This window comes from Sminthopsis crassicaudata, chromosome 1 (genome assembly GCF_048593235.1).
Source record: "Sminthopsis crassicaudata isolate SCR6 chromosome 1, ASM4859323v1, whole genome shotgun sequence".
NCBI lineage: Eukaryota > Metazoa > Chordata > Mammalia > Dasyuromorphia > Dasyuridae > Sminthopsis > Sminthopsis crassicaudata.
Window position 1 is genome coordinate 756151361 of NC_133617.1, and position 141002 is coordinate 756292362.

General features: G+C 47.2%; 5 protein-coding genes and 1 long non-coding RNA gene across 9 annotated transcripts; 5 read left to right on the forward strand and 1 right to left on the reverse strand.

Moving 5' to 3' along the window:
* The first annotated feature begins 19131 nt into the window (after positions 1-19131).
* On the forward strand, positions 19132-21660 carry GNGT1 (G protein subunit gamma transducin 1). Its single transcript, XM_074284608.1, has 2 exons — positions 19132-19496; positions 21318-21660. Exons 1-2 carry the CDS (start codon positions 19401-19403, stop codon positions 21444-21446), a joined length of 225 nt encoding a protein of 74 aa, XP_074140709.1. The 5' UTR covers positions 19132-19400; the 3' UTR covers positions 21447-21660.
* A 2174-nt stretch (positions 21661-23834) lies between these two features.
* LOC141552144 (guanine nucleotide-binding protein G(I)/G(S)/G(O) subunit gamma-11-like) lies at positions 23835-30084 on the forward strand. Of its 4 annotated transcripts, none has more exons than XM_074284614.1 (4): positions 23835-24009; positions 25467-25621; positions 26296-26397; positions 29825-30084. In XM_074284614.1, the coding sequence occupies exons 3-4, from the start codon at positions 26302-26304 to the stop codon at positions 29948-29950; spliced, it is 222 nt and encodes a 73-aa protein (XP_074140715.1). In that variant the 5' UTR covers positions 23835-24009; positions 25467-25621; positions 26296-26301; the 3' UTR covers positions 29951-30084. The 4 variants fall into 4 exon arrangements, with proteins under 4 accessions (XP_074140715.1, XP_074140716.1, XP_074140714.1 ...); XM_074284613.1 differs by having other exon boundaries at positions 23836-24009; positions 25467-25615; positions 26287-26397; XM_074284615.1 differs by lacking the exon at positions 25467-25621.
* A 43-nt stretch (positions 30085-30127) lies between these two features.
* LOC141552142 (putative acyl-CoA dehydrogenase 6) lies at positions 30128-64249 on the forward strand. Its single transcript, XM_074284610.1, has 9 exons — positions 30128-30431; positions 39649-39769; positions 44424-44553; positions 45452-45558; positions 51632-51799; positions 53282-53455; positions 54308-54469; positions 54659-54809; positions 64013-64249. Exons 1-9 carry the CDS (start codon positions 30228-30230, stop codon positions 64113-64115), a joined length of 1320 nt encoding a protein of 439 aa, XP_074140711.1. The 5' UTR covers positions 30128-30227; the 3' UTR covers positions 64116-64249.
* A 903-nt stretch (positions 64250-65152) lies between these two features.
* On the reverse strand, positions 65153-67535 carry BET1 (Bet1 golgi vesicular membrane trafficking protein). Its single transcript, XM_074284611.1, has 4 exons — positions 67392-67535; positions 66206-66324; positions 65802-65858; positions 65153-65590 (listed from the first exon to the last, which is right to left on the reverse strand). The coding sequence occupies exons 1-4, from the start codon at positions 67408-67410 to the stop codon at positions 65435-65437; spliced, it is 351 nt and encodes a 116-aa protein (XP_074140712.1). The 5' UTR covers positions 67411-67535; the 3' UTR covers positions 65153-65434.
* A 3918-nt stretch (positions 67536-71453) lies between these two features.
* LOC141552141 (uncharacterized) lies at positions 71454-74804 on the forward strand. The gene is made up of 3 exons (XR_012485076.1): positions 71454-71698; positions 73171-73323; positions 74382-74804. It is a non-coding gene; the product is annotated as an uncharacterized LOC141552141 (long non-coding RNA).
* A 50253-nt stretch (positions 74805-125057) lies between these two features.
* On the forward strand, positions 125058-131740 carry CHP2 (calcineurin like EF-hand protein 2). The gene is made up of 7 exons (XM_074284616.1): positions 125058-125581; positions 125959-126031; positions 126240-126320; positions 126538-126668; positions 130586-130647; positions 130897-131019; positions 131176-131740. The coding sequence occupies exons 1-7, from the start codon at positions 125515-125517 to the stop codon at positions 131227-131229; spliced, it is 591 nt and encodes a 196-aa protein (XP_074140717.1). The 5' UTR covers positions 125058-125514; the 3' UTR covers positions 131230-131740.
* Positions 131741-141002: the final 9262 nt, after the last annotated feature.

Here is a 141002-nt window from a genome sequence, read left to right on the forward strand (position 1 = left end):
TTTGCTACAGTTGTGGATTATTTCTAATAGCTTTTTAGTAGAATCTCTGGGATTCTCTAAGTATAACATCATATCATCTGCAAAGGGTGATAATTTGGTTTCTTCATTGCCTACTCTAATTCCTTTCATCTCTTTTTCATGTCTTATTGTCAAAGCTAGCGTTTCTAATAAAATATTGAATAGTAATGATGTTAGTGGGCAACCTTGTTTCAGTCCTGATTTTATTGGAAATGGTTCCAGTTTGTCACCATTACATTTGATGCTTACTGATGGTTTTAAATAGATGCTACTGACTATTTTAAGAATAAATGGACTTTATTCTTAAATGGACTTATTCCTGTACTCTCTAGTGTTTTTAATAGGAATGAATGTTGGATTTTATCAAATGCTTTTTCTGCATCTATTGAGATGATAACATCGTTTTTGTTAATTTTGTTATTGATATAGTCAATTATGTAAATAGTTTTCTTAATATTGAACCAGCCCTGCGTGCTTGGTATAAATTCTACTTGATCATGGTGTATTATTCTGGAGATGATTTTCTGTAATGTTTTTGCTAATATTTATTTAAGATTTTTGCATTGATGTTCATTAGGGAGCTTGTTCTATAATTTTCTTTCTCTGTTATCATCCTACCTGGTTTAGGTATCAGTACCATGTCCGTGTCATAAAAGGAATTTGGTAGGCCTCCTTCATTCCTTATTTTTTCAAAAAGTTTATATAGCATTGGAATTAATTGTTTTTTAAATGTTTGGTAGAATTCACATGTAAATCCATCTGGCCCTAGCGATTTTTTTCTTAGGGAGTTGATTAATAACTTGTTCTATTTCTTTTTCCAAAATGGGACTATTTAACCAATTTACTTCTTCCTCTGTTAATCTGTGCAACCTGTGTTTTTGAAGGTATTCATAATTTAAATTATCAAATTTATTGGCCTAAAGTTTGGCAAAGTAACTCCTAATTATTGCTCTCATTTCCTCTTCATTAGTGGCAAGTTCTCCCTTTTCATTTTTAAGACTATAATTTGATTTTCCTCTTTCCTTTTTCTAATCAAATTTACCAAGGGTTTATCTATTTTCTTGGTTTTTTCATAAAACCAAAGTTTTATTTATTTATTCAATAGTTTTTTTTTACTTTCAATTTTATTAATCTCTCCTTTTGTTTTTAGAATTTCAAGTGTAGTGTTTGGGAGTTTTAAATTAGCTCTTTTTCTAGATTTATTAGTTGCAAGCTTAATTCATTGACTTTCTCTTTCTCTTTTTTATGCAAGTAAGCCTCTAGAGATAAAATTTCCTCCTATTACCACTTTGGCTACATCCCACATATTTTGGTCTGTTGTCTCATTGTTGGCATTCTCTTGGGTGAAATTATTGTTTCTCTGATTTGCTGTTTCACCCAATCATTCTTTAGGATGAGATTATTTAGTTTCCAATTATTTTTTGGTCTATTTTCCCTTGGCTTTTTATTGAATGTAATTTTCATTGTGTCATGATCTGAAAAGGACACATTTACTATTTCTGCCTTTCTGCATTTGAATTTGAGGTCTTTATGTCCTAATATATGGTCAATTTTTGTATAGGTTCCATCAACTGCTGAGAAGAAAGTATACTCCTTTCTGTCTCCTTCAGTTTTCTCCAAAGATCTATCATACCCAACCCTTCTGGTGTTCTATTTACTTCTTTAACTTCTTTCTTATTTATTTTGTGATTTGATTTATCTAGTTCAGAGAGAGCAAGGGTGAGATCTTCCACTATTATAGTTTTGCTGTATATTTCTTCTTGCATCTCTCAACTTCTCCTTTAGGAAGTTAGATGCTATATCACTTGATGCATCAATTAGTATTGATATTGCTTCATTGTCTATGCTACCCTTTAGCAAGAAATGATGGCCTTCCTTATCTCTTTTAATCAGATCAATTTTTGCTTTTGCTTGATCAGGATGGCTACCCCTGCTTTTTTTACTTCACCTGAAGCATAGTAGATTGTGCTCCAACCTTTTACCTTTAGTTTGTATGTATCTCCCTGCTTCAAGTGTGTTTTCTGTAAACAATATATTATAGGATTCTGGCTTTTAATCCAGTCTGCTATCAGCCTCTGCTTTATGGGAGAGTTGATCCCATTCACCTTTATGGTTAAGATGACTAATTCTGTATTTCCTGCCATCTTGTTAACTCCAGATTGTGCTTTTCACTTTCCTTTCTCCCTTAACCCCCTCCCCAGTATTAAACTTATGAGCACCACTTGGCTCATGTAACCCTCCTTCTTTAGGATCCCTCCCCACCTTAGAGTCTCCCTTTTTCTTAAATCTTTTCCTTACAATTTCTGTATTCCCTTCTATTTAGCTTACTTCTTCCCTTTTCACTTTTCCCTTTTCACTTTCCAATGAGGTGAGAGAAGTTTTTCTGTAAACCAAATAAGTCTAATATTTTCTCTTTGAGCCAATTGTGATGAGAGTAAGATTTGCACTATGATTATCCACTCCCTTTTTCCCCTCAGATATAATAGGTTTCCTTTGCCTCTTTGTGAGATGTAGTTTCCCTCTTTTTACCTCCATTTTTCCCTTTTTCTGGTATAATTTTCTTTCCATCTCTAGATCCTTTTTTATATTATAACAGTAAACCAAATTACCATGTACTCTTTATGTATAGTCATAACAGAAATAAAATTCTCAAGAGTTCTTTTTATCTTTTTAATGCTTCTCTTGAATCCTATATTTGGAGTTCAAACTTTGTTGCTCTGGTTTTTTCATCAGAAATGTATGGAATTCACCTATTTCATTGAATGTCTATTTTCTTCCCTAGAAGAAAATGCTCAGTTTAGCAGGGTACTTTATTCTTGGCTGCATACCAAGTTCCTTTGCCTTATGAGATATCAGATTCCAGACCCTTTGATCCTTTCATGTGAAAGCTGCTAGAGCCTGAGTGATCCTTATTGTGGCTCCTCAATATTTGAATTGTTTTTCTGTGGCTGCTCATAGTATTTTTCCCTTGGTCTGATAGTTCTGGAATTTAGCTACAATATTACTTGTAGTTTTGATTTTGGGATCTCTTTCAGTAAGTGATTAATGAATTCTTTCAATGTCTTTCACTTTTATGTTCTGTTTCTATAACATCTGGGCAGTTCTCTTTTTGATAATATCTAGGTTCTTTTTTTATCATGATTTTCAGGGAGTTCAATAGTCCTCAGATTATTTCTCAAGTAGGTATTTAACATTTTTGTCATTTTTTCTTCATTTTTTTTTGTTTTGCTTGACTGATTCTTGGTGTCTCCCCAAGTCATTCATTTCTATTTGTTCCAGTTTGATTTTTAATGAATTATTTTCTTCATTTACTTTTTAAAAATTTCTTTTTGTATTTGTCCAATTGAGTTTTTAATTGGGTTGTTTTGTTCTATGGAATTTTTTTCCATTTTGCCAATTTTTTTAAAGAATTATTTTCTTTTTTCCAGTTCACAAATTCTGTTTTACTGGGAGTTGTTTTTCTTTTCCCATTCACAAATTCTGTTTTTCAGGGAGTTGTTTTCTTTTCCATTCTGTCTTTTAATGAGTTATATGCCTTATCCTGACCTCTTGCAAAACTTTCCTGTCCTTTCCCCATTTTTCTTCTAGCTCTCTTTTAAGAGCCTTTTAAATTTCTTCTATGAGAGCTTTTTGTGGTGGGGACCAGATCATATTCACTTTTAGATCTAGAGACAAACTATTTTAGGCTCTTCAGGGTTTGAAGTCTACTCTCCTTCCAAATATAAGATATCTATAGTTAGAGCCTGCTTTTCCTTTTTGCTCATTTTTTTGGGAAAAAAAAAAAGTATAGTCTGCTTATGAGGGGCAGTAGAGTATTTCTAAGCTGCTTCTACAGACAACAGGAAGGGGCAGTAGAACAGCACTCACTGATTGCACTGGGACCTGAAATTAGGTACTGAAACCAGTGCAGCAGAAAGGTAGCTACTAGGGCTACACTGGGACCAATACTTTGGCTGTGCCTGGATCACACTGAGTCACTCTGGGTGTTGGCTGGGTGTGGCCACATCCTGAGAGAATCTAGTGCTTTCGGGTTATAGTCTTTGCCCCCTGTGTTTATAGCTTCTCTGCTGGTCTGCTGAATTGCTGCCAAGGCAGAGTAACTAAAACTGTGGTAGAGTTCTCCCACTAGATTTTCTGCCAGCAGAGACCACACCTCTCCCCCCCCTCCAGTCTGTTTAGCATGAGCCATTTCCTGTGCTCTCACTGCCTGCCTGACTCTACACCTGCCCTACCCCATTCCATCCCCACGTGGGAACAAAACACACCTTTTCTGGTGAATTTTGATATTATCTTTGTTTGGTAATGTTTTGTACTCCCAATATTCATGGGTTCTGACAGTCAAGCAGATTCTGACAGTCAAGCACTAATTCTAAGGCTGAATTTCGTTAAAATAGCTTGAGGGTAAAGGAGAGTTTAGGAAGACTGGTGTGTCCTCTCTGCCATCTTGGCTCCAGCCTGTATGTTTGGTTTTTTTAAAGGAGAAAAGAGTGCCTTACTTTGTGATTTTGGATGTTTTGGTTTTTAATATGATTAATTAGATTGGTTGCTTTTCTGACATCAAACTCTTCTTGCATCACTGATATAAATTCCACTTTATCATAATTAATTATTTCTTAAATAAATTCATCTAGTCTGTTGTGGTTTTGCTAAAATTGTGAGTCAATATTTACTAATGATATTGGCTTACTATTTTCCTCCTTTGGTTTTTCATTCCTTGCGTTAGGTAGTAGAACTATATGTGTCTCAAAAAAGAAATTTTGGTGAGGTTCTTTTGCAGTTTTTGAGAATTTGTGAAACATTATACTTTTAAAGATTGATAGATTTCTCCTGGTTCATCAGTTTTCTTTACACCTAGATTTATGTCTGTTTCTGAGATTAGATTATCTGAAATCCGTATCTAGTATTCTTATGTTTTGGATATTTGGATATTGTTCTAGGTTTTCCTCTCTTTCTTTTATGTTCTCAACTTTGTAAACTTGTAACTGTGCACAATATGTTTTTATCATTGTTTTCATTTCTTTTAATTTTGTTGTGATTTCATTTTGTTTATTTGCTATCTTATTGATTGGATTTTTCATCTCTTTTAAGTATATTAGCTAAAGGAGATTTATTTTATTAATATTTTCCAAGAACTAGTCTTTAGTTTTATTTATCATTTCTATGATTTTCTAATTTATCTATTTATCTTCTAATTATTAATGTTTCCTCTTTTGTGCTTATTTTAGGTTTGTTTATTTCTTTGCATTCTAATGCAGATTTAGTTCATTAAGCCTCTTTAATTTTTTTTTTTTTGTTATTGTATCTTTGTAGAGTTATGATTTTACTCCTTAGAATAGCTTTAACTGCATGCCAGAAACTTTGGTATGTTATTTCATCATTGTCATTTTATTTCACATAATTATTAATTATTTTATGATTTGTTCTTTGATCACATAATTATTTAAGAATTTATTTCTAGGTCTCAATTTTGGTCTCTTTTTCTTAAGGTCCCTTAGCCAATGATCCCCCCTTTTTAAAATTATTTTTTGTCTGCAAAGGATGTATTAACTATTTCTGCATTTTTTCCCATTTATTTGCAAAATTTCTGTGCCATAGTACCAAGTCAATTTTTGTAGACTATGTAGATTCTTTTACTATCATGTTTAGAAAACTTTATGCATCTTTAAACTCTACTTTCTCCAGCAATTTGTTCAATTGTGTTCACTTTTGCTTGTCTCTCTGTTATACTTAGTTTCTCTCTATCTTCTGTATTCTTCATCCAACTGAAACTTTCCAGGTATCCATTCTAGGTCTGTAAGTGGTTTCTGATGTTGCCTTACAAAGTTTTCTCTTCAAATTGTCCTTTTCCACTGTACCAATTATTGCAGGTATTAAAGAAACACTGACTTGTAGTGGATCTCCACCCCATCTCCATATGTCTGATCATGCAGTCCAATACTGATTTATACCCTTCCCCTGGTTACCTTCTTTCCCCCATTTGCCTCAAAATCTCATCTCTTGATCCATACCCCTCCCTTATTCCCCCCTCACTGGTTACCTCCAGGAGTTCCAACTCCCCTTCCCTCTCAAGGTTGGATGAGCTATCTTTTTAAGCAACAAATTCCCTAGTCCCAGCACAAGGTTCCCCCCCCCCTCTCTCTGTGTATGTGTGTGTGTGTGTGTGTCTCTGTCTCTGTCTCTCTGTCTCTGTCTCTCTGTCTCTGTCTCTCTGTCTCTGTCTCTCTGTCTCTGTCTCTCTGTGTCTCTCTCTCTGTGTCTCTCTCTCTGTCTCTCTCTCTCTCTGTGTCTCTCTGTCTCTCTGTGTCTCTCTGTCTCTCTGTGTGTCTCTGTCTCTCTGTGTGTCTCTGTCTCTCTGTGTGTGTCTCTCTCTGTGTGTGTCTCTCTCTGTCTCTCTGTGTCTCTCTCTCTCTCTGTCTCTGTGTCTCTCTCTCTCTCTGTCTCTGTGTCTCTCTCTCTCTGTGTCTCTCTCTCTCTGTGTCTCTCTGTGTCTCTCTCTCTGTCTCTGTGTCTCTCTCTGTCTCTGTGTGTGTCTCTCTCTATATCTCTCTGTCTGTCTCTCTCCTGAACTATCTAGCCACCACTTCATTTTTAACATAATTCCCTGAAAAACAAAAATCCACCCCTCAACATATTCATTCACCTATAGGCAGGCTGTTGCCAGGGTTCTGCCCAGAATCCTTCAGGGCCTGCTTCTAGATTATTACTTCCTGACTTCCCCTAGTCTCTTTGTTTACTTTTAGAGAGAAATCTCATTTATGGTGGCTTTTTTATTGATGAAAATGTTTAGAGATATAAAATCTCCTCTAAGTATTGCTTTAGATGCACTCCAAAAATGGTGGTATATTGTCTCATTTCTGTGATTTATTTTTAATGAAAAAATTGATTGTTTCTAAGATTTATTCTTTGAAATGCCTATTCTTTTGGATTAAATTATTAATTTACAATTATTTTTTTTAATCTTTGCTTCAAAGACCCTTTATTGAATGTAATTCCACTGTATTATGGGTAGCAAAATATCCATTTCATTTTTCTGCATTTATTTGTGGAGTTTTCTGCTCTAATATATGATCATTTTGTGTATGTGAAAGTGCCATGCACAGCTGAAAAATAGGCATACCATACTACTACTGGGCTTATACCCCAAGGAACTACTAAAGAAGGGAAAGGGACCTGTATGTGCCAAAATGTTTGTGGCAGCCCTTTTCATAGTGGCTAGAAGCTGGAAGATGAATGGATGTCCATCAATTGGAGAATGGTTGGGTAAACTATGGTATATGAATGTTATGGAATATTATTGCTCTGTAAGAAATGACCAACAGGAGGAATACAGAGAGGCTTGGAGAGACTTACATCAACTGATGCTGAGTGAAACAAGCAGAACCAGAAGATCATTATACACTTCAACAATGATACTGTACGAGGATGTATGCTGATGGAAGTGGATTTCTTCAACATAGAGAAGAGCTAATCCAATTCCAATTGATTAATGATGGACAGAACCAGCTACATCCAGAAAAGGAACACTGGGAAATGAATGTAAACTGTTATTTTTACCTTCTGAATCCAATTCTTCCTGTGCAACAAAAAATTCGGTTCTACACACATATATTGTATCTAGAATATACTGTAATATATTTAACATATATAAGACTGCCTGCCATCTGGGGGAGGGGGTTGGGGGAGGAAGGGAAAAAATCTGAATAGAAGTAAGTGCAAGGGATAATGTTGTAAAAAATTACCCATGCATATGTACTGTCAAAAAAATGTTATAATTTTAAAATAAAATAAAAATTAAATAAATAAATAAATAAAATAGGCATACTATTTTATATTTTCATCAAGTACTGTCTAGAGGTCTATCATATTTAATTTTCTTAAAATTTTACTCAAGTCCTTACTTTTTTTTTTTGTTTGGTGGAGGAAGATGTTTAGATTTATTTAGCTTTCAGAAGGGATAAATTTAGGGTATCCTCTATTATAGTTTTATTATTTCTCCCTATAATTCATTTAAAATTTAAGAATTTAGATGCTATGCCTTTTGGTGGCTATATATTCTGTATTCCTCTTTCTCACCCCATCCCCTTCAATTCTTCTTTTATCATTATCAAAACATAAGTGAATCATTCCCTGCTGTCTGGCTAATTAGTCTTCTTTTGGGATTCCTGATGATGGTAGAGTTTTGAAGGGTTCCATGTAGCATTTACTTATATAAGAAAGTAAACAGTTTAACCTTGTTTAATCCCCTATGTTTGCTTGCTCATGTTACCTTTTCCTGTATCTCTTAACTTCTGTATTTGGATGGGTAGATTTTCTACTCAGATCTAGTCTTTTCATCAGGGACTATTTGGCAGTCTTAGAAGGAAGGAATTAGTTTAATTCTGGGCTCCCCAAACCCCCAATCATATTATACTGAGTCTTGATGAGTAAAGACTTTTGTGATTGTAAGCTTAGATCTTTTGCCTTCTAAAATATCATATTCCAAGCCCAGTCTGGCAGACCCTGCCTGTGGCTGCGTAGTATTTAATTCTTTCTTTCTGATTGCTTGTAGTATTTTTCCCCTTGTCCTGAGAGCATTGCCTTTTGGCTAAAGTGATCCTGGGAATTTTCATTTTAATCAATTATGTTTAGGGTGTTGCTTCTTTGGACAACTTATCTGATGGTGGGACATTCTGTTTAGAGTCTGGTGCAAGGGAACGAGGCTGTGCTTTGTCTTGTTACTGTCCCAAGAGACTCTGCCCCTTTTGCTCATACCCCCGTTCCTCCATCACCCCTTCTCAGGTCCTTCAGGCCCTCACATACACTGACCTCACCCTGATCCTTTTCCCCGAATTCCTGGCTGTCTCATCCCTGGATGATGTCTCTGGGTCTCTCCCCCACATTTTGACAGCCTTGCCAACTGGACTTCCTACAAATGTACATTATGGAGCCTCATTCCTGCACAAAAACCCTCCAGTTCTCTCCTACTGAGGGCCTATCCCACTCCCACAGCCACTAGCTATGTCACCCTAGGTAAGTGTGTCAGCTGTCTGCCTCAGTTTCCACATCTATAAGATGGCGGTGATAATAGTGCCTACTTCTCAGGGTTGTTGTGAATATCCAAGAAAGACATGTTTGTGAAGTGCTTTGCAAAGCTTAAAAACTATATCTAAAAACTATCTATTATTTTGAATTATTATTTGTGAAGACCAAATTAGCCCCTGGATACCTTAGAATCAGCTGGAGTCAGAATTAGTAAGAGTCCTTGGTTTTTATTTTTGGTTTTTAGGGGTAGAAGTGAAGGGAGTGGGAACAGGATCTCTGCAACCTCACCTCTTCCTCATCTATCACCAAAGTGAGTCTGGCTAGTCTTATTCCACCCCCTAATCATTCCCACAATTCTCTATATACACCAAAAGACCTAACCAGCACAGAATAGTGGGAAGGGCCACTTTGCAAGTATATGCTAATAGAGTATTGTCCAATTGGTAATTAGCCTTAATTTGTCCAACCTCAGTGCATCATCTCAGAGATTCAGCCCTTTACATCTCCCATTTTCTTTTGTTTTAGAACACAGGTAGTCACATCCTTCCTGACTTCTCAGGAAGGGAGATGAAAAGCACCAAAAGAAAGTGGGAATTGCTAGCGGGTTTCTGGGCTGAAGGGTCTTATAAGAAACAGGTATGCACAAACCCATCAGCATGGGAGGTATTACACAAGCACATAGCAATAATACAGAGGCTATTAGTGATGGCTCTCCCCAGTCAGTGCAGGCTCGATGAGGTGTAACAAACATGAATTGTACATGCAAGCAGTGATATAACAAATAATATAAATCAACATGGTCTTGTAAAAGATTTCCAGAAGTCCTAGAATAAGGGTATGTAAACAACAGGCACACATACCCCTTCTTCAGCAGCCAAAAGATAGTCTAAAACCAATCTATTGTCCATTGCTTCACGTGTCAGGGAATTCAATGATCCCCACAAGTTTAGTCCTGCAAATAGTCTTTTTATATGTTAGGGAATCCAATGATTCCTGCAAATTTTGAATTCCTGCAACAGTTTTATCATTTCTTAAAAAATCCAATGATTCCTGAGGGTTTTCAAGTCCTACAACAGTCTTATCATGTCTCTGAGAATCCAATGCTGCCTGAGGGTTTTCAAGTCCAACAATTTTTGATGTCCATGAGTCAAATGCCATAACTGCCAGGCTCTTTCAGTGGCGGGCACAGTCAGCAATGGAACCGCTCGATGTTTCTTGGGTCTTCTTCGTTTCAAAGGTCTGCTCTATCTCTGTCCCATGGACAAGGCAAATACAGCTCGTTGGCACCCATCTGCTTCCTTCTCCATCTGTAGAGATACAAGCAAACCTTCTTCCCCAAGCAGTTAACCTATCTGGTCCCTTCCATTTACCACTTTCTGGGTCTCTCCACATTACCTGGTGATTATCTAAGTACAGTGGAGCTGCTCGCACTGGACACTTGCCCTTCTGGTGGGTTATAAAACCTGTCTGACAGAGCCAGTGCATCTTTGTCAAAAATCAAGAAGTTAATAGTATAAAGAGATAGATTTAGAAGTTCTCTAGAGTTACCTGTGACTCCCCCTTTCTTTTGTTATCGCAGGAGCATCTTAATGTCTATGTTTCTTCTCTCTACTATTGCCTGTCCTTGAGGATTAAAGGGTATGCCAGTAAAATGTTATACTGTGCACAAAAGTGCAAAATGTTTAGAAGTATATTCAGGTCTATTGTTTGTTGAGCAAGTCACTTAACCCCAATTGCCTCAGGAGAAAAAAAAGAAAGAAAGAAACCTCACTTGAGCTTGCCAGCCACCCAACACATCCCCAGTCTTCCCTTCGCCAGCCCAATCCTAGGGGGAAAGGCTATCTATCCTTTGTCTCTGCCTTTGCAATATAGCTTCAGACTCAACTACTGGCTGAAATGGCTCTTTCTAAGATGACCTATGGCCTCCTTTTTAAGACTCATTTTATTCATTTGTTTATTGAGTGAAATAAAACTGTGTTGATATTATTGTTTTACATCACCAAAAAATTCTCAGTATGCCTTCCCGTTCCCCTCTCAAGTCATCCTATATAACAAATAATACTTTAAAAAAAAAAAAAAAAAGGAAGAAACGCCCAAAAATCAGCAAACCCAATCACTACACAGAAAACATGCCAGGGATGTCGTGTGTCATTTGTTCTCCAACAGTGAATTGGGTGGAGATTTGCCAGGGGCTCACTCTCACTCTCTCCTCCAGAGGGAGCCGAGTCCAGAGGCAAAGCAAAAGTCAGGATGACCAGTGATGGCCCAGGATGCAGTGGGTGTTTCTAAATTAGATCCATGCCTCAGTTTGGCTGAGGCAACGCCCATTCAGTGACTAAGGGCTAATGAGAATTGAGAGAAGAGATAGCCAAATTTGTCATGAAATATCATTCTAGGAGGGGGAGACTCTCCAAGTTTCTGAGCAGAACAGACACCATTGCTATTTATACCCATCGAAAGCCATCAAGACGATGCGCAAGAGCCTTGCCATTCAATGAAAGCCAGCGTGGTTTGGCCTTAAAGGGTGGTATATGCAAGGACTTGCCAGGCTGCCCAGGATGGGGATGAATCTCTCAAACCAGACTTTTTCTTTGTCATTCTGCAAATTATGGATGTTTTTCCCACTTATCCTGTTATAGTAGGTGTTCTCTTGCCTCTGCTCCCTTCCCTCTGCATCAGTTCACACAGGTTTTTACAATCTTCTCTGTATTCATTTTACATGTCATCTCTTATAGCATAGCCGTATTCTCTATCACTCATGCACCATGAGTCATTCTCCAATCATTAGGCATCTGTTTGTTTGCTATCACACACACACACACACACACACACACACACACACACACACACACACAAAAGCTCTGCTATAAAAATATTTGATTGATATAGCACTAAATATTTTAGTTTAGGTAGTATTGTCATCTTTATTATATTCACTTGAGCTATCCAGGAGCACTTAATATTTTTCCAGTTGTTTAGATCTGACTTCATTTGTGTGGAAAGTGTTTTGTAATTTTTATTCCTGTACTCTCTAGTTTTTAATAGGAATGGATTTGGATTTTATCAAATGCTTTTTCTGCATCTATTGAGATGATCATATTTTTTTTGTTAATTTGGTTATTGATATAGTCAATTATGTTAATAGCTTTCTTAATATTGAACCAACCCTGCATTCTTAGTATAAATCCTACTTGGTCATGATGTATTATCCTGGAGATGATTTTCTGTAATCTCTTTGCTAATATTTTATTTAAGATTTTTGCATCGATGTTCATTAGGGATATTGTTCTATAATTTTCTTTCTCTGTTTTCATCCTATCTGGTTTAGGTATCAGTACCATATCTGTGTCATAAAAGGAATTTGATAGAATTCCTTCATTCCCTATTTTTTCAAATAGTTTATATAGCATTGGAGTTAATTGTTCTTTAAATGTTTGGTAGAATTCCCATGTAAATCCACCTGGTCCTGGGGATTTTTTCTTAGGGAGTTGATTAACTTGTTTTATTTCTTTTTCTAAAATGGGACTATTTAAACAATTTACTTCTTCCTCTGTTAATGTGGGCAACCTATATTTTTGAAGTTATTCATCCACTTCATATCAAATTTATTGGCATAAAGTTTGGCAAAGTAACTCCTAATTATTGCTCTTATTTCCTCTTCATTAGTGGCAAGTTCTCCCTTTTCATTTTTAAGACTAACAATTTGATTTTCTTTCTTTTTTCTAATCAAATTTACCAAAGGTTTATCTATTTGTTAGTTTTTTCATAGTTTTACTTATTAATAAAATTTCTTTTACTTTCAATTTTATTAATCTCTCATTTTATTTTTAGAATTTTAAGTTTAGTTTTTCATTGGGGTTTTTTAATTTGCTCTTTTTCTAGCTTTTTTAGTTGCGACCCTAATTCATTAATTTTCTTTTTCTCTATTTTATGCAAGTAGGACTCTAGAGAGATAAAATTTCTCTTATCACTTTGGTTGCATCCCACTAATTTTGGTATATAGTCTCATTATTGTCTTTCTCTTGGGTGAAATTGTTGAGTCTGATTTGCTGTTTCACCCCTTCATTCTTTAGGATGAGATTATTTAGTTTCCAATTACTTTTTCATCTATTTTCCCCTGGCTTTTTATTGAATATAATTTTCATTGAGTCATGATCTGAAAAGGATGCATTTTCTATATCTGCCTTTCTGCATTTGAATTTGAGGTCTTTATGCCCTAATATATGGTCAATTTTTGTGTGGGTTCCATCAGTTGCCAAGAAGAAAGTGTACTTCTTTCTGTCTCCATTCAGTTTTCTTCAAAGATCTATCATACCTAACTTTTCTAGTGTTCTATTTACCTCTTTAACTTGTTTCTTATTTTTTGATTTATCTAGTTCTGAGAGAGCAATGTTGAGATCTTCCACTATTATAGTTTTGCTGTCTATTTCTTCTTGCATCTCTCTTAACTTCTCCTTTAGGAAGTTAGATGCTATACTACTTGGTGCATATATGTTTAGTATTGATATTACTTCATTATCTATGCTGCCCTTTAGCAAGATATAGTGCCCTTCCTTATCTCTTTTAATCAGATCAATTTTTGCTTTTGCTTGATCTGAGATCAGGATGGCTAACCCTCCTTTTTGACTTTACTGAAGCATAGTAGCACAAAGGATTGTTGTTACACCAAGCTCAGGGCACCACGTGCTTGTTGGGCCTTAGTTCTGGACAAGTGTCTACTAATGTCTTGCCACTTGTTTTTCTACATGAGTGAGCTAACTTGTTTCATACATAATATAGCAACTGCTTGGAAAGCATTGTGGTAGAAATAAAACTTAGATTAATGCCTTGTATTCTATTCCACAATCCATTCTAAGTGGATATGTGACCTTAATATTAATGACCAGATTATAAAGAGAAAAGAAGCAGGGAATGTTTTTTCTCCTTTGTATTCCCAGCATTTAGGGGAAAGAGAAAGGAATAAGCATTTATTAAGTGCCCATTCTATGCTAATTATCTTACAAATATTGTCATAATTAATCCTTGCACCAACCCTAGGAAGCTGTTATTATTCCCGTTTTACAGTTGAGGAAGCAGATAGAAATGAAATGGCTTCCTCAGCTAAGGAAGCGAGGCTGGATTTGAATTCAGTGTTTTTGCTTGTCACCCAAAGAGCAATGAATGCTTGTTAACTTGACTTTACCCTCCTCTTGCCATCTTTAGCCACTTGAATCCATTCTTCTCCCACATCATAAATGAGCAAGACTTTAATAAATATCCACCGCATCCTAGGAACACTGCTTGGTACTGGATCTATGAAGAAAAAATAGGTCCTGTCCTGCACCTGTGCAGTCTAAAGGGAGAGACGACAGATTCTTTAGAGTGGCAGAACATGTTACACACAAAATCCATTCAAGCCGGTTCGACATTAGCAGCTAAAGGTGTCCTGAGGGCTGTGTGTGTGCTTGCACCATCAGCTTGGAACCAGGGGGAACTTTGAGTGGGGAACACGCACTGGTTGAAGGAGATGCTTAGGGTGCCCGACTTGCATTTCTAGTGAGGACCCTCTTAGGCCCTTTGCTTTGCTGGATTTTTCCCCTGAGAGTTTGTAAGCAGCTGGGTGGGGAGGGCTGAGACTTTGTGGGGGTTGTCCCAGGGAATATTGCATCCTGGGGTCTGCAGGACTTGTGAAGGGGAAACAAAGCCTGAGGGAGGCTGTTATGGGCCAGAACTTGAAACAAGGTGCTAATGCTTATGTACTTAGTTCACATCTTTAAAGGAGTTCACATAGTAGTTTACACATTCACACCTTTAGATAGCATATATAAGGAGGAGTTCACAAGCTCATTAAAGCACAAGCCCATTCTTGGACTTTGAGCAGATTCACAAGTCAGAAGCCCACAATCCCACTCTTGGAGGCAGAGAACATTCATTCCAGATTCCACCTTTGTTCTGGCTAGAGATTTGAAGAGAGCTCTTGGAAATTAGGAGAAAGATGGGCTTCTACTAAAGCTAATTGGGCCCCAGGAAAAGATTCAAGACTTTGAAGGACACAATAAAGGATCTGGACTTTAACTCCTGGCTGTATTTGAGACTATTGAACTGACCTGAAATGAAGGCTGCCTCCAGAAGCCCCCCAAGAAACCTGCTCCCAGAGAACGATTATATTTTAGAGAAGAGAACATTATATTTTGGCACCTGAATGTGGGACCAAGAACCTTTATCTGTGACTCAGAAATTAGGGTGAGTACAACAAGGAAACTTTGTTAAAGATCTAAAGTAGAATCTCAGCTGAAATGGGACAGATGTTTAGAAAACAACCTACTTTTCCTCTTCAAGGAAAATATTAGAGACCATTGCCAGACTGAAAAAAAATCAAGGCTTAATTGCAACCTGGGAGATGACTGAACTTTTAGAAACTGTGCAGTATACATCTCCTTGGTTCTCTAAGGAAAACTAATTGGATCCAAATGAGTGGAATTTAGTAGGAGAGCAACTAGGTGAATACTACAATTCCAATCCAAACTCAATTTCCAAAAATACACTTCATACGTACAATTTGATACAAGTGGCTTTAAGAAATTATATGTGTTAAACTAAGAAAAAAGAAGAGCAAAAGGGTGAGATCCAACTAAATTAGGTGAAAAGCATGAAGAATCAGATAAGAATTCACAGCAGGAGAAATTAGATCATTTCTAATCCCCTGCTCTACCTCCCTCAATTAATCCTTCATGGGTGGAGGGAGAAGGAGGGGGAGAAGCAGTAAGGCAATTAGAAGCACCTATTAAGCAGCCTATGACAAGATTACAAAAGGCATTGGTTAAGGCAAAAAATGAAGGACAGGATGTATCTGATTTTATAGATGCATACCCTGTGATTGAAGAGCTTGGCTCTTTAGGTCAAAAAAAGAGAAGACACACTCCTTTTGATCTGGGAAAAATTAAGGATTTGAAAAAGGGTTGCACTCTTTATGGGGCTACATCATCTTATGTTAAGATGTTACTAGATAATCAGCCAAAAAGCAATCACATGGCAGAAAGGGATTATACTTGGGGGGAATACAGCCTTTTAATCCAACAGGGCAGTGTCCAGTGCAAACAGCTCCAATGTAATTGACAGATGAGAAGAGATTTAGAAAGTGGTAAATAGAAAGGAATTAGGATAGTTTAACTGCCTGAGAGAGAGGGTTTGCTTGTATTCCTACAGATGGAGAAGGAAACAGATGGAGAAGAAAACAGATGGGTGGCAATGAGCACCTGGAGAAAGACAGAAAAAGAAAAAAATCTGGAAACAAAGGAGAAGATCTAAGAACAAAATCTGCAGGTGTCATTGGAGTCCTTAACACAAGATAAGACTGTTGCAGGACTTGAAAACCAGCAGGAATCATTGTATTTCCTAATATAAGATAAGACTATTGCAGGACTTGAAAACCAGCAGGAATCATTGGATTGCCTAACACAAGATGAGACTAATACAAGACTTCAAAACTTGCAGGAATTATTGGATTCTTGGCACATGAACTAATGGACAATAGATTCTTTCTGGACTATTTCTAGGACTTATGGACATGTATAAATCCTCATGTCGATTCATGTTATTTGTTACATCATTTCTAGCCTATGTTATATTTCTATATGCTTATGTAATTTATATAATTATGTATAATACCTCCCATATTGATGGATTTATGTATATCTGTTTTAAGAGTGAGCCCCTTCAGTAATCCACTAATCTGATTTGATTTCTCATTTCCTTTGGTATTTTCATCTCCCTTCCTGAGAAGTCTTTTTATGGTTTCATTCCTTTTTTGAGCAGTCAGGGAAGGTGTGATTACCTTCTTTTGGGGGGCTCTCACCTCCTTGAGAAGTCAGGGAGGTCATGACCACCTTATTTACTGAATCAAAAGAAAGTGGGAGCTGTTATGGGCCAGAACTTGAAAGAATGTGCTAATGCTTATGTACTTAGTTCACACGTTTAAAGGAGCTCACACCTTTAGGGAGCATATATAAGGAGGAGCCCCCTAAAGGACAAGTCCACTCTTGGACTTTGGGGAGATTCACAAGTCAGAAGCCCACAAGCCCACTCTTGGAGGCAAAGTCACATTCATTCCAGATTCCACCTTTGAGCTGGCTGGAGATTCAGAGGGAGCTCTTAGAAACAAGGAGAAAGGCCTCTACTAAAGCTAACCAGGCCCAGGAAAAGAGAAAAGACTTTGAAGGAGAAAATAAAGGATTTTGACTTTAACTCCTGGCTGCATTTGAGATTATTGAACTGAACTGAAATGAAGACTGCCTCCAGAAGCTCCCCAAGAATCCTGCTCCCAGAGAACGATTACAATTTAGAGAAGAGAACATTACAGGAGGCAACGTTTACATCCTACAGCTGAGCACCAGCAAGGAGGCCCCAGGATAGAAAGTCTAGGAGACAGTGAGACCTTGGTTCATTTGTGCCTAATTCTTTGTGACTTCATTGGGGCTTTCTTGGTGTGGAAAACATTCTGGAGTTTTGTTTCCTTCTCAAGCTCATTTTACAAATGAAGAAATTGAGGTTCTGCAGCCAGGAAGGATCTGGATTTGAACTCTGCTCTTCTAGATTTGTGGCCTGGTGCTCTATCTACTGCGTCACCTGGCGGTCTGGATCCGAGCGCCTTCCTTAAATAGGGATCATGGGGTTTAAAGGAAGCCAGGGAAGATCTGTGTGTGGGGAACAGCCCCTGGAAATGTCGTCAGGAGATGGAGGATCTTATGGGAGGAAGAGCAGAGAGGACACGTCACCTGGGGTGGGGGCCAGGTGTGCTGTAAAATGAGACTGGGATGGGAGAGGGGGAGAGTTACGAAGGCCTCTGAATGTCAGACCGAGAATTTTATATTTTATTTTGGAGATGACAGGGAACGCCTGGAGATTATAGAGATTTACATGGTTGCACCTGGGCTCCAGGAAAGTCACTTTGGTGACTTCATCGAGAATGGGGAGAGACTGGGGGCAGCGAGACCCACTAGCGGCTATAGCAATAGTCCAGGGAGGAGGAGATGAGGGCCTAGATCAGAGTGGGGGCAGGGTCAGAGGAGCGAAGGCAATATATGGGAGAGAAGCTGCAGGGGTGGGGGGCCCAGTGGGTTAGGGGCCGGCGGGGTGGGGAGGGGGGAAGTAGAGGGGAAGGGGCCCGGCAGGGGTTAGAATCATTCAGTTTTGGATATATTGAGTTTGAGATGTCTACAGGACATCGAATTCAAGCTGTCTGAAAGGCGGTTAGAGCTTTGCGGCTGGTGCTCGGCTGGACACTAGGACTGGACAGAGCGATCTAAGCACAGGGATGAGAATTGTGTTGGGCTGCTGGGTCAAGGTGAGGATTGAGGAAAGGCCATGCAGAAAGATGCAGTGGGGGAGGGGCATCCCTCAGTTTTTTATTCCTGGTTAAAATCTTAGGGATGAAAGGAATATCTGGGGGGGAGACCTTTGGTTTTCTCTTGGTTCGCCCTCCCCAACTGCCCCCACCCCCAAAGAAGCTAAAATAAGCCAAAGAGCTGGACGACTGCCAGGGAAACTCAGGAGGGCCTTCCTCACCCCGGCGAGCGGAGCTGGGTGGAAGGAGGGCCTTCCTCAGGTCCCTCTGGGTCAGCAATCCAGGCTGCCCCTTTCTCAGCTGATGATCCAGAGGGCCCTTTGCCCTTCCTCCTCCCCCTTCAGTGACCTCCTCCGTCTTCCCTGGTCCAAGGTCAGGGCTAGTAAAACCATGTAAAAGCCACTCCCCACCCCAAGGTCTCCCTCTATGGTGGGAGCCCCTTGTTGGGAGAGACCCCAGGGACAGGCCAAATAAATAAGCGCGGTGGGCTGTGCTTCCCCCTGGACTTCCTGATGTGTCCTTGGGGGCTCCGAGCACTTTCCTGGAATTACTTCCCCCCAGGATGTGGCTTGGTCCCTGGCAGCACTGGGTGCCCTCCCGGGCTGCGTCTCCGGGCCTGGCTGGGATCCAGACCTCCTCCTGGGCCCCCTAATGCCAGCTTAATCCCATCAGCATTTTAGTGGCTTAGTGCTCGGCTTCCCCAGTGACCCAGAAAGGAGGGAAAGCGTGAATCACCCCGTGACTACTCTGGGAAGAATGCACTTTCCCTGAGCAGGAAAGCCCAGTGGCTTGCCAGGCCCCTTTATCTTCAGTCCGGTGGACTCGGTGACCCGGCCTTGGGCCCAGGTTAGCCCTTGGCTTAATCACATTAGCAGAGCTTACATCAGGTGCTTTAAAACCCCGGGATTTGGGCGGTGGCGCAGGAGAGGGCTGGGAGCCAGGTCTGACTCGGTCAGGGAAGGGCAGACCGGGAGCAGAGCAAGCCCTTGGCAGCAGGGAGCGAGGCAGACTCCGGGGGGAAGGCCGGGCCTGGGCCAGCATGCCGGTGATCAATATTGAAGACCTGACGGAGAAGGACAAGCTGAAGATGGAGGTGGATCAGCTGAAGAAAGAGCTGACCCTCGAGAGGGCCGTGGTAAGTGGCCCTCTGGGGAGGCCGGGGAGCCCCTGGGGAGCTGGGGCCTGCTGTGACATGGGGGAGCTCAGGGGGTGCCCCTGCTGCCCTCCCCTAACTGGGCGCCAACTCTTGAGCAGGCCCAGGCGCGGCAGGCTGAGAAGCTGCCCTCCAAACCTAGTCCGGAGGAGAGCCCTGGGGTCCCTGAAGGGAAGGCGGGGCGGAGGCCCCATCGTTACGTCCTGCACGAGGGGCATGTCCCTGCGTTCTTTATCAGGCCGCGGGGTCCCACTACCCCTGCAAAAGGGCAGAGGAAACACTCCGACAAGGCTCTCGGGGGCTACTGCCCCTCTGCCCCCTCCCTACACCAGGTTGTGGCTCTAATCTGCAAAATGGGCCCGGCCCAAGGGAGGGAAGGGGAGAGAGGATCCTGTCCCATCCTGTTTGTGGGGTTCCTCTTGTTGCTTTTTGAGCTAGGGATGGACAAAGTGTCCTGCCCTGGGAGGGACCGACCCCTCAGAGATGTATCCAGAGGAAGGGGCTGACCCTCCTTGGGAGGGGGGGGCTCCCTGAAGAGGGGAGAGAGATTGCAGGTGTGGGGAAGTAGCCAGAGCTTCAGCCGGACATCGGTGCAGGGAGGGCCGGACTCCAGCATAAGGCCGGGAAGGGCTCAATAGCCCAGCAGAGGAGGCTGCCTTCTCCTGGGGTAGTAGGGAGCTACAGAAGGTCATGGGGAAGTGGGGCCAGATTGTGGGACTGTGCGGGAGGACAGGGAGGCACCGAGTCGCCCATCCTCAGCCTGGGAGCCCAGAGCAGGCATTTGTCCCCCTCTGCTTGGCGGGATCCTTCTTCCCGTCTACCGCCCTTAAGGTCTGTGGGCTCGCTGGCCAACGATCCCACAAACTGACATGTTTAGAAGGATCCAAGCACCCTCCCTGGCTCAAGAGCTTGCCAAGAGCCGGGGCCTGAAGTCGGGGGCTCAGGCTTTACCCTGGCCGTGGGCGGGGGCCGGCCTCCATCTCCGGGGAGGCACCTGGGCCCCTCCTCGGGCATCTAAGTGGGGGCCTGCGATCAAGGCGGCCCTTGGAGCAAGCTGGCCACAGAACCCGCGTCTGGGCTGGGCTGCTGGGAGAGCCTGGCCAAGAAGGCCGGGGGGCAAGAGGAGTCCAAGGAGGGGCTCATGGGGTCCTTGGGGTTGGATTTCTGAGCGCCTCCAAACCACACAGTCCTCCCCCGTCACACACAATCACATGTCACACATACAACACACACACAGTATAACATGCACCCACGCATACACAACAGGCTCACGCTCACTCCCACCGGGCCCGCAATGAGGCCCCCGACCAGGGGTGAGGAGAGCGCTGCTCTTCCCCTTATGTTCCGGGGATCGTCCCAGGCCCGAAGCCACCACAGTCTGGGTCCTCGGGGCAGCCCAGAACTCGGGGGCACTGGGGCTGAGGGGTCCCGGCACTCTCTTCATCCCCAGGGCTCCCAAAGGCCCCGGTGCAGGAGAGGGAGAAACCACAGGGTCTTCTGTGCCCGGGGAGGCCCACGGCCCAGCCCTTTCCCCGGGCACTGCCCCTGCCCACAGTCACCGAGGCTTTCCAGGCCCCCGATGCCCATGGCTCAAGATGCAGGCTCTTCACGGGCCGTCACCCCTCCAGGGGCAAGGTTCCTTCCTTTCTGTTGGTACTTCAGTACCTGGTGCCCACAGCTGTGGGTGTTCCCTGTGCCGGGGGCCTCTCTCTGTCCCCCCACCTCCCTTCCAGAAGCGCCTCTGCCCGGGTCCGGCCCATCCACCCGCGGGCAGCACTCCTCCCGCCTTTTCTCTTTCCAAAGGTCTCGAAATGCTGTGAAGAAGTGAGGGACTACATCGAGGAGAGGTCCGGGGAGGACCCGCTTGTGAAGGGAATCCCGGAGGACAAGAACCCCTTCAAGGAGATCAAGGGGGGCTGCGTCATCTCCTGAAAGCCCAGAGCCGCGACCAAGAACCTGTCGAATGAGTTTAGAATCCTTTGCTGCGCCAGCCCAGCGTCCGTGGGAATTGGGGCAGCCCCCCCCAACCCGCTCTGGACGAGAGGAAGACCTCTGGGCGCCGCAGGCTGCTGCTTTCTCCTCCCCCGCAGCCCCTCACCCTCCCAGGGTTCACCTTTAATAAAGATTGGAAAAGCGCTTCACAGAAGTGTCTCTCGGGCTTCTTGGGCTCACACATCTGGGTTGGGCGGTGATGGTCACTCTCTCATTAGGACTCTCCTTACTGGCTCAGAGGAGTCCCTCCCCACAGAGGGCCCCCGCTCTTCCCAATCTGGTCTTCTGGCACATGGGCGGGATTCTCCCCAGGGAGTTGGCCGAGCCAGGGCTGGCTGAAGGCCGGGGCAGGCCGGGGGGTCTGGGGCTGGCCAGGGCCTGGGACAGGCCGGAGGCCGGGGCTGGAGCTGGCTGAAGGCCGGGGCAGGCTGGAGGGCCTGGGACTGGCCGGAAGCCGGGGCAGGCCGGGGGGTGTAGGGCTGGCCGGGGGCTGGAGCTGACTGGGCTGGGACAGACTGGAGGCTGGGGCAGGCCGGGGGGCCTGGGACTGACCAGGGCCTGGGACTGGCCAGGGCCTGGGGTTGGCCAGGGGGTCTGGGGCTGGCCGGGCCTGGGCTGGCTAGGTCTGGGGCTGGCCAGGGCCTGGGACAGGCCGGAGGCCGGGGCTGGAGCTGACTGGGCTGGGACAGACTGGAGGCCGGGGCAGGCCGGGGGGCCTGGGACTGGCCAGGGCCTGGGGTTGGCCGGGGGTCTGGGGCTGGCTGGGCCTGGGATGGCTAGGTCTGGGGCTGGCCAGGGCCTGGGACAGGCCGGAGGCCGGGGCTGGAGCTGGCTGAAGGCCGGGGCAGGCTGGAGGGCCTGGGACTGGCCGGAAGCCGGGGCAGGCCGGGGGGTGTAGGGCTGGCCAGGGGCTGGAGCTGACTGGGCTGGGACAGACTGGAGGCTGGGGCAGGCTGGGGGGCCTGGGACTGGCCAGGGCCTGGGACTGGCCAGGGGGTCTGGGGCTGGCTGGGACTGGGCTGGCTAGGTCTGGGGCTGGCCGGGCCTGGGCTGGCTAGGTCTGGGGCTGGCCAGGGCCTGGGACAGGCCGGAGGCCGGGGCTGGAGCTGGCTGAAGGCCGGGGCAGGCTGGAGGGCCTGGGACTGGCCGGAAGCCGGGGCAGGCCGGGGGGTGTAGGGCTGGCCAGGGGCTGGAGCTGACTGGGCTGGGACAGACTGGAGGCTGGGGCAGGCCGGGGGGCCTGGGACTGGCCAGGGCCTGGGGTTGGCCAGGGGGTCTGGGGCTGGCTGGGCCTGGTCTGGCTAGGTCTGGGGCTGGCCAGGGCCTGGGACAGGCCGGAGGCCGGGGCTGGAGCTGGCTGAAGGCCGGGGCAGGCTGGAGGGTCTGGGACTGGCCAGGGCCTGGGGTTGGCTAGGGGGTCTGGGGCTGGCTGGGCCGGGGCTGGCTTCCAGTTTGTGACCAGGTTTAGTTTGCTCACTTCTTATTTTGCTTTCAGACAATTGGGCCTGGAAAAGCACTCACTGGGCCATCATGAGCCTCTCCGTTAGCCTCGGCTCCTCCAGACTGGGCTCCCCAGCCCCGTGGGCCAGGCTATGCCCCAAAGAGGCTCCCAGGCTCAAGCTGAGTTGGCCACAGGCTCCCCTTTGCCCCTGGAAGATGGGCACAGTTGGGGATCCTGTCCCATCCCCCCTGCGAGCCCCCAGAATCCTGCCTCCATTTCCATCCAGGAGCAGGCTGAGGTCCCTGGCTGGGTCTCGCCACCACCTCTGGGTGCCGAGAACTGAGCAGGGGAAAATGCTGCTGAAAACGCCAATTCTGGCAGAGAGGGAGGCACTCCCACTGCCCCAGCTAACAGCCGAGGAAACCAGAGGTGCAGGGACCCCCGAAGACCCCTCAGCCCAGGCTCCCCCCCTCCCAGGCTGGGTCCTCTGTTCTTCCTCCCTTCAGAGTCTCCAGGGCCAGGGAGCCCAGAAAAATGGGCCGCCCGATTCGTGTCTCCTAATGTGGCCTTCAAGGCAAGAAGGGAGCAGCCACGGCCAAGGGCCAAGATGGCAGCTGCGAGAGCAGTTTGCGGCGAGCGGGCTGCAGTCCCTTTTCTAACCGAATTCCGAGGCTGGCGGCGAGGGGGGTCGTAGACGGAGCGCCACTTTGCCCCGACCCCTTGCGAGGATGCCAGCGGACGTGGCCACAGCCAGAGAGGGAGGGCGGAGAGGCCCTCTCTGCAGTGAGGCTACCTTAGAGTGGGAGGAGTGTTTCACCCGGAGGGGGCCGTTCCCAGGCCACGGGTTTGGACAGAAGGGGCTGGAAGCCCTGGAAAGGCCAGACCGCCCCACGGCTGGGCGGAATCCAGGACCAGGGCGCTTTCCAGTAGAGACTCGGACAGGATAGAGGCCAGAGGGAGGAGGCCTGGGAAAGGAAAGGAAGTCCCTGCCATTGTCCCGGCCCAGCGCCTGCTGACCACTCCTTCCTGTTGTCCTCCGAGCTCATTCCTTCGGAAACGCAGGTAATCGGGGGAAAGGTGATGGAGGAAGAAGGGGAAGCCAGGGAGGGCAGGAGGCCTGAATGGGCGTCCTCCGTGGCTGTGGCTGTGACTGTGTCTGTATTCATGTATGACTGTGTCTGTGTCCGTGTCTGTGACCGCGTCTGTGACTGCGTCTGTGACTGTGTCCGTGACTGTGTCCGTGACTGTGTCCGTGTCCGTGTCTGTGTCCGTGTCCGTGTCCGTGTCCGTGACCTGGTCCGTGTCCAGCTCTCTGTAGCTGTCTATAAATTCAGTCTTTCACATGCCGTGGGCAAGGAGCGCTGCCAGGCTGGGGCAGGAGGGAGGGGCTCTGCCATTGGGGGGGGGGGCTGGACGGGAGGAAAATGCAGACCTGCGGAAACGAGGAGGGCCGGCCCAGGGGCCTGGAAGAGCAGCTCGGTCGGGGAGCCCAGCTGAAGACTGGGGGAGGAGGGCACGGGAGCAAGGGAAGGGGGGAGCGTCTGAGTGACAGGGAGGAAAGAGGCTGTCCCGCCTAGCCGGGCTTTCCAGCCTAGCCGGGCTTTCCAGCTGGAGGGGCCCGGGAGGCTTGTAGGCCCTGGGGAAGGGGCCTTGAACAACAGAGCGATTGGGGCGGTGGCATCTCCCCTGGAGGGTACCTGGTGCTTTGGGCGGGCAAGGGGCTGAGCGTGAGGCGCAGCTCCTGACAGGCCCCGGCTGGGGGGGTGGGGCGGGGGTTCGGACCCGGAGGAAGCCAGGGCCAGCTCCGTCCCCAGGGCTTTTTCTCCTCATCTCCCAAAAGGATCAGGGAGTTCGCTGGGGGAAAGCTTTTAAAAAGCCGAGAAGGAGGCCGGCGGGAAGGGGGCGGACGCAGCTTTCAGAGCTGGGCCCCCTCAAACTCCGCACTCTGCCCCCCAAATGTCCGAGTCATTAAAGCCAAGAGCTTAAAGTTCAGAATGAAAAAGTTCTGGGCTGAGGGCAGAGCCTTCCACAGAGTGGCATCCTCTGGGGGGGGGGCACGTGTACAGTGCAGGGGGGGACGTGCTAAAGAGGGGGCCCGTGGGAGTGGGGAGGGGGCGGGCTAAAGAGGGGGGCCTGTCTGAGGGGGAGGGGGGCGGGATAAAGAGGGGGCCGTCGGAGGGGGGAGGGCTGCTAAAGAGGGGGCCCGTCGGAGGGGGGAGGGGGCGTGCTAAAGAGAGGGGGCCCGTCGGAGGGGGGAGGGGGGCGGGATAAAGAGGGGGCCGTCGGAGGGGGGAGGGCTGCTAAAGAGGGGGCCGTCAGAGGGAGCGGAGGGGTACAGGAAAGGGGGAGAGTCGGTCCAAGGCGGTATGGGACGCTGGAGGGGCGGGGGAGGGGCGGGCGCTCCCCAGGCAGCGTGGTGGCAGGAGGGGGGGGCAGAGTGGAGGCCGGGGCGGGAGGGAACCCGCGAGGGGAGCAGGGTTCCCAAAGGACGCATCCTCTTCCTTGTTTCACACACAAAGCCCGGATGTGACTCTAAAGAACCAGAAGCCCGGCCCCTGCCCGTGGCCAGCTTCCCGGCCGCGCCTGCTCTGGGCCGGTGTCCGAGGGCTGAGGCTGAGGCGGGCGCCCCGCGTTCGAATTGTGACAGCGCCGCTTGTTAGCGGAGAGGCTTCAGGCAAGTCCCTCCCCCCAGGGCAGCCTCGGGAGGCCTGGGCTGGGAGCGGAGGCTCTGGAAGAGGGGAGAACACGGGGGTTCCTCGGGGGATCGGGGTGGCCTGGGGCCCTGGGCTGGTCTGGGACTCTGGCTCCGGCCCGGGTTTAGGTCCGGGGCCCTGGGCTGGTCTGGGACTCTGGGCTCCGGCCCGGGTTTAGGTCTGGGGCCCTGGGCTGGTCTGGGACTCTGGGCTCCGGCCCGGGTTTAGGTCTGGGGCCCTGGGCTGGTCTGGGACTCTGGGCTCCGGCGGGTCCCCGGACTCCCCTGGCCATCCTGACCGGCCCGCAGCGGCCCCTTGGCTCCTCGGTTTCCTGTTCCCCCCTCACCTCCCCCCGCCCGGCCTCGGGCCTGGAAGGGACCTGGCGCCTCCTGAGACAGACTCGGTCCCCCAGAGACCCTGGGGACGCCGGGAGGGCGGGGAGGCCGCGGCTCTGAGGAGCTGAGAAGTCGGGGAGCTGCCCCCTGGGATTAGACGCGATGCGGGAGGGCGCGGGGCGGGTGGGTGTGGCGGACGGCGTGCCCGGAGCGCCCCAGTGGGAGTGGGTGGGGAGGTAGACGAGGTTCTGGGGGGGGTCTGTGCAGGGAGCTGAGACGCATGGGCCGGAGCTCAGGGGACCCCGTTTCACCTTCAGCAGGAGAAGATGCCCGCCGTTCACGTGGAAGACCTGTCGGAGAAGGACAAGCTGAAGATGGAGGTGGCCCAGCTCCGGAAGGAGGCAAAGCTGCAGAGGCAGCAGGTGGGCCCTCCCCAGCCCACCAACCCAGGCGGCCTTCCCGCCCGGGGAGCCTCTCTGGGCCTGCTCTAGGCTGCCGTGGGAAGGAGGAGCCCGCCGGGCAGCGGCCCAGCTGAGGGCAAATGGAGAGCCGGGGGTGCCCCGCCCAAGGTCCCGAAGCTGTCTCTTCCTGGGGGAGAATGCTGAGGAAATTGAGGTCACCCCCTCGATAGGATGTGTGGGGTTGGTTCTTGCAGCCCTGCCCCAGGGGAGGATGCAGGCTCCTGACCTCCAGAACCACTGAGGCAGCCTCAAGTTTGGGTCCCAAAGGCTCCCCCATCTGAGGCAGCCCCGGAATCCTCGGCTCCACGCCCGCCTCTGCCAGGTCCCCCTTTCTCCCACAATGCCGGGGAGGGGAGAGGTTCCAGGCCCAGCTTGAGGGAGCGGCCCCGGCTAGATCTCTCCCAACGACCTTTCAGGGAAACTTGAGAGAACCCTTCTTCCGTCCGCTCTCAATGACAAGCGTTTCTTTGCACAAAATCAGTGCCCCAATTGGAGCGGATTGGCACCCGGGGAGGGAGCGGGCAGGGGGCACTCGAGGGGACTGGGCCGGCTCCAATGTCTGTGCCCCCAGAGGTCTGGGGCCGGCCTGGGAAGGTGAGCAACTCCCGGGTGTGCCGTTTCTCCTCCTGTGCCGAATGTGCCATCTGCCCTCCCTTCTCCCCGCTTGGACAGGTTTCTGGAAGGCAGATTCTTGTCATTTTGTCTCTGGTGGCCCAGAGCCCGGCCTAATGCTGGCACAAGCTCTGTCCGCCCTTGCTGCGCTAAATGACATACGGTGTGATGAGCAAGAGCAAGGACTTGGTCTCCTTTGGGCCAGATCCAGCTTTGGGCTGTGTCTAGAGACCAGTCCTGTTTATAAAGGGTTAAAGGACCAAACTACCTTTGGGACAGTCACACACTGAGCTGAGCCAGCTTTCAGCGTCCGGGAACACCCGAAAAGTCAATAATGCTTTTGGTAATGTGCTTATTTTGATTTTTCTCTCCATGGGATTGAGGGAGATGTTAAGCAACTATCAGGCATCTCTCCCTCCCTCCTACCCTCCTCTCTCTCTCTGTCTCTCTCTGTTTTTTTGTCTCTGTCTGTCTCTGTCTTTGTTTCTGGGTCTCTCTGTCTCTATCTGTGTGTCTGTGTGTCGTGTGTCTCTGTCTCTATTTGTCTTTCTCTCTTTGTCTCTGTGTGTGTGTGTGTGTGTCTCTCTCTGTGTCTCTGTTTGTCTATCTCTCCCTGTCTCTGTCTCTCTCTCTTCCTCCCTATTTCTCTCCGCCTCCCCGCCCCTCTCTGCCTTAGTGTGTTCAGGCACAGGTAGGGCAGCTTGCTCCCACTCCCTCGTGAAGGCGCAGTGCCGGTGTCGCCTCTTGGTGAGACTTTGCCAGCTACTTGCGGCTTGGCGTGATCCCTTCCTCCTGGAACCGGGCAGTTTGCCTCGTTGCTCACCCTCCCCGACCTCGCCGTTTTGCGGGGCTCGTTTTTGCGGGGCTCGTTCTTCCTGTTAGACTGCAAGTTTCGGAGGGCACGGACAGTTTGGTCTCGGGGCCCACAGGTATTTAGCAGCAAATGTGTGTTGAGAGGAGTATTTGTTGGTGGCTGCTGGGATAGGGATGTCAAGGTCAGAGATGGAAAGGGGAGACTTGGCTTTCAAACGCAAAACCTATAGGATGGCCCTGACCAGGGCAGGATCCTAAACAAATCCCTGGTCTGGTCCGGGGGGCCACGTTGGAGATGGGCCATGACTAATCCTGGGGCCGGGATCTCCATGAAAGGGTCGCCACTCCCCCATCCCCTTTTCCTCCCGGATGACTAATGGACTTGGAAATCTGAGGGTTAACGTGGCTCAGGGAGGGCCAGGAAGTGGTTCGGGGAGGGGACCCAGGCAAGATAAGGCAAAGCTCAGCAGTGGAGCCTACATTGCAGCGAGAGGAGGATGGAGAGGAGGGGCCGTGACAGTGGCTTTGAGGTGACTGGAGGGAATAGGTGACAAAGTGAGCGCAGTGTAGGGAGAGCATCCAGAGGTGGAAGGAGACCTATTTACCCTGCCCTGGACAGACTCCCTTGGCCACATTGTGCCCAGTTGGAAGTGGTGAGAGCCTGCCTCCAAGCCAGGAAGGAAAGAAAGAAGCATTTATTGGCGCCAAATAAGAGCTTCCCACATTTTATCTCCCTGGGAGTCGAGTCTCACCCCGGACTATCTGAATGGATGATCCCGGGCACACGGCCGTTCCCGGCAGTTACCTCAGACAGGACGGGCAAGGGTCGCGGCTCTGGGCACGGGCAGAGATGCTCCGCACCGGTGGAATCCCACTCCGGGCTACAGTTTAGGAAGAACATTAAGAAGCCGGCGAGCGTCCAGGAGGGGCGACCAGTAGAGAGCTTCAAGTTTGTGCCCGGGGAAGGCGGGTTGAAGCAATCGGGGTTATTTAGGCTGGCAAATGGAGGCTTAAGGGGTGGAGGCCCGTCCAAGCCTCTGAGGGGCTGGGATACGAAGGGCTTCCCCTGGCCTCAGGACAGGGACTGGAGCAGTGGGGAGGAAGCTAGATCCGCTGTGAAGGAGCACTGAAAGCTGGCAAGGTGGGGGTGGAGTGAGAGATAGGCAATAGAGCCGGCTGCCCCCCCACCCCACGAGGTGGACCAGCAGAGGCAGGGGGTGGGTGGGCTCAGGCGGCTTCCTTTCCGAAGGCAGCGGGGTCCAGAGGCCCCGAGTTAATGTTCCACCTCAGGTTTCCCTCTTGGCTGGACTTTGCACACAGTACAGCGGAGCATTTACAAATTAGGGTCAGACCTTATTTTGCTGGGCTCCGTGACCCCTAACGAATGGTCCGGGGCAGCCAGGCGGGTACCTGACGGACAGTCCCAATATGGCCTCAGACACTTAACAGCCGTGTGATAGGGGGGAAGAGAGAGAGACAGAGACACAGAGAGACAGAGAGAGACGCACACAGAGCCAGCGAGCAAGTCCCTTCATCCCGTTTGTCTCGGTTTCCTCGCCTGTCGAATAAACACTCCAGTGTCTTCACTGAGGAAATCTCAGAGGGGGAGCTGGACCGAGCCCCGGAACAAGCCCCTCCCCAAGAGCGGGGCTTGGAGCGGGGCTTGGGGACCAGGGAATTCAGGAGGGAAATAAGGGGCCTGGCTCTAAGGCCAGTGCTGGGAACAGGCCTCTCGCGGGAGCTGGACGTTTGGAGCAGCTTCCTCAGGACAAAGTTCTGGGGTCCCTTGGGGTCCCCGGAGCCTGGCATCCACGTAAGACCCGGCCAAGCCCCGAAGCATTTAGTAGACACCTGCTGTGTGCGGGGCGCTGAGGCTGAGAGAAAGGCCAGGGCTCTGCCGGGCCGCAGTGGCAGGCAGCTGGCCGGGAGCTGTCCCCCCTGACGTGCTGCTCTCTGCTTGCAGGTTTCCAAGTGTTCTGAGGAAATCAAAAAGTACATCGAGGCGCGCTGCGGCGAGGACCCCCTGGTGAAGGGCATCCCCGAGGACAAGAACCCCTACAAGGAGAAGGCGGGCTGCACCATCTCTTGAGCGGCGCCCGGGACGCCCGCCAAGCGTCCGGCCCCCGGATCCCGGGGCTCCCCCGGGGGCTGCGGAGAGAGCTGGGCCGCCCCGCCCGCGCCTTCCCCACGCTTTTCCCTCAATAAAGCTGGCTCCCTCCCCTCTTCACTCCTCCCTCTCTGGGCCTGGGCGGGCGCGGGCTGGGCCGGGGGAGGAGCGCCTGGAGAGGAGCCGGGCAGAGCCGTAGTGGGAGCCGAGCTCCGTCCCTGCCTGCCGCGCCAGCCCCCGGCTCGCTCGCTCGCTCAGGATGGCCGGCCGCTGGCTGAGAAGCCCCGACGTGGGCCGGGCGCTGTGGCTGAGGAGCCCCGACGTGGCCCGGGCGTTATGGCCGCGGCTCCCCGGGGGCGCCCGCCGCTGCTCCTCGGCAGAGACCGCCCTGGACGGCCCCGGCAGCGCCGACCCCCTGAGCTACACGGAGGAGCACCGGGCCCTGCGGGAGACCCTGCGCAAGGTAGAGGCAGCCCGCCCAGCGAGGAGGGTCTCCGCCCCCCCCCCCCTCCTCCTCCTTCCCTCTTCTTCCTTCCCTCTTAGCGGAGCCCCTCTGGGACCCCGACCAGGTCTCTCCCCTCGGCTGTGAAGGCCCGCCCCCGGAAATCGCCCCCAGGAGTGAAGGACCCCAACGGCGCCCGCCCTCTCTCCCTGGGCAGGAGGAGGTCGGAGCCTCCCGTTCCCACGCTGGCTTTCTGCTGGTCGTCCCGTCGGGGAACGTCGGATGGGCGGACGGCGGGAACCTCGGAGAGCGGCTGTCTCCCTGAGCGTTCCCGGTGCGGCCTGGGGGGGGGGCGTCATCTCCCCCCGCCGCCTAGCCTAGTGGGGACTGCGGGGGACCTAGCGCGCCCCCCCCCCCTCGTCTAAAGCGTCCTTCGCTCCGTCTCTCCTTCCCTCTCTTTGCCTCTTTCCTTCTGTTTCTCCGCCTCTCCGTGTCCTTAGTCTCTTGCCGATCTTTCCCCTTCTTCCTCTGTTGTCTCTTTCTTCCCGGTCAGTCTCGCTTGTCTCTGTAGCTCCGAGTCTCTGTCCACTATCTTCCCCCCCCCCCCAGGCTGTCTGTACCGTGAGAATAACAGGATGGGGCCTCCCGCCTCAAAGGTTGTGGGGGAGCACTGGGAAGATGCCCCACCCGCACCGTTTGGAACCTTTAGTTCTCAAGCCTTGAAGAAAGAGCAAAAACAAGGGTTCTGTGTGTCAGGGCCTGCTAAGGGCTGAGAGACCAAATCAAAGAGGAGTAGGTACCAATGGGGGGGGGGGTTCCAGCAGCTGGGGGCAGGCCCAGGAGCCGAGCTGGCCTGGACACCTTCCCCAGAGGAGGACCCTAAGCCAAACCCTGGACGGGCTGCCTGGGACAATCCCATCAGCTCCATCTATTCCATCCATTTTGAGGCTCCAATAGTTCTTGCCCAAGAGCAACGTTTGTGTTGCAATAAGGAGACAAAATTATCAACAAGTCGCTGCCAAATGTTCTGCCCTTTCTCCTGAGTTGGCTAATAGTCTTGAAATTTCTTGTTTGTTGAGTTACAGACAGAAATGCCCCCTAACAAGGGGGCAGAGAGTGAAAGGGAAGTGGAGGGAAGTTTTCTCCAATTCTTGGTAGAACATCTGGCTGTTTCAGCTCCCTCTGGGTGGGCTTCTTCCCTCCCTTGGAAGAGGTGGAAGTCCCCCAACTTCATGTGCTTCAGCTCAGAGCCAAGAAGCTCTTCTGGAGGGGGAAAGAGGGGCTCCCTTCCCAAGGGAAAGGCCCACGAAGGGCCTTGGGATGAGTTAGCAGTCATTGACCTGGAAGGAGAGGTTCCCGGGTACTAGGGTTGATGAGATACTGTGTAGAACATGGAGGACGTAGGTCCACTCTAGGCCCTCTGTGCCGCTGGCACATGGGACAATTCTACACATGGACTACCTTGGGGAGTCGTTGCTGAGTGCACACCCTGAAGCCTGCTAGTGTGGGGGCTTATTTTTAAAATTGAATTAACCTCTCTCTTCACCAACTTTAGAACCTCTGAGAATGAGTCTATATGTATATTCATAAAATTTAAAAAGTTAGTGTTGACAATGGACATTTTTTATGCAGCACCCCAAAGTTCAGAGTTTGCTTCATATTCCTCAAGACAACTCTGTGGAATAAGCACCTGAGCCACTATCCTAAACAGATCGAGAAACTAAGTCTTGGAAATTGAGTCACAGCGACTAGTAGGCACCTGAGGGGGGTTTTACATGTAGCTTTTGGGGATCCAAGCCCAGCGATCTCTCCTTTTGGCCACTTCACCACTGGACACATCTGTATTATATTAGACATCTCAAACACACCCTGGACAAAACAGACCACCCCTTATTTGTCAATACAACAAATAATTTTCCAGGCAGTTGTGGCAAGTTATGAATGAGACAAAGGTACAGTGCCTGCCTCAGGCAGGGGGTTTGCAGTCTCATGGGCAGAAGAGTGGTGGAGAGGGGACAGAAGGTACTCGGTACAGAGGGCAGAATGTTCCATGCTTACATCACATTACCTTGAAGGCTGTGAGCCTTCTAACAAGGAAGGTTTTGCTTCATCTTCCAACCCTCCAGGAAGAGGGGATAAGTCAAGGATAAGTGTAAAGGGCTAGAACTGAGCAATGCACTTGGATAATGAAGCACGTGAGACTAATTGCCAATTGGACGGTTCCCTATTAACTTGTTTGAAGGTTGACCCTCCCCAGCTGTTCTGTGCTGACTTGATTGGTGGGACAAAGAGGGAAGTGACTTGTGTGGGAGGAGTAAGAAAAACTTGGGTGGTGGAACTCACACTCACTCACACTCGTGACCTGGCATTAGAGGGGACGTTAAAAATCAAGAATAAAGATGTTTAGTGATCCTGACTCCGGCTGATTTCTGGGAAGACAGAGTTCCAGCAGATAAGAGTTGAGAAGGTGTGAGAGGGTCCAAGCTTGGGTAATCTTTGCAGGGAGGGCATCTCGGGCATCCTCACCCTCCAGGCACTCAGGGTAGCCACCTTGGAATCACTGGGGTTCTTCCCTCATCCACTTAGTTGCCAGTCATCAATTCTACCAACTGCCCTCCCAGCTTGTATTGACCAGTTCTTCCAGCCCAGTTTCCCTTAACCTTCTTTGGAGACTAGAAAAGGAGGGATTGCTCACCTTTATCACTCCAGGTCTGGAGGCCAGAGAGCATCATAAAATCTTGGCTTCCAAAGCAGCTGGGTTTTTGTCCTGCATGCCAGGTGCTGAGGAGCCCAACCTCAGCTTCATTGGCTGCTTGCCTCAGGGAACAAGGCTTATGATGGGGGAAGGTGGGAGGGAAGGAGGATGGATTTCTATGAACAGTCCCCAACTGCATCCTACATCAGCAGTGAGAGGTCAGGGGAGCAGAGGACTTGTCTTTTGCTCTTTCCCAGTGACATAATTGTAGCAATGGCTTTCTTTTCTTTTTTAAATCACAGAGACTTTTAAATTCCACACCCAGTGCCAAATTCTTTCCATCCCTCTCTCTCTCCCCTACCCCAAAAGAGGGCAAGAAAAACAAAGCACTTTACAAATATATGTAGTGAAGTAAAACTAAATTTTCTTAACTTTCAATTTTATTAGTCTCTCCATTGTTTTTCAGAATTTCCAATTTAATGTTTAATTGGAGACTTTTAATTTGTTCTTTTTCCAGCTTTTTTAGTTTCATGCCCAGTTTGTTGACCTATCATTTCTCTATTTTATTGACATAAGCATTTAGAGATATAACATTTCCCCTAAGTATTGCTTTAGCTGTATCCCATACATTTTGGTACGTTTCATTATTGTCATTCCCTTAGATGAAATTACAGATTGTTTCTATGAGTTGTTCTTTGACCCACTCATTCTTTAGGATACTATCATTTTGTTTCCAAATAATTTTAAGTATATTTTTCATGCCCCTTTATAAAATTAAATATTTATTGCATCATGACCTGAAAATGATTCATTTACTGTTTATGCCTTTCTGCATTTGGTGGTTAGGTTTTATGTCCTAAACATGGTCAATTTTTGTGTAGGTGCCATATATCACTGAGAAAAAAGAGTATTCTATTCTATCTCCATTCAATTTTCTCCAAAGATCTATCATATCTAATTTAAAAAAAAATATATTCATCTCCTTAACTTCTTGTTTTGTTTGTTGATTAGATTTATCCAGTTCTGAGAGGGGAAATTAAGATCCCCCACAAGGATAGTTTTACTGTCTATTTTTTTCCTTTAACTCACTTAACTTCTTTAGAAATCTGGATGCTATGTTGTTTTGGTGCATTTATGTTTAACATTGGTATGACTTCATTGTCTTTGCTCCTTTTAGCAAGATATAGTTGCCTTCCTTATCTCCTTTAATTAGATTTTTTTTTTTTGCTTTGTCTAAGATCATGAATGCTATCTCTGCCTTCTTCTTCTTCTTCTTTTTTTTTTTTTCCCTTAGGTGAATCATAATAGCCTTTTGCTTTTACTCTGTGTGTGTCTCTTCAAGTCTGTTTCCTGTAAACAACATATTGTAGGATTCTGCTTTTTAATCCACTCCATTATCCATTTCTGTTTTGTGGGAGAGTTTGTCACATTCACAAGTCACATTGATAATGAGATTGACACGTGCATTGCCAGAGCTAGCTTGGCATTTGGGAGGCTCCCAAGGAAAGTGTGGGAGAGGAGAGGTATAGGACGGACTGCCAAACTGAAAGTCTACGGAGCCATTGCGCCAACCCCAAAGCCATATGTCTGTGAAACCGGGACAGTCTGCCAGCTCCGCAGAAGGAAGCTGGGTTGTTTCCATTTGTCTTGGGAAGATTGTGAAGCTCACCTGGCAGGGTAAGATATCAGACAGTGAGGTCCTTTTCTAGAACTAAAATGCCAAGCACTTCAACTCTGCTGCAGAGGGCATGACTGTCAGCTGGCCATATTGTTTGAATGTGAAATGTATGCTTGCCAAAAAAATTTATTTTATGGAAAACTCACACAGAGAAAGTGCTCACAAGGTCATCAGAAAAAGCGATACAAAGACACTCCCGAGATCTCATGAGAACTTTAGAGCTGATTGTATGACGTGGGAAACACCGGTACAGGACCGCTCAGCATGGCATGCCGCTCCCTGAGTGAAGCAGAATTGTTTCAGCCCAGAGGCAATACACAAAATCAGAGAGGCTATCTCAGATGTTCAAGGGCAATGCTTGTGTCCCACGATTTGCGTGGGAAGAGCTTTCTGAGCTCATGTTGATCTGATCAGCCACAGCTGCATACACTGTAACTCAATTCTAACTTAGTGATGTTGTTTTGGTCCTCTTTGAAAATGGACTACAATAGCAACAATTTATACTTCCTTCTGTCGGACATTCTCTCCCCTTTCAGCCCCTCCTCACCAGTGTTTTGCTGCTGACCACCACCTCCTTCCCAGTCCCCCACTTTTTTGTTCCCCTTCCCCTCTTATTTCCCTAGAGGGTAAGATACATACATATCTTCATACATCTCTGCTCTTGGGGTACAAGGAGCACTGTTCCAAGTTTCTTGTATTGAAGCCAGAGGCCTGATCCCCAGCCTTCTGCCCCGGGACATCCACATCCCGGCGTTCACTTGTTGTTTCAAGGGAAATTGAGAAGACTTCAGGCAACTTTCTGCCTTTTCTCCACCATCTTGGTTCTGCCTCCTATTTTTATTAAATAATATTTTATGTTTTCCTATTTACACATAAAGACAATTTTAACTTATATTTTAGGATTAGGTTATTTGATTTCCAATGAAATTTCAGTCAAAAGTCCTTTATTTAAAATAATTTTATTGTATGATGGCCTAATAATAATTTGTCTGAGATGTTTTTATGGCCAATTTTTGCAAAAATGCTATACATAGCTAAGAAATAGGTGTGCTCTTCTATTTTTATTCATTCTTCTTCAAATTGCTTTTTGCTGTTGTTCAATCATTCAGTCCTGACTATTCTTTTTGACCCTGTGAAACATAGCAGGCCAATGGTGTCCATGGAGTTTTTTTGCTCCTGGCTACTGGAGTAGTTTGCCATTTTCTTCTCCAATTAGAAATTAATTGGTATAATTGTATTTTGAAGTGCTTACTTGAATAATAATTTATCATGGTTATTTTAACATTGAAACTCATATTTGAAAATGTACTAATTTTTTAAAAATTCAATATATGCTGATTTGTTTCTGAAGTGACTATACTTACAACAAAAATATTTTCAGAGTGCTGAAGTTATATTTGGTTAATCAGTTACAAAAAATTATAAAATGAAATAATCTTCTACAATTTATTTTCTAGAAGTCTAATATTTATATATTTTCCCCTAAAATTCTACTTATCTCCTTGGTTTCTCCTTAATTTCTTTTTTTATTTTATGTTTAGGTTTATTGAGATCTGAGAAGTATCAATTGATGTCCCCTACTAGTATAGTTTATTGCCTATTTCACCAGTAACTCATCTAGCTATTTCTTTAATGGATGCTGTGTTATTTAGTGTATATATGTTTAGTATTGATATTCATTTATTGTCTGTGGTGCCTTTTAGCAAAGTAAGTTTTGTCTGAAGTCGTGATTGCCACTTCTATCTTTTTTTTTTAAACTTTGTTAAAACACAATAGATTTTGCTCAAACCTCTTATTTTAACTCTATATGAATCTTTTTGTTCCAAACGTGTTTCTTATAAACATTAAACTGCTGGATTCTTGTTTCTATTCCATTCTGCTATCTCCTGTATTATGTGTGAATTCATTCAATTGCAACTTAGAGTTGTGATCAATAACTTCATGTTTCCCTCCTTCTTATTTTCCTATATTTATCCTTTCTTTGTTTTCACCATTTCCTTCTCAAGAGTTTGTTTTGCTTCTGACTAATTCTTTAGCTGGTCTTCCATCTTATCCCACCCTTCACCTTTTCTCTCCTACTTCCCTCCTAAGTGAGGTGAATTTCTGCACCCAATTGTGCGTTTTTTTTTTTTCCTTTCCCTGATCCAGTTCAGAGGAAAGTAAAGTCAAAGTGTTGCCTGCTTCCCACTTCTGCCCTCTCCATTGTACACACTTTCTTGCTCACACCATTTCCTGTCATTCATCCTTCCCTCTTTCTCACCCATTCTTTTCCACTTTTCCATTCTCTTGAGATCATTCCAAAACAATGGGATCACCCTTAGACCCTCTATCTAATTAGGCTGCTTTTAGTAGCCCTTGTGATAATGACATTTTGAGGAGTGTGGCTGCTGAAAGATAAAATGACTGAAGAACAAGGTTCCAGCTTCTGAGGGTATTACTGTGTTAAGCAATTCATGGCAACTGCATAACAAACCAGAGCCAGGACTTCTCGGGTTGGCACTGAACCGCACATACAGGCAACCTGGGAGGGGGAGAGTGAACAGGTCCAGAACATTCAGGTGTCCCACTCTCCATCTCCCAAGTGTCTGTATTCAGTCAAAGGAACATGGAAACAGTAACTGTTGTTCCGACAGGGCTAGTTTTTCAGATAAGACATAAGGGTTGCTGGAGATGTGTAATTGTGAGAAAGCTCATTGCGTCAGTCTTAGGATGTGACCAAGTTTCTGGTCAGCATACTCTACATCCCTAGTTAAGGGTCTCTAAGCAACAGGTAGCAATGGTCTAGCTTCCCAGCCATTCGGGACTAGGTGCAAACAATGTAAAAAAGCTTTCTCACAATTCCCTTAATTGAGTAGTTTTCTCACAAAACAGACATCGGACCCATGATTGAATAGAAAGGGACTCCACTAAATCCAGAATTGAGTCACAAGATAGTCAGTGTGGTTCACTTAATTCCCCCATTTCCTGAGGGCAGGGACTGGGAGGGAGGTGTGTTCTTGAAGCATTATAAAAACTTGTTGAATGAATTCAAACTTCTTAGTTGGCTTGTAGGCATGATAGGGCTCTCCGAGTCCTTGTTTGTTTAAAGGGACTTGGGTCATGTTTAAGGAGAGAAAATAAAACATGGCGGACTCAGTGAGAGCTGAATCAGGGCATCAGAGAGCATAGGAATCACATGCCCACTCTGCTGTCCAAAACTGCTGTGCAGAATGACCAGAGCCCAGCATGCTGGAGGCTGTTGGTTAGCCATGTTCATGAGGGGACAGAGTTAGCATTAGCTTTCCTCAGCAGGGCAGGGAAAGACATTTTGCAGGATTATAATAAGTGGTATTTAGTCATCTCTCCATACGATACCCTCTCCCCCCCCCCCCAAACACATACAGACAGAGAGACAGACACATACACACAGAAAGATAGAGAGAGAGACAGAGACAGAGAGAGACGGACAGAGAGGGACAGAGAGGGACAGACAGAGAGGGACAGACAGGGAGACAGAGAGGGAAGGAGGGAGAAAAGAGACAGGGAAGAAGGGAAGAAGGGAGAGAAAGACATTCACCCACCAAAAGTGCAAAGGGACAGGAGACAGGGCAACTGAATGATTTTATGCAAACATATTGAGACATTGGGTGTTTAATCCAATATATGTGTAAATAAACATGCACACGTGTCCACAGTTTGTCCATGGATAATTGTCATGGGGAGAAGGGAGCTCTTAGTAAGCTCCTTCTACCAGTTCCGGTTTCAGAGAGTGGTCCGAGGCACAGAGAGTTAAATTGATGAGCTTTGTATCCCCTAGATTCCCCTGGAGGCAATAAAAAATCCCCTTTCAGTCAGCCGCAGGCTTAAAGTGAAAAAATTCCCAAATTATTAATTGCAAAAATGAAAGTTTATTGTTGGATAGAAATTAGTTTGCTAGAAGATTGACTTCGACAGTGGCAAAGTCCTAACAGGGAAATGGAGTCTGGCACGGAGAAGAGCATGCCTCCTCCGTGGCAGAGGGTCCTAGCAGCTGAGAATGCTACTTTAGGCCTTCGGCAAGGACTGAGTCCCGAAACTGCCCTGGAAAAGGAGTCCCCAGGTTTAGATGCTTATCAGTATCCAGCCCGGATCTCCTATTGGAATCAGCAACACTTCAAAGGGGGGTTTTTTGACCAGGATTTCTAATTGAATCCAAGGCTCTGCATCCCGGAAAGAAAACTTATCTGGGGCCTTCCCCAGGAGGGGCTGAGACTTCAAAGGGATCACAGATCAGTGAGATTTTTTTTTGCTGAGGCAGGTGGTGACTTGAGGTGACTTGCCCAGGGTCACACAGCCAGGAAGTCTTAAGCGTCTGTGGTCAGATTTGAACCCAGGTCCTCCTGACTTCAAGGCTGGTCCTCTGTCCGCTGTGCCCCCTAGCCGCCCCTGGGATCACAGATCAAAAGGGAGCACAGTTTCAGAGTGATAGTCTTAAAGGGAACGCAGCTTCTAAAGGGAACAGTTTCCCTCCCACTTCAGAAGAATCGCGGGGGTCCCGCAGCCAAGGCGCTTACTGTGCAGGCAGGCAGGGTTTGAGCCCAGGTCTCCCTCACTCCTGGTCTGGCCACGTCCTTTACGTGATCCAAGGACGGTTAGCGCATTCCCAATAAAGGCATTGGGTGAAAGGGCAGTTTGCTATTGATTCAGCCTCAAACTTTGGAGAAAAGTGGAGGATTTCTTTCTGAAACGGGGAAGACTCATTCCAGCTGGACACGGGTCAGGAAACACCCGGCACTTGAAAAACAGAAGGCAGAGCTGAGGATCAGTTGGGATTTTAGAATGGACCCGGGGCTCCTGCGGGAAAAGTTTCCCTGACGGGATGGCTTTTGTGTTTCTTTTCATTGTAGATTATCGATAAGGAGATTAACCCATTTGTGGACAAATGGGAAGAAGAAAGATGCTTCCCAGCCCACCATGTGTTCAAGATTCTAGGGCAAGCTGGCTTCCTGGGGGTGAACAAGGCCACAAGTAAGAGGGGACATGGGAGGATTCCAGTGGTTCCATTAAACACTGGGGGTGGAGCTGCTCTTTGCGGGGTATTTTTGAAAGCTGGTGTGCTCCCTAGTGTGCTTGGAGGGGATGATTGCTGTAGATTCACTGAGAACTCTGCTCAGTCTGAGACCAATCAAGAGGGGGCCACTCATTTGGAGGCAGAAAGGTTCCCCCTCTTTCTGGCGGGTTTGGGAAGGAGGGATTTCCTCCGAGGGATCAGGGAGCTGCCTCCCCACGGCCCCGGAAATGCTGATTCATCCGAATGCGGAGGACTGCAGGAAAGGACAAGGAGAATTAGTGTCTATGGAGGGGCCGGCCCTTCAAGCTGATCTCGGGACTGACGCTAAGGATGCGACAGCTGGGTTTAGGCTGAGGGATTTGGAGAGTATTTTAAGACCAGGTCGGCCACCTCTCAGTGTTGTGTCCGTTGTAGTCTCACTCGGGAAGTTCCCTGTCCCCCAAGGGCTCCAAGGTACCCCCTGAAGAATTGAGGGATTCTTGTGGGTTCTGCCCCCCCAGGGATTATCAGGCTGCCCTTGGGAGACGGGGATGTCTGGCGGGCTCCTCCCTCAGGGGCTTTAAGAGCACCCTTGAGCTTTTGAGGATGGCTGAACCCCGGCTCAGCCTCTAATGACTGAGGTCCCCGGCTCTATTTCGCTTCTCTTTTTACAAAGAATTTTGCAAAGATTCAACAGAACCTTCACCCCCCCCCCCCCTACACCTGAGAGAGGGAGCTCAGGCTAAGGCATCAAGTTCACCACACACGGTCTTCTCGGGGATCTCATGTCCATCCCAGTGGCCGGTCCGGAGGCTGAGGTCACTCCTGGCTCCTCGGGGCCTCAAGGCCGCATATGAACTCAACTCTGGCCTTTTGGAAGCCTCAGGCAACGGCCTCCGAGTCCTTCCCTTAAAGGAAAAAAGAACAATTCAACCTGCGACACGGAGGCAGGGAACAGAAGTCCCTGTTCGTGGGCCACTATAGTGACGCTCACAGGTGGGGGAGCTCAGCCCCCCCACAACCCCAGGGGTACTCCCAGGAGGGAGAAGTTGTCCCAGAGAAGGCTCCGGCCTCGCAGCCGGTGTCGCGGGGTGCAGTTCAGGGGTCCCCCGAAGCCCAGGCTGGGGAGGGGGAGGTTCTGGGAAGTCTCTGCCCTCCCTGCAGCCTGTCTTGCTCCAGGAGAACATGACAATTTTTTTCCTTTGGCGGGTGGGGGGAGGGGGTGTTGAGGGGTGCGTGATGGTGGTTGCCTTAGGCAGCCGGAAAAGCGAAGCAGTTTCCTGCTATTTATCAGCACGGGGCCACGCTTCCTTTCCAAGCTTCCTGCGCTGTTGGCCCAGTCCCCCGGGGATGGACGGGCGGAAAGCTGAGGAGGAGGGGACGGGAGGGGAGAGGGAGGGGAGAGGGAGGGGCCGTCCCCCCCCCCCCCGGGCTCCTCTGGCCGCTCTTCCAGGCCCTCGCCAGCCTAACACACACAGCCCTGGATGGCCAGCCACCCCCGGGTGCTGTCCACTCCTGCCTCCTTTCAGGAGAGAGAATGAAAGAGAGCCTCAGGCGATTGTCAAACTCTCCCTTTGCTCCCTGAGGCCCGTCGGCCTTGGGAGATGGCTGAGGAGGAGGCGGGGTCCCTCGGCCAACACTCGGACTCCGGGGTGGGGAGCTCGGGGTGGGGAGCTCCCGGGTGGAGGCTCTGGAGATGCTGGGAGGCCATTGCGGGGCTCCCGAGGAGGTGAGGAAGATCCCACTGGGGACCCTATCAGCAAGTAGGTCGGGAGGCCGACGCCAGTCCCGCATCCTGTCACCTCGCCGGCTGCCCGGCTTTCCTTCGTGTGCCTTTTGGTCTTCACCAGGCGGACATTCCCCCCTCCAGAACTGCCCCCCACACTCCCCTCCCCGACTCCTGTCTCAGCATGAGACCAGCGCTGGCTGCTGTGGGCGCCAGTTTCCCGGGAGGCGGAGAGGGCATTCTCCGAGCCCCCCGTTCCAGGCTCCTCTAGAAGTCTGCCCCCCCACTGCTCCCCGGCCCCCCGGCCCCGTCTCAGTCTGGCTCCTTCCTGGCTGCTCCCAGGCAGGCCCTGATCTCTCTGAACCCTAAAATGTCCAACCGCCACAAAGCCCTCCATGGGTCAGTCCCTCGTGGCCTGCGGCAGGTCTGCTCTCTGGGGTTCAGCTTCTTCATCGAAGGTCCAATGACCTTGTGATCATCCTCAGGGAAGCTCCCCACCTCACCCCCCACTCTTCCCTCCTTTGGGGAGTCTCCCCCCCACCCTCCCGCCAAGCTACTTCTGATCCTTCCGTTGACGCCATTCCCAGGTTCTGGCCGCCTTAGATGCCGCTGATGACCCTCCTTCTCCTCCCACCTTTCAGACGCCATCGGGGGTGAGGTGTCCCCCTCCCCAGTTGCCCTAAAGGGCCCTATCTCTTTTCTTCAGCCTTTCTTGGGGATCAGCTCCCTTGATGATCATTTCTTCTTCTTATTTAGTATTTTATTTCCCCTCCCCCAGTTTGTGCTTTTAAAACTTTGAATTCCAGATTTCTTTTCCCCCCTTTAAGAAGACATGTGAAGTTAGGCAAAACATTTCCATAAAAGTCATGTTGTGAAAGAAAACAGATATCACCCCCCAAAAAACCCTTTCAGGAAAACTAAAGTTACACAAAGAGGAAGCTTCACTCTGTCTTCGGATACACGCGGTTTCCTCCGGGTTTGGATAACACTATTCACCTTAAGTCCTCCAGAGGAGTCCTGGATCCTCGTATTGCCAGGATGAGCAAAGGCACTCCCAGCTGATGGTCCCGCAACATTGCTAATACTTCGCTCCGGCACGTTTCGCTTGCCTGAGCTCCTGGAGGACTTTCCAGGATTTCTGAGGGTTTCCTGCTCAAGCACAATCGTATTCCATCGTAACCGCGCGCCATAATTTATCCAGCCATTTCCCAATCGATGGGCATCCCCTCCGCTTCCAATTCTTTGCTCTGAGAAAAGAGCTGCTATAAATAGTCCTGTCCACATAAGTCCTTTTCCTCCTTCCTTTTAAAGTCTCATTCGGGTACGGCCTCGTGGTGGTGGTGTTGAGACAGAGAGTATATGGGACTTTATAGACCTTTGGGCACGGTTCCAAATTGCTCCACAGAACAAATGAATTAGTTCACAATTCTACCAACAGTGCATTGATGTTTCATTTTTCCCACAATCCCCAAGTCTTTACGGGCAACTCCCAAGTCTTCCTTTTGCCTTCAGCGTCTCCTGAAGGGGGGCTATCAAAGAGGGCACTGGCCACGAGTGCGGCCGCCTGGCTCCAGGGCGGGGCCTGTGGTTCTGCGTTGCCGAGAGGAATGGGTGTCCGGCCATCCTTCCGGGCTCGGCGTTCCAGGCGGCTTCCGCATTTGTCCTCAGTCACAATTGCAGCTCTTCTGCTGGCAGATTTTGGTCATCTCCCCCAGTGTGAGTGATTACTGGACCCAGGGCCACAGGTTTTGGTCTAGTCCGATGCCTTCATTTTGTAGTGACTTGCTCAAAGCCAAAGCAGTCCTAAATGGCAGAAGCAAGCTTTGAAGGCAGACCCCCGACTCCAAATCCCGTGCCATCGACAGCACCACGAGGCCTTCCCCGGTGTCGCCGTGTATCTTTGAAACTCTTCCCGATGTAAAGCTTCAGGGTCTTTCTTCCTATAGATTAAGAGCTATCTTCTAGCCCACATTGTAACTATGTCTTCTGCATCTGTCTGGTCTGTGACAGCACAACTGTGACTTGGTGGGGGGGGTCTCCCAACGGGCCAGCTATGGGGCAGGCCCACGATGTGCTAGGAGACCCTAACCTAACTGGGCACTTTACCAGTACTACCTCCTTTGATTCTCCCGGCAACCCTATGAGGCAGGTGTTCTAATTATCTCCATCTTACAGTTGAAAAAACTGAGGCAGGTGGAGGCTGAGTGGCTTGCCCAGGATCATACAGCTGGTTCAGTTCTCTGCATGTTAACTAGATCATCAGCCCCTTTCAGAGAGAAATGGCCACTCTGCTCCTGGCAGTGCAGGGATCAGCCCCAGGTCCATCCGGAGTGACCTTCACTCTCTCAGCAAGATTGCAAAATCACCTGGACAATCAGAGCCGAAGCAGCAGTTCTTGGTGCCCTCCATTGCTTGATTTCCAGGCCAGAATGCAGTAGTGTGCAGTTCAGTGACAAGTGCCAGCTCCTTCCTCCGGGTTCCGAGGATCGGCTGCACAAAGACAGGATGGAGCAGGACAGCCCAAGGGTGCCCCCGGCAGGGATCTCTGGGGAGGGCATTGCTGTCCAGGACCACGCCCAGTCTTGGCTCCGTTGAGTGACAATGCGTCAGGACAGGCAGGGAATGGATTCTCCCCCCCTTGAGGGTGTCTACGAGGCAGGTTCTGTTGAATTCTGGGTGCCAGCCTTCAGGAAACATACTGAGGAGATCCTGAAATGGCTTCCAGCTAACAAACACTCGCTCAGCTTCTGTTGGGTATCCTAGCACATGCACCCCTCTGCCCCCATGGTACAAAACAGGACCAGGGCGGTGGGACCCATATCACTGCCAGGGGTGCCAGGGTCCCCAGGGGGAGGGGTGCCGTGCCCGACTCTCATCCCTGACCTTGATTCTCTCCTCCCTGGCAGAGTACGGAGGCCAGGGCTTGGATTTGTCTCATCAAATTGCAGTGGCGGAAGAACTGGGGAACATCACCGGGCTGGGCATCTCCATGGCCGTCCTGCTGCAGACGGACATGGCCACTCCTGCTCTCGAAAGGTATCATCGGGGTCGGACCCCCCCGGGCTGTGGCCCAGCTTCCTCACATGAGCAGACTTCCAGTTCGGGCAGTGATGCTCTAGGGAGTGCCCATCGATCCAGGCCTTTTCACGCTTACTTGGAATGGCTTTGATCTGAAAAGTGTCCACCTGATCCTGGAACCAGAGCATGGCCTTTTCATCACTTAATTTAGTTTTTTTTTCTAGTAGATTTATTTATTTTTAATACCTATTCCTTTATGAATCACATCAGAGCAGATTTTGGGAAAGATCAAAAACCAACAGAAAAAAAGAAGTGCATTGCACATGTTGGTTTACATTGAGTTTCCTTCTTTTTGAGATGCAGATGGCACTTTCTATCCAAAATCTATTGAGATGGCTTGGGACAATTAACACAGTGGAGAGATTTCTTTGCCCCCCTCAAACCTGTTAGCCCTGACAGCTGACTTCAAAAGTCCTGGATTATGTGTATATACTGCTCACTATACAACGTATTCGTGAAATATCCACCTCCTAGCTGTTTGTCCTTTGAACAATCCCTCAGTCCTTTCCCAGTAAGCCTGACTACCCAGGGAAGGCCACTGAGAGAAGTCTGGGAAATACTGGGTTGTCAGAGTCGCCTTCCCCGAGAGCGAAGCAGCAAAGCACTAACCTTCCGTTACTGTCCCCTTGTCTCCTGGCTCTTCAGTTATGTGAGCCCACTGTGGACCAAACAGCTGGAGAGGGGCATGTGGGAAAGCTGCCTGGGCCATTGCCTTTGGTCTCGTGTTTTAAAAGTGAAGAGGAAGCACTTGCACACACGGCCATGGCTAGAACTGGTGGGGGGGAGGGGGTCCTGGTATCCGGAAAACACTTTCCAGTTTTCGTTTGAATCCTGTGTTCTTCTCTCCCATTTTCAGATTTGGCTCTGAAGAGCTGAAGCAGCAGTTCTTGGTACCCTCCATTGCTGGAGACTATGTGGCCTGCCTCGGAGTCAGTGAACCTGGAGCAGGGTCTGATGTGGCAAGTGAGTGGAGGAGAGCAGCCCAAAGAGCCCGACAGACCCCCAACACCTCTCAAATTAGACTAATGGGCCTGCTCCCCCATGATGGAGGTGGCTGTGAGTGGCTATCCTGGCTGTGTCCCTTTGGGTGCTAAATGGAAGCCATCACTGGGAGTTCACAGTAGCTCCTAGAGTTCCTCTTAGAAAAGGTCAAATCTCCAGATACTCATGAAAAGGGAGGGATTCAGAAAAGAGAACAGAAGTGAATCATTCTGTGTGCCAAGAACTAGACACACAAATTCAAAGGCAAGATTTGGGCAGTTGGGTGAAAAAGAGGACATGAGAATGATTATCTGGAATCTTAGACCATTCTCTTTAAAAATGTGTGAGTAACAGGTCAGGGATGGAGAGCACCTAACAGATGAGGGCTCCTTAAGGATACGTTTGCCTTGTGTTTTACAAACTGAATCAAAATGATTTGAAAATAAGATGCAAAGGAGGAGGGATGAACTTCCCATGTCTATCCAGTGAAGGGCTATTGTAGCGAGCAGCTGCATTGCAGAAAGAATAATGGCAGCTGAGACACACAGAACTTCAAAAAAGTATTAAAGTCCAAGAAAAAAGCTAGTAATAAAACTCATCTTTCTCCATGTCTATCCACACATCTACAAAAGATGGGTTTAAAAAGGGGGCTTCAGATTTTAATGTAAGGAGGCAAAGGGGACCATTATAATCATTCACCACAGCTTGTTTAGCCATTCATCTATTGATGGGCATCCCTTCAATTTCCAGTTTTTAGGCACCACAAAAAATAACTGTATACCTTTTTGTGTACAAATAAATCCCTTCCCCCCTTTTTTGGAATGTCTTTGGGAGATAGACCTAGCAGTAGTATTGCTGTATTAAAGGATGTACACAGCTTTATAGCCCTTTGGAATAGTTCCAAATGGCTCTCAGATGCTTGAATCAGTTCACAATTCCATCAACAATGCATTCGTTTTCCCACCCCTCCAACAATCAACATTTTCCTTTTTTGTCATATTAATCAATCTGATAGGTGTGAGGTGGTACCTCAGGGTCGTTTTCATTTTCATTTTTTTTCTGGCCCAGAGTGAGAGCGATTTTTTTCATATCACTATAGATAGCTTTGAATTCTTCTTCTGAAAACTGCTTATTTATATTCTTGACCATCTATTAATTGTGGAAGAAATCTTTTTTTTATAAATTTGGCTCAGTTTTATATATATTTAAGAAAGTAGGTCTTGCAACTCCCCTCTTCCTCAGTTTTCTGCTTTCTTTCTAATTTTGGCCACAATGATTTTGCTTGTGCAAAAACTCTTAAATTTAAATAATCAAAATTATCTATTTTATACTTTGCAATGCTCTCTATATTGTGCTTTGTCCTAAATTCTTTCCTTATCCATAAATCTGAAACATAAACTATTTCGTGTTCTCTTGATTTGCTTATGGTATCGCCCTTTGTGTGTCAATCATGGACTCATTTTAACCTTATCTTGATATCCAATGTGATATGTTGATCTATACTTAGTTTCTGCCATACTATTTTTCATTTTTCCCATAGCTTTTGTCAAATGATGAATTTTTGTTCCAAAAAACTTGGATCTTTGGGTTTATCATATTCTAGGTTACTATGATCATTTACTATAATGTAACTTGTACTTAATCTATTTCACTGAATTGCCATTCTTATTTCTTAGCCATTACCAGATTCTTTGATAATTACTATTTCATAATATAGTTTGAGATATGGTATGAAGACTTCTTTTCATTTTTTCATTGATTCCCTTGACATTCTTGAGCTTGTGTTTTTTCCAGATGAATTCTCTCTCTCTCTCTTTATATATATATATATATGTATATATGTATATATATATATATATATATATATATATTATGCTTTTATTAGTGTAGTTCCAGATATCTCAGAATACCAAGTCATTAAGTCAATACCCACTAACAAACTTTGTAATATATTTTTTTGAAAATTTGATTGGTATATTACTGAAAAGATTAATTTAAGTAGAATTATCATTTTTATTATGCTGGTTTGGCCTACCCATTAGCAATAGATATTTTCCCCAGTTATTTAGAGCTGACTTGATTTGTGCAAAAGCATTTTACAGCTGTATTCCTGCAGTTTCTGGGTTTGTCTTGGCAGGTAGACTCCCAAGTATTTAATATTGTTTACAGCTATTTTGAATGGAATTTCTCTATCTTTTTTGCTGCTGGGCTTTGTTAGTAGTATATAGAAATGCTAATGATTTATGTGAGTTTGTTTTGTAACCTTCAACTTTGCTAAAATTTTAAATAATTTCAAATATATTTTTAGTTTAAGTATAGCATCATATCATCTACAAAGAGTAATAGTTTTGTTTCCTCATTGCCTATTTTAATTCCTTCATCTTTCTTCTCTGCTAGCGCTAACATTTCTAGTACAATATTGAATAGCAGTGGTGATAATGGGCCCTCTTGTTTCACCCTTGATTTGATTAGGAATGCTTTTAGCTTCTTTCCATTGCATAGAATGACTGCTGATGGCTTTAGATAGATGCTACTTTATATTTTAAGGAAATCTCCATTTATTCCTATTCTCTCTAATGTTTTTAATAGGAATGGGTGCTGTATTTTGTCAAAGGCTTTTCCTGCATATTGAGATAATCATATGATTCCTATTGGTTTTGTTATTGTTGTGGTCAAATATGATAATAGTTTTCCTAATATTGAACCAGTCCTACATTCCTGGCATAAATTCCACCTGAGCAAAGTATTTGATCCTCGAGGTATCTTGCTGTAATCGCCTCACTCATTAAAAAAATACTTTCTTTGCAGCATTATAGTTTGGGGAGTAATTCTCCTGTAAAAATTGGTATAATTTGCTTGTGAATCCATTTAATCCTGGGGATTTTTTTTTTCTAGGTAGTCACTGATAACTTGCTCAATTTCTTTTTTCTAAGACTGGGTAATTTATTTCTTCTTCTGTTAATCTGCGTTATTTATATTTTGTAGATATTCATCCATTTCATTTAGATTGCTGAATTTGTTGGCATATAACTGGATGAAATAGCTCCTAACAATTGTCTTAATTTCTTTTTCATTGATGGTGAGTTATCACTTTCATTTTTGATAACTGGTTTCCTTCTTTCCTTTTTTAAAATCAAAAAGGTTTGTCTATTTAATTGAGTTTTCCCCCATAAAACCAGCTTCTGGTTTTATTTGTTAGTTCAATGATTTTTCTTAATTTCAATTTTATTACTCTCTCCTTTGATTTTTCAGGATTTCTAATTTGGTGTTTAATTGGGAGTTTTGAATTTGTTCTTTTTCTATTTTTTGTATTTGCATAATCAATTCATTGATCTGCATTTTTTCTGTTTTATTGATGTAAATAATTAGAGATATAAAATCTCCCCTGAGAATTGCTTTGGCTGCATCTAAGGGCATAACTTTTAGAAAGGAGTAAGGAAAAAGCTTATCTGGTGAAGCTGGGAGGTGGGAGCAGAATATCACAGTTTACGAACAAACTATTCTCACTACAAAGTGAGACTGAAAACTGGGTTGAGGGCAAAGATCGATGGGAGAAGCAGCAGAAATGATACTGTGATCACAGAAAACTAGAGACGACTGGAATCCCATTCTTTCTAGAGCTTTGAAGCAATATTCCTTAGTAAAGTTTGATTGATGTTAGTTGGTTAAATTAAAGTTGGGTGCAGCTAATAATAAATAATAAAGTTGGGTGTAGGTGGTGGAAACACCTTGATGGCAATACCGATATATCTCAGTTCCTCGGGGTATCTTAGAGTCCTGGAGAGAAGATGTGGACAGCCAGGAGTGAGCTAAAAAGCATTGAAAAGACAAATAAGCACAATGCAATGGACGTAAAGATTTTTGCAAGAGGAGCTCCAAGAATGGAAGCGATCTACTAGTCACCCTGGATAGAGAGGATTTTTTCAAGGAGCTTGACCTTCAGCTGGGGGCAGTGTGTGTGTTAGCTCTGGACATGAGTGGTCAGTCACCGTTGATTAAGCACCTGCTATGTGCCAGGCACTGAGATAATTGCTAGGGATACCTAAAAAGGCCAATATTAATCACTACCCTGCAGGACAGAGCAGACCGTTCACTAGGGGACAAGAGGGAGTGTCTGTCAGAGGTGGAATTTGAACTCGGTGCTTTCTCTCCCCTCTTGTATGCTGCCCCTGGGGGGAGGCCCTCCTGAGCGGAGTTTCATGGAGGAGACGCATGGCACTCAGCCTTAGCATTGGAGGAAATTCAGGATTCCGAGTGGCAAAAATGAGAAAGCTGTAAATCCCAAGCCTGGGAAACCGTCAGGGCAAGAACGCTGAGCCAGGGAGGGGGTGCAGGAAAGAAGGAGCTGGGAGAAGGTTCATGTGAAAGTGAATAATGTAGACTGAGGCTGCCAACTCAGGTTGGGACCAGGCTTTAAATGCTGGGGTTTGGATCTGAAGCCCGACTGGGAGAATATTGAGGTCAGCAAGGCTAGTCCGGGGCAGGGCACTGGTCTGGGTTGGGGTACGGGAGGCCTAGATGCCTTCAATGGGGATGAACACAGTATTAAAGTCAGCTACCACCCTGATGGTCAATTATCTAACTTGAAAAGACCACGCACCAAGACCAAAGAAGAGGGAGAGTTGCTACGTGACTTCAGAATTGTGTTCGTGGCAGGTAGACCCCACCAATGTTTTATTTTGTCTAAGGTTATTTTAAATGGAATTTCTCCATCTCTTGCTGCTGGGCTATAGAAATGCGGATGATTTGTGTGGGTTTGTTTTATGTCCTGCAACTTTGCTAAAGCTGTCAATTGTTTCCAGTAAGTTTTTGGATGATTCTCTAAGTACGACATCATATTATCTTCAAAGAGGGAAGGGTAGTTTTATATTTCCTTTCCTTTTCTCATTGCTAAAGCCAACGTTTCTAGTGCAATGCTGCGTAATGGTGGTGATAACGTGACTTTTGATGATGGTGCCCTCGGTGCAGCCTCTAAGGCTGAGATGCAAGACCATGGATGATTCTCTGGCTCTTGTGCTAACTTGGGTCTAACAAATTAGAAAGAACAGTTCTGCACCAAGCAGCGCTGCCCCGTCCATACATCGACCCAATCCAGCCAGTGGAGAAGTACTGATGCTGAGCAGTTTGCTTACTTTCCCGGGACGTTCACATAGAACATACCTAGCTCAGCGGTTGGGAAGCTCTCAGCTGTGGGAGGGAAGTATTAGACTGCCTCCCCAACTGACAGACGGAGCCACTGGGCTGACCTTGTGTGCCGGTAAAGCCTGGACGGCTTCCGGCTCCATGCCAGGAAACGGGATCATTTCCGCGTGAATTCTCTTAGGAAGACTCTGAAGATCAGCTGGCAGGACAAGGGCTCGGACCCTGAGGTCTTTTGTGAGACGAGCTGACAAAGCCCAGGCCCGAGGAATTGGCCACACTTTTCTTAGACACATGTGCACTTGCCTAGTGGACTCTTTTGGGAGAACTCTCAGGGCAGGGTCCAAGGACTCTCGGGTCTCTCGGTGGTGAGACCGCCCAGCCCGGCGCGCCCCGTCGGGGAAGGCGCTGTTCCCCATGTGTGGAGGGCATGAACGCAAAAAGAAATGTGAGATGCATAAACGTTCACGGGGACCATTTGTGCCCAATCTGTGGGAGAACCTTCTGAGCTGGTATCCTGATCAGCCACAGCGGGACCTACTGGACCTGGACCCCCACAAAGGATGACTACAAAGAGGGGGGGAGGTTGGGGTGAGGGGGCAGGCAGGGATGGGGCGCAGTCCCTCCCACTTGTGTCTCCGGCCAGTCGTGGGATCTCGGCGCCCCTGCCCTTCTCGGTAGCTCAAGTTTCCCGTCCGAGAGAGCGCGGGTCTAGATGTAATGAAGTCTGTGAGAGTGTAAGCGCTTTCCATTGTCTTTGTCCCCCCCAGAACCTAGCAAGACAAAGGCTGGGGCATTGCTGTAACTGTGCGCCGATACTACAGTTCCCGGGTGCCTCCTGGACCACAACCTCACCCCAACCTTCCCGGAGTAACTGTTCAAAGCCATCAGCTTCCTCCTTCCTCTTTTGCCACAGATATCAAGACAAGGGCTGTGCTCCAAGGGGGTGATTACATCATCAACGGCAGCAAGATGTGGACCACCAACGGGAGCCAGGCTGACTGGATGTGTCTGCTGGCCAACACCAGCGCAGGGCCCGCCCACCTCAACAAGTCTCTCCTTTGTTTGCCCATGAACCTGGCGGGTAAGATGGGGCACTTCGGCCTGCTGGAGGGGACCAGGAAGGCCTGGGCTGTGGATGGGCCTGCGGGTCAGGACTCCGGCCTTGTGAGGGGACCGCGGCCCAGGAGAGGCGCCCGTGGCCGGCTGTGACTGGCCCCTCTCGGCCTCGGTGCTCAGAGTTCAGCTAAGCAGCTTGTGCGGAGTGGGGGATGGTTGGGGGGGAGAATGGAGCACAATTGTGTGAGTCCAGCCGTGGCTGAGTCGGCCAACGAGCACTTAATAAGCAGCTCCAAGGGGCCAGAATGGGCAGCTACGTGAATCCTGGAGTTAGGAGTTCTTGCCTTCCAAATCAGCCAAGTGAGCCTGGGCAAGTCACTTCATCCTGCTTGCCTCAGTTTCCTCATCTGTAAAACGAGCAGGAGGAGGATCTCTGCCAAGAAAATCCCAAATAGGGTCAGGAAGGGTCCTCGTGACAGGACTAAAGAACAAATGTGCTAAGTGCTGAGGATACAGAGAGAGGCAAAACCCAGCCCCTGCCCTGGAGGAGCTCTGACGGGCAGAGCCCACTGGGTCCCAGCTCACCAGCGCAGGCAGGAAGGCGTGGGGAGGGGCTGCCTGCAGAAGGGCGGGGTTTCACTAGGGAGCCAGGGGGCAGAGAGGAGGAGGGGGAGACTTCCAAACATGGCCAAGGAGAGTGTCTGGGGCTGGGAGACTTGTGTTCCAGGAACAGCAGAGGCCGGTGTTGGCTCGAGGGCCGGAAGGGGCCGGCTCACAGAGTCCTTGGGAGGGCTGCTTGGGCTCAGGGAAGGAGAGATCGGAGACCGGGGGCAGGCTCGTCCAGGCCGAGAAGACCCCCGGCAGGTGCAGAGGAAATCAAGCAGACAGCATGGTCAATGAACAGTGCAAGAGCAGCCGTCCACCCTGTTCCAGAGATGGATGGGCAGAGGGGAACCCTGTAGAATGGGGCAAGGTCTGTGGGGCAGGGCTCCGTCCCAAGGAGCGGAAGTTACATCCACGCTGGCAGACCCCCCGCAGGGTTGGCTGCCTTGGGAGTCTGAAGTGGGCTGCTCTGGAGGTAGCTGCTGCCCTCGGAGGCAGGCTTTGGACTCCCCCCAGGCCTGGGAGTGGGCTTCTCAGCCTGGAAGAGGCTCCAAGGGAGCCGTGTCTCCACCTATATCCCACCCACCCCCATCACTGACCAGCCCCCGCCTCTGAAAGGTCCTCTGTGCTGCCCCCAAACATTGGCTCCTGTGTGCCAGCTAACTCTCTCCCTCCGGCCCCATTGCCAGTGAGTCAGGGGGCAGAGTCTCCAGAACCGACTTCAGAGGGGCTCGAGCCTGCCAGGCTGTCCAGGTGCCAAGAAGAAGGGTCCAGGATGGTGAAAGAACCCAGGTCCCTGTGCTGGAGCCCTGCTTTTAGTGCCAAGGACAGAAGAGCAGTTGGCCAGGCCCCTGGGCCGGGCCTGGGGCTCGTGCCCGGCTCACAGGGTCTCTGCCCTTCGCAGGCATTCGTGTTTCCAAGAAGATCGAGAAGCTGGGCATGTGGGCCTCCGACACCGTGCAGGTCTTCTTCGAAGACGTCCGAGTGCCCAAGAAGTTCCTCATTGGTGAGGAAGGCCAGGGCTTCCGCTACCAGATGCTGCAGTTCCAGGAGGAGCGGCTGTCTGCCTCAGCCCTGGGTAAGTGCCCCCCGGCAGGGAGGGGCCTCCTGCCCCCTGGGACTCACCCACGCTGGCCACTGCCACAGCACGAGCCTCAGGGCGCCGGCCGTTGGGGCAGGAGCAAGCCGGATGCACGTGCATCCCTTCAGGATAGAGCGCCCGTGTCCCTGCGGGATGGACACCTACGTCCCTGCGGGATGGAGCGCCCGCGTCCCTGCGGGATGGAGCGCCCGCGTCCCTGCGGGATGGAGCGCCCGCGTCCCTGCGGGATGGAGCGCCCGCGTCCCTGCGGGATGGAGCGCCCGTGTCCCTGTGGGATGGACACCTGTGTCCACAGAGATTTTTATCTCAAAGTCCCCGTGTGTTCCACAGCATGTAACCAGCATGGCCTCTGGATCAGCACTCTGGGGTAGGGGGCTGCCCAGACTGGAGCACACAGAAGAGAAGGGGGGGGGGGAGACCTCCCTCCCCACTGTGCGCTAAATGCTTTTCCCCTGAGGATCTCGTTTGATCAGGGAAGGAAGGCAGGAGAGTTTGAGGCTGTCCGAGCAGTCGCACTTTTGCCGGTGGAGGGGAGACCCGGGCTTGCTCGGCTTGAGCCGTGCCTCGGCTGGACGCCTGCCTTTCTCAGGGCGTCTACAGGGCCCTTCCACCCGCGTATTTCTGCCCACGACGTTCACGCTGAGGCAGCTTGATTTAATGGCCTGGTCTTCTGGTTCTGGGCCCATCTTTCCACAGCGGGGCAGGGACTCGGCTGAGACTCCCGTGGTTCTCGGCAGGCTGTGGGGACTCCCGGGCCGGGTCCAGGACTCGGGTCTGTTAGGGCTCTGTCACGCCCGGAAGCCCCACACCGCTCTCTCTGCCCCTCAGTGCTGAGCCCGCTGGCCAACATCATCCAGCAGACCATCGAGTACGCCCGGGACCGCGTGCTCTTCAACAAGCGCCTCCTGGACAGCCAGGTCGTGCACTTCCGCCTGGCCGAGCTGGCCACCGAGCTGGAGCTGCTGCGCTCGCTGCTCTACCGGACCGTGGGTGAGTGGCCTGGGCCGGGAGGAGGGGAGGGCTCGGGGCCCACGGCAGCTCACCAGGGGCAGCTCACCCGGGGCAGCTCTCTCTGAGGGGCCCTCTCTCCTTGGGCGGCTCTCTCCCTGGGCAGCTCTCTCCCAGGGCGGCTCTCCCAGGGTGTCTCCCCCACGCTCACCCCTGGCTCTCCATCTCCAGCCCAGCACATGCAGGGCCACGACGTCACCAAGCTCGTGTCCATGGCTAAGCTGAAGGCCGGGCGCCTTTCGCGGGAGGTGACGGACAGCTGTCTCCAGTACTGGGGGGGCATGGGATACACGCACCAAGCCTTGGTCAGCAAACTCTTCAGGTGAGCCTGGGTCCGACAGACGGTAACTTCCCTCCCTTTTGTCCTGCCGTCCCGGCCTGCCCCAGTTCAGCGTTGGGGAGAGAGACGGGCCCTCCTGGAGCTCTCCATGTCCTCGCAAGGCCAAAAGCGAGGGTTCCCGCACGGTAAGGCAGAAAGGCACTTAGCGGGAGAAAGTGGCAGCCGAGGTTAGAACACAGCCTAGGGCTGGAGAAAACCGCTGCTGTCCTTGCAAACGTATTTTCCGAGTCCCTCCGTTCACAAGAGAAACGGAGAGGAGACACAACCGAGCCCAGAGCTTACCAAGGGAAGGCATTCGAGGGACTTCCAAAAGATCGGGAAAGAAGTGAAAAGGGGCAGGGAGAGCAAGCTCCTTCATTCATTCATTTAAGGGATTGGAATAGAGTTGAAATTCCTCTGGTCTAGAAAATTCTCAATGCAAGTTAGGACCCACACCATCTTATCTTCTTAGAGTATTGCTCGGGGCATTCAAGGGCAAAATGACATGGCCAGGGTCACACAGTCAGCATGTTAGGGGCAAGAGCTGAAATGAGGTGTTGCTGGCTGCCTCATTTTTCCAAGACCATAAAACTCAATGGCTAATTAGCTAAATTCGTCAAAATGAAGAGAGAAAAACCAAACTGCACAAAAATGGTAATGATATGGAAGAATTCACTATGAATCATTTTATTATTATATTATTATTATTTATTATACATTATTTTAAAAAAATTTTTGAATATTTTATTTTTTCATTACCATTCCAGGTAAAAACAATTTTTAATATTCGTTTTAAAAAAATGTGGATTTCCTAATTTCCTCTCTCTCCCTACTCCCACCTCCCTGAGACAGTGTGCAATCATGTACAGACATGCAAAACACATAGTCACGTTATAAAAGAAAACACAGATCTAAAGAAGAAAAAACAAAGGTGAAAAAGAGTCTGTTTCAATCTGCATTCAGACTCATTTAGTTTTCTTTGGAGGCAGATAACATTTTTCATCATGAATCCTTTGGGATTGTCTTGGATCACTGGATTGCTGAGGATAGACAAGTCATTCTTCCCTGCACAGTATTGCTGGTGTTGTGTACAATGTTCTTCTGGTTCTGCTCTCTCAGTGAAGAAATTGTTAAGGAATATTACATGCCACCAAAAGTCAAAAACAAATCTTATTTTATAAAGGATGCACATATATAAAAATAAATCGACAAAAACAAAAATATCACTCAAAATAACATTGAAAAAACCTGAACAGCTCATTTTTGAATTGCCACATTAAACAAAAATAAAAACAAAATCATAAGATCTAGAGAGATGTTCAAGTGAATTCTATCAGACATCCAAAGGTTCAATGATCCCAGCATTGTATAAGCTAGTTTTGTAATTACATAATGCGATAGTATTTACATCATTAGTGCAGCAAAGTCCTGCTAAAGTAAAATTTCCATTCATATTAAAATCAACCAACACACCTGAAAAGTACAGAATTAGATGGCCCCCTGTGCTCCCCATGGCCTTAACGAAACCTGAGCACTAGCACTCCATCTAATGGGGAAAACCAGCTCTTTTCTATTCAGAATCAAGCTCCCAAAAAGACTTGTCACTTGGACCATTCAGTGAAGACAGGAAAATGAGAAACTCAGAAATACAGAACTGCTGAGAGACCTCGGTGGCAAAATGGCTCAACCCATTTGTGAAATGTTTGTTGTCCCCAACAACTGACCCTAAAGCCTTGCTTTAAACCCTGTGATAGAGCAAACTGTCCTACCTCGGGGCAGTTCTTGGCAGAGAATTCTGCCAGTCAGGCTCCATCTTCATGCCTCTCCCCTTCCCTGCTCCCCACTGCTCCTGGTTCTGGGCCCATGTCCTCGAGTCTTCCCTTTTCTAGGCCAAAGTGGTTGGCTGTAAAGGGTAAAGAACTTGGAAGCCTTCCCTATCTTGGCTCCCCAGGGCAATGTGAACACCTACCAAAAAATCACAATATGCCAGTTTGGACCCAGGAGACACTGGATGGCCTCCAAGACGTTGGTGTCCTTCCGCAATGTGACTCACAGAGCAAAGAGCAAAGTCTACATGTTCTACCTGGGGCTGAAGAGCCTTAGCTGTCAACTGCTTGTCCTAAGACAAGCCTCCCCGAGGGCGTCCCTCTAGGACGCTGTGTTACTCAACTGATTTAGAACTTAGATCTCTATCAGAAGAAAGCCTCTCAAAAATTACCATCACCCACCTGCCATCTTGTGAAACCTGTGGCCCTGCTTCAGTTCACCTTACTCAATCTGGTCCAAAGTTCAAGTCTTCCAGCTCTTTCTTAGACACTGACTTTGCCACACAGAATATTAGCTATTCTGTAGTTCTGTTCAACTGAAAACTTGACCTGCCTCCCGGCAGTACCTTTGTCCAAGTCACCATAAACAATTTCAATAACCGGCCCAACGAGGCATCCTGGGGGCGCTCCATGAGAGACCTCCCAAGCCTTTAATGATTACTCTTTGTAGCCACGATCTCAAATCCATCCACGAATGCATCTATAACATCCTGAATCTAACTGCAGTTGCCAGGGGAGATCCCAATAATCTCGGAAATGTGGGCAATACCACTCTGATGTCAGAACAGCTGGCTTGAAGCTTAACTCCCCAAAACAAAGATCTTGGCAACTGGTCCCCTTGCTTCCTACCACAGAAAGGGGAAAGAAATGGAAGCAGACTTTGTATTCTTAGGCTCAAAGATCATTGCGGCCAGTGACTGTGGCCATTGCCCTTTGCAAGGAAACTATGGCAAATCTGGACGGCAGGCTAAAAAAAGCAGTCACCTTGCCCACCAAGGTCCGTATAATCAAATTGGGCTTTTTCAGTAGCAGTGCACGGCTGGGAGAGTTGGTCTATAAGGAAAGCTGAGGCGCAGAAGGGACCCTCACAAACTGTGGAGCTAGAGAAGATTTCTGAGAGTCCCCCTGGGCAGCAGGAAGATTGAGTCAGTTAATCCGTGCAGAAATTAAACCAGGCTGCTCACTGGAAGGCTAGACACTGAGGTGACACTGAAATGCTCTGGCCACATAATGGGAAGGCAGGACTCTGATGCTAGGAGAGACTGAAGGCAAAAGGAGAAGGGGGACGGCAGAGGAGGAGACGGGCGGAGAGAGTCACGGACGCAATGGGCAGGAGCTCAGATTGTAGAGGGCAGAAGGGCCTGGCCTGCTGTGGGCCAGAAGGTCACGAATGGTCAGACAGGAACAAACAGCCAAACAACAAAAAGTGACCCTGCAGTAAAGAAGGGGGCGTTACAGGAGCCCCTGAGGGGAGGCGGTGGCTGTTCAGTGATTTCAGTTGTAACCCACTCTTTTTTCCAGCCCAGGTCGAGTTGGTGGGCTGTTGGGTTGTCTGTCTCACTTGGGTAAAAGGGGAGTCCAGGGCGGGTAGTGTCCAGGCAAGTCAGCAGCATGTCCTGCATCAGCAAGTTGGCAGGAGGCCCCGAACTTCAGCTCAGGTGAGTGACCAAGGCCCCAGGTGGGCTGCTCCCTCTTCTCACTGACCCTGGTCTAGCACCAGTCCTCTCCCCAATGCCTGCACATCTCCAGGCCTCCTGAAAACCTTTCCTATAGCACTAGTGCCATAGTAGGTCAGCTGACAGGCCCCCTTTCCATAGCACCAGATGAGGTGGTGGTACTTGTACAACTCCAGACAAACAGCTGGGAACAGCAGTCCAAGGTCCAAGAAGCTTAGGGCAGCTCCTCTTCCACATGGGAGCAGAGATGAACAACAGAGGCTGGAAAAGATGAGGGGGGAAAAAGAACCTGACCATAGAAGGATATTATGGTGACAGGGAAGATCAAGTACAAACTCAGAAGAGGATGATATCAAAATACTTCATTCAAAACCTCACAGAAAAATGTGAATTGACTTCAGGTCCAAAAAGAACTTCTCAAAGAAGGCAAAAATGATTTAAAAAATCAAGTAAGAGGAGCAAAAGAAAAATCGGCAAAAGAAATGAAACTGATATAAAAGAATTATGAAAACCTTGATAAAAGAATTACAAGGGATAGGAAAAAATGCACAGAAATTTATTAAAAAAACAAACAAACAAACAAACAAAAAAGCCCAACTCCTTAAAAAGTAGAATTGGCCAAATGGGAAAAGTTAAACAAACAAACAAAAAAAACTAAATGAAAAAATATTTTTTTTAAATTAGAACTGGACAAGTGGAAGCTAATGACTATGATATCAAAAATCAACCGAAGCAAAAGGAATGGAGAAAAATAGAAGAACATGTGAAATATCTCACAGGAAAAAATAACTGACCTGGAAAACAGGTCCAGGAGAGCTCATTTAGGAGGTATTGTACTATCTGAAAGCCATGACTAAAAAAAAGAAAGAACCTAGACATCATCCTTTAAGAATTATCAAAGAAGACTGCCTTGATATCCTAGAAGAAGGTAAAGTAGAAATTAAAATAATCTACCAGTTATCTTCTTCTGAACGTGATTCCAAAATGAAAATTCTCAAGAACATTATAGCTAAATTCAGAACTCCCAGGTGAAAGAGAAAATTTTGTGGTCAGTCAGAAAGAAACAATTCAAATATAAGGGAGCTACAGTCAGGATTACCTAGGACTTAGCAGATTCTATATTAAGGAATTGGAGGGTTTAGAATATGATGTTCTAGAAGGCAAAAGAGCTAGAATTACAACCAAGAACCACTTATCTGGCAAAACTCAGTATAATCTTTCAGAGGAAAAACTAGTTATTCAATGAAGTAAAGTACTTTCAAGCTTTTCTGATGAAAAGATCAGAGTTAAACCAAAAAAAAAAAAAAATTCAAATACATGATTCAAAAGAAACATTAAAAAGGTAAAGAGGAAAGAGAAAGCACTGGGATTCAATGGGCTACTCTGTTTGTACACCACATGGGAAGATAACTTGTAATTCCTAAGAACTGCATCACTGTTTAGTGCAGTTACAAGAAATGGACATAGATAGAGGTTGTGGGCACGAGATGACTGATATACAAAAATATATGCAAAATATACAAAAATAAAAGCTAAGGGATGAGAAAGATTATACTGGGAACAAAGGGAAAAGGAGAAGTGAAATGGGGTTATGACCTCACACGACAAAGTGCAAAAGACCCATGACAGGAGAGGGAAGATAGCAGTGGGTGCACTGAGCTTTGCTTGAACCTCACTCCTTAAAATTGGCTCAAAGAAAGAATAACATGTAATCAGTTGGGTATAGAAATTGATCTTACTGTAAGGAAGTAGGTGGGGTAAGGAAATGAAAAAGGGAACAGGACTTTCAAAGGGGAGGGCAGATTTGTGGAGGTTGTGATCAAAAACAAAACAGAACAAGGTGAAAGAGACAGAGAGAAAAGTTTTCCTTAAACAAAAGGAAAAATATCATGAAGGGAAATACACAGTAATCACAACTATGAATGTGAATGGGTGGAACTCGTCCATAAAATAGAGTGGATTAAAAACAATATGTTGTTTACAAGAAACACATCTAAAGCAGAGATACAAAGTAATAGTAAAAGACTGGAAAAAAAAAAAGCAAAAGTAGCAATGATGATCTCAGACAAAGCAAAAATAAATCTAATTAAGAGTTAAGGAAACTACATCTTACTAAAAGGAACTATAGACAATGAATTAATATCAATACTAAACATATATGTGTTTAATATTGATATGTTTAGGTGGTAAAGCATCCAAATTCTTAAAGGAAAAATTAAGTAAGTTACAGGAGGAAATAGACAATGCTCATGGGGGAGCTCAACTTTCCCTCTAAGAACTAGACAAAGATGACCACAAAAATAAGCAAGACAGAAGTAAAGAAGGTGAACAGAATTTTAGAAAAGTTTTATATGATGGACCCCTGGAGAAGAAATGACTGGGAATGAAAAAGAATACCCTCTTGTCTCAGTGGCACATGGCACTTACCCCCAAATTGACCAAATATTAGGATTTCACAATCAAATGTACAAAGGCAGAAGTGTTAAACGCTTCCTTTTTAGGTCATATTGCGAAAAGAAAAATCAATTAATTTGAAAAAAGGGTAGTGGAAACAAAAATGAAAATTTAATTGAAAACAAAATAATCTACTCCTAAAAAATGAGAGTAAAAGAACAGATCATACATCATAATTTCATCAAAGAGAATGACAATAGGACAACACACCAAAATTTATGGGATGCAGCCAAAGCAGTACTTAGGGGAAAACCCTCACATCAATAAAATAGAGTAAATCAATAAATAGGGCATTCAACAACAACAACAAAACCTAGAAAAAATAAAAACTCCCAATTAAGCACCAAATTGGAAATCCTGAAAATTAAAGGTGAGAATAAAACTGAAAATATGAAAATTACTGAGCTAACAAAACTAGTAGCTAGTTTTATGAAGAAAACTCCCCAGTAAGATAGAAAATATTCCCATATTTTTAAAAAGCTTTTTGTTTTCAAAACATATGCATGGATAATTTTTCAACATTAACCCTTGGACATTTCCATAGTAATAGTTTTGTACAAGAAGACTTGAACAAAAGAAAAAAATGAAAGAGTAAAAGAAATAGATAGCATGCTTCAATCTTCAAATAATATCAGTTCTTTCTCTGGAGGTGGATAATATGCTTCTTCAGTCACTACATACACAATTCTCCTGGTTCTGTTTACTTCACTCTGCATCAGCTTGTGTATATCTTTGCAGGTTTTTCTGAAATTATTCAGCTTATTTCCTTTCGTGCAATACTCCATTGCAATCATGTGCCACAGCTTATTCAGCCTCTCCCCAGTTAAGGGGCATCCCTCTGATTTACGATTCTTAGCTACCACAAAAACAGCTACTATAAATTTCTTGTACAAACAGGTCCTTTTCCTCTGGATCAGAATTGTTTTGAACAGGCAGTTTTCAAAGGAAGAAATCAATGTTATCTATAGTCATACCAAAAAAAAAAAAAAAAAAATCTAACTAATGCATATGAAAACAACTCTGAGGCACCATCTCACCCCTATCAGATTGATTAATATGACAGAAAAGGACAATGATGAATGCTGGAGAAGATGCGGAAAATCGGGACACTACCAGTGGTGGAGCTGGGAACTGACCCAACCATTCCGAAGAGCAATTTGGAACTCTGCCCAAAGGGTCATCAAATTATATATATCCTTCGATCCAGCAAGACCATGGCTAGATCTATATCCCAAAGGGATTTTTAAAAGGGAGGAAATGACTTATTTGTAAGAATAAATAGATACTTCTATGTTTATTTACAACAGTTTTCTGTAGTGGCAAAAAATTGGAAATTGACGGGATTCCCATCAAATGGGGAACAGCGCCAGGAGAACATCGTACAAAGTCATGGCAACAGCAGGGAACGACTTCGCTCTTCTCAGCCACACGGTGACTTAGAACAATTCTGAAGAACTCGAGATGGAAAATGGCGTTCACTTCAGAGAAAGAACCGCTGGGGTCTGAAGGCAGACCCCACGATTTCCACTTTCTTCTCTGTGATTTAGTCTTTATCCTTTTGTAACACGACTAATGGAAACGTTTCACATGACTGCACACGTACAACATACATCAAATTGCTTATCGTCTTAGGGAGGAAGAAAGGGAGATGAAGGGAAAAAAATGGGAACTCACAAATTTCTTTTAAATGAATGTTGGGGCAGCTAGATAGTGCAGTGGATAGAGCACCAGCTCTGAAGTCAGGAGGACCTCAGTTCAAATGTGGCCTCAGACCCTTAACACTTCCTGGCTGTGTGACCCTGGGCAAGTCACTTAACCTGAATTGCCTCAGGGAAAAAAATTTTCTAAGACCACTGACTTTGCACATAATTGAAAAGAAAAACTATTTTTAAAAAAAAATCAAGAATACCCTGCCTTTAGAGGGCACCTTGTGCTCACAGGGTACTTTCTCACACAGTGCTAATAAGGCCTCCCCCATTCTACAAATGGGGAAACTGAGGCTTGTTTAGCATTGTCCTATAGCAAGAATCCTGACTCCAAACCCGTCACACTCGGCCCATCCCCCATTGCGGGGGGGTCCAAATCACCCTCAGAGAAGATGGGAAACCAGCGTTTCAGGGGATTATTTCACCCCGGATTCTATTCTGCTCAAGCCCCAAGGGGTGTCTATGATAGCATCTCATAGCTGAGTGGCCTGGCCAGCTTCCCCCCCAGCTCCGCTTGGATCCTCCCAAAATATGCATGTTTCTAAGTATATATGTATGTCTCCTACCCCCTGCATCCTCCCCCACCCAGAATCTCACAGTAATAACGGCCAGAATTTACGGAGCACGTTAAGGTTTACAATAACTGTACAGTTACTACCTCATGTGATCCTCATGACAGCCCTGGCGGGTAGGGATTAATATTCCCATTTTACAGACGAGGAAACTGAGGTAGGCAATGTCAGTGAAGTGACCGTTGTCTCCGTGCCTTCCCAAGGCCCCACCGACTACCAGACATAGCAGGGACAGCCCCTTCCCTCCTCTGGGCCAGGTGAATTCAGGTCCCCTCAGGCTGGACAGTGGAGTGACCACACATGCTCCCAGGCAGGAGCTTCATTCACGGCTGGAGACGGCTCCCCAACACCAAACACAGCTTTTGGGGGAGACTCTGCGCCCTCCCCCAGGGGAGCCCTAGGCCCAAAGCCCTTCGGGCCCTCCCTATTCCCATCAACTCCAGCTGAGGCAGCTAACACCTGGGAGCTGGCCACGTGACACCTGCCCCGACCGCAGAAACCTCCTCCTGAAGCCGGGTCTGACGGAACCGTGGCTCCGTTCAGGGCTGGAGCAGCGGAGGGTGCATCAGTGGGGCCCAAAAGGAGATTAAAGAGGCCCTGGGATACTGCGGTGGGGGAGGGTCAGGTCAGAGGCTCTGGGAGCCTGGTGGAAGTCAGGGTCTCCCTGTGAGGGGCGCTTTGGGCCTGGCTCCTCAGAGCCGCAGAGATCCAGAGTTCAGAAGGACCACGATGCAAAGCACATGGTGGGGGGTGGACCAGGTGCAGGGCGCTTGTGGGTGGAATGGATGGCGTGGGGCGCTCTGTGCGGCTTCACGTGTGGGCAAGGAAGGGGCCGGAGAGAACTGGGAACTCCAACTTAAAAAGCCCGTTAAAAGTAATTTCTTTTTAAAAATGGCCAGACTGGATTGGCACAGTCCTGGCTGGCCCGGGACAAGCCCCTCCTGACCCGACGCCTCTGTCCCCTCCTTTCAGAGACCTGAGAGTCATCTCCATCGGAGGGGGCACCGACGAAGTCATGCTCTCCATCATATGCAAGCACATGGACACTCTTCCAAGGACCAAATCGGCGAAATGACGCCTTCCCGGGAGCTGCTCCGGCCGCCCTGGGCCCGCCCGGCCCCTCGGAGGAGACAGGCGCCGGGCCAAGGGTCCCCCCCCCCCAATGCCGGTCTCTGAACGCTGAAGAAATAAAAGACCCCTTGAAGCTCCCCACTGTGGAGTATTTATTGGAACTCTCCCACACTTCATCTTGGGGAGACTCTGCGGGGAAACGCGTCCTTGAGGAGGCCCGGGGCAGCGCGGGCTCGGGCCTCCCCTCTCTCTCGGGGGTCTTGCTGGGGAAGGCCCTCGGGGGGCAAGGTGCCGTCCCTCCTTAGAGGCTCTGGGTGAGATGGCACTTGGGGGCAGTCCGGTCTGGGGTCGCCTCTCAGGAAGGACACTGGCGAGGTGGGCAGCCTCCCACGGAGGCCAACCGGGGTAGGAGGACAAACTGAAGCACACTGAAGGCACCAAACGCCTGGCACTGGTGAGGGAGGGAGGGGCAGGGGCTGGTGGTGGCCGTGGAGCCTGCAGGGACACCGGAAGGCTGCGGGGCTGGGAGGCTGGCCGGTCAGCGCGGCCCGTCTGCGAGGGGCTCCGAGACCCTGGGAAGTCACTCGCGACCCCTCCCCCCCAACAAGAAAATTTGGCCCAGTCCCGCTGCCTGCTGTCCACGGGCCACATCTGCCCCACCCATTCAGGCCTCACCCCGAGGGCAAAGGTAAGGGGCCCTGGCGGTCAGAAGGGGGGCAGGGCCGCAAAGAACACCTAAGGGGGTGATTTCCCGATGCCTGGGAAGGGCCAGGGGCCGGGAACGGCCCCTTATTAAGCGCCCACAGGTGCCTGGTCCACGACGCCCATTGTACAGAGAGGAAGCTGGAGTCGGCAGAGGCGCCGACGGGCAGCGGGAGGATGCTCGTGGGGGGGGCGGGGCATCCCCCCTCCCCCGCAGAAGGAGCGAGCTGTGACTCAGTGGGTGCCGCACGTTCTGACCACAGCGGGGGCGGACAGACCCGACCGCTCCGATTGCAGGGTTTTCACCCTAAAACAACCTGACAAGCGTCTGGCCGCCAGCCGGCGCTGCTTTTGAAGCACATTTATTTGTAGACGCCCTCTGAGGAAGTGGGGCCGCCCACATCCGGGCTCTGCGCCCCCTCCTCTCCACAAGGAAACGGCCGGGCCGATCCCCGAATCCTCCCGCCCCACGACCGGCCGAGGCGGAGGGAGCCCGGCCTCCCTCCCGCCCGTCTCTGCCCACCGTGCCCCCGGAGGTATCTTCTGGAAGGAAGGAAGGAATGTGGGACAGAAGGGGGCGGGCGGCAAACGTCCCAGCGAAGGCCCCGCCCGAGCGCGGCGTCACCTCAGGCGGAGGATCCAGTACACCACAAAGAAGACGAAGAGGGAGAAGAGCAGCATGTAGGCCAGGAGCCTGGCCTGGCTGCCCCGGGACAGCACCTTCAGCCTCCCCATGGTCTGGCTCAGAAAGCCCGAGGTCGAGTCGAACTCGGAGTCCTGCGAGAGGGCGCGGGCGGCTCAGAGGCTGCGGGCCCACGGAGGACCCCGCCCCCCCCCCCAGGACCGCCCAGGGGCAAGGCCCGAGGGCCAGACACTGGGGGGTCTGCATCAGGGACCCCCCAGGGTCTCCCATCCCCCCGCTCCGGGAGCCCCCCACCCGGCCTGCGCGGTGGCCCCGCCCCCACGGGGAGCCCTGCCCAGGACTCACCATTTCGGCCAACATCTTGTTCTGGTGCTTCACTTCGTGCCCTATCTCGATGGAGAGCTTGGAGGGGAGACAGACCGGCCGTCAGGGGGCGCCCGAGGGCCGGGCCCTTCCCGTCCGGATGGTGGCAGCCGGTGCCCTCCTCTTACCGCGCCTGCTCTGGCACTTGGAGTCAGAGGTCAGGGCAAAAAAGCGGAAACCGGGGCCGGCGGACAAGGGGAGAGCGCCCCCTGTGGCGGAGAGAGAAGGCGGAGGAGGGGAGGGCGCCCCCTGAGGGGAGGCGAGGAGAGGAGGTGGACAAGGGGAGAGCGCCCCCTGTGGCGGAGAGAGAAGGCGGAGGGGGGAGGGCGCCCCCTGAGGGGAGGCGAGGAGAGGAGGCGGACAAGGGGGGGCGGGGCCGCACTTACCGACTTAATGGCCGTCACCTTGGTGCGCAGGCTCTCCGTCAGCCGGTCATTCTCCTCCTCGAAGGAGCTGTAGCCGCTGTTGGTGTAGCCGTAGTGCCCAGGGGGCGGCGCGCCTTCACCTGACCGGCAGGGGGCAGTGTTAGCCCCCAGGGTGAGGACCCCTCAGTCTTCCCTCAGACCCCCTGAGAGCCTGCCCCGCTGCCAGTCTCCTCACCCCCACCTTCCGGAGGGCGCCCTGCCCAGCACGCAGCAGGGTGCCATGCATGCAGTAGGCGCTTAATTAGTGCCCGGCAGGACGGGGTCATCCCAGGCCTCGGGCATCTGAGAAATGGGCACATCTGCCGCCTCCTGCCGGACTAGGGAACCAGAATGTGAGATCACCCCCCCCCCCAGGGGAGGAGGCTCAGAGCCTGTGAGCACACAGTAGGTGCCTTTGCATCCCTTGATTCCGTGCGAGGGCAGAAGGGTCTCAGTTTTACTGAATGCTTGGGGAGCTCTTCCTTTGTCTGTGCTGAGGTCACAGTGGTGACAGGGGGGGTGAGCGAGGGGACCCCCCCCCCCGGGGCTCGTCAGTCCATCCACCGGCACCTATTGAGCACCCACTGTGTGCTGGGCACAAAGAGGAGGGCCGGCTGTCCCCGACCCTCCCTGCCCCCTCCTGGGGGGAGGGGGAGAAAGAGAGGGAGGGGAGGTACTTCCCATATGAGAGAAGCTCTAGACAACAGTCCCCCCCCCAGGCCCCCAATTCACAATCTAAGGGGAGGAGCTGTCCCCCTGCCGCCCGCCACTGACCACTTCAGGCCGGACACGGGGTGGGAGGGAGCGGACGGAGGGAGGATGACCCGCCAGTTTGTGGGACCCCCATTTTACAGCTGGGGAAGCTGAAGCAGCGAGGGGGCGGGGCCCACCCCAGGGGGCGGGGCCCACCCCAGTCTAGGGTCCCCCCTTTCCCCCGCTCTCTGGAGCCTCGCCAGGCCCGGCCTTATGACCCCTCAGGGTCACAGTAGCCCCGCCCCGTTGTGCCGCCCCCAAACCCAGCATTCCCTGCCTCCTCCCGCCCACCTCCACCTGCCTCGGTTTCCCTTCCGGTCACAAAGCCCCGCCCCCCGGGCTTCCCCCTTAATCGCAGGAGCCCCTCGTCCTTCGCCCACCCTGGCTTCAATTTCCCAACCCCGACCCCACTCACCGAGGCCCGCGCGCCGCATCGTAACCCCCAAACCGAGTAGCCCCAAGCTTGTTCTTCGCTCCCGCCACGTCAGCGCCCGAGTCTGCGCGGGATGATGACGCCAGGGTGCGCGCGGCGGAGAAACCAGCTCGAAAAGCGAGCCGCGGAGGGGCGGGGCTCCCAGGGCTTCTGGGAAATGTAGTCCGACAACGGAGCCGCTAGGCTTCTGGGAAACGTAGTCCAGGAAAAGCTGGGGCAACCTTGGTTACTCCTGAGAATTTGGAAGGTGGGCGGCCGGAGGATCTCCCACCGGGGCCGGAGCGCGCGTGAGGAGATCTCCCGCGGAATCTCCCAGGCCAGCCCCGGGCCACTCCCGCCCCACACGTGGCTTCGCGGTTGACTTGACCCAAATTGAGACACCTGATCCCCACCCTGCTCCCCTGGGAGAGCTGAAGGAGAGGCGCTCGCTTACCCCCCACCCCCGTGCCCTCGGGCGTGTGTCTCTGGGCGCTGGCCCCCCCCTTGTCCCCGTGCCCTTCCTGGTCCCTCCTCCCACACCCAGTGCTCCTGCCCCCCCCACGGTCCCATCCCCAAAGGACCTTCTGCCCCCCCTGCCCACGACCCCATCCCCCCAGGTGCCCACGACCCCATCCCCCCAGGTGCCCACGACCCCCTCCCCCCAGGTGCCCACGACCCCATCCCCCCAGGTGCCCACGACCCCCTCCCCCCTGCCCACGACCCCATCCCTCCAGGTGCCCACGACCCCATCCCTCCAGATGCTCCTGCCCCTCCATCGCTGGGGGGGGCGCACTTTCCCTTTGTGTGACTGGGGTAAATGCGGCTGACTGAGGCCCGGAATGCGAGGAGGGGTCCGGAGGAGGGGAGTGGCCCGGAGGCTGGGCCGGCGGCGCCCGGTGGGCGGGGCCTGCGGGGCCCAGGTGAGGAGTGAGTTGGTGCGAGGCGTGCTTGGGGCCCAGGGAGCCCGTCTTGTTGCTGTTCTGTTTGTCGGGCCGCTCCCGGAGACCCCCTCTGGGGTCTTCTTCGCAGAGACGTCAGAGAAGTTTTCCAGCTCCTCCTCCAGCTCGTTTTACAGACAGGGAGACTGAGGCCCACAGGCCCACGCGGCTTGCCCGGGGCATCGGGTTCCCCTCAGAAAGGGGAGCCTCGCGGCCTCCGGGATGGGCCGCTCTTCGGCCGGCTGCCCCCAGGAGGATGAATCGAGGAAGGGCCCGAACCAGGACAAGCCGTCGGAGCGGCCCAGGAGAAAAGCCCGGCGAGGTGCAGGGGCGGCCTCAGACCCCGTGCCTTACATCTGGGGGGGAGGGGGCGCCCTCCTCCACGTGGGGGGCTTGGAAGAGAGTGCTTTGTGGGTGGGGTCGGAGGGGCCTCTGGGCGGCCGGTCTGAGGGGTCTGCGGAGGGGGGCTGGGGCCCAGAACACACAGAGCCGTGGGCGCCCGAGGGGGCCAACCCCCGCCCTGGGAGCCGGATGAGTCAGCGGGACGGCCAGGCGGGCCCAGGGCCGGGCCCCCAGCCTCTCGCCTCTTCTCCTCATCCGAAATCTCCTTGTATTCCACAGACTTAAAAGACAACTACAGAGAGGGAGCGGGGTCACGTGCACGGGCCCGGCCCCGCCCCCATCGCCCCCATCGCTCCCAGTCCGGAAGGGCGCCCTGGGGACGCTGACTCTTTGGGGCAGCCTTATCCAGCAGGGGGGGGAGGAGGGGGGGAAGAAGGGGGGGGAGGACAAAGGTTTTCTGGGGCCGCCCCTTTCTGGCTACTTTACATTCACAGTGGGAAATGCCTCGGGCGGTGACACCACGTGCCCGGCCCCGCCCCCAGCCAGCCCGTGCCAAGGACTGACCCGTGCGTGTGCCCCGCGTGGGGCCGCTCCCCAGCCCGGACTCGGCGCCTTGTCTGTAGAGTAGCCTGAGAAGGAAGGGGCAAGCCCTCCGGTGCCTTGGCCAAGGAAGCCCCGTGGGGCCGAGAAGAGTCCCAGGGGACTCGGGCTGCCGAACCCCCCCCAATCGGCCCAGCTCCATTCTGGGCACTGCGGGGGGCCGAGAAGGGCGGCCACCCCGGGAAATGCCACTTGCCCGGTATCACAGAATAAGTATCTGAGGCCGGATCCGAACTCGGGTCTTCCTGATACCAAGCCTGTGGCACCACTCTCCGCGGCACAGTTCTGGAGGACCCAGTGTCCTCTGCGGGGCGCGCTTTCTTCTCCCCTCTCTGGGAGGAGCCTGATTCTTAGCTGGAAAAGTCCGAGCTCCTCCTCCTCCTCCTCCTCCTCCTCCTTCATCCGCTCCAGCATCATCCCCTTTGTCCCATTTGTAACGTGCTCTCCTGGCAGTTACAATGACTAGTCTGTCCTAGGCCCACCAGAGCACCTTTGACCACTGTCCTTTGCAGTGTGAACTCTACCCGGCTCGCCTCCTCTGAGGCCTTCAAAGGTCTCTGGCCACGATCTCTTGAATCTATAGCTTAATAACTCAAGAACAACCACGTGTAATCTTAAAAGCCTTTATTACACCTATTCACATAATGCCCTGACTGATGCCCTGACTTGTTGGTTCCCGAGTGAACACCTGGTCAGAAGACCCACGTGTTCACTACCAAAACCCTTACCTCTTTTGGCTACCCATCTCGGCTTGGCCACCCAGGCTAGGGAGCCAGGGTGAAGAGCGCCAGGTTAAAGAGAGCGACTGCTGCCTGCAGTGGGCTTATAAAGGGCCTGTGAGGTCACACACACAGCCAACCAGCGAGAGAGTCACCCATTACGAAGCTATCTCAATATGGCCAGGATCCCGCCCAAGGGCAGTCCTAATATCCACAGAGATTACTTCCGGGCCTCAATGTCCCAATGCACTGTGTCCGCCCATTTAAAGGGCCCTTACAATTCCCTTTCTCTTGTTTTGCGGGAACCGCACATCTCACCAAGCTAAACTTTTAGCACCAGCTATAGTTCACTTGATCCATGAGATGACAGAGTGTTATGCCCAAGGAGGTACAAAGCAGCAGATCAGTAAACAGAAGTATGACAATGAGAACCAGGCTCAACAGTGGCCCAAGTGTTCAACCCATTCATCAAAGTCATACTCGAGATAATAGGCCAAAGAGATTGGATGCCAATGAGGTAGGATGTCAACACTGAGGTGGGAAGTCCACAAGGTAAACATCACAATTCTAGTTAACAAATATCAGTAGGTAGGTTGTCACAATTCTAGTGACATTTATCACAATTCTAGAGCAATTCTAGCTTATCACAATTTTCAATTGCACTTTTCACAATTCTAGAACAATTCTAGCTTAAAACAATTCTCTATTGCACCTTTCACAATCCTAGAGCAATTCTAGCTTATCACAATTTTCTGTTGCACTTGTCACAATCCTAGAGCAATTCTAGTTTCCCAGGTGCACATAAGCAAAGTCATGTCCAGTAACATTGTCTCAATAACAAGGGCAGGTGGGCGCGTTGGTTTTTCACCCACTAATTTAAAAGCATAGTCCTTCAATAGAAAGCATAGGGCAAAGCCTCTCCCCAGGCCACCATACGGCAAGTGGCCACGGGAGAAGCAAGCAGGCCCATTGTCCATTTACAGTCTTTATATTGCGTATCACCCGAAACAGTCCATTTCAGCTGCAACACTGGAACTGTGTCTGATGTCTCTGGTGTCACGGTCAGGAGGGGCATCGCTGCCATCAATGTCTGAAGGGCTGCTGACATCTGGCTGGTCCCTCTGTTGTCTGGTCCTTCTCTTGGATCCCCAGGTTACAAATCTCTCTGGTGGGGATGAACTCTGCTGCTGGATCTGCACCTAGGAAGGAATGTCCCCGGGGCCCAACTTGGGCCTTTCCAAATGCCATCCAGGCCTTTCCACATCACAGTGGAAACAAAGTTGTTGTCATAAAGATGAACAAAAGTCAGACAAAAGTGAGTCAGTCTGTCACTTAGCTGCACTTTCTGTGTATGCCCGAAGTGCATTGCTAAGGTAAAAGGCAAAGAATTTAAAAATGTAAAACCAAAATAATTTAAAAGTGTAAAACTGAAATAGATTAAAAATGTAAAACCAAAATAACTTTAAAATGTAAAATCAAAAGTGTTTAAAAATGTAAAATCAAAATTTTAAAATTGCAAGCAAGTTTAAGCAGCCTCTCCTCCCCGCTGTTTTCAGGAGAAGATCTGACAAAAGCAAATCTAGATGACGGAAACCCTAAGTCACGGGACGTTTCCCAAGGGTTGTTCTTTCTGGAGAAAGGTTCACCAGGATCCTTCCACGAACGTCCGCCTCCAAGCTCTCAGTCTGGTGTCTGCGGGAAATTGTGCCAAGTGAGTCACAGCCCCGGGGCCCGAACAACGGGACGAGCTCCTGCCCGGCCTGGCTCTGACCCCGCCGCGGATGGTTTTATTCTTGTCATCCTGGGCTAAACCATGTTTCGTGCTATCATCTGGAGGAGTCCCATGACTGCGCTCTTCTGGACTTCTGCCCTCTCCTCCTCCACCCCCAGCAAGGCAGGGAATCCTCGCCCCCCAGAGGTGGGGCTGACACCTCCCCAGCGTCTCCCCAGACAATGCCCCGCAGCCAACAGCATCTCCCCGAGAACATCTTCTCTCCCACCGCCTGCCTAGATTAAAAAGGACGCCCACTGGGGAGGTGCGAGTGGGGAGGGGGTCAGACTCTTGTTACAGCAGCCAGAGGTGGCTTTCTTAGTTAGGGTTTGGGTCGGAAGGGCCCTGGCCAGGACAGGGTAGGGAGGGATCCAAGGAAGGCCCAGGGAGTTTGGTGATGGGGCTAGAAGAGAGAAAACCTGGCCCAGGGACGAGACATTGTCCCCGGTGTTGGCGCAGACACCCAGGGATCCTGAGAGAGCCCTTGGTGGGGAGCTGACCCCTGACTGTGGTCTCCGGGTCTGCGACTCAGGCTCGATTCCTCACCCCTCCGTCTCCCAACCCTCCCCCCCTTTTTCTTCAAAGGCCACCGAAGTGATGAAAGAATTGCTTTGTCTTCACTTGGCGTATCAGCTTCCTTCCATTCCTTGGGGGGGGGGGACTGATGTGGGGGGGAGACTGATGGGGGGGAGACTGATGGGGGGAGACTGAAGGGGGGGAGACTGATGGGGGGAAACTGAAGGGGGGAGACTGAGGTGGGGAGACTGATGGGGGGGAGACTGAGGGGGGGAGACTGAAGGGGGGTAAACTGAAGGGGGGTAGACTGAGGGGGGGAGACTGATGGGGGGGTAGACTGAAGGGGGGAGACTGATGGGGGGGAGACTGGTAAGGCTGGGTAACTTTGCTGATATTCTCTCCTCTGAGCCTCCCAACCATCTTATCTCCGTTCTGCAGATTAGGAAACTGAGAAGGATGGAGGTGAACGGGACTGACAAGGGTTGGTCGTGCAGCTGCTAGTTGTCCAAGGATGGATTTAAACTTGGCTTTTTCTGACTCCGGGGAGCCATTCTCTCTCCTACACAGCATTAGGGGCAGCTATAGTCTCTGTGAATAGAGTGCCAGGCAGGAAGTCTTGAAGTCAGAAAGACTTGAGTTCAAATCCAGCCACAGACATTTATTATGGTCTTAAGCAAATTGCTTAACTTTTTCCTCTATTTTCTTATCTGTAAAATAGGGATAACATTATAAGATAATATTCATAAAGTGCTTTAGCAGAGTACTTAGCACATAGCAGGTGCTCTACAAATGTTACTAATTATTATCTTTTTATGTAATTGTTAACATAATAAAATAATATTAAATCTTACCTAATGATTATTACCGTTATCTCTTGTAACCCTCCAACTTTTCAGCTCCATACGGACGGAACACCCAGATGGCGTAAGTTGTCCAACACTGGAGTGGGTCGCCTTGTCAGACGATGACTTACTCACCCTAGAGGACGTCGGGCAGAAATCATTGGGATTTTGTGGATGGCATTCCTGTTTGGAGCAGGTAGAGGCCAGGTAACCGGGTGTCCGGGCATTCTGGTCTAGCACAGACTGGACTGAACGCCCTTCAAGGCTCCCTCTTAAGTTTCCCCCTTCTCCACTTGTTCTCTCCTTCTTTCCCCCAGCCTCCTAAATGGAAGGAACTCGTACAATTCAGTTCTTGGGAACTGGAACCCACTCACCATCCATTTAAGTTCTCACTGTACCAGGCACATGCACATAGGGTCTATTTAATGGACAGACCACTGATCTATTGCCTTTCAGTTCACTCAGTAACTCTGAAGCTCTGGGGGGGATCGCTTCCTATGAGAGAAAGGAGGGAAGGGGAAAAGAAGGGAGGAGAAGAAGGGAAAAGAGGAGAAAGGAAGGGAGAGGGAAAGGGAAAGGAGAAGGAATGGAGGAGAGGGGAAGGGAAGGGTGGAAAGGGAATGGAAGGGAGAGGAAGGGAAAGGAGGAGAGGAAGGGAAAGGAGGAGAGGGAATGGAAGGGAAGAGAAGAGAAAGAAATGAAGGAGAGGGCAAGGGAGAGGAGGAGAAAGAAGGGAGAAAGGAAGGAAAGTAGGAGAGAAGAAAGGTGCATAAAAGGAGGGGGATTAAAGTCACAGGCCTAGATGAGATTCAGAGCCAATCAAGATGAGGGGTCTGTGGTTTCTGCCCTGCCAGGGGCTCTGGTGAGTCTTCTTGGAGCTCCTTTGTCCTCTTACTAATTAATCTGGGGGATTTCTCAGGCAAGACATTCTATGTAGAGGAAATGAGTTCATCTCTACACGGCCATCATTTTCTGTGGGATGGGCAGATGACACCGTTACTGTCATGGGAGATGAGTCACATTTGTTTGGGAAGAAAAAGCCTTCTCTTCTTCATGACACTCTGATTGATTGACTCTGTCTCTCTGTCTCTCTCTCTGGCCCCTTTCATCATGATGCTCTTTCATCAATGCATCATTTAGGCAGGAATCTAGGAAATGGCCTCAGACTGAGGATATTCTCCAGAAACATTCCCATCATGATTGCTTAACAAATAATTTCTGTTTTTTTCTTCTAAACATTTTCCATATTCGTCATACTGCACAAGAAATATCAGATCAAAAGGGGAAAAACCACTAGAAAGAAAAAAACCAAGCACGCCAACCAACAACAAGAACAACAAGGTGAAACTCCTATGCGTTGATCCCCATTCAGTCTCCATATTTCTCTCTCAGGGTGTGGATAGCCCTTTACATCACAAGTCTATTGGAATTAGCAAATCATCTCTAACAGACATGAGAGAACTTGGCCTTGCACTGCTGGGGCTGCTGATTCTCCCCACTCCACTCTCTCGGACTCATTCCAGGAGCCAAATCTCCCTGTCACATGGAAGGCCTCTGGTAGAGGATGTGCCCTTGGGTCATTCTCCTGATCCCTGTTCAAACTGACCAGTTAGGTCTCTCCCTAGACTGTATGTCTCCTCAGAGCTCTAGAGATGGCAGCTCGGAGCTGGGAACTCTCTGTAGTGCATTATTAGTTCTCTAGTGTCCACCTACCTCTGTGTGTCTCCTCAGAGCTCTAGAGATGGCAGCTCGGAGCTGGGAACTCTCTGTAGTGCATTATTAGTTCTCTAGTGTCCGCCTACCTCTGTGTGTCTCCTCAGAGCTCTAGAGATGGCAGCTCGGAGCTGGGAACTCTCTGTAGTGCATTATTAGTTCTCTAGTGTCCGCCTACCTCTGTGTGTCTCCTCAGAGCTCTAGAGATGGCAGCTCGGAGCTGGGAACTCTCTGTAGTGCATTATTAGTTCTCTAGTGTCCGCCTACCTCTGTGTGTCTCCTCAGAGCTCTAGAGATGGTACCTTGGAGCTGTGGACTCTGTAAAGCATTAGCTTGCTGATGTCCATCTGCCTCTGCGCATCCCACCATTACTGTCAGTTGATATCATTTATTCATCCCCTTTCAGTTAATTTTTAGAAAAGGGTATTCACTAAATCATTACAAAATTACAAAAAGAAAAATTTACAAAAATGCTCCCTCTATACCCTCCTTGGAAAAACCCAAAGTACGTCTGACTCGGTCTACATGAGCACATGTGAGAAATTGGGCTCAAACTTCAGGAGCTCATGGGGCAAAGGGGTAGTCAGACTCTTGGCTGTTGGAAGGTTCTTGGAAAGTTCTTCTTAGGATTACCAGGGTAGCATTACAACATTACTTGTATGGCACTATGATGTACAACTTTGTGTGAATGAAGGGAAGAGCCTGGTCAAATCCCTTAGCTTCTGTCTGCCTTAGTTTCCTCATCTGTAAAATAGGAATAATAATACCACCTTTCTCCCAGGAGTGCTGTGAGGATCTAATGAGTTGCTGCTTGTAACAAAGGTGCTTTACAAACCTTAATGTGTTATATAAATACTAGCAATTAATATTTCTATCGTTATTGTCATCTTTGGGGGTTTTGTCTTTGAATCACATCAATGAGAGGAAATCTTTTTGTCCTCTTTCCCAGGCTCAGAAATGGGAAATGATCAATGTTAGGGGAGCAGATCAGGGCTGGGAGCCTCTGAAATGCCACGAACTTTAGTGGTTCTGTCAACACCATTGGGTGGTCTGCTGTCATTTTTACTCAGTAGCTTTTCTAGAGAGGAGGATGCTGGGAGTTCTGGATTGTACAGAAGGTCGAAGGAGAGTCAAGGCTGAGCTACAGTCCAGTATTTTCAGAGCTGCTAACCCACTGTGCTCTGGCTATCTTGCCTGGTTGTTCTTTGCTCAAAGGGTCAAAGTACGGTGTGACGAATCAGACCCGTGTGAGTTCACAGGTCGGGCACAAATAGTCTGTAGGAACATAAGGACTAGTTATGTCTCTAAACCTGCACATCTCCTCTTTTCTTTTGAGCTACTGCAATTCTGCTTGTACACTGACATTTTTGGTGTGAGCACAGCATTCTAAGCAGTCCAGTGCTTGCATGTCCCATGTAGTGCAATAGATTTCAGAATTCTTCAGCTAGACCTTGAGAATGTCCTTGCATCACTTCTTCTTTCAGACAGTGTGGCCAGCCCAATGGAGCTGTGCTTTCCACAGGGGAGTTGGGATGCTGGCCAGTTCAGTTCAAGAAAGAACCTCAGTGTCTGGCACGTTATCCTGCCAGGTGAGCTTCAGAATGGGAGCAATTCAGCTTCCGCAATGATGCCGGTGGATTGTCCAGATTTCACAGGTGTTTATTAAGTAAGCAGTGAGGGAAAGGGCACAGAGGAAAAGACAGACATGAGAACTGACATTCTCGTCTGTTGGAAGACCCAACACATCCTGGAAGGAAGACACTGGCTCCATTTCTCTGCAGAGGGGACTCCCAAGAGCTGCAGGCGGCAGCTGACAGAGGCACATGAGGCTCCATGTCGAGAGGCTGTAGAGGCCCCCCGAAGGGCTTCAAGTCAGGCTGGATAAATGCTTGGCAGGGACCACAGGACGATTAAACTAGAAGGGTTTTGCCTCTTTGAGATGTTTTGACTTATCCAAAATAACTCAATAACAGACAACTTGCTACTCTACACCCCACAAAGAGCAGCCAGTGTGCAGCTTACTGAAGGCATCAAACAGTGGTCAGCCTCAGAATTGATGTTAATGGCTCTCTGGATCTCATAATCTCTGAATTGGAAGAAACTGGAAGTTTCTAATTTAACCACACCCCAAAAGAATCCCCAACACAGCTCAGCCAAGCGGCTGCCCAGCATCTGCTTCGAGAGCTCCAGGGAAAGGGAGCCCAGGCTTCTTAGGCTTGTTTCCCTGTGGGACAGTTAGTGTTCCCCTCAGTGGTAAGTGTTCAACAACCAGTTCTCCTAAAGCACATATTTAATTTTCTTATTGACATTTTTTTTTGCATCAGCCAGCATTTACTACAAGCCAGGCACTGCATTAAGTGCTAGCCCAGCTAAGTCTGAACAATCCCCCAAACTATAGATTATGGCCCAGTTGTCAAGGGGGAAATGCTCACTCTGCCCTATGGAAGCTGCCTCCAGCACCGTGGACAGCTCCTATTGTTGGGAAGGGCTTTTCCCAATCTCAGCCTGCTACTCCCACTCACGCCCAGATGCTTGTTCTCCCTTTGGGTCCACATAGAATAAGGCTAGTCCTTCAAGACAGCTCTCAAGCAGCCTCCCCTCCCCATCATCCCTTCTCCAGCTCTTTCATTCCATAGCTGCTCATCTCTCGCCTGTCACAAGCCACATTGGGCTACCCTGTGCGGACAGAAATTTCTTACGTGGGCACTCGCCATCATACCCTTGGAGGCTGTGTCCCTACTAACAGCTCCAGATCACATTCAATTTTTGAGCTGCCTCCTTTTTGTTGTAGCTAGAAACTGGAAGATGAATGGATGTCCATCAGTTGGAGAATGGTTGGGTAAATTGTGGTATATGAAGGTTATGGAATATTATTGCTCTGTAAGAAATGACCAGCAGGAGGAATATAGAGAGGCCTGGAGAGACTTAAATCAACTGATGCTGAGTGAAATGAGCAGAACCAGAAGATCACTGTACACTTCAACAACAATACTGTATGAGGATGTATTCTGATGGAGGTGGAAATCTTCAACATAAAGAAGATCCAACTCACTTCCAGTTGATCAATGATGGACAGAGGTAGCTACACCCAGAGAAGAAACACTGGGAGGGGAATGTAAATTGTTAGCACTAATATCTGTCTGCCCAGGTTGCATGTACCTTCGGATTCTAATGTTTATTGTGCAACAAGAAAATGATATTCACACACATGTATTGTACCTAGACTATATTGTAACACATATAAAATGTATGGTATTGCCTGTCGTCGGGGGGAGGGAATAGAGGGAGGGGGGGTAATTTGGAAAAATGAATACAAGGGATAATATTATAAAATATATATATATATATATATATATATAATAAAAAAAATAAGGAAACCCAATTGCAAAAAAAAAAAAATAAAAAAAATAAATTGTAGTCACTGCAAACAGAAAGATCATATGAGGAGTTTCATAAGCTTTCATACCCTCCTCTGAAGACCAAGGAGATGAGGGAGTAGGGAAGGCATAGATAGACCCAGGGAGAAGGGGGGCAGGCAGAAGAATACTGAAGCAGGGACACTGAGCTGCATTTGTTTGTGTTGGGGGGAGGAAAAAATGAATTGGAGGAAGATAGAGAGGTGGGTAGAGAAAGATCCATGGATGGAAAAGACTGGACAATACCTAAATTTTACCGAAGCATCCCAGTGGGTTTATTCCCTTCTAGATGTTTTCCTGGCTTTGAGATTAACTATCATTCTTTTACCCAAATGGCTCGAGCTGCTGTTTCAAAAGTAACAACCACTCATTTGCATTGTATTTGCATCTCATTTGAATAAAACTCATTTAATGTCCCCCAAAAAAAAAAAAAAAATTTTTGATCTGCCTCATCAATTGGCGGCCTCATCTTGAGCTTGCAGTTTCCTCAGACACAGATCTTCCTCAGTTAATCAATACTGTGTTGGATTTAAGAAGCTAATTTTTATGCCCATCGCCTTCCAAGGCTCTGCACCTGGCATCCCTTCTCAGTCCAGCACCCACCCTTAGCACGATGCAACACTGTATATGTCTAGCGTTCTAATCCTCTTGGCGTATCCCATCCCCAAGTGGGACATGAGCCCCGTGAGGGCAGAGGCTTTGTCCCTTTTCATGTACTCAGGCTGTTCTCTCTCGCGGCAATGCACCAGCCCATAGCACCCCCAAAGTTCACCTCAGAAAGTTATAGATGTTAAAAGTGACCACCCGGTCCAATCTGTTCCTCTCCGAGAGTCTCCCTCACAACTATCTGGATTGAGCTGCAAACGTGAGCCCAGTGCCTGAACTGACTTCTCCCTGGGCCCCAGAAAGCTGTGATTGGAATAATTTGGGTCTGGGATTGGAATTGGGACCTTCATCCTGGACTGTGTTCTGGTTTGGAGGATGGATGTGAAATGGACTTGGGGCTTGGCCACAGCCTAAAAGAGCAGGAAACCATTCGATGCTCGAGTGGTGATGTTCAGAGTGCTCGGATACAAATCTGGGGACCCTTCTGTCTGCGGGAGCTTTTGGTTTTGGTGGGCGGCCAGGATGGTTTCTATTAGGAGATGACAAAGAAGTCCATCTTCCCGGAAAGCCCCGAACAAGCAGGTGTGGAAAGAGTTTGAGAAGTGCCTGGTAATCTGAGGTTTCAGTTCAAAGAGACAAGCATTCTCTGCTTATCCCAGAGAGCCATTCCAGACTGTTCTGCTTTTAGATTGAACCCAAGTCTTCTTGCCTTTGAGCTCTTAAAGAGGGCACCCATAGAGTCAGGGAGACACACTGGGAAGAAGGAATAGGAACCTTATGAACTGAGCAGAGCAGCAGAAGCAGAAGACAAGAGCTGAAGAGACATATAGGAAGCTAGAGGAAATACATGAAAACGGGAAGCTTGAAATGAGACCTGTCGGCCACCCTCTAAAGGAACCCTCAAGGCAGAAGACCTGGGCTGATGTTACTGGCTGTACCCATTTCTTTAAGGACCAAGGGGAGTCTGCTCTTTCTCCATTTCCCCTCCCACATCCTCTGCAGGCTTCCTCTGCCTAAATGCTTCATGTGCCCTGATTACCACCACCTTTTCCTTTCTTCCTCTTCATCCTTCAAGTCAACCTTTTCACCCTCCTCCTTTTCTTTCTTCTTCTCTTCTTCTTCCTCCCCCTCCTCATAGATTTCATTTGTATAATACATTAAGGCTTGTAAAACTCTGCTTTTATAATATCTTATATGATTCCCAACAACCTCATGAGGTAAGTGCTATTATTATCCCCATTTTACAGATGAGGAAATTGAGGTAAGAGATTAATAGACTTGATCAGGGTCTCCTACAGAGGTGATAAGGAACTCAAATTAGATAATGGACTTAATTGAACCTTGAAAACATTACTACTAGTAATAATAACAATAACTGCTCCTGACTCCAGCTGGTGACAGCTTCATTCTCTGAGACATTTGTTACGCCCCTGATGAGCTCGGGCAATGGTTCTAGTGCTAAGCTTTCTGGAAAGACAAAGGTCTGCACAGACTTTTCAGTTTCTTCCTCATTATTTCGAGGTGCCTTGGATTGGGATGGAATTGTGATCTTCATCCTGGAAGGCCCCATCAGTCTTGCAACTTTACCATCATCCAGGCCTCTGTTTTTTGGGGGGTTTTTTTGGGGGGGTGTCCAAATGCTCAACCTCCATTTTAGGAGAGATTTCCACTCAGAACTTGCCTCATCGCTATCCCCTTTGCCCTTCTCTGGGACAGCTCTGACTTCATCATACCCCGCATCAGATACCTCCTTACCCCCAACTTTTCAATCTTTCCTGTCTTCTCTTTCCCCATTAGAGTATAAGCTCATTATTTACTCTTTCTTAAGTCTAGAAATCAATAAAACACAGTCAGATCCTTCCTTGTAGCAGAAGCCATTTCTCTCGGTGAAAGTGGCCCAAGTTAGTTTGAGGGGTTCCAGTGCACCTCTGGTCCCAGCTTGGAAGCTTCTGGGGCAGAAAGAATTCCAGGCTTCCAGAGGCCAACATGCCATCATCTACCATACCCGCTTCCTCATTGGTGGCTCAGACAGAAAGGGCCCGCAGGTGCGCTGGAGAGAAATAGAGATTTTATTTAGGGCAAAGAGCCAAACCTCTGCCTGAACTGGGGGCTCTGGGTTACTGTGACTTTGCAACTAACTTTGCATCTGATGTAAACTCCATAAAGAAGTAAAACTGAGGGCGAGCAGCATGTGGACCACAGGGTCCATGATGGTGCCTCTAAGAGAAAAAAGGAGTTATTTAACAGGGCATGATACTGAAATCTCCAGAGATAAAAGAGGACAGGGGCAAGTCCAGGTTGGCCAGCTGGACATAGAACCTCCCCAAACTCCTGCTGGAAGGTAGAGAATATAAAATGAGCCTCTGCCCCTCCAAACAAGGAGCTTGGCTTTGCACATTGCAGTGTCTCTTGGGAACACTTTGTTTACTGTACCCAAGGGGTAGATTTCATCTTCGGTGCTTAATGTAGGGTGACTTGGCCATCCTGTCCACTTTCATTTTTTACTGGAAAAACAGTCTTTGTCTATTGACTTCCATTTGGTCGAAGTGACTTGTAAGAGAGGAAATCTTTTCGAATGAATCAATAAGCACTTTAATAATAAGGCCATTCTTTAAACTTAGCAGAGCCTTCATTCGACACTGCCAACTTAGCTGTCTATTACTGGCAAAGACTCTTGAGTTCCAAGTGCCAATTTCACGGCATTTTGGAGATCAGAAGAGTGTTTAAGAGACAAAATAAAAGGACAGGGCCCCAGGAAGTCCTCAGAGAAGCTACAAATCCAAAAGGGGCCCCCAAAAGGGGCTTGGTGCTCACACACGACTTTTTGGAGCTTAAATCTCTTTTGCTCCAGGGTACTAAGGATTCTCTTCCAATCCCTAATCTCCAGATGGGGGACCTCAGGACCAGAATGATTCAATAATGTGCCCAAGGTTACAACCTGAGAGTATAATTTAGGGATCCTGTGTCCAGGTTACTGCTTCATCCTCTCAGCGTCGCACCTGCCGGTGCATTTCGGATGTCCAGTTGTTGTTTGTCCTTTGGAGGATTGGGGCATTAGGGAGATGATTCCAAGACAGGGAAAATGAATAGGATTGAAGTTAGGCTGGGCTGTGCAAAGTCACCAGCCTCACTTTCCCCAGAGCCATCTGGGTCCAGTGGCCAGATGAAGATCAGGATGCTGGAGATGGCCCCAGATGCAATGGGAGACCTTGGCCTTTTCAAGCTCAGGTCTTTAATGTCCTTTTTTTTCCCCTTCCCTTCTCTCTGTCCACATAGGATGTCCAGCTACCAGAAGGCAAAATGAAAGAGAACAAGACAGCTTCCTTCTAGTTCTAGAATTCATTGTTAGTGTACACATAACCCAAAACTATAACAAACTTTCAAATCTGAGTCTCTGTTCCCTTCTCCATCACTCACCTCATGGGTAACTTGCTCACTGGGCCCGGTTCCTCACTTCTGATGGGAGATAGGCTGAGCACTAAAGGCCTTCCAGCTTTTTATTCTACAATAGAATCCCAACGAGTCAATCAATTAGTTCATAAATATTTAATTAATCACTTACTATGTTTCAGGATCCTAGCTAAGTGCTGGGGTACAAAAAGAAGTAAAAGAGTCACTGGTCAAGGAAGTTGCAATCTATGGGGAAGACAGCATGCAAACTAGTATATACAAAGCAAGTTATATGAAGCTTCAATGGGAAACAGGAAGGCACTGGAATAAAAAGGAGTTGGGGAGGAATGAAGGAATGTTAAGGGGCAGGTTAATTCTCCAGAGCCTCCACAGCTGTGGATCCTAACAGGAGCTGCAGGGCAGCCTTCGCTGACACAGGTGTTGCAGACTGGAAGTGAGATAAATTGGAGGCAGAGGGAAGGAGAGGTCAAACAATGCAGCGGCCTCTCCGTGAGAGAGGACGGAGAACAGCAACAGCCTCTCCGTCTCCTCGTTTCACCCTCTCACAAGAGGAGAGCCAATCTGGGTTGGATCTCCAGCAGCCACTGTCAGATGGCTCCCGTGTATTTCCAACAGAGGAAGGTTAGTAGAAGCCTTGGTTCTGCTCTGGGGGGCATTGAAGCCCCACCCCCACTCCCCCACCCCTGAGCAAGAGGGGAGGAGAACATGTTGTTTTTCTCTGTTCTGCTTCTCCTGGTTTGGGTAATTTGTGTCATAGAAGGAATGTAGTCCGATCACTTCTTTCCCTTTTCCCCCAAGAGTTTGTATACTATTCAAATGAATCATTCCTTTAATGCTCCAAAGAATTATCTTGTAAATCTCTTTGGTCTCGTTCTGCCCCTCCCTCGATGGGCCAGGATTAGAGGTGGTTACAGTAATACCTCCTTTTTTAATAAACCAAGAAAACAGAAAGAATTCCTCTATAGAAACATACTATGGGGATAGGGAAGACCAGGGCTCATCTTCAAGGAAGATACTGCAATTAAAAAAAGCTTCCACCTCAAAGAGTAATGTATAATGGCTCCCTGCCCAGAGAGAAAGAACTCAAAAAAGAATGTAGAAGTCAAATGAGAGAAAACTAATAAACAAATGGATAGATAGATAAAAACTGTCAAAGAAAAATAAGAAGATTATGAAAAAAACAACTAGAAAAGGAGATACAGAGTCTCAAAAGGCAAAAATAACTTTTTAAAATCTAGAATTGGGCAAAGGAAAACCAGTGAAGCTAGGAGAGACCAAGAAATAACAAAACAGGTTATAAAGAATGAAAAAAATAGAAGAAAATGTGAAATATCTTATAAGAAAAATGACAGATTGAGAGAACAGATCAAGACAAGAAAATATAAAGATAATTAGACTGCCTGAAAGTTGTGACCAAAAAAGGCCCTTGAAACAATCATGCAAAAAAAAATTCAAGAAAATTGTCCTAGAGTTATAGAACATGAAGGGAAAGTAGAAATAGAAAAAAAATCTACCAATCACCACCTCAATGAAGTCCTTTGTAGAAAATACATAGAAATATTATTGCCAAATTTTAAGATTCCCATATCAAAGAAAACATTTTGCAAAAAAAACCCCAAACAAACAAACAAACAAAAAAGAAAAAAAAGAAAAAATTCATATACACTGGAGCTACAATTAGAATTGTATAGGACTTAGCAGCAGCCAAAGTAAAAGACTGCAGGTCCTGGAATTATATCTACTGACAATCAAAAGAACTAAGCCTGTGGACAAAACTATCATATCCAGCAAAATTGGAGAATCTGCACAAAGGAGTTAAGAACATTATCACTCCACAGAGAGGTTCAGAGAATTGGGTCTTGCCATATTCCCAGCAGGACCAGTCTGACTGGGAACCTCCCCTTTCTTATCCCCAATACCCAGGGAGACACACACACACACACACACACACACACACACACACACACACACACTCTTAATCTGCTCTGAAACTTCAGATTAAAAGCCAGAGAAGATAATCAAATATGGGTAAACCAGACTACCCAAGCATCTTGGCAGAGTTTCTTTTATTTAAATGAAAAACAGAAAGCAACTTAATTTCTATAAATTTGTCATTTCTGGACATGGATTGAATGACCCTTTTGGTTCTCTTTTTCATATAATGTAGAATATAGAATGTTTTTCTTGTTCTTCTCTGCTGAAAACTCACTTCTTGTTTCTAGCCTTTATTTATAAATAATTCAATTTCTAATCCCCCAGAAGAATGCTAGTATTTCGAGTGAGGCATTGCCCATATTTACATTCTGAGTCCATATATTCATTCTGTCTTGTCTCTTACCGGAGGTCATTAAAGCTTGTGCCATGGGGATGGGGGCTCTGGGAGATTCCATAAAGGTTCCAAGCCCCAAGCCTTTTCTCCAAGAGGCAGCATTTTCTCTAATTCCGGGAATCAGTTAAATGACCCTGCTTCTCAAAAGGAAACAAGATGAGTCTGGCGCAACTCATTATCGCCAAAGCCATATTGGCTTTGGTGACCAGCTGTTCCTTCCCTCTGCTAACCTTTCCCTTTAGGACAAGGTCTAGTGCTATAGAAATCTCAGCCTCCTTGTCCCTTTTGAACAATCCCCTGCAGGGCCCCGTCCTCTCCAAGTTGCTGATGGTGCAGTGGGATCCTTGTTGTTGGTCAGAATCAGATCTGGAGCAAGGGCTGGTTCCCCTTCCTTGGTTCCTCATTTTTGGAAGGAGGAAATTTTTATTGCAACAAATCAGAAATCATCTTCTCTTCTTTGGGCAGAGAAATGTCTTAGTGAGGGTATCTAGTACCTGCCTTCCTCAGGGTCTATGACCCTAGGGACTTATACAAAGGGTCCCACTCCTAGATGCTGATGTGGGGATAAAAGGCAGCCCTCAAAGGGACCTGGAGAACCTAAGGGTGATAAAGTCCTGGCTAAGGACTGGAAACTTCCTGAATGAAGATGGAAACTTTCTGCACTTCTGCAGATGAAGGAGGGAGCATCAACAAAGACAGTTTGGAGAAACCCACCAGCTGTGAAAAAGATTGGCTCAGGCTCTCACAGCCCTTCACAACTAACCTCCTCTTCAGTGTTTGCTTTGCTCTTCCTGGAGAAAACGGCAGAGGGATGTGGAAAGGATTCCATACCTCCCTTATCTCTCTCTTTCTTCTCCCTCCCCCACCATTTCCTCTGTCTTTACCCCCTCTCACTTTCCTTCTCCCTCTCTTTGTCCCTCTCCCATTCCCTCTTCCTCCCTCTCTCCTCTACTTCTCTCCCTCCCCCTCTCTTCCCTCCTCCTCTCCTTGGCAGTTAATAGGGATTTGCAGCAGAAGTACCTGGTGAAGTGACCTCAGAGAAGAGGTCTTAAAAAAACTTGGGTTTCCTGGACACCTTCTGACTTTGTTTCCTTCCCTAAGGACGCTGACCACTGGAAGTCCGATAATGAGCTTTCCCAGCCCAAAGATAGCAATTTTAGGTTCTAGCAGGGTGTTTGTAGAGAAGGCACTGCTTCTTTTCTGCCTCCTTGGCTGGATTCCCCTCCAGACCATATCCTCTGACCATGGGTGGCCCTCAAGGTTCTATCCTGGACCCACTTCTCTTCTCCCTCTTTCCTACTTCACTGGGAGGTCTCAGCAGCCATGGATTTAAAGACCTTTATGGGGAGGATTCGCTCATTGACCAATCCAGCATCAAACTCTCGAATGACCTGCCATCTCCCATCTCTAGCTGGATTTCCAGCAGACATCTTCCGTTCACATGTGCAATATCAAGCTCTTTATCTTTCCCCCCAAACTCTCCCTAATTCCTACCTTCCTTACTACTGTCAAAAAGACTACCAGACTGCAAACTGGAGTCATCCTTGACTTTACCATCTCTCACATCCTCCCACATCTTTGTTGCCAGCATCAATCATTCCTACACATGTAATATCTCTCTAGATCTCCCCTTCTCTCTTTTGATCCTCTCTCACCTTGGTGCAGAGCCTCACTACCTCCCATCTGGATGATGGCAGCCGCTGCTGGAGGTTCCCTACTCTCCATTCAGCCACTAAAATGATTTTCCTAAAGCATAGGCCCAACCATGTCAACCCCTACTCAGGAAACCTTAGAGATTTCCCCATGGCCTCCTAGATCAAATAGACAATGTTCTGCTCAGGATTCAAAACCCTTCATGAGCTCCCTCCTATCATTCCAGTCTGTATACATCTTATTCTACTATATGTTCTCTTTGATCCAGTGACCCTGGTTTCCTGGTTGTCTTTAAATAAGACCCTCCATCTTTTGGCTCCAGACATTTTCCCTGGTTGTACCATAATTTCTGAAATGCTCTTTTTAGTCATCTTTTCTCCTGCCTTCCTTGATTTCCTTTAGCCCTAATTAAAATCCCAACTTCTTTTCCATCAAAATTTCCCCAAAATGTTTTTGTTTAAGGTTTTGAATTCCAAATTCTATCCCTCCCTCCCTCTTGTCTCCATTCCCTCCCTCTCCCTGAGATGGTAAACAATGAGATATAGGTTATACATGTTCAATCACAAACATTTCCATATTGGTCATTTTAGGGAAAAATGAAAGAAAAAGTGAAAAATAGCATTGTATTGCTGAGAACTGCTAAATCATTCACAGTTTTTCATTGAACAATATTGTAAAGGAGAACCATTCATCTAGTTCTGTTCACTTCACTGTTCATAGCTATTCATGTAAGTCTTTCCAGGTTTTCTGCTTATTTAGCCATTCCCCTATTATGGGCATCTCAGTTTCCAATTTTTAGTCACCACAAAAAGAACTGCTATAAATATTTTTTTACAAATAGGTTCCTTTCCATTTTTAAATGTCTTTGAGATATAGATCTAGCAATGATATGACTGGATCAAATATTATACGCAGTTTCATGACCCTTTGGGCATAGTTCCAAATTGCTCTCCAAAATGGTTGAATCAGTTCACAAATCTACCAGCAGTTCATTAGTGTCCCAGTTTTCCATATCCTCTCCAACATCCAACATTTCCCATCTTTATTATATCAGTCACTGAAAGGTGTGAAGTAGTACCTTAGAGTTGTTTTTAGTTTCATTTTTCCGAACAATGTGATTTAGAGATTTTTTTTTCATATGACTAAATAGCTTTGATTTCTTTGTCTGAAAACTGCCAGTTTATATCCTTTGACTATCAGTTGAGGAATGATTTGTATTATTATAAATTTGATGCAGTTCTCTATATATTTAAGAAATGAGGACTTTATCAGAAAAACTTGTTGCAATTCCTCACATCTCCCCCTTAAGTTTTCTGCTTTATTTATAATTTTGGTTGCAATGATTTTGTTTGTATGAAACTTTTTCATTTTATATAATCAAAATTATCTGTTTTACATTTTGTAATACTCTCTATATTGTCTTTGGTCCTAAATTCTTCACTTTTCCATAAATCTGACAGATAAATTATTACTTGCTTTTTAAATTTGCTAATGGTATCACACTTTAGGTGTGAAAACTCATTTTCATCTTATCTTGATAAATAGTCTGAGACACTGAGTGTGTGTCACACTGTTTTCTAGTTTTTCTAATAGTTTGGTCAAATAATGAGTTTTTGTTCCAAAAGCTTGAACTTTGGGGTTTATTATATATTAGATTACTATTGTCATTTACTATAATGTAATTTGTACATATTCTATTCCATTAATCTACCACTCTATTTCAGTACCAGATTGCTTTGATAATTACTGTTTTATATTGCAGTTTGAGATCTAGTATGCCTAGAAAAACTCTTTCTTCTTTGTCTCTCTTTCTCTGTCTCTGTCTCTCTCTCTGTGTCTATTTCTCAATTCCTTTGATATCCTTGCGCTTTTTTTCTTCCAGATGAATTTTCTTGTATTTTTTCCTATTTCTATAGAATATTTTTGATAGTTTGATATGACATTGAATAAATGGATTAATTTAGGTAGAACTATTATTTTTTTTCAATTATCATTTTATTATACTGACTCAGTCTACACATGAACAATTAACATTTTCCAGTTGCTTGTATCTGACTTATTTTATGAAAAATGTTTTATAATTATGTTCATATAGTTCTTTAACAGGTAGATTTCCAAGTATTTTGTGTTGTCTATAATCATTTTAAGAGGAATTTCTCTTTTCCTATGTTGCTGCTGGACTTTGTTGGTAATATAGAAATGCCTGTGATTTCTATGGGTTTATTTTGTATGCTGTAACTTTGCTAAAATTATTAATAATTTCAGGTGGTTTTTTTTGGTTGATTTGCTAGGATTTTCTAAGTATAGAATCATATCATCTGTGAAGAATGATAATTTTGTTTCCTCATTGCTATTCTAATTCTTTTAATTTCATTTTCTTCTTTTATTGCCATGTATAACATTTCTCATACAATAGTAAATAATAGAGGTGATAATGGGTACTCTTGTTTCAGCCCTGATTGTATAGGGAATGCTTCTAGCTTATCCCCATTATAGATAATATTTGCTGATGGTTTTAGATGAATATTATTTATCTTTTTCATGCAAGCTTCATTTATTCCTACGCTCTCTAGTGTTTTAATAGGAATGGATGCTACATTTTGTCAAAAACTTTTTCTGTGCGTATTGAAATAATCATGATTTCTGTTGGTTTTGTTATTGATATAGTCAATTATACTCAGTTTTCCTAATCTTGAACCAGTTTTGTATTCCTGGTACAAATCACACCTTGTCATAGTGTAGAATTCTTGTGATATATTGCTGTAATCTTCTTGCCAGTATTTGATTTTTAAATTTTGCATCAATATATTCATTGGGAAAATTTATCTATAGTTTACTTTAGTTCTTCCTGGTTTAGGTATTAGAACCATATATGTACTATAAAAGGAATTTGTATGGACTTATTCTTTACCTATCCTTTCAAATAGTTTATAGAGTATTGGAATTAGCTGATGTTTAAATGTTTGGTAGACTTCATCTGGGCCTGGAGAATTTTTTTCTCTTAGGGAGTTCATTGGTGGCTTGTTCAATTTCTTTATCTAAGATGGGATTATTAAAATTCCATCTTTTACAGGATCCTTCCCCTGCCCCTCTTACTTTCAGGCTCTCCCTCTGTTATTTCCTGTGTAGTCAGTCTATAATTTGCTTTGCATGTGTTTGCATATTCTCTCCCCCATTAGAACGTGAAGTCCTTGAGAAGGGGGACTGTCTTGTCTCTTTTGTAGCCATAGGGATTAAGTGCTTGGCATATAGTAGGTACTTAATAAGTACTATGAAATGGAAAAAGATTTCATATTCTTGGGCTCAGAGTTCACTACAGAAGGTAACTGCAACCAGGAGATTAAAAGATACTTGCTTCTTGGAAGGAAAGTTATGACAAATCTGGACAGCTTGCTAAAAAGCAGAAGCACCACTTTGGCAATTCATTCATTCATTCATTAGTAGCCTCTCTCTGCAATCCCTCATCCTCTGCTGGAGGGGAACTAGAGGGAGATGGGAGGGGAGGGAATATCCAACCTATCTTTTAAGAACAGGACAGATAGGAGCAAATGCATGATTTCTAGATTTTTGTTTTGGGAGTGTTTTTTAGTCATGTTGTTGAGACAATGATTCTTAGTTTAATGATTTTTTTTTCTTCTTGTGCCTTCTAGAGGTTAATTGTTTTTGTTATGAGATACCTTACATTTCTTCTGTTTTACCAGTCTCTTGACTTTGACTTCATAATACAAAAAGAAATATTAAAACATTGACTTTAATTTGATCCATTCTAACTTTCAGGGAATGTTGCTTTGGGAGCTTTTATGCTTCTTAAGTAAAGTTGTTAATTCCTTTTTTTCAGTTGTCTCCCCTGCTCCAGGCAATTAATTGGAGTTAAGTGACTTGCCCAGGGTCACACAATGTGGAAGCATTAAGTGTCTGGGGTCAAATTTGAACTCGGGTCCTCCTGACTTTAGGGCTGGTGCTCTACCCATTGCACCACCTAGCTGCCCATCTTTTTTCAGCTTTTTTATCCAAAGTTTTCATTTCTTTTTCATTGTTTTCATTTATAATTTCATTGAAAAAAATTAATTCTTAAAAAAGAATCCAGACATCTTGTCTCATCATTTCTGGGAACTCTAATTGAATTTGTGTTTAAGCTGGTTTTTTCTTTGAAGATTTGTTTGTATTTGGTTTGAAGTCATTCTCTTCTTCTGGGTTTATGTCTTGAAGATCTCTGCTACCACAAAGACTCATTAGAGTGGGATTCTTTTTATGTTTGCCCGACTATTTCCTGAATCAGACTCGATGCCAGGGCTGGGCTGTGTCATACTTCTGGAGGGAGGTTTGGCTTTGGTCCTGTTGTTACTTTCTCAGGGAACTGAATATTGTATTAAGACTAAGAACTTGCAAACTTTCATCATTCACAGAGTAGCCTGATGCAGGGAAATGTCTGATGGTTGACGACTCTGGTCTGAATTCCACAACTTCCTGATTGGGATTTGGGTAGACTACCACTGGGCAACTAGCCATCTGGACAGTTTTGGCCATTGCATGGCCAAATGGATGAGGGCAGAATCTTGGGAGCCAGCAGACTTGAGCAGCCCCAGCTCATCTCAGCACTGCCAGGCTCTCTTGGATGGGTAGTCCTTCCTCATTTAAATCTAATTCATTTGCATGTCATGGCTTAACTTCCCTGATGTCATGGTTCTCTTCCAGAAGGAAGGACTAACAACAAAACCTCAGGAAGGGAGGATGATTGTCAACGTTTATCAGGAGTGATTCTTAATCACTTTTGGTCTTTCTTGGTTCTCTAAAGCCTTTGGTTCTGAAGACCCTTTCAACATGGCCTGATTCCTGTCACTAGTGATTAAAATAGCCTTTTAAAAAAGTAGCCCTTTAAAAAAAATCAATAACATTTTATTTTTCCAATTATATGTAACAATAGCTTACATCATTCATTTTTATAAGATTTTGAGTTCCAGATTTTCTTCTCCCTCCCTTTCTTACTTCCTCCTTCCCCAAGACATCAAGCAATCTGATATAGGTTATACATGTACAATTATTTTAAACATATTTCCATATTAGTCATTTTATGAAAGAAAAATCCAAACAAAAGGGGAAAACCATGAAAAAGAAAATGCAAGCAAAGGTGAAAATAGTATGCTTTAATCCACATTCAGTTCCCATGGTTCTCTCTCTGGTTGCAGATGATAGCCTACTGACTTTCAAATGAAACATCCTTATGAAAGGGAGAATAATGAGTGCTCAGACCAAGTAGTGCTCAGACATAGGTAGAAATCTTCCAGACACTAGAGAAGACACAAAATCTATACCCAGTGGTGAGGAAGCTGCCTTACTATAATGATAGGTCCCTAGGCCTGAAATCTCAGAATCATGACAGTCCTAGAAGAAAGGACTTACTTACAAAAAGTTAATGTGAAGATCAGAACAGCTAGGACAAGGTTGTAATGACTGTGACCGAAAACTCCAAGAGGTGAGCAGACACACTTTTTTCCAGGGGATATTGAAATTCAAATTGCATCTTTTCCTTTCCAATTTCTGCTTTTTAAGATTCCCTGCCTGCTCTGTTCCCATCACCCAGACACATTTCAGTTCCTTCTGTCTGCTTGTCATTCTCTTTCCCTTTTCACTGTCAAGCTGGCTTTGCCTCCCACTCTGTTGTTCATCATCTTTCTCCACAAGATTGAATAAATGAGTTCTTAACCTTGCCTGCTGGGCTTCTCTACCTGGGGGAAAAGTCCAATGTGTACTGGTTCAGGAGAGTTTTAAAGCTTTTCTGTTTCTCTTATTATGGCAGTTGATTTACCTTGCTTGGACTTTTGAATTGAAATTACTTTGTTTATTTTGTTATTTCTTCAGTCCATCTCAGTTCACCTTAATGAGCATTTATAAAGAACTTGCTAGGTGTCCAATACCATGGACTGGAGATATAGAGACAAAAGTGAACAACTGCCCATCTGCCATTTTTTTTTATCACCAAGAACCTGTTTAACTAGGTCAACATGAAGAGGTTCTAGGTATGCAGGTACCATATCTCTCATTTTCTTCTTTGTCTTAATTTTTATCTTTTTTCTCACAAGTGGGGCTTTGGCTGTACATAGATATTGGGGTTTTCTGCCTATTACAATATAATAAATTCCATTTTGGGGAGGGGTGGTGTAATTCACTTCTTGCTATGTATATCCAATGGTTTTCTCCAGGAAAAAGTCCTAATCTATAGATGTAAGGCTACTAGGAGGTCTGCCAGTCCTTGTCTCACTCATTCCTTGATTCCCCCAAATTCAGGCAGCTACAGTGGAATTATTTAGCAGAAGATAAAGCCATGGACCTGGAACCAGGATGACCCGAGTCCAAATGGAGCCTCGGACATTTACTATTCACTTGACCCTCTTCTGCCTCTTTTGTCTCATCCACAAAATAGAGATAATCACTGCATCGAACTCCCAAGGTTACTGTGGAGACCTTATGGGATAAAGTGCCTAGTACAATGCTTGTGGACATTTAATGTTTATTTGCTTCCTTTTCACTCTCCTCACCTCCACTCCCTTTTCCATGGCAGTCGTGGGTATGGTTTAATGGTTAGTTTGAAGGGTCCCGTAGAACATCTGAGCTTTGTGCTTGAGATAGAATGGGGGGGAGCTTTTACAAGTATTCTAAGAGTATGAGATGGCCACATGTTCTGAAAAGTGGCATTTTGTGTTGGCTTTGGACACACAGGAAAACAAATAAGGGTCATACTTCCCTGAGAGGCAACTTCTGAATGGATCCTCTCTCAATTTCTCCTTCTTGGGGCTGGTTCCCCAAGGGCTGGCTGCTGGGGCATAAAAAGGTACGGGATCTTGGGAGTCTGAGAAGATGAAAGGGAGCTCAAGGGAGAATTAGATTGAGACAACCTGAATGCCAACCCCAGGGAGACCCAGTGGCCTTCCCTCCATGGCCACATGCACCGACTCTAATCCCCCAACTCTTGTTGACATGCTTCTGGCAAGCCCAGCTCCTCCCTGGGGCAGGAGGGCTGATTTCCATTCAGCATAATAATTGAGTTCACAATTTCAATTTTCTCTGGGCATGCTGCAACATGGATGTTCTATGAACAGAGGCAATGAGAAGGTGGGAAGTGTTCTTAATATCTTTTCATAATATTTCTGAATTTCCTTAATCTGAGTGAAAATGAGGCAGCCCATCAGGATGGCTTCCAGAGCAAAGATGGTCCCACTGCTAGGATTCGCACTGGCTGGCAGCCTCAGGGCTGGAATTTGGAGGGGCTGTGTCACCTGTCACAAGCCAATAATACATTCTTTATAAGAAACACATTTGAAACAGAAAGATATATAAAGTGAATCTAAGGACCTGGGGGCAGAATTTTCTCTGCTTTTGCTGAAGTAAAAAACGCAGAGACAGCAATCATGATTTCAGATAAAGCAACAACAAAATTAGACCTAGTTAAGAGAGAAAGAGGCTATATTTTGTGGAAAGGCACCACAGACAATGAATTATTACTAATGCTAAACACGTGCACCAAATGCTCTAGCATATAAATTCTTAAAGGGGAAAGAAAGCTATAATGGTGGGGAACCTCAATTTTTTTTTCTCATAGGCCTAGATAAATCTAATACAAAGAAACAAAAAAGAAATTAAGAACCTGAGCAGAATTTTAGAGAAGTTAGAGATTGGAGCCCTCTGGAGAATACTGAATAGGAATAAAAAGGAACAAACCTAATTCTCATCTGTGCACCTTCATAAAGGAAAAAATGATCATATATTAGGGCATAGAAACCTTGCAAACTAATGCAGAAAATCAGAAATATTAAAAGCATCCTTTACCAACCATAAGAAAAATTATATTCAGTGAAGGTCTTTGAGGCAAAGATTAAAAATTAATTAGAAACTAAATAGCAATCTCAAAGAATGGGCCAGTCAAAGAAGAAATCATCTAAGCAGTCAATAATTTCATTAAAGGGAATGACAACAATGAGATTACCTTCTTAAAAGTTTGGTATGAAGCAAAGCAGCGCTTAGGGGGAAATTTATATTTCTAAACACTTTCATCAATAAAAGAAAAAAAGCAGATCAACAAACTGAGCATACAACTATAAAACCCAACAAATTAAAAACTCCTCAGTTTGAAATAAATTTTAGCAAGGAGATTATAATGTGTCACAAAGATCAAATGCTATGAACAGGATGAATTTATACATAGAATGTAGGGCTGGTTAAATATTAGGAAAATTGTAAATATAATCGATCACATTAATAAGAAAATTGTGTGATTATGTCAATAGATGCCAAAAAGGCTTTGGACACAGAGCAGAGGCTTTACGGCTGAGAGTGATCTCAGGAATGACCTGGTTCTAAGAGGGAAACACCCTGACAAGAGCTGGTGCAGCCTCTGCTGGAGCACCTCCCCAAACGCAGACCCTTCCTCCATCTGGGGACAGGGCACATTTCTTCTTCCTGGGCAGCCATGCAAATCCTGGAGATGATTTCATGTCTCCCATTTCCTGGCAAGGACTCCAGACTCTTCCCAATGCCAGGTGTTTTCCTCTAGACACTCTTCAGATGGCTAAGGCCCATCTTAAACCTTGGTGCCCAGAACTGAGCATATGACTGATCTGATGAGGTCTGATGAGTATAAGAAGTAGTCTGATGAAGTTAGTCCAGGGGAATCTTTACCCCACTCTCTCCCTGGAAGCTCAACCCTACTAAACGGGATCCAAGATTCCCTTAGTTTCTTCGGCTGCCTCATTGCCACCATCCGGACTCAGTTCACCTACAGTTCACTCCAGTTTTTCAGATCTTTAAGAATAATGGTTGAAATCAAAGTGGAAAATTGTAAAACAGTTTCAGTAAAATTTCAGGATATAAAATAAAACCACATACATCATCAGCATTTTTTATATCATCAACAAATAGGAAGAGAGAAAAAGAAAAACTTCATTTAACACAACTAAAGAATATATAAAATACCTGGGAGTCTCTCTGTTCCAATCCCTACTGAATTTTATCTTCTTAGATTCAGTCCCAGACCATGACCTTACCAGATTTTTTTGGATTCCGATTTGGGGCTTCAGCCGATTTGCCATTTCTCTTGGCTTTGTATAGTATGCAAATCTAATACTTTTACCTCACTCATTGATAAAAAATGCTCAGGTCCCTGGGGTATTCCAATGGAGAACTCTTGCCATGGAGTAATTTAATTATTAATAAATAAATGTTCTTGGGGGTCTGGTCATTTAATTAAGGGAGGGCAGAGATCATGTTTTTCTTTTTTTAAGTACTTAGTACTGGGTACTCTTTGGTCCCTACAAATAGTCTCTATTTTCAGAAGAAGTTATCCCCCACCAAAAACCCCTCAATCAAAAGGCTTCCTCTGTCCAAGCTGGCAATCTACCTAGCAGGTCTCCCTCTTCATGTCTGCATGACATCTTTGAGCTACTCCTTCATGGCTCAGCCCAACTGTCCCTCCTCCCTATTTCTCCTACTTGCAGGGGCCTACCCTGAGGGTATCGAATTATCTGTGCCCATTTCCTTCCCCCTTTTAGAATATTCTCTTCTTAAGGGCCAAGACCCATCTCTGTAAGCCTAATCCCTAGGCTATAGTAGATTTAAGAAGTGTTGTTAATTGAACTGAATTGATTAAAGATATGAGAATCCCTCTGCCCTCTGCTCTGGGCTGGTCACATTAGAAGTGGACTGCCCCTTACATCCCAAGGAAATACTAAAGAAGGGAGAGGGACCTGTATGTGCCAAAATGTTTGTGGCAGCCCTTTTTGTAGTGGCTAGAAGCTGGAAGATGAATAGATGTCCATCAATTGGAGGATGGTTGGGTAAATTATGGTATATGAATGTTATGGAATATTATTGTTCTATAAGAAATGACCAATAGGAGGAATACAGAGAGGCTGGAAGAGACTTACATCCACTGATGCTGAGTGAACCGAGCAGAACTAGGGGATCATTATACACTTCAACAATGATACTGTATGAGGATGTATTCTGATGGAAGTGGATATCTTCAACATAGAGAAGAGCTAATCCAATTCTAATTGATCAATGATGGACAGAATCAGCTACACCCAGAAAAGGAACACTGGGAAACGAGTGTAAACTGTGAGCATTTTTTTGTTTGTTTTTCTTCCCAGATTATTTTTATCTTCCGAATACAATTCTTCCTTTGCAACAACAACAAAATTCGGTTCTGCACATACATATTGTACCTAGGATATACTATAAGATATTTAATATGTATGGAAATACCTGCCATCTAGGGGAGGGGGTAGAGGGAAGGAGGGGAAAAATTCGGAACAGAAGGAAGTACAAGGGATAATGGTGTTAAAAAAAATTACCTATGCATATGTACTGTCAAAAAAAAGTTATAATTATTAAAAAAAAAAAAAGCGGACTGCCCATTTGAAAAGGTCTTGTAAATCACTATTGATCAGAGAAATGCAAATTAAGACAACTCTGAGATACCACTACACACCTGTCAGATTGGCTAAGATGACAGGAAAAGATAATGACAAATGTTGGAGGGGCTGTGGGAAAACTGGGACACTGATACATTGTTGGTAGAACTGTGAAGGGATCTAGCCATTTTGGAGAGCAGTTTGGAACTATGCTCAAGAAGCTATCAAAATGTGCATACCCTTTGACCCAGATTTGTTACTACTGGACCTTTATCCCAAAGAGATCTTAAAGGAGGGAAAAGGACCCACATGTGCAAAAAGTTTGTGGCAGCTCAAGGAATTGGAAAGTGAGTGGATGCTTATTGGAGCATGGCTGAATAAATTATGTTATATGAATGTTGTGGAATATTATTGTTCTGTAAGAAACGACCAGCTGGATGATTTCAGGGAGGCTTGGAGAGACTTAAATGAACTGATGCTGAGTGAAATGAGCAGGACCAGCAGATCATTGTACACAGCAACAAGAAGATTATGTAATGCTCAATTCTGACGGACGTGGCTCTCTTCAACAATGAGAGGATTTGGGCCAGTTCCAATGGTCTTGTGATGAAGAGAGCCATCTGCTCCCAGAGAGGGAACTGTGAGAGCTGAGTGTGGATCACAACATAGCATTCGCACTCTTTTGTTTTCTTATCATTTTCTTTCCTTTTTAATCTGATTTATAAATATGTTTACACATATTGAATTTAACATATATTTTAACATGTGTGACATATATTGGATTTTTTGTTATCTGGGGAAAGGGGGGGAGGGGAAAATTTGGAACACAAGGATATGCAAGGGTCAGTGGTGAAAAATTATCCATCCATATGTTTTAAAAACAAAAAGCTCTGGCTGCTTTGGAGAGCGTCTAGGCAGGACACCAGAATGGGGAAGGGTCTCAAGTTTATACCTAGTCATTCATTCCCCAATCAGGTGAGGAATCATTTCATGCTGTTGGGCTTAGCTTTGTCTCACTTGACCTCAAAAGGCAGCCCCCAGGCCCCAGAGCAAAGGAAGGGTTAAGCAGAGGCAGCATTCTTAACAATGAAGGCTGCATTAAAGTTCGTTGGGCTGCCTGGGAAGGCAGAGACATCTGGGATTCTTCCTCCTCAGACCCCTGGAGAGGGAACCTTGGTTCTTGTTTTTTAGCATATGCTTTTTCTGGCATTTGGCCGCCAGCCTCTGAGGGGGCAGGGGTGGGCAGGCCCAGGCCACCTGCTTGATTTGCCCCCTCCACCCTCAGTTGTCTCCTTGGAGACAGAGGCCCTTCTCCAGAAACTGTACCGTGGTGCACAGATTGCTTCCCAGCAGGACTTGGCCTCCCAGTTGGACTAGAGGCTCTTGAAGTCTGCTGAAGGCTCTAAATTGGTAAGTCTGGCATGCAGGACTAGGTATGTGTTCACTGGAGCTATCTATAGCGCACCGTGTCTTCAACCCATGGGGGCAGAGCCGCTTTGACCTTGCCTGACCGGTGTTCCAATGCTGTCGCGCCTTGTTCAGTATCATTGGTACCATACATAGCGTGATTGTGTCCAGCCTGTGGGCAGGGAGCCGACCCCTGGCCCGCCTTAGAAGTGAGGCACTCGGGCGGCCGAGGAGCCCATCCCCAGCTCAGTCTGATTAGTGGGTGCCTGCTATCCTGCTCCCATAGGAGAGAGCTGCGCCTGTGGGATCCCTGGCTGCAGAGTGGGGATGACACTGATCCCTGTGCCAGAAGACCCTCTCTGAGAGACCGAAGGAAGAAGGAAGTCGGTGTCCTCAGCAAACGGCCCTGCAGTGTTCCACAGTCCTGAGGCCAGAGAGGGGGAGATAAATGAACGCACATAGTCATACAAAGAGGAGGAAGGGCGCATCCTGACAATGAATAATTCCTTCAGAACTAGATGTGCAAATGGACTCAGCCTGGAGGATGTGCAGTCACACACTTGCATAAAGGGGTGGAGGAAGGAGAAACAGACTCACCGGAAAAGGGGGCCATCTGTGGGACACCAGAGGTGGGAAGGAGACGAAGATATAAATAAATAACTTTTCACTGAAAGGTCTTTTAAAATCAGGCATTTGTTTCCTCCTTACAGTGGGAAGTCTTGTCAACAAGCGAGGGGACCAAAGGCTCTGACTCATCTCTGTGGACACTGTCTAGCCAGCTTCCCCCCCGCGGCGAGAGTCTTCTTGCCCCTCATTCGCAGGGTGGTCCCAGGGAGAGCGAAGCAATTTGTCTCCTTCCTTGCTGAGCCCCCACAGTCCCAGAACGAAAATGGGAACATCAGAAGAGTGTAGCTGGCAGCTTAACAAGGGGGCACTTAGATGGTGCAGGGGGCAGAGCCCCGGCCCTGGAGTCAGGAGGACCTGGGTTCAAGTGTGACCTCAGACACTTACCACTCCCTAGTTGTGTGACTTTGGGCAAGTCACTTAACCCAAATCGCCTTGAAAAAAGCCCCTCTAAAAGTGTCGGCTTGACACTCCAGGATCGGGAGGAAGGAGAGGAAGACGTTTGCGGTGGGTACCAAAGCTCAGTTTGTCTGAATTTCCGAAAACCGGTTAAGAGGGAGGAGAAGGGGCAGCCTGTGGCTGTGGGGAGCACAGCCCTCCGCGGTGCTCTGTTCTCTGCCGTTACCACGATGGGAGCGGAGGTTTTCTTTCATCTGCCGTGGGCTCCCGCTGACCATCACCGGCGAGGGCGCGGCTCATCACTGCGCCCAGAAGGGGGGAGCGCTTGGCTGCCGGCGCCGGACTGCCGCGAAGCCTCCGGCTCTGCCTCGGAGCAGAGTGGTGGGTTCCCGGAGGGCGCCACTCAGGACTTTAATGCGAAGCAGGACTCTCTGAGCCGGCTGGGGGACCTGCCCCGTGCCCGGCAGCCCACAGGGGAGGGCGGCAGTCTGAGGCCTTGTGTGCCCCGGGGCGCGAGGGCCTGAGGCCGGTCCTCGGAGCAGAGCCCGAGGAGGACCCCGCCCACCCAGGAAGCTACTTTTCCTTCTGGGAGAGAAGCACAGAATCTTCCCTTCCTCCGGCCGCCTCTTCCTTCCCGGGCTAGGAAAATGTCCTTTCTTTCCCCCTCCGAGGCAGCGGTCCCTGACCCCGCCCCTCAGCATCCACGGGCCGCTCCTCAGATGGGCCCCGAGGAACAGGTCCCAGGCCCGGGAGGCTCGGGGGCCACCGGGGGCCAGTTTGCCCGGACTCTTCCGAGAGTGAAGGAAGACAATGCGCTCCCAGGGGGGCGCGGCAGGCGGAGCGGGGTGGGGACCATGCGCTCCCAGGGGGGCTCTGCAGGCGGAGCGGGGTGGGGACCATGCGCTCCCAGGGGGGCTCTGCAGGCGGAGCGGGGTGGGGACCATGCGCTCCCAGGGGGGCGCGGCAGGCGGAGCGGGGTGGGGACCATGCGCTCCCAGGGGGGCGCGGCAGGTGGAGCGGGGTGGGGGTGCTGGAGTTTGGGGAGCCCGCTGCCGCCGGATGCAGTGATGGGGAAGGGGGCGGCTCCACCTTGGAGCCCACCTGGGGGCGCTCCGACGTCCTTGCGGTGGAATAGGGTCTCCGGGCCCAGTGCGGAGCCAGAAGGGCCCGGGAAAGCCCGCGGGGAGACGCTGCCTCCTTGTGGCCTCGAGGAGCCCGGGAGGGAAGGTGTGACCCACCCAGAATTGGCCTTCCGAGTCCCCCTCCTGCAGGCTGTCAGGGACAGCCGGCAAAGAGCGCTGGGTTAGAACCTGTGACACCGGAGACAGGAGGGGACAGAAGGCAGGCTTTGGGCAGCGCCGCCTCCGGGAGCGGAATCTGGGCAGAGAGTGAGAAAGCGAGTCCCCGCCAGGATGAGCACGGAGACTGAAGGCAGAGAAAGCCCCTCGGGCATCTCCCAGCCACGCGGGGTCCTCCCTTTTTCCATCCGCAGGAGGAAGGCGGCGGTGCCCAGAGAGCTGCACTGGCTGCTCGCCCACGATGATGGCTCCACGATGGGCCTGTGACTCCCTCTCCTGGCCGACCGGAGCGCCTGCAGGGACCGGGAGATGCTTTCTCCCCGCGCAGAAGCCCGCAGGATCAGGAGGCGAGGGAGGAAAGCAGCTGTTTGGGCTCTACTTTGGGCCCGATCTTGATAAAATCAGCCCCATTGACAATTCAGGGGCTTCTTTTCTAAACACTGGCTTGGAGGGACTGCGAGAGCATCGGAGGAGGCCCCAGCGGACCTGGGAGCCTTCCGCTGCTCCGATGGAAATGTCTTCTCTCAAGGCGCCGGCATTTGATGGAAGGCCTCTGCTTTGAAAGTTCCCTGGTTCTCTCCAGCCTCGCCCTCTGCCCTGAGCCCCTCATCCCCTCCAAGCGCATACCCAGGGAGAGGCAGGGCCTTTCTCTTCAGACGGCCCTGGAGGCCGTGGACGTGACGAGTGACTGATGATGGCCGGGGACACCGGGCTGTGTCCACAATCCTCACCGGCAGAGGGCCGCCTGAAGGTCGTCGGCCCCTGAACGGGCTTAATCTTACTGCGCCCCAAGAAAGAACTTCTTGGGAGACAAAGCTCAATGGAAGTGCATTAGCTGCTGGTTTGGGGCAGGATCCCCATCCTTAGGCCATGGGGAAGGGCCCCCTTGGTACAGACGCGGTTCTCCTGAGGAGAGGGGGCTGACTCTGGGGCCCTAAGGGCCAAAAAAGACCCTAATTCTGAGCCCCTTTTCCTCACACTTTTCCCCAGAAAGCCCACATTTTCAGTCTTTTTTCTGAAAAACATTTCAATTTTCCTCCCTGTTCATTATAAACCTTGCTTTCTCTCTGCACTGCCCCCAAATGCCCCTTTCTTTATTCCGCTGATACTGAAAGCAGCCTCATTTCCCTCCTGCGTAGCTTCTGCCCAGTGCTGCATAATGAAGCTCTTGCAGACTTTGAAGTCTTTAGAAAGGGCTCCTGTGGATGATGGGTGGCATTAGTTACCAACAAGACTGTGTGGAGAGGAGGAAGCAGAAAGCTGGGTGAACCTTCCCACAGCCTGGGCAAAGCCCCTGGAGCTCTCCATGGTCCTGAGACCGCTCATGTGAAAGCTAGCTCCGTCAGGCATTTCTGGGTCCCAGGCGTTCTGTCAGGAGTTGGGTTAAAAAAACAAAACAAAACAGAACAGAAATCTGTCCCCAATGAGCTTCACTCTTATGGGAGAAAATCTCAGAGTCAGGTCAATGGAGGAAAAATCAGGAAGAACACAGGAGAAGAGCACTAGGGTTCAGGGAGGAAAGTCAAGGATTCCAAGGAGAGGAGATGGCAGCGGAGTCTGGGGCACCTTCAGGTGCATGGAGAGGAGCCAAGAAAGGCAGGTGGGAGGCAGAGTCGGAACTGAAGTAGAAGCCAGAGCCATGTCTAATTTATCTTAGAGGCTACAGGGAGCCAGTGCGCATCTTAGCAGGGTAGTGGCCCACTCAAGGTCCATCTGGCAGCTGCGTGGGGGGAGTTTTGAGTGAAAGTGACTGGATGCAGGGTTTTTATCAGCACTTAGCATAGGGCCCAGCAAACAGTGAGCACCTAATAGATGCTTATTCATTCATTCATGAAAGAGGAGAGCCAGTCCTCTGCAAATCCCCCGAAACCTGTGCTTTCCCTGGCTAGTAAAACTGTCCCTCAAGCCTGAATGGGCTTCCCAGGCCTAAGAGTATCCAATCTCATCTTCAACTGCACCTGTTAATGTCCCTCTCCAGATTTTACATCACTTCCAGAACCCAGGAACCTTCCGAAGACACACGTCCAGGCTGACCAACAGTGTCGCTCCCCAAAGTGCTGCCTGGACGTATGCCTAAAGGCTCTCTCTCTCTCTGCAGAGAGAAGGGATGCGGGGCTGAGATAAGCCTGGCTGCTCTCATTGTTTCCTTTCTGATAAATTTATGAAACTCTGGATGAGTTTACATGCCTTAAATTTGGCAGATAAAGGGCCTGACTCGAAAAGAAGCCTTCTTTTGCTTCAAATGTAACCCTATGGAAGCAGCTCAATCTATGTTTATGGACTTCTTGTTTGTGCCTGGAATCCCTTGAGAAAAGTGGGATTATGGTCAGGACAGGATGTCCCTGAGTCAGGATGCCTTGGTACATATTGTTCATGTAATTTGTCTCCTGCCAGGAAGGAGTCATTGAAATCAGAACATTTAGTTGTCTTTTCTCTCTGGAGGCTTCTGAGCACACAGCATCCGTGCTTGCTGGCCAGATCCAAGCTCTCCCCAAGCTCCCCTGCTTGTTTTGTTCATTTCATACAGATGTGTACCGTGGGCTTCATGCAGCCCTTCCTCATCTAGGACGAGTCAACCTCCCCTGCCTTGTCACAATCAAACCCCTGCATCCCTGATGCTACCTGCTCCAGCTTTGCACAGCCTTGCCCCATTCCTGCATTGCTCTCCCCCCAATTGCCACCTGCTCTTCCTATGGTTAGAATGTCAAAGACCCTGACCTTGACTTCCTGGGCCTTCTGCAGGTCAGTGTGGGTCCTCAAAATGTCTTCACCTCCTTTTCTGGGTACATGTTGTAACCCTCAATGAGATGCAAGTTTTGTTCAATTGCCAGATTTCCCATATGCAATCTTTTACCCTTTTTGTCCTTTAATGTCCTCCTATTAATGTGTCTGCGTGCATCACGCCAAACATCAGATGTTCTCTCCTTAATGTCAGGGTTTTAGAGAATGGGAAAGAAAAATGTAGACAGGTCAGTCACTGTTGTGGTTTTGACACTTTTACATGATTTTATAAGATTGCCAGTAATCTCTTCTCACTGTTATTTTCTCATGATGTTTTCCATTCATTCTAAATTCACTCATCCATTATCCAAAGAGACTCTGCTCCTGTTTCCTCCCCACCCACAAAGTCACTCTTCAGAAAAATATTTAGAAAAAAGGTCATCCATCAAAGTAAGGAGACTGGAGAATTCAAGAAGGCCAGAGAGGGAAGTTTTGGAGGGATGGAGTACACTTTGGCTAAAACAAGAAAAGGACAGGGGATGGGGACATAATAAAAGAGCACCACGAAGGAAACATGTTTGAGATTTCCCAGAAATGCCACGCTGCAGCCAGACTGGTGCCTTACAGGTTCTGAGCAATAACAAATGTGCTTCTTGTGACCCTCTGCGATCCAACCAAAGACATGACTGTGAGGAGCCAGCCTTCATGATTTGAACCTCTTCCCTGTCTCATATCACCTCTTCCCCAAGCCCAGGTCTGATCATACACTCCTCAGAGCTTGCCTCCTACCTCTGTCCTTGCCTTGGAGACATTTCTCTCACCACTTCTCTTCACATGTATCCCAGACAAAGCAGCCTGTCCTTGATCTGCACATTCCATTTCTCCTCTTAGAGCATTCATGGCGTCAGGTACCACTTCCTCCAGAGAGCCATCCCTTCTCCCCAAAGTTACAGAGCTCTAACCCTTATTAATGAGCTCTCATTGACGCTGCATATATGTTCGATTCCCCCAGTGGGATGCCAGTTTCCTAAAGGCAGATCTCCAGCTTTGGATTCTCCGTGCCTTGTCCACAGGAAGGGCTTAAAAAGGATTGGTTAATTAAAATGAACTGCCTGGTTACTTATAACTGGGATTCATGGCTTTTCTTTAACTGTATGGTCTATAATCCTACTGCAGGAAATATCAGGAAAAGTGCCTTCCCTCCTGAATCAGTGATGTGCTTTATAGCATTCCTGCCACAGAGACACCCAGCTTCTTGAACACTTACAGTGAGCCCACTGCTTCAGAAGGTAGGGCTTCCTGCTTCTAGATCCATGTATTAGTAGGAAGCTTCTCTTCATATTGAGCTGAAATCTGCCTCCTTGTATCTTCTAGTCCTTGACCAAATTCTTCCTTTTAAGAGGTACAAAGAGTAATTACATTTTTTCCCATATGAAAACCCTACAGATACTTGGAAACAGCAGCTGGACTGGGGAAGATGCCCTTGGACTGATTAGTTTCTCCTTTCCTGGACATTACCCCTTAGTGGTACCTCTCTGTCTCAGCTCCTTCAGGGCTATTTTTTGATTGGTTCAATAGAAGTGTCTGGAACTCTAGTTATCTAGGAATTACAATCTATATATTCGATTAAGTGAACAGTGTAGCTGAATCAAAGAGACACTCTCTGATAAAGGTGATGGGACATAAAGCATCTTGGTATTGACATTAATTGGGAATGGGGAAAGTGAAATGGCCCTCTAATGTTAGGGAAGGTTGTCACAAATCTGGAAGGCATCCGTAAAAAAGGAATTAGTTGGTGACTATCCTCAAACCCAAGAAATATAAGGATATGTAGAAGAAACAGGGAGATTTAGTCATGAGAAGAAGAAAAAACTTTGTGGGGACATGCTAGCTGTTTCCAAGAATTTAAAGAACAGCCACAAAACCAAGGGAGTTAAACTTGTTCTTTTTGGCCACAGAAAATTGAATTAGGAGATTTGGAGCAACAATGGTAGAAAAGTAGATTTAAGTTTGAAAACAGTTCTAATAATTGGAATTGTGCCAGTGGATGGGCTACCTGATGAGCCATTAGTTCCTTGAATCTTTTAGAGAAAACTGGCTGACCACTTACCAGTAGTGTTGAGGAGGAATTCTTAGTCTTTGAGGTTCCCAGCTACTCTGAGATGCTATGATTCTTTTAGGGTTTTATTTAGGAACTCTAAGTGTATAACCCATATTCTATGTCAGTAAAATCTTTAAGTATTTCATTAGAAATATAACTTTGAATATCAGTCCAAATAATCCAAATTTCTTTGTAACTATTTACTTTCAAATGAATCAGATATCCCAGAGCCCCTAGAGAAGGTTCCTCTGATGTTTTCCCTGTCAGAATTCTCTGTCTCTTCATCCTCATTCATTTTTATGGTATATATTCCATTTTCCAGAAGTTTTTTCTTCTTTTTTTTAGAATGATAAAATTGGCAAACCATTAGTAGTTTAGTATAAAGAGAGATTTAGAAGTTACTAAATGGAAAAGGGAGATCCCAACACACAAGGGAAGCAAGAGCCTCATTAGGAAAGCCTGCACTTTTCTACTGTTGCAGGAAAGTTCGCAGTACCTAGGGACCCCTTCCACATTCTTCTTCACGATCCTGGGGTTCTCTCATGGCCAGACGATCAGCCAGACTCCCTTCCGAGTCTGCTTCTCTGGCAGGGCCATGGAACATATTCAGGATGGCTGTAAGCTACAGCTCTGATGGTGGTGTGCTCGGGTGTAAGCTACAGCTCTGATGGTGGTGTGCTTGGGTGTAAGCTACAGCTCTGGTGGTGGTGTGCTCGGGTGTAAGCTACAGCTCTGGTGGTGGTGTGCTCGGCTGTAAGCTACAGCTCTGGTGGTGGTGTGCTTGGGTGTAAGCTACAGCTCTGGTGGGGGTGTGCTCGGGTGTAAGCTACAGCTCTGGTGGTGGTGTGCTCGGGTGTAAGCTACAGCTCTGGGGGTGGTGTGCTCGGGTGTAAGCTACAGCTCTGGTGGTGGTGTGCTCGGGTGTAAGCTACAGCTCTGGTGGTGGTGTGCTCGGGTGTAAGCTACAGCTCTGGTGGTGGTGTGCTCGGGTGTAAGCTACAGCTCTGGTGGGGGTGTGCTCCGGTGTAAGCTACAGCTCTGGTGGGGGTGTGCTCGGGTGTAAGCTACAGCTCTGGTGGTGGTGTGCTCGGGTGTAAGCTACAGCTCTGGTGGGGGTGTGCTCGGGTGTAAGCTACAGCTCTGGTGGGGGTGTGCTCGGGTGTAAGCTACAGCTCTGGTGGGGGTGTGCTCGGGTGTAAGCTACAGCTCTGGTGGTGGTGTGCTCGGGTGTAAGCTACAGCTCTGGTGGGGGTGTGCTCGGGTGTAAGCTACAGCTCTGGGGGTGGTGTGCTCGGGTGTAAGCTACAGCTCTGGTGGGGGTGTGCTCGGGTGTAAGCTACAGCTCTGGTGGTGGTGTGCTCGGGTGTAAGCTACAGCTCTGGTGGTGGTGTGCTCGGGTGTAAGCTACAGCTCTGGTGGGGGTGTGCTCGGGTGTAAGCTACAGCTCTGGTGGGGGTGTGCTCGGGTGTAAGCTATAGCTCTGGTGGGGGTGTGCTCGGGTGTAAGCTACAGCTCTGGTGGGGGTGTGCTCCGGTAGATCCTGCATGTGCCATCTTTAACGCATGAGGCGGAGGGCAGCCCTGACATTTCCAATCTCTCCAGATCTTCTGTTCATAGTCAGAGAATGCGAAGCATAATAAGAATCAGTCCTACTGACACTGCTCTCTAGAAGGTCACCATGGACCTGCTAATCGCTGAATCGAGGGCTTTTTTCTCATTCTTTTCTTCTTCTCGTTTTCTGGACACAATTAGATGATAACAATGACCTTCTAACAGGTTGCTGTGCTTTCAGACCTTTTGTCCTTGAGTGCATTCTAACTAGCAGCTTAGTTGGTCTAATTGTAAGGGCGGTAAGTCCTTCTTGCCTCTCTGTTCCCCTTGACTTCCATTTGTATGTTGTTTCCATGTAGGCTTCTGGAGGTCAGGAACTGCCTCCCCTTTCTTTGCACTTGTAGTTTTAGTACTTGGCACCTAGCATCCTAGAAACCCTTCTTTTGTATTTCTAGCAGCTCTTTTTGTGGCAGCTAAGAATTGCAAGTCAAAAGGCTGCCCACCAATCAAGGAATGGCTAAACAAGCTTCGGTGTATGACTGTAATGGAATATTGTTTTGTGATAAGAAATGACAAGCAGTGGAGCAGCTAGATAGTGCAGTAGATAAAGCATAAATCGGGAGGACCTGAGTTCAAATTTGACCTCAGACACTTTACACTTCTTAGCTATGTGCCCCTGGGCAAGTCACTTAACTCCAATTGTCTCAGAAAAAAAAAAGATAAGCAGGATCATTTCAGAAAAATCTGGACTTTCCCTCTTTTGGGAAGTATTATTTTCTTAATGCCCTCAAAACTGTATTGCCTTCAGCAATTACTTTTGTGCATTCATAGAATAATTGAGATGTTCTCCACACCCTTGTCTTTTCTAATGATATTTCTACTATACATAACTATTTCTGCCATGTATATGCATATATATAAAACCATCTATAAAATAGGGTAATAACACTGTTATGTATCCAATAAGTTTATTGTGATGATCAGATGGAATATTGCATGCCAAGAGTTTTGTAGACAATAAAACATTGCATTGATATAAAAAAAGAAAAAAATCTGAAAATACTTACACGAACACAGGGGAATGAACAGAACCAGGAGAACATTGTACACAGTAACAGCAATACTGTTCAACGAACTCCTGTGAATGATTTAGCAATACAATTTGTCTTGGACAAGACAAACCCAAAGGACCCATGATGAAACATGCTATCTGCCAAAAAGAATTGATATTAATTGAATAGAGACTGAAGCGTGCTATTTTTCACTTTCTTTCTTTTCTTTCTATTATTCGAGTCTTCTTGTATAAATGACTAATATGGAAATGTTTTACATAGTTGCACATATATCATCTCTGATTATTTACCATCTCAGTGAGAAGAGAGGGGAAGAAGGAAGGGAGAGAGAGAATTTAAAACTCAAAACTTTAAATAAAAATATTTTTAAAATGAAAAAAAAATTACCAAAAATAAGAGAAATGATTTTTATTCCTTTATCCAGTAGAGATTGGAAAGAGGATTAGATTTTAAAGAAAACATCATTTTGAACATGTTGACTTTGAGAGGCTAATTTATGAAGCATTCAAGCCGATTATAAGTGACTGGAGCTCATAGGACAGACTAGAAATTTGGGGACAAAGTGTTGAGGGAAGGGAGACAGTGGCTGGTAGGACACCCTTGATTGGAGCGTGTGATATGGTGATAAGGCATCAAGAAATTGTAATGAAGGCAGAACAGAAGGAGAACACAGAGAGAGCAGTGTCCCAAATCCAGCCAAGAAAGAGTCGAGGACTTAAGAGTAGTCAGCAGTCTCAAGTCCAGTATCCAGTCCAAGAAGACTGAAAGACAATTAAGAGATTTAAACTCCTTTGAGATACACTACTCCATCTGTCAGATGTGGGGAGATTAACACTGGAAGGTTGTTGGAAGACATGCTAATTAGGCATGCTGTTCATTTCTGTTGGAATTGTGAGTTGAACCATTTGGGAAAAAAACATTTAGGGAATCTGCAAGAAATATTAATTCTCCAAATCCTTTGATCTAACCACCAAATTATGGGTTCATATATCAAGGAAATTAATGTCCAAAAGTGAAATATATTCTCTCCTTACCCCAGCCCCACCCAACTGATTCTTTTTCTAAACTTCTCTAAAGTAATTCAAAGGCACCCTTTGCTTGATTCCTGGACAGTCTTCTTGCCTTCTCACTCTCATTTACCCCATGTATCTACTCTATTTACAAAACTCATCTCACCTCCAACCCCTCCTCTGCTCTATCCTTAGTTCAGGCCCTCATCAATTATGACATTTGTTATGACAACAATCTCTCCCTAACTGCACCCCCAGTACATTTTACCAAATACAGATCTATGTCACTCCCCTAGTCAATGAACTCCAAAGACTTCCAGTCAGTACCAGACCCCGATATACACTTTTGTGTCTAGATTTTACAGCTATTCACAAATTTGTCCCAATCTATCTTTCCAGGATCATGGCCCATTGTTCCCTAAATTCTAATTAGGAACTGTTAATGGCATCTAAATATTCAGTACGAAGGAATTCTAGTTCCTCCTCTCAGGAAATACATAAAAATTCAATGGACCTACATGGACCTGAGCGAGGAGCAACTTTTATGGCAGAACTGAGGGGAGTGAAGAAATTTGGTCCAGGATGTTTTTCTGAGGGCCATCGTAACTCAGTCTTTCTTACTGAATTTTCCCCTAACTCATGCCTGGTGACTGTAGATGCCCCATGGGGCTCAGTCCTGGATCCTCTTCTTATCTTTGTATTTCATTGGTAATCTCATCAGTTTCTAGGGTTTCAATTCTCATTTGCTGATGATTTTCAAGTCTACTTATTTATCCCTAATCTCTCTGCTGATATCGAGCTGCTTATTGGACATCTCAAACTGGTTATCTCATGGGTATCTTAATGTGCCTCAAACTAAATATCATTTGCCCTAAACTCTCTCCTCTTAATTCCTTATTGCTATTGAGGGTACCACCATCTTCCCAGTCACCCAGGTTTTCAACCTAGAGATCATCTTTAATTTCCCATACTTTTTCACCTCATCATACCCAAATATCCGATTAATTTCACCTTTTGGAGCCCCCTCCTCTCCTCTGGCACTGCTCCCACCTTGGTGCAGCTCCCTATCATCTCATATCTGGATTATTGCAATAGCTTCTGGCAGATCTTGCCTCAAGTCCTCCTCATTTCAGTCCATCCTTCATTAGGCTGGGAAAATTGATCTTCCTGGAGCACATTCCTAATCATTCCCTCCCTTTCTTAATAATTCCCTCATATCCAGAATCACATATACATGATCTGTTTGGTTTTTAATGCCCCTTGAAATGCCGTCTTTTCATATCCTTTTGCTCCTCCACATACTCAGAAATTCAATGATTTCTTTGCCATTCCTCAAAAAAGAGGCTCCATCTCCCAACTCTGGGCATTTTTTTTTTACCAATTGTTCCCCATTACTTGAAAGAACAATTCCCTCTTTCTCTCTTCTTCCAAGTTTCTCTGGATTTCTCCAAGTTTCACCTTCAAGAAGTTTTCCCTAGTCCTTTTTAATGTCTTCTATTATCTCTGTCTATGTCTACGTGTATATGTATGAACATCCATATGCAGTTATCGCCTTCTTTGTATTTAATCTCCTGCATTGGACTATGAGGTCCTCGTGAGGAGCGACTGGTTTTTGCCCTTCTAAGAATCCCAGCCACCTGGCAGAGAGTCGGCACTTAGCAAATGCTTGTGGACTTGGAAACTTTTGACTCCCAGAAGCTAGGTATCTGACGGGCAGACAACAGCAGCATGGGAAGAGAGGGGTTCTGAAGCATTTGGTCATTTTAAAGCTGACAACCACACAAGACATTAACTCTCTAGGCAAAACTTGCAGCTGAGGTCTGAAGAAAATTGTAATCTAGCCAGAAAAGGGCAAAAAGGGGAAACAAATCTCTAAAAAAAGTTTGCTATTGAATGATTCTGTAACCCGGCATACGGACATCTCTGTGCCACATGCCCCTAGACAAAGAAAAGGCTCTAAAGAAGGTCGGGGAAATGGAGTTGGGCCAGATTGAGAACATGCTGGTGATACAACTTTGAAAGGTTCAGAGACTTTGGGCAGCTGCTGAAAGTCTTGAAGTATTTGTTCTCAGAACCACGGACAGCCACAGAGAGTGGAGCTACATGGTTGGGGAGGGGAGAGCTCCTGGCGCCCAGCTTTCTGGGCACATGAGTTAGTGGGCTTGGGACTGCTGAAGCAGCTGCTACTATCGTCCATAGGGATGTGCTGGCTCAAGCCCAAGTCTCTCACGTAGTCATGTGGCCCTCTTGTGGGAGCTGGAGGGTTATACAGACAGAAGACAGACTGAATGTGATGCATTTCATTAGGTTAAGCAAAGTCTTTGATGCTCCTAGGAAAATGCTAATGCTTCCAGCAGGATCTTGACCCCCTCTGCCCGTCCCTTGTCTTTCTGGGTAGCACATGCTCCAGAGCAGATTTTTTTAGTTGGAGCCTATACAACCACACAGTTGGTGGAAAGCGGGTGAATGGAGACTGTGATGGTGGTTATCCTACAATGCATTATTAATGGCAATATGGAATAGGAAAGCAACAGAGTCACCTGACAGACCCTGTGCTGAAAAGTCCGGTGAGGGATAAAACTCAGAAGGGACCGATCTTGGTGAGGGAAGCTCAGGACGACGCAAAGGATTCTTTTAACTTTATCAAGGGAAAAAGGCGCATCGAGGAAGGGATAAATGTTTGGCTTTACCTGTGGCAGCCGGAATATTGGAAATCTGCCATCACAAGGAAGCACTGTTGCTTAGTGCTCATTTTGGTCTTGCCTTTCTTTAATGGACGGTGACTTTTACTCTGAACGTGACAGGATAATTCATCCCCAATATAAGAAAGAGAGTGATCAATCAAGGCACCTGCCCAGATTCACTCTATCTTTGGGTTCTAATAGGCCTGGTAGATGCAGTTCCTCCGCCACTGACGGGAGCTCTACTGGAAAGGTGATACTAAAGGGAGGGGGGGAGAGAGCACGGCATTGGAGAAGAAAAAATATGCTGATGTCCATAAAAGGTCTATGGGCTTGACTGATTTCTGGGAAAATTCTCAAACGGGCCAAATAACAGTATGATTGGTGAATATCTAGATAGGGAAGTGGTGGTTATAGAGAGTCGTACTCCTTTTTTTTCTGCTGAGGAAATTTGGGTTTAAGTGACTTGCCCAGGGTCACACAGCTAGGAAATGTTAAGTGTGTGAGGTCAAATTTGAACTCATGTCCTCCTGACTTCAGGGCTGCTGCTCTATCTACTGCGCCACCTAGCTGCCCTGATAGTTACTCTCTTATAACAGGTCATGCTTCAAATATGGAAATATGTTTAGAAGAATTGCACATGTTTAACCTATATTTGGATTGCTTGTTTCTTGTGAGTGGTGGCGGGGAGGAGAGAGGAAAAAAAAATAGAACACAAGATTTTGGAAAGGTGAATACTGAAAACTATCTTTGCATGTATTTGAAAAAATAAAATACTATTCAAATTTTTAAAAATAGATCATGCTAATCTCTCAGGTTCTTCTTTGGTAGCTTCACCAATTTAACAGGCCAGTATGTAATGTTCTCTCTAAAATGTAATGTTCTCTGTTGAGGTTTCCTTGGAGAATCTGGAGCAGCCTTCCTTTCGGTTCAGTAATCACCACAAGTGCAGCCAGGTGTTAAAAGAAGAAATCCTTTCTTTTCTCCTTCAAAGTCTTGTCTCCTTCACTTGTGGCTTGGCTGGTTTTCCGGAAGCCTTACGGATCTTTGTTTCAGTGGAGAAGTGAAGGAGGAGAGCCTGCCACCACTTCTTTGTCTTCCCTAGTTCTGATTCTGGCTGAGCTTGTCCGAGTTATATGCTCTCTTATTAAAGGTATGAATCCTGTAGAACTCTAGTAAGTACTAAGTACATGCACTGACCTAGAGAACTGTTAAGCACCAGGCTAAATTAGATAACTATTGTCTATCAGTTCCACTGACTTAGCACCTTGTTTCTGGCCCATCACACCAGTGGAAATGATTTGGACAGAATTTGCCCAGATTCTAGCCAAGTTCCTTACAAAGCGTCTCATGTCATCCTTGTAGAGATGATATAGATCACACTGTGACAACACTGTCAGATTCCAAAATGATTGGATGGCTGGACCAATGGAGTCCTTGTTTGTGGTTCAAGGGCAACATGGCAAGAAGTCTCCAATGCAGTGCCCCAGAGGTCTGTGCTTTGCCCCAGGGTGGGTAACTTGTGATCATTTGGATAAAAGCATATATGGTGGGCTCATCACATTTACAGATGATAGAAAGCTGAGAGGTAAAGTTAGCCTGTTGAATAAAACAATTAGTATTTAAAAGGATATTGAGGGGCAGCTAGGTGGCACAGTGGATAAGGCACCAGCCTTGAATTCAGGAGGACCCGAGTTCAAATCTGGTCTCAGACACTTAACACTTTCAGCTGTGTGACCCTGGGCAAGTCACTTAACCCCAGCCTCAGAAAATTTTAAAAAAAAATTAAAAAATAAAAAATAAAAGGATATTGCTAGGATAGAGATTTACACTAAAACTAGTAGAATGAAATTCAATAAAGATAAACATAAAATTGTTCACTTGGTGTCCCCAAAATCAGCCATAGAAGCATGATCTGGTTTTGAAGTGCAGAAAAAAATATTGGAATGGGTCTAGACATTTGGGAACCATCTTCATAGAGATTATCAGAGATAAACTGGGATTGAGACAGTATAGAGAAGAGACGTACAGAAGAAAGAAGGAGAGACAGAGGTAAAATGATACAGAGACACACAGAGACCTAAAAGATAAAAACAGCAAAAAATCAGAAAAGGAAAGCGGGCATGTGATAGGGAGGGAATGAAGAGAATTCAGTAAACTGTGACTCTCATATCATGTTTCTGCTCCCCTCTTTTCTTCTATCTTCACTATACTTTAAATTCAGCATTCCCCCAATTGACAGATCATAACCTTAATTCTTTTTTTATTATTAATTTTATTATAATTTTTTGACAGTACATATGCATGGGTAATTTTTTTACAGCATTATCCCTTGTACTCACTTCTTTTCTGAATTATCCCCTCCCTCCCTCTACCCCCTCCCCTAGATGACAGGCAATCCCATACATGTTAAATGTGTTACAGTATATCCTAGATACAATATATATGTGTAAAACCCAATTTCTTGTTGCACAATAAGAATTGGATTCCGAAGGTAAAAGTAACCTGGGTAGATAGACAATAGTGAAAACAGTTTACATTCACTTCCCAGTGTTCCTTCTCTGGATGTAGCTGATTCTGTCCATCATTGATCTACTGGAACTGGATTAGATCTTCTCTATGTTGAAGATATCCACTTCCATCAGAATACATCCTCATACAGTATTGTTGTTGAAGTGTATAGTGATCTTCTGGTTCTGTTCATTTCTCTCAGCATCAGTTGATGTAAGTTTCTCCAAGCCTCTCTGTATTCCTCCTGCTGGTCATTTCTTACAGAACAATAATATTCCATAACCTCCATATACCATAATTTACCCAACCATTCTCCAACTGATGGACATCCATTCATCTTCCAGTTTCTAGCTACAACAAAAAGAGCTGCTACAAGCATTTTGGCACACACAGGTCCCTTTCCGCTCTTTAGTATTTCCTTGGGATATAATCCCAATAACAGCAATGCTGGGTCAAAGGGTATGCACAGTTTGATAAATTTTGGGGCATAATTCCAGATTACTCTCCAGAATGGCCGGATTCTTTCACAACTCCACCAACAATGCATCAGTGTCCCAGTTTTCCCACATCCCCTCCAACATTCATCATTATTTGTTCCTGTCATCTTAGCCAATCTGACAGGTGTGTAGTGTGATAGAGTTGTCTTAATTTGCATTTCTCTGATCAGTAGTGATTTGGAACACTCTTTCATATGAGTGGAAATAGTTTCAATTTCATCATCTGAGAATTGTCTGTTCATATCCTTTGACCATTTATCAATTGAAGAATGGCTTGATTTCTTATAGAGTCAGTTCTTTATATATTTTGGAAATGAGACCTTTATCAGAACCTTTAATTGTAAAAATATTTCCCCAATTTATTATTTCCCTTCTAATCTTGTTTGCATCTGTTTTGTTTGTACAAAAGCTTTTTAATTTGATGTAATCAAAATTTTCTATTTTGTGATCAATAATGATCTCTAGTTCTCCTTTGGTCACAAATTCCTTCCTCCTCCACAAGTCTGAGAGGTAGACTATTCTCTGTTCCTCTGATCTATTTATGATCTCATTCTTTATGCCTAAATCATGGACCCATTTTGATTTTATCTTGGTATATGGTGTTAAGTGTGGGTCCATGATAACCTTAATTCTTGCAGGATTCCTGAACATGACTTCTCATAAGGTCATCACAGTGGCTCAACCCAATGTATTTCAGACATCCAGCCGGTATCACCTGCTATGTGATCTGTTCTTCCCTGATTTGTTTGTGCTCTTCTCCCCAAAGCATTTTCTCTTTCTTTTGGGTTTATCGTGTACTTACTTGTCTTGAATGTTTCATATCCTTCTAGTAGAATGTAAACTCACTGGGGCCAGGACTTGTCTCGGGATCATACGTGTACTGTCAGCACCAAGCCTAGTTCCTGATACATAGGACTTAACAAATGTAAGCTCATTTTTTTTGGGGGGGGGGGAGAAGAGGATGGACTTTTGTTGTTATGAGAAGATTGGCATCCGTGACAATCTTTGTTCAATCTGTAAGTAATCTATCCCACCCTTCTCTTGCTGTTACTCTGTGGAACTGACTCAAAGTCCTGGGTCATGGTCCCTGGCAGGAAAGAGCCCTAGCACTAGCTTTCAGGAGAGCAGGAACCATGGTTAAAGTTCCAGGACCTGAAAGAGCAGGTATGGACACTCACAGAGCAACACAGGTTAGGAGAATAGTAAACACACCTCTGCTTAGACCCTACTATTAGGGAAGAACTGAAAACTTAAAAGACACCCAGAACTGAAAACAGTTGCCAAAAAAAGGTGCCCTGAAGCTTGGGACAGTGATTCCTCCATTCCAGGAGCAGAGTTCAACTTTTAACATAATATTAAAAGTCGAGAAATAGTCTGGGGAAAATGAGCCAACAACAACAAAGAATTTAACTATAGAAAGTTACTTTAATGAAAGGGAAGATCAAAATCCCAAACTCAAAACAATGAAGTCAAAACTGCTACCTTAGACTTAGAAGAAAAATTGGGAGGACAAATGAAAATGATACAAGAAAATCATGAAAAAAAGAGTCAACAGCTTGGTAAAGGAGACACAAAAATATTGGAGGAAAAACACTCTAAAAACAGAATAAGCCAAATGGTAAAAAGAAACACAAAAATTGATGGAAGAGAAAAATGCCTTAAAATTTTTTTTTAAATTTAAAATTTAAAAAAATTTACAAAAATAAGATTTATTCCCTAATTGATAAATAATTAAAAAGAAACTTATTACATTTTCAGATGAAGTAATCAAGCCTAATTATAGCCATTTTAAAAAAATTCTCTACTTTACTATTGATTGGAAAAATGTAAATAAAAACAATTCTGATGCAATATGATACGATATCTATTAGATTGGCTAATAGGACAGAAAAGGACAATGACAAATAGTGGGAGGGGGCAGGAAATGAGACATTAATACACTATTGGTGGAGTTGTGAACTGATTCAACCATTCTGTGAAACAATTTGGAATTCTGTCCAAAGGACTATAAAATCATGCCTAACTTTCGATCTAGCAATACCACGACTAGATCTATATTCCAAAAGCGATATAAAAAAGAAAAAGGACCTAAATGTACAAAAATATTTATAGCAGCTCTTTTCTGGGGCAAAGAATTAGAAATTGAAGGGATGTCCATCAACTGAGGAAAGGCTGACCAAATTGCAGTATATGATTAAGATGAAATACTATTGTTCTATAAGAAATGGTAAGCAGAATGCTTTCAGAAAAGATGGACATAAGCGGATGGAAAATGAAATGTACTCTGTGCAAAGTAACAGCAATATTGAAAGATGATCTTTTCAGCAATACAATGATGCAAAATAACTCTGAAGGATTTATGATGAATTCAATCCCAGAGAAAGAGCTATCAAACGCTTTCCATTTGATAGAAATCCCTCATGAAATCCTTGTTAAAGGACAGGGAGTCAATTGGCTAGATTAAAATATAATTTGGTGGATTTAAAACTGGTTGAACAGATGACTGAAAGAGTATTCAAAATCTTGTCTAGACTCAATTAAAAAAAAGATCAAGATTGGTGGTGGTAGTATTAGTGGACCACAAGTTCAAATGCTTCCACAATCTGTATAACAATTTTTATATTTCAACCATTAAATTTTATCTTAGTGGGTGTTTCCAGTGTTCTAGCCTGGCAAGATGTTCTCCACTCTAACTCTGGTAATCAGTTTGTTCATCGTTTTTCTCAGATATCATCCTGACAATTAATGATCATGGTCAATACCTCTGAACAATTATAACAAAAAATGGCAGGGACATCTCCTTCCTGAAGACCTCTTTCTAAATCACATGATGAATACTGTTATGGCCCCAGTCATGCACAGGATAATAGAATAAGTTACTTCAATGACCATGGAGTCGGGAGGCATTTAGGGTTAGAGTCGGGAGTCGGGAGTTAGGACTCTAACCCTAACCTAATTTCTGGGAAAAGGCATTTCAAAATGGGGCTTTCAGGAGGTCTTCAAGGAATGGATAGGGGGTTATTTGTGGGCCATAAGAGTTAACCCATATGGTTCCCTAAGCTTACAAAAATACTTTAAAATTTGTTCCTCAGCTGGTCCCTTGAGTGAGGTATAATTACTGCCACTTTACAGATGGAGAGAGTGTCTTGCCCAGCAACACACATGCTAACAAGTATTGAGACAGTGTTTGAATACCTGATTTTTCTAAGTTACAGGTAAAAACATTTGACATCTGTTTTTAAAACTTTGAATTCCAAATTCTCTCCCTTCCTACCTCCACTTTGCCTTTTGAGAAGGCAAGTCCTGATGTAAAAAATAGCAATACATTCCCACCACACCACCTGCCAGGAAAGAAACCTTTCCAATGGAAAGCACCAAATTTCCACTGGGAAATGGTAGGGTTGGCAGATTCATTGTCATTTCTGGAGAGACACATTCCCTCTGCTCCCAGCAGCCTACAAGCAGAATGTAATTCCTTTGAAGTCGAGGATGATTCTGTGATTGTTTATCTCTCTCCAGTTTATTGTCAAAAAGTACAAGTTTGAAGTCTAATACTTGTGGTCGAGTGAATCGATTGCACAAGTTAACAAGTATTTATCAAGCCCTCAGCTACGGATGGGAATACAAAGAGAGGTTAAAAAAAAAAGGCACTTCTCTCATGAACAACATGAAAAACTCAAAGAAACGACAACCAGTATGAATTGGAGGTACTCAATGAAGGGAAGGAATGAAGATTAAAGAGGACCAGGAGAAGTAGGAATGAGGAAGAGTGGGATTTAAGGAGTAGAGGACAGCCAGTGAAAATGCTTTAAGTTAGGAGATTAGAGTTTTGTCAGGAAGAGAATCATTAGTCACTGGACCACAGAAGATATACTGGGATAAAGGGTGTAAGAAATCTGGAAAGGTTGGAGGGGACAGATAGAGAATTTTGTACTTGGTCCTGGAAGTAAGAGGGAACCTCTAGAGTTTATTGAGTTTGAGAATGATGTGCTCTAGAAAGATCAATTGGAGGAGGAGAGACTCACATAGGGAGAGACTAATCAGCATCTATTTCAACACTCCAAGCCAGAAATGCGAAGGGTAAGGAGAAGAGAGAAAAGGGGACATATTCAACAGATGTTATAAAGGTAAAAAAAAAAAAAAAGAAAAAAAAATTTGACGATTGATTGAAGTGGAGAAAAAGTAAGAATTACCCCTAAAATGGGAGTCTAGTAAGTGGGGCTATGGTGGTATCCTTGATAATAAGGAATTAAGAATTCCCTGAAAATTAGGATGAGGAGTGTTTGGGGAAATAGTATGAGTTCAGGGGTGGAAACATTTGAGATATTGGAAATGATGGATGACTGGTTAAGTAGATTTGAGAATTATCATCATAAGGATGAGAATTATCTACGAGAACTGACAAATCACAAGTAAAATAGAGAAGAGAAGCAAGGATAATCTTGGAGGAGACCATAGCTATCACATGTAACCTTGATAAAATAAACAAAGGGGAGCCGCTAGGGGGCGCAGCGGATAGAGCACCAGCCTTGCATTCAGGAGGACCCGAGTTCAAATCTAGCTTCAGACACTGAACACTTCCTAGCTGTGTGACCCTGGGCGAGTCACTTAACCCCAGCCTGGGAGGGGGGGGGGGAAGAATAAACAAAGGAAGCTGAGAAAGAGAAGTTACAAAATAGCCAATATAAGTTCCTTCAGTTGAGAAGGATTTGGAGTCAATTATTATTATCCTGTTCATCTATACTTGTTATTTCATCTGTGTTTGAAAATTCTTTTTCCCCTCAGTTTCTTTTTTTTTTTCAAGTTTCCCACCCAATTTCTCCCCCACAATTACAACATAGTTTTCAACATAAACTTTTATAAGATTTTGCGTTCCAAATTCTTTCACCCTCACCTCTCCAAGGTAGCAATCTAATATATTCTACAATCATGTTAAGTATATTTCACATTAGTCATGCTGTGAAAGAATACTCAAAAGGCAAAATAACTGAGAAAAAAAACAGAAGTCATGGAAATCGTCTGCTTAGATCTATATTCGGACTCCATAGTTCATTCTTGGGATGTGGATAGCATTTTCCATCACTAGTCTCTTGGAATTATCTTAGATCATTGTATTGCTGAGAAGAGTTAAGTCAAAGTTGATCATTCTTGAAGTTTTTATCACTGTACAGTATTCTTCTGGTTCTGCTCACTTCACTCCTCATCAATTCATCAAAACAAATCAAAATCTTCATCACTGCTCAGCATTTCTTATAGAACAATGGTATTCCATAATATTCATCTACCACAACTTATCCAGCCATTCTCCAATTGATGGGCATCCCTTCAGTTTCCAATTCTTTGCCACCACAAGAAGAGCTGCTATGAACATTTTTGTACACATGAGTCCTTTTCCCTTTTTTATTTCTTTAGGATAAATACCTAGTAGTGATATTTCTGGATCAAAGGATATGACCTTTTGGTCATCAGACCAAATTGTTCTCCAGAATGGGTGGAACAGTTCACAATTCTACCAACAATGCCATAGCGTCTCAGTTTTCCTACATCCCCTCCATCATTTATCATTTTTCTTTTCTGTCATATTAGCCAATCTGATAGGTGTGAGGCGATACCTCAGAGCTGTTTTAATTTTCATTTCTTTAATCAATAGTGATTTAAAGACTTTTTTCATAAGACCATAAATGGCTTACATTTCTTCATCTGAAAGGTGTCTATTCATATCCTTAGGCCATTATTGAGGAAAAATGTATTCTTCTAAATTTGACTCAGTTCTCTATATAGTTGAGAAAGGAAGCCTTTATCAAAAACACTGATGGTAAAAAACTACTTTCTAGCATTCTATTTTCCTTCTAATCTCAATTGCGTAGGCTTTGTGCAAAAATCTTTTTAGTTTGATGCAATCAAAATTATCTCATATTTCATAATGTTCTCTCTCGTTTGTCATAAAGTCTTCCCTTCTCCATAGATCTGACATTTATCCCTTGTTTCCTAATTTGCTTATGATATTATGTCTAAAGCATGTGCCCGCTTTGACCTTATCTAGGTGTACAGTGTGAGATGTTGGTCTATGCCTAAGGAATTCTTGGTGAGGGATTTTCTACCCAGGGCAGATGAGAGCCTTTGCTGCCCCCAGAATCAGAGACTTAACTGGATTACTGAGGGACGAAGTGGTTCCCCTGGATCACAGAGCCAGGAGGGGTTGAGCACACCAACTGGAACCCAGGCTAAACCATGACTCACAGTTGGCCACCCTCGCTCTTCGTTTGCCCTGCTTCTTTCTCCTGATGGCTGGACCTGTAAGGCTCATGCCCTCGCCAATCCAATTCCCTTAACTTTGCAACTCTTAGCCCCTTGGGCAGCTAGGGCAACCATAGTACATAAAGGGTTGGGCTGGGAGTCAGGAAGACATCTTTCTGAGCTCACCTCAGATCTGTTGGATTCGCTTTTCTGATCTGGAGAAGAAAATGGCAGACCATTCCAGTGCCTTTGCCAAGAAAACCCCAAATGAGCTCTCAGAGATTCAACTGTGACTGGAACGACAGCATGAATAAGCCTCTCTTCCCACCTTATCTTGCTTTCCAAGCCAGCTGTGCCCTTTGCTCTCTGCCCTGCTCAAATATCCCAGTTCACATCCAACCCTTCCCTGTTCTCCCAGACCCCACCTCTTCCCCTGGGAGCAATGATCACATCAACAGGAGGCCTCCACTTCCCAAAGGAAGCATTTTCCTCTTTTCTGCAAGATCTCTCTTCATGGAAATGAGAACTCCCTGAGGGCAGCACCTGCTTGTGAATTTTCCTCTCATTCTGGAAAGCTGCAAATGTTTACAAGTAGCCTGGGTAGGGGGACACAGAATAGGCTACTGATGGAAAAGATGTCTAGCACAAATTTTACAAATAATAAACTTTTTATTGTGAATTCTGTATCGCCAATAGATCCTCCCAGAATGCTGTTGGGTTTTGATAGACTCTTGCATTCATAGATAACCTAACTTATAACTGCAATTCAACCCCCATTGGATGAATTCAATCGCATATCAATCTGTAACTCTTTTTCCAAGAAATGTGTTACCTTTAAATCTGGTGTGTGATGTACTGTTAAACTACTACTTGCCATCACACAAATGCTATTCCTTGAAACTGAACCTCTTGCAGCATCAGCTGTACTGAGTAGAAGCTCAAACTCCTTCTCCCCCTTTTAGAATATATACATTTATTTCTTGGAAATTCATGGCTTAAAATGCAGAAAGGGAAGGTCTGCATGTCAGACTCACGGGACTTCTCTGAATCTAGCTGCCACTTGGATGTGTCAGGCTCACCGAGGTCCATCGCATTCTAGTCTTCCTTTGGAAGAAGCTGAAAAGTCCAAGAGGAGGAGATCCAAAGGTCTATGTATCTTCAGACAGGCTTTATTAATATTTTAAAGTTTTATTATTCAACAACACAACAAAATTCTCAGATATCACATGATAAAACATTCAGAAAATACGAATGGGCCACAATGAACAAAACAGTGTTCTTTCCTCCTTGAGGGGAAGGAGGAACACCAGCAAAGCCTCTCATATGGCATAGACAAGTGAAACCATTATCGCCTGTGGTCTGCTTGCCAAGTCTGAGAGTAAGGCTTCTGTTGTCTAATTCCTGGTTCTTCCGGCAGTGTAGTCACACTCCTCAAGGCCTAGCAGGTGGGTATCTGGGCTCTTAAGTTCTTGCTGACTACTTTTCTTCTTCTGTGGTGAGATCTTCTTGGATTTCTTTACACTTGTTTTCTTTTTTGTTTATTGTCTTATTTTATTTTATTGTTCACCCCAAGTGGCCAGCAGACATTGTAGTTAATTCACAAATAACTTTTTTTAACTCTTTGTAGAATCAAAGAAATTAATTAGAATACTGTTTGATCTTCTGTTATCTACAGCATTCCCAAATTGCTCACAATTCATGCTTCACAATTCACTTAAATGATATTTTTTCACTAGTAAAATTAGTCTTCAACAAAACCATATAGATGTTTTCATAAATAAAAAGAATGAAAATGCTTTCATTGTTTCTGCCTGTTAAGACATAAATTTAATGTGATGAATTCTATTTTCTAATAATATATTCATACACAGAACATGGCATTTGTTATATTACGTGCACTATCTTTTTCAGTCAAATATGCATTTTGATACACATCCTTTCTAGTATCAATCTTTATCATTTCCAGACTTCACAGAGGGCATTTTATTAATTTTTGCACTTTCTAAATGGTAATTGGTCCTGGCTGCAATGTAGTTGAATGCAATTGAAATTAATGAAAATTCTTAAAGGATGAGAGTAAAAAATACAGAATGTGCAGGCCCTCAAGCAGTAGTATCTTGTAAACCATCTCAGTCTCCCCATAGATCCAGTTTCAATAATTTTAATTCACATTCTTTTGTTTTGGGTAGAAAATATTATGTTTTTCTTTATTAAGGGGCACCCAGCTAGGAAGTATTGCAGGTCTGAGCCTGGACTTGAATTCACAGCCTCATGCCTTCAGGGCCGGCACTCTATCCACTGTGCCACCTAGCGGGCCGCAAATTCGCCTTCTTTAGCTAGGGTTGCCAGGTAGTTTGAGATTTATTAGATTAGTGATTAATAGGATTGGTTTTATCCAGAAATATTGTAAAATAATTAATTTGATTTGCTTCAGATTCTAATTATAAATGACTCCACCAATGCAAAGGGTGATTTTAAGAACATTTTCTAACAATTTTAGAGATGCTCTGGATTTCCTTCCCAGAATCCAATTAGCACAAGAGAACAAAATACAGTGAAGTTCCCTTTCAAATATTCACCATTAAAGCCGCTACGGCTGCAGGGGACCACAAGGCGTTGAAAACACTTTGCTGTGGTTGGCATCAATTCTTTTAAAGCTACAAGTAATGGCGGCTGAGCAGGAGAAGTGATTAACCCCGAAACTGGCTGTTTCCCAACAGGCTCCCGAGAAGTCCTGCAACTTGAGCAAAGCACTTCAGCCAGCACTTCCCGCGGTGCCGGGCGCTCTTCGTTCGTTTGCTCGTCCTCGACCACTCCTTGCCAAGCTTTTTCTCTCCACTGCGCACATTCTCTGCAAGAGTCTATCTAAAGCACGCCTTCAAGTTGCACCGAGAGGCTATGGGGGATACCTTTCCTGCTACTGATCCAACCCCACATAGAGCGGTGGTGTTCCGGGAGGGGGGCCCCGCTGCAGGACAGCTAGCAAAGTGGGGGGCCTCAAAATGCTTTTAAATGCTGCCCAGGAGCCTGAGGAAGAGGAGACTTCTGGGGACGCCTAGCTGTCTTTCAGGCTCTTAAAAGCAAGCCCATGGCGGAGGAAGGATCTTATGCTTGCCACTAGAGAGCAGCGCAGTCGGGGATCATTTTGGGGGGAGAGGGAGGGGAAACTCTAGTTTGGTGTGGGGGTGGGGGGATTCTCAGCATCCATTAGAGCCCCAAGTGGAATGGGCTAGCTCAGTAGAGCAGCAGCAGGAGGAGGAGAGGGAGGAGGAGGAGGAGAAGAGGGAAGAGGAGGAGGAGAGGGAGGAGAAGGAGAGGAGGAAGAGGAGAGGAAGAGGAGGAGAGAGAGGAGGAGGAGAGGAAGAGGAGGAGAGGGAGGAGGAAGGTCTTTCAGGTCTCCCCAAATGTAGAGGCACTTGGTACCTCACTGGCCTCTCAGCATTTCCTGACGCTTCTTTTCCCCGCCCCTCTCTGGGGGGCTTTGTGCTCCTGGCCACATCTCTGGGTATCTCTTGGTTTCTTTCCCTCATGTGACCCTACCGTTATGGTGGCTTTTGCCAGATTCTTTTTATCTTTTGGTTTCTGCTTCTCTGGCTGCCCCACCCTCTTCTGTAGAGCCCTAAATGGGGACAAGCTCCCTCTGGCTCTGCCAGTCTGTCCCGGTGACTTTCTCCTTCCTCCCCCCCCCCCCCCCAAGTTCCTTCTCCTCCTCCTCCTTCTCTGGGCCCTTTCCTCTCTTCTTCTCTCCCCTCCTACTCCCGCCTGCAGATCTGGACAGACTGCATCAATCCTTCCCTAAGTCTATTATTCCATTGGAAGGGTGGGGTCAAAACCTCTCCATTTGTAGAGAGGAGGGAGGAAGAGAGGGGGAGAGAAGGAGGGGGGAGAGAGGGGAGGAAAGAGAGAGGGGGGAGAGGGAGAGGGAGAGCAGGGACAGTGAGAGAAGAGAGAGAAGAGATGGAGGAGGAGGAAGAGGAGGAGGAAAGAGAGAGACAGGGACAGAGAGAGACAGAGACAGAGAAAGAGACAAATAGAGACACAGAGAGAGAGAGAGATTCAGACAGTAAGAGAAGGAGGAGGAGGAGGAGGAGGAGGAAAGGGAGAGAGACAGAGAGAAGTGGAATAACCCGCAGGGAGCAGCCTTTCTCTCCTTCCTTTTGGCCGCGGGGGGCCTCGGGGTCTCTGGGCTCCCCTGCGCCCGGTCCGCAGGCTGGCTTTGTCCCGCGCTCCCTTTGGCCACCCCGCTCCCAGTCTCGATGTCCGCCTCCTGGGCGAGGTCCTCTCCGGCGGGGCCCTTCCAGGCTTGGCGGTATGGGGGGGGGGCGAGCTCCCCGCCAGCCAAGCCCCTTCCCCCGGAGCCGGCCCGTTTGTGGCCCGTCCCTCCCCTCCCCCCAGCACCTCCCGGCCCCAGGAGGGGCCTCCTGAAGGTCACTTCTGAATGTGGCCCTTGTTGTGGCTCCGGCCCGGGCGGGGCTGAGGCTGGCTCTGGGTGTTGCCTGGGGGAGGCCGGGCGCGGGGCGCTCGAGCCCGGGACGGCCCGCGGGCGGTTGGACGGCCCCTCGAACCCGGCGCGGGCGGACTGGCGCTCCGGGGTTCGGTGGCTCCTGAAGGGCGGGGCTGCGGGAGGCAGGTTCCCAGGCCAAGTGTAGGAGGCAGAGCTTCCCGGCGGGACTCCGCCCTGAGCCCCTCCCGGGGCCCCAGGCCCCCGGACCCTGGACTCCCGGGAGCCGCCCTGGATCGGGAGCGCCGCAGCCATGGGATCCCAGGGCTCTCACCTGGAACGAGAACCCGAACTGGACTTGATCCTAGAGGAGACCGGCTGTGAGTGGGGCCGCCGCGGCTCCCTGGGGGGGGGGGGCTGGGAGCCCCCAAGCGGGAGCCAGGCCCGGCCCCAATTTGCCACCAGAGCCCGCGACGGTTGAGGGGACTGTGGGGGAGGGAAGGAGAGGGAGAGGGAGGGGAGGGCTCTCCCGGTTATTCTCCCCGAGGGCTTTGGGAGTCGGGGGAGACAGGGGTGATCTTTGTCCCGCCCCCAGCCTGCGCCCCGGGCCCCCGCCGATCTCCCCGACGCTGAGCCCGAGCCAGCCCCCTGAGTCCTGAGTCCCGACGTTGAGCCGGCGCTGGCTGGTCCCGGGGTCAGGAGCTGGGAGCCCCCCGGGCCCCCAGCGGCGGCCGATCTGTCCCTCTTCCCTCCCCAGTCTCTCTGGCCAACCTCAATCGCCTCCATCACCGCTTCCGGGACTTGGACAGGAATCATAAGGGTTACCTGAGGTGAGCGGTCCGCCGGCCCTAGCCTCGAACTCCGGGCCCTCTCCTGAGCCCTTCGGTGACTTGACCCCGGCGCTCTGGGGCCCCGCGATGCAGGCTTTCCCCCCCCCCCCCCCCCCGCGGGCTCCTCTCCCCTCCCACCCTCTGCGGCCACCTTTCTGCTCGGGTGCTTTGCCTCTGACCCCGAACCTTCTGGTCCCTTCCCCAACAGCCGGATGGACCTGCACAGCATAAAAGAACTGGAGATGAACCCGCTGGGGGACCGCATCATCAACAGCTTTTTCCCAGACGGGTGAGGCCAGAGCGAGGGGAGAGCGGGAGGAGCCGGGGGGAGCCCGGGAACAGAAGGGGCAGAGGATCCGCCAACCTGGCGAAGGCTCGGAGCTCGCAGCAATCCCCTCCCGGGTTCCGGAACCACTGGCTCTGTGGGGCCCGGATCTGGCGCCCTTGAAGCCTCCACCTCTTTGGGAGCAGCCGCTTGGGAGGGCTAACCTTACTCCTTTCTGCAGGGGGCAGTGCGTGGATTTCCGAGGCTTTGTCCGGGTCCTGGCCCATTTTCGACCCCTGGAAGAAGAGGGTCCCCATGCGAGGGACCCCCAGAAGCCCGAGCCTCTAAACAGCCGGAACAACAAACTGCGCTGTGAGTGTCTCCCGGCCTCCTTGTGGCCTCTAGATCTCTGGGTGTCATTGCATGATCTGGCGAGTGGCCTCTCTCCTAGCCTCCGTTTCCCCATTTGAACAATGGCCTTGGACTCGAAGGTCGCTTCCTTCCCAGCCATAACTAGGGAAATTTTGACCAGGGGAATTGCAGCTGAGCAAGGATGAGGAGGGGCGGGGAGTCCAAACCCCAATCATTTCTACGCAGATCCGGAGCTGACCAGAGACAAGGGGCTGGGGGGTGGAGGAGGAGGAGGAGGAAAGTCCAAGGGTCTTGGACAGGGGGTCCCAGGGAGCTGGAAGAAGACTGGGTCAGATCTGGACTTAGAGAGGGAGGGGGGCAGGCCGGAGGGAAGTTTTAAGAGGAGGAGGAGGACGAGAGGGACTGAATGGGCGTCTGTGAGGAGACGAGAGGCGGCCATCAGCCAATAGGGCAGGACCGAGATGGGAACCTCGCTCCCCGGCAGAACTTTGGACTTCTGGACCACCGGAAGAAAGGGACATGAGATCTGGGTCTGCCTGGTCCTAGAGCCGACCTTAGCGGGCACGGCAGCCATCGGACGATCCGGCCCCCTTCGTTTTCTCCATGAGGAAACTAAGGTCCAGGCAGAGAAGTCACCTTATTTCCCTGCTGTCTGCCCTTATCTATGTCGGTGCGCTCCCCTTGACACGAAGGATGGGGCTGGGGAGCCGCCTCCGGGGCACACGGGAGGTGCCTTAGCAATGGGCATTGCCATCCCACAAATTCCCTTGGAAGCCTCCACTCCGTTCAACAGCCTTTGCCCGACCTCGCTCTCCCATTGAACAACCTGGTCCAGAAGGCCAAAATTAGCACATCCCTGCCCTCAAGGAGCCGACATTGGGGGGAACTTAGTGTGCCCAGAAATGTTACTGGCAGGGAGAATGGCAAAATGGGGGTGGTGGGAAGGTTTGGATGGACCTCAGAGGGAAGGAGAGCCCCCATGCCGAGCTTCAAAGGCATCTGGGGCTTCTCTGAGACAGCGGCAAGGAGGGAAGGCCTTCTGAGCAGAGGCTCCTGGGAGAGACCCAGGCACCCTCAGGGCCCATTGACTGGCCCAGGCGTGTGAGAGGGCAGTGCACAGGACCAGGGGCCCTGGAGAGTTGACGGGAGCCCCTCCGAAGCTCTCTGCAGCCCCACAGGAACAGCCCTCCCTGCACGAGCCAGCGATTGCATGCTCAGACCCATGGCTTAAGCCAAGGAGCTTGGGGGCCATGAGCAGGCTGATGTAGGAAGAAGAGACATGGGAGGGATCCAGCAGAGAGATGGGGAGGGATCCAGCAGAGAGATGGGGAGGGATCAGCAGAGAGATGGGGAGGGATCCAGCAGAGAGATGGGGAGGGATCCAGCAGAGAGATGGGGAGGGATCCAGCAGAGAGGTGGGGAGGGATCCAGCAGAGAGGTGGGGAGGGATCCGGAGAGAGGTGGGGAGGGATCCAGGAGAGAGGTGGGGAGGGATCCAGCAGAGAGGTGGGGAGGGATCCAGCAGAGAGGTGGGGAGGGATCCAGCAGAGAGGTGGGGAGGGATCCAGGAGAGAGGTGGGGAGGGATCCAGGAGAGAGGTGGGGAGGGATCCAGCAGAGAGGTGGGGAGGGATCCAGGAGAGAGGTGGGGAGGGATCCAGCAGAGAGGTGGGGAGGGATCCAGCAGAGAGGTGGGGAGGGATCCAGAGAGAGGTGGGGAGGGATCCAGGAGAGAGGTGGGGAGGGATCCAGCAGAGAGGTGGGGAGGGATCCAGCAGAGAGGTGGGGAGGGATCCAGCAGAGAGGTGGGGAGGGATCCAGCAGAGAGGTGGGGAGGGATCCAGCAGAGAGATGGGGAGGGATCCAGCAGAGAGATGGGGAGGGATCCAGCAGAGAGGTGGGGAGGGATCCAGGAGAGAGGTGGGGAGGGATCCAGCAGAGAGGTGGGGAGGGATCCAGCAGAGAGATGGGGAGGGATCCAGGAGAGAGGTGGGGAGGGATCCAGCAGAGAGGTGGGGAGGGATCCAGCAGAGAGGTGGGGAGGGATCCAGCAGAGAGGTGGGGAGGGATCCAGCAGAGAGGTGGGGAGGGATCCAGGAGAGAGGTGGGGAGGGATCCAGCAGAGAGATGGGGAGGGATCCAGCAGAGAGGTGGGGAGGGATCCAGCAGAGAGGTGGGGAGGGATCCAGGAGAGAGGTGGGGAGGGATCCAGGAGAGAGGTGGGGAGGGATCCAGCAGAGAGGTGGGGAGGGATCCAGCAGAGAGGTGGGGAGGGATCCAGGAGAGAGGTGGGGAGGGATCCAGGAGAGAGGTGGGGAGGGATCCAGCAGAGAGGTGGGGAGGGATCCAGCAGAGAGGTGGGGAGGGATCCAGAGAGAGGTGGGGAGGGATCCAGAGAGAGGTGGGGAGGGATCCAGCAGAGAGGTGGGGAGGGATCCAGCAGAGAGGTGGGGAGGGATCCAGCAGAGAGGTGGGGAGGGATCCAGGAGAGAATTGGGGAGGGATCCAGGAGAGAATTGGGGAGGGATCCAGCAGAGAGGTGGGGAGGGATCCATCAGAGAGGTGGGGAGGGATCCAGCAGAGAGGTGGGGAGGGATCCGGGAGAGAGATGAGTGTTAGGATTCTTACAAAGTACTTATACACTTAGTTCATACTTTTAAAGGAGCTCATAGATTGGTCCTTTAAGGAGCTCCCACAAGCCCAGGGAGTATCCACAAGCCCATTCTCTGGGAGATTGTAAGGAGTCAGGATTCAGTGGGGAGGGTCAGTCTGGATTGGGCAAGGAGAAGACTTCCCGGAGAACTTCAGGGAAGCTCAGAGATTCAGAGCCAGGATTCAGCAGATTCACAGATCTAAAGGAAAAGCCTGCTCATGGACTTCCGGGAGATTCACATCTAGAAACTGACTTCTGGGAAACCCCCAATCCCACACTCAGAGGCAGAGTCTGATTCATTCCCACGTCTACCTTCGTGCTGCCTGGAGGCTTTGGATCCAGAGGGAGCTGGAGACTGGAGCTGGCTGGAGACCGGAGCTGGCTGGAGACCTTCTGACAAGAGCTCATCGGGAACCAAGGAGAGAGAGAGGCCTCTACTAAAGCCAACCGGGCCCCAGGAAAAGATCCAGGACTTTGAAGGACACAGTAGAGGATCTGGAATAACTCCTGGCTGCATTTTGGGATTATTGGAGCTGAACTAAAACTAAGGCTGCCTTCCAGAAGCTCCCCAAGAAACCTGCTCCCAGAGAATGATTATAAATTAGAGAAACAGAACACTACAGAGGGGGAGAGATGGGGCGGCGAGGGGGGGGTGTTTGTACTGAAACAGGTGGTACCTGTGAGTGCTTGGAGAAAGGGAATGGATGGAAGGGGTGCTGTGGAGGCGGAATCCACTGCAGCTGGTGACCGATTGGACATTTGGGAGAGGGGGAGTGAGGGATCACGGTGACTCCTGAATGTGGAAGGATGGTGGTATAGGGAAGAACCCTTGGGCAGTGATGTGAGAAAGGACAGAGGGGGCAAGTGACCGGGGCGGGAGGGGACCAAGCCTCCTTGGGGCTCGGGAGGCAGCTGACACCTCTCTGATCTCCCCAGCTGAGCTCCAATGATCCCTCTTGTTCCCAAGCATCTGCTTGTCTAACTTAACTCTGTAGGAAGGTAGGCCCTGGGACCCTGGTGGGGGACAATTTGGGCACGAGGCGCTTGGCCAGCTTGGCGTGGCCACGAGAGAACCGCGCTCCCATCGGGGAGGGAGTGTCTCATTCTGGGAAGTCAGGATCTGGGTTAGATGCCGGATGCCCCAAGATCTTTACCAGCATCTTTGGTTCTGGCCGTTGTGTGACTGTAGCATGGCCTGGACCTTGAGAAGCGGGGAACCCGGGGTCCCGAGGGCTCCATCCTGACCTCCCCTATTCCCCACTCAGTTGCTTTTCAGCTCTATGACCTGGACTGTGATGGAAAGATCTCAAAGAAAGAGATGTTACAGGTTGGAGAAGGAAGGGGTTGTGAGTATGGTCTCTGTGTGAGTGTGTGCTGTGTGTGTGTGTGTGTGTGTGTGTGTGTGTGTGTGTGTGTGTGTGTGTGTGTGTGTGTGTGTGTGAGAAGGTGCGTGTGCACCCAGAGGTGCCAGTGGATGCCTCCTCTCCATCCCCCCATGTTCCTCCCTGGTCCTGGGTTGGGGGGGGGTGGAGACCACCTGGCCATTTCCCCCCTTGTCATTTGTGGGTACCGCCAGGTCTTGCGGTTGATGGTGGGGGTTGAGGTGACAGACGAGCAGCTGGAAGTCATTGCAGACCGGACGGTGCAAGAAGCCGATTTGGACGGGGACGGAGCCGTGTCCTTTGTGGAGTTTGCCAAGGTTAGCGGTGGCCGCATCAGGGCAGACCGAGGGCCTGGGCCCTCGGAGGGCAGGGGGGGGGATGAAGACCAGGGGCTTAGGCCTGGGGGCAGCAGTGAGGAGACCTGGGAATCCAGCATTCGAGAGGCCGGGGTCCTCTCTCCCTCTCCCCATCAGTCCTTAGAGAAGATGAACGTGGAACACAAGATGAGCATCCGGATCCTGAAGTGACGTCGTCCCCGGAGGCGTCTCCCCCGCCCTCCAGGAATCCACTTCTAAATCCCAGAGGCATTCCCTTCCATTCCGGGGATGTATTCCTGGTAGAATCGACCTTCTGCCCCTGGAGGGATCCGCCACCAGGCCTGGAAGAATTCATCTCCAAAGAGCCTCTCTCCTTTCCGAAGGATCCTGAAAAATCGCCTGGGGTTCCACAGTGGAACCTGTTCCGGGGGATTCGCTCCCCCCACCTGAATCAATTTAGCCCAATCTAGAGAATCGATGCTGCACCATGGGAGGAACGTCCTCATTCCTGAAAGGGTCACCTCGAAGGGGCTCCCCCGCCCCACATTCCGAGAGAGTTCTAGGGGTGCTCAGCACCTCCGGAGCCCCGCCCCCATCACATATGCTTACAAGCCCCCCTTCCCTCCCCTCCGCCTCGCCCACCTGCTAGGTCATGTAATCTGCAAGTTTGGAAGAGCCCTGCTCAGTATGTGGATGCGGGCTCAATAAACCCTCAATGTTCCTTCGCGTGGGGTCAGTCTGGGGGGGCTCTCCCCGAGGTCGTCCTTGCCCAGCCCAGAGCGACCCCGAAGCTAGGAGGGGGGAGGTGTGACAGACCCCGCAGCTAGGAGGGGGGAGGTGGGACAGACCCCGCAGCTAGGAGGGGGGAGGTGCGACAGACCCCGCAGCTAGGAGGGGGGAGGTGGGACAGACCCCGCAGCTAGGAGGGGGGAGGTGCGACAGACCCCGCAGCTAGGAGGGGGGAGGTGGGACAGACCCCGCAGCTAGGAGGGGGGAGGTGTGACAGTTCATACCTTGGGAATGGAGCACAGAGGGGCAGATCGGGAGGGGCTTTGAGCAGGCTTCCTTCCCCTGGGCTCCTGGTCAGGGGAGAGCTCCGCGTCACATGTCCGGGTGTGGCTGGGAAAGGTGAGGGGATCCAGGTGGGGCCATGACTGAGTGAAGAGAGGAATTCATGGGGAAAACTTGGTGGGGGTGGGGGGGGTGGCAGGGGGCAGGGGCAGGTTGGATGTGCTGGCCAAACAGGCCCATGGCAGCTGGGAGGTGCCAGAGTTTGCAGGGTAAGAACCGAGTTCAAATCCAGCCTCAGATACTGTAACTTGGTCATTTCACTCTGACTGCCTCGGTTTCCCCAATTGTAAAGTACAGATGAGAGCAACTGGCTTGCAGAGTAGCGAGGTTCAAAGGATAGGTTTGTGAAGTGCTTGGAACAGAACCTGGCACATAATGGGGGCTGCACAGAAGCTTATCCCCTGTGCTCTCGCCTGGTGGGGTCTCGGGTTGAATTGCGAGGACCACCATTATGTCGAGAAGAAGAGACAAGGAATCTGCAAAGTGGAGACCAGAAAGTGCCTGAGGCTGGAATGAAGGCTCTTGGGGAAGGTGCTCTGTGCTCGCTGCCCCCTCGCTGCCCCCTTGCTGCCCCCTCGCTGCCCCCTCGCTGCCCCCTCGCTGCCCTGGCCGGAACCTCATCTCCCCTCTGGGCATCACGCTCCAGACATGGAGTCTGATAGCGGGAGCGTGACAGGCAGCGGGGGCTGAAGGCGGCCCCCGGAAGGAGCACGGGGATTTGGGGAACGAATGAGCGATCCGGAGGGGAGAGACATTGCGCTGGTCTTCCAGACTCTGTCCATGGTGGAGGATACAGAGAGCCAGACGTGGGAAGGGAGCCCGTTCTGGCGTCTTGGGTGGCAGAGGCTGGACGACCCCTGATGGGGGGGCCCGGAGGCTATGAGAAGTCACTAAGCTTCCTGCTTCCTTGGAGATGGAGTGGATGGGATGGGCAGATGGGGGAAGGGGACTTCCCGAGGCCAGGGGCAGTTGCGTGCCCCCTTCCCTTGTGCCCCCTTGGATGGCACAGTACAGTAACTCCTCCAACCCCAATTCTAACCCTAAATGCGCTTTTTATTCCCTGCAAAGACATGGCAAGTCACTCTTTGAGGGTCAGTGATAAATGAAAACCAAAGTTCTCCAGGAACTTGCAAACCAGTAGGAAGTTGGATATTCTGCCTTGGGAAAGGCAGCAAACCCCAATCCTAACCCTACTCTCCTAAACGGGCCCAGGGGACTAGAAGAGGATGGCTCACGGAGCGGATTTTGGGGACACCTGGGCATCGCTAATGCCCTCTGCAAGGGTCTGTGAGCTCAAAACTATTTCCATAGTAGTATACAAGAATACACATACAGTATTGAGAGAGCAGTGCTTCGCATGCAGTAAATACTGATGGAGCTGCCCCACAGAGACGGGCTCGGGGTTCAGCTTTTAGAAATGCTATGAGGCTGTGAAACACAAGGCAGTTGGAAGGCCACATTTGTAGAGGGATTTCCACACCACGATGGAGGAGCACAAAGACCTACAGGGAGCAGCCATCCAGTAGGAGAGCGGAGGCTGGAGGAGTTTCCATCTGGCCAGCTCCGCCTTGTCTAATGGGATAAAATGTGAATACAGATAACTGAAATACACAATACTCCACGGGAAGTGCAGAGCTGCAGAGAAGTAATTACCGGTAGGAGGGAGGGAGATGCTCGTCTTCGAAAGGATGGATGGGAATTCAGCTGGGGAAAGCAGGTACCAATTCTCAGGACACCCAACCAAATTCTTTTCCCATTTCTTTACCTTAAACCCTATTCTCTCAAGAACTATATCAGTCATTGCAGGTAAAAGTCTAGGACAACTATTCAATGCTCCATTTCTTCAGGGTTGTTGAATGCTCCATTTCCTCTTAAAGATACTGTGAAAGGAATGATATTCTGTGGGGCAGAAGGGAGGGGCGTGCAGGGCTAGAAGCTGGTATTGCAAAGGGATTCTGATTCCAAAGTGGAAATCTGGTAGACGATGGCGAGATTGAAGGTGTGGCCATCCCTGTGCATGTCTGAGGCAGAGCCATGGGAACTGAGAATGAAGGAAGTAGGAGTTTGGGGTATTTGTGGTATTCCCCATATATAATGGTACGGCTCGGACTGGGAAGAGAAAGTTCCTGAAACAGGTACCAGACTTCTAGAAAAAGGAGAGTTAGGCTAGTCTGGGGGCCCGTAGAAGATGTCCCCCAGAATTGTGATGGACTTAATGGATTGAATGTACTGAATATGGAAAAAAAAAAAGTGATTGAAAAATAGTGCAAGACTATCCTTCTACTTGAGTGTTTCAGGGGCTATGAAAGGTATGTCCAGTCCTGGAAAGAATAGCCAGGAATGCCATGTCTAAAGGGTGGGAACCAACTCTGAGTGCAAGGAACCCCAAGGAACCCAACCTGGCTGAGGAGGAAATAAGGAATGCTGTGTATCTAAAACAATCCCTCCTTTGCAACTTCAAGGGACCTGGAGCCATCCCCATCCCCATTCAGCTGCTTGTGTTTTTAAGTGGCTCTAATGTTTTTGAGACTAATCTTGCATAGGGTCTCTGTGGTCCAATGTACTGACCTCATTGACTCTCAGTTGATTTCCATTCCACTGAGCCTTCTCTATAGTATCTCATCTGCCATGATCTTGCAGTCAATTAGTGCAAATACCACTTTCGTTTCTTGTTATTAAAGACGCATAGACTGGAGCTGGGTGTGCATTGAAGACTCTGGATTGGGGGGCTTGAAGCCTTTCCAAATAGAGGTCTAGTTTAGGGTAAAGATTAGGCTTAGGGACTGGGCCTGTGATTATTAAATCTGCAAGCATCTTCTATATGATGCAATCCTCTGCCAATGCAAATTAGCACCTTCTTTGCCCATAGCACGGGAAGTTAAGAGATTCATTCAGAATTACACAGTCAGTGTGTGTCAGAGGCAGGACACTGGTCTTCCCGGGCCGGCTCTCTATCCCCTTAACTCCTCTTAGCTATTGGGGAATAAAAAGATTTAAAAATGGGCAGGGGGGAGATTTGGAGGCAAATATTAAAGATGTTACAATATGGAAATGTTAGGGCATTAAGAAGCCAGGATTAGGATGAATAAAGTAAGAGGTTGAAGCAGATCAAAAGAGGGGTCATCACCAGCCTATCCTGACCCTTCATCTGACCACTATCTGTGGTCCTTCGGCCCCTTGGTAATGGGCTCACAGCCACCATTGTATTGGGTGTCTCCTGCCCTGCTTCCATCCACCTTCCACCTCTCTGGACAGCGGTGGCCAGAACTCGGGGATGGGACACTTGTTTGTGACCCTGGTCCTCGGCCTTCTTTGTTCTGCTTCTGCGTAAACTCCTGGCCTGGCGTTGGGATGGGGATGCACCATATCTGTCCTGCTGCTGCTGCCTGGGACGGCTAGTCTTTGGTAATCAAACCTGCTAATAACCAAGCTGCGGGGGGCAGCTAGGTGGGGCCCTGAATTCAGGAGGACCAGAGTTCAAATCTGGTCTCAGACACTTAACACGTCCTGGCTGTGTGACCCTGGCAAGTCACTTAACCCCAGCCTCAGGGGAAAAAAAGAATAACCAAGCTGCCATGAACCCTCTCTCTTCAGCATTTCCGTATTCTTCTGGAGACTTTGCCCCCCTCCCCTTGGTCTCCCTGAGGCAGAATGACTCTGTCCCGACACCGTTAACATGGAGCATCCCCCGTATCTCGGGCCCTTTTCTTCTCTCTCACCTCATTTGCTGTTCTCACAGACTCTTGTGGAATGATCCAGCCCTTCCATCCCCTTTGTATCCAGCAAGGTGGCCGTCGTAGCCAGACTGGCTCCAAGGCAGCGATCGCCTTGGGACCTTCCTGCTCTGAGCCTCTCGGCTGCGGTCGGTGTTCATGCCCACTGGGACTTCGGCCGCCACAAGGCACACGGCTCCAGAAGGGCAGCATCCGGCGTCAGCAGTTTGTTCTCTCTCGAGACTCCAGGAATGGGCTCTTTGAGTCGGTCAAGTCTTCTAACCACATTTTGACCCCTTGGCCCTCTGGGTCATCGTAAGTAGAGCATCAATAGATCTGGCCCAGATCCTGGTGTGCAGTTTGAACAATCCCCGACAGAGCAAAGCTGACTCACGTGGCTCACACTCCCGCTGTCCCTACCACGGCCTAACCACGGGGTGGCCTAGAGACTGGGACCCTATTCCCAGGAAATGCAATAAAGGTAAACTGGGATGTTACTCCAAGCAAAACAGAGGCCAGTGGTCCCTGGGAAAAGGGAGCCTCTTTATTGATGTAGAAAAGTACACGTGGCTGCTCCGAGGAGAGGGTGGGTGTTCGGCCCCCTCCACATTGTGCTGTGAAGCCTTGGCCCCTGAGCAAGGCTTGTCCACCCCTGGTCCTCCTCTCCCCAGGTTTCCACCAGAAGGTTCTTACTGGTCTTCAGGGGGTCACCTTATTGCTGTCTGCATTTATTCACTATTCCTGCATTTCTGTTGTCTGGGTGTTTGAAAAACAAATCATGTCTTCAGTTCTGGTTTTCTTTCAAAAAATGTTTCAAACTCTTTGTTTTCAAACATCTTTTGTGTTCTCTGTCATTCATCTCAGACTTGCAGGACAGATTACTCTGGGAGGCGTCATGAACCTGTGTGCTTTTCAGAACTCATTATTCTATGTGCTGCTCCTGTGGAATAGCCTGATGTTACTTAAATGCTCTTTCCTTTGCTTCTGTGTGTGTTTAGGAGGGGGCAGTCTTGGGTTTTTTCCTGGAGGTGATCTGTGAATTCTTTCCACTGGGACTTATTTTCTTTGTTCAGCAGTTCTGGGCAGTTCTCTATTATTTCCTTCATTATAGTCTTAAAGTTGTTTTTTTCTTTTTCTTTTTTTTTTTTTTTTTAATCTTGTCAAGTTTTACTGGGAGACCTTAGATTTTCTCTACACGTTGTATCCTTCAGATTTCTATGTTTTGTTTATATAGTGACTTGACTTTCTTTTAATGTTCTTGTTTTAAACTTCTCTTCTTCCAGATTGTCCTTCACTTATGTGTATGTGCATTCCCAATCCAATCTACTGTTTTTTCTTTCTTTGGTGAGACTTGCCATGGAAGATTCAAGTTTTTCTATTTGGTTCATTGTTTTTGCTGTTAAAACATAAATACTATTTTCCTAGATCTTATTTCTCTTTTAAATCATTGTTTCCAATTTAACAAAAGGGAAAACCAAAGCAGATCTCTGCATAAAATAACACTTATTAGCAAGGACATGCTACCTGTCGATAAATAGGTTAATGGCTTCTCTCAATTTATATCAAAGAATATTCCCTTTACATAGGTTTTGGGGAGTACAGAATAAAGGACACATTGGGATAGCTGACATTAAGGCATTGGCAACCCCACTGGTTTCAGAGTTGAGATGCAGGGAACATAATTGATTGGTTGGAAGTTTGGTAATGGGAGGAAGCTGGCAATGACTCTCCTCTCTTGGGGCTAAGAAAGGTTCATTGTTTGAGTCCAGGTGAGAGAGCACTGAACAGACTTTTGGAGAGCAGACCAGACATCCTTGAAATATAATCTGGTGAAACAAAATATTGGATCTTTTATTTCACATGCCCCAACGTTAGCAAAATTCCCTGATGCAAAAAAAAAAAAAAAAAAAAAAAAATCAGGAGAGCTGTAGTTCTAATTTTTTTCCCCCTGAGGCTGGGGTTAAGTGACTTGCCCAGGGTCACACAGCCAGGAATTGTCTGAGACCAGATTTTGAACTCGGGTCCTCCAGAATTCAGGGCTGGTGCTCTATCCGCTGCGCCACCGAGCTGCTGTGTTTCTAAAATTAACTCATTACAGGCCAATTGATCTAAATTCAGAGACAAAGATCCATGACTTAAGCAATTACAAGACAAAATCAATTAATTGTAAATAGGATCAAGATGAGTCAGTCTTCTCAATACCCCCCCATGGTCATTGAGAAATATGTATCTTTTAGAGAGCACTCATCTATAATCTAATTTATTAAATTTTAACATAATCATTATCAACAGTTTGGTGCATTAATACAAGTTTCCCATCTGAAAGTTCAAAACAGGCTTTAAAACATTAACTAATGCAAAATTGAAAAAGAACAAAACCAAGACTGATTCATCATAGCCCAAACTATAGAAAAAATATTTAAAACCGTATCTTAAATTTAGAATGGAATTTTACATATCTCCAGGATAACTAAGAAAACCCAGCAAGCAAAGATATAAAAAACAAATACAGTTATGATCATTACCATTATTAAGTTTCCTTACATTTTAGTAATCTACTTCCAATGGCCATTTCATCAACATACTTCATCTCAGATTATAGGTGCCTCACACAGTTGTCTGTTCTGAAAATATCATCTCATTTTTAAGATAAATTCTTTAATGGATTGACTTCTGAGGTGCCATTTTGCTTGTAAAAATTCTTAGATGTTGCTGCTAAAACTATTTACATAATCAATACATTTTAGTATAGTTTTTAAATTTTTGCTCTTTCAATAATTCAGGTTCAACTTCTGTGGTTTTAATCTAATAAGTAGTAAAGCTATAAAAAATATTAAGTCAGGAATCTTAGTTCATTTTAAACTTCACAGAATTTCAGTTCTTAAATATTCCTTACTATTTCTATCATTTCTAATGCTTGTGCCATCAGCAATCTAAATGTGGAAACAAACCAAAAAATGTCTATGAGAATCTGACTTGTAGAATGACTCCTTTTGGTTAAAGGATTTAATATTTACCAACATATACAAGTTAGGGCAAGAGTGCTTTTCTAAATAAGTATTAACTTTGCTATCATTTAGCTTTCCGTGATATGTTAGTATACTGTTTCATTGATATGTTTAAGAAATTCAAATATAAACTGAAAATAAAAAGTTAATTTAAAAAAAACACACGCAAGGTAGAATTCTTAAAACCTTTAACATTTCAGAAAAGTTTTTATTCAGTTTTTGCTTTATATTTTAAAAACTTTATTATTTAGGGGCAGTTAGGTGGTGCAGTAGATAGAGCACCAGCCCTAAAGTCAGGATGACTTGAGTTCAAATCTGGTCTCAGATGCTTAATACTTCTTAGCTGTGGCAAGTCACTTAATCCCAATTGCCTCAGAGGGGGAAAAAAACAACTTTATTATTTAGAACTCCAAAATTTTCAGTTCTATTTTTTTCTCTTAGAACTCCAATTAATTTTAATTTATTTCAATTTTCCCCTTAGGGAGAGTAGAGACTGATAAAGATTTAATCCTCACATAAAACAATAGGGAACAGAAAAATTTTTATAAGAAGATGACCTTTAATATACAAATGAATTCACATAAAAGGTACAAAATGGACTCCAGTTGTAGAAAAAGATCTGAGATGGGATGCTAGATTATACTAGCTTATTATGCTAGATAATTCCAAATGTACATAAAGAACCATATACATCAAATGAGTTGCCTATACTAAACATGTCTGCACTTCAGGACATACTTTAGACAGATATTAAGTAATATTAAGTAATAAATGTAAGTACAATTGACTTCTCCTTTGAGATAACACAAGATATTTCATAAGCTACTCTCCTCAAATAAAATGCATTGCGCTGAAATTATTTTCTTTAAAACAAAACCAAAACTTTTTCCTCACTTAATTTCACTAAATAATATATTTATACTTGATCTCACAAATTCTTGCAATGTTATGTAATAATTTTTAAATCATTCTGAAAATTTTAAGGACTTTTATCTTTTATAAATGGCAGATGACAAGATCAAATATTCATTTACTTCATTGTTCAGGATGTGGTATTGACTGCTTTTTAGATTGAATATTACAGGTATTATAGCAACAAGATTCATGATAAAAATCACAGCTTAACTTTTTCTTCTTCATAGATTTGCTATGAGAGGAAGACAAATGGGGGTGTGATTACAACAGCAGCAATACCGATCCTCCAGGTCTAAGCACAAGGTATGATTCCACATATGCATAATAGGATCAAGCATCGAAGTTCCATCTAAATATGGCAGAGGGCTCTTTGTTGTGTGAGGAATGGGGTCATCAACAGCAATGGTCACTTATTACTCACCACCGACTCTTTCACTTACTAAATGCAACATAACTTCAGAGATGCAATCTTGCAGCAAACACTGGTACTTAATAGACTATATCATTGTAAGGAGAAAAGACGATGTAAAAATGATGAAGGCCATGTGTGGCACAGAGTGAAATCTGCATTTTACAGAAGTATCGGCCCTAAGACAAGTAGACTTAATGCCAGCGAATCAGAGTGCTGCTCCCAGTGTGAACAGCTCATTGCTAACTTGGAGAGAAAGTTGAGCCAACATACAGTAGGTAACAGTGGAGAAGAAAAGAAGTGGGCAGCTTTCAGAATTCGTTATGCAGCATCACTTTTACTCAGCTGCGCCAAAATACTCAAAAATATCAAGATTAGTTTGAAGAAAATGATAGGGAAATAAATGAAAATCTATAACTCCAAAGGGTTGATCAGTAGAATAGTTCATGTGCCTCTGAGATAGCAGCATTGAACTTCATCAAAAGTAACGTGCATGTGAAGCTTAGATTCAGGATTCTTGGGTCAGTAAAAAGACAAATGAAATTAAGCTTTTTGCTCTTGGTAAGAAGAATCCAAAGTGCATTTAGGATGCCCTGAGGGCTACTTATGAGCCAAAGACCTATGCTGCCTTTTCACCGCTCAGTACTAATCACGTTGATTAATGATAAAAACATGATCCTGGAGAGACTGACTGATCACTTTGGTAATGTTCTCAACAGTCCATCATCAATCAATGCTCAAGCCATTGACCATGTATTCCAGGTTGAAGTCAGTCTCTCTCTAGCAGAATGTCCATCTAAAGAAGAGATTTTTAATGTCATTCCTCTTATGGAGCAAAGTTCCTGGTGCTGATTCTATTCCATTTGA

Coding starts and splice junctions, on each gene's coding strand:
- GNGT1 (XM_074284608.1), top strand. CDS start 19,401: ATGCCGGTGATCAATATTGAAGACCTGACGGAGAAGGACAAGCTGAAG. Junction 19,497..21,317: donor TGACCCTCGAGAGGGCCGTG/GTAAGTGGCCCT, acceptor CTCTTTCCAAAG/GTCTCGAAATGCTGTGAAGA.
- LOC141552144 (XM_074284614.1), top strand. CDS start 26,302: ATGCCCGCCGTTCACGTGGAAGACCTGTCGGAGAAGGACAAGCTGAAG. Junction 26,398..29,824: donor CAAAGCTGCAGAGGCAGCAG/GTGGGCCCTCCC, acceptor CTCTGCTTGCAG/GTTTCCAAGTGTTCTGAGGA.
- LOC141552142 (XM_074284610.1), top strand. CDS start 30,228: ATGGCCGGCCGCTGGCTGAGAAGCCCCGACGTGGGCCGGGCGCTGTGG. Junction 51,800..53,281: donor TTTGCCCATGAACCTGGCGG/GTAAGATGGGGC, acceptor TGCCCTTCGCAG/GCATTCGTGTTTCCAAGAAG. Junction 54,810..64,012: donor TTGGTCAGCAAACTCTTCAG/GTGAGCCTGGGT, acceptor CCCTCCTTTCAG/AGACCTGAGAGTCATCTCCA.
- BET1 (XM_074284611.1), bottom strand. Junction 65,859..66,205: donor AGGTGACGGCCATTAAGTCG/GTAAGTGCGGCC, acceptor CTCCCCTCCAAG/CTCTCCATCGAGATAGGGCA. Junction 65,591..65,801: donor ACAAGATGTTGGCCGAAATG/GTGAGTCCTGGG, acceptor GCCCTCTCGCAG/GACTCCGAGTTCGACTCGAC.
- CHP2 (XM_074284616.1), top strand. CDS start 125,515: ATGGGATCCCAGGGCTCTCACCTGGAACGAGAACCCGAACTGGACTTG. Junction 125,582..125,958: donor GATCCTAGAGGAGACCGGCT/GTGAGTGGGGCC, acceptor TTCCCTCCCCAG/TCTCTCTGGCCAACCTCAAT. Junction 130,648..130,896: donor CAAAGAAAGAGATGTTACAG/GTTGGAGAAGGA, acceptor GGGTACCGCCAG/GTCTTGCGGTTGATGGTGGG.